The 131998-nt window shown below is 56.0% G+C and overlaps 8 protein-coding genes across 26 annotated transcripts in view; 6 read left to right on the top strand and 2 right to left on the bottom strand.

The window, feature by feature from the left end:
* Positions 1 to 3682: 3682 nt before the first annotated feature.
* On the top strand, positions 3683 to 19680 carry Drc11l (dynein regulatory complex subunit 11 like). Its single transcript, XM_087207733.1, is given in 21 exon segments — positions 3683 to 3691; positions 3838 to 4067; positions 6446 to 6773; positions 7862 to 7987; positions 8118 to 8303; positions 10853 to 10924; positions 12173 to 12399; positions 13041 to 13113; positions 13535 to 13657; positions 13909 to 13984; positions 14311 to 14381; positions 14383 to 14418; positions 14758 to 14841; positions 14931 to 14986; positions 16360 to 16442; positions 16568 to 16675; positions 16982 to 17181; positions 17742 to 17826; positions 17958 to 18136; positions 18316 to 18552; positions 18919 to 19680. Coding segments are annotated over 21 exon segments (2694 nt in total). The 3' UTR covers positions 19024 to 19680.
* A 340-nt stretch (positions 19681 to 20020) lies between these two features.
* Positions 20021 to 28593, top strand: Asb10 (ankyrin repeat and SOCS box containing 10). Of its 9 annotated transcripts, none has more exons than XM_087207817.1 (7): positions 20023 to 20331; positions 20810 to 20941; positions 21065 to 21332; positions 24205 to 24724; positions 27737 to 27850; positions 28053 to 28238; positions 28357 to 28593. In XM_087207817.1, the coding sequence occupies exons 1-6, from the start codon at positions 20082 to 20084 to the stop codon at positions 28236 to 28238; spliced, it is 1470 nt and encodes a 489-aa protein (XP_087063943.1). In that variant the 5' UTR covers positions 20023 to 20081; the 3' UTR covers positions 28357 to 28593. The 9 variants fall into 9 exon arrangements, with proteins under 9 accessions (XP_087063947.1, XP_087063946.1, XP_087063943.1 ...); XM_087207818.1 differs by having other exon boundaries at positions 28319 to 28593; XM_087207816.1 differs by having other exon boundaries at positions 28310 to 28593.
* A 6343-nt stretch (positions 28594 to 34936) lies between these two features.
* Gbx1 (gastrulation brain homeobox 1) lies at positions 34937 to 55157 on the top strand. The gene is made up of 2 exons (XM_004860526.3): positions 34937 to 35677; positions 52734 to 55157. The coding sequence occupies exons 1-2, from the start codon at positions 34999 to 35001 to the stop codon at positions 53285 to 53287; spliced, it is 1233 nt and encodes a 410-aa protein (XP_004860583.2). The 5' UTR covers positions 34937 to 34998; the 3' UTR covers positions 53288 to 55157.
* A 903-nt stretch (positions 55158 to 56060) lies between these two features.
* Positions 56061 to 105016, bottom strand: Agap3 (ArfGAP with GTPase domain, ankyrin repeat and PH domain 3). Of its 9 annotated transcripts, none has more exons than XM_004860379.3 (18): positions 104403 to 105016; positions 81636 to 81694; positions 81167 to 81254; positions 80922 to 81007; positions 80598 to 80739; positions 79841 to 79975; positions 79581 to 79708; positions 77711 to 77869; positions 74281 to 74373; positions 69822 to 69926; positions 64993 to 65161; positions 61477 to 61620; positions 60010 to 60147; positions 58262 to 58416; positions 58075 to 58165; positions 57717 to 57939; positions 56845 to 57100; positions 56061 to 56737 (listed from the first exon to the last, which is right to left on the bottom strand). In XM_004860379.3, exons 1-18 carry the CDS (start codon positions 104728 to 104730, stop codon positions 56531 to 56533), a joined length of 2706 nt encoding a protein of 901 aa, XP_004860436.1. In that variant the 5' UTR covers positions 104731 to 105016; the 3' UTR covers positions 56061 to 56530. The 9 variants fall into 9 exon arrangements, with proteins under 9 accessions (XP_004860436.1, XP_012933484.1, XP_012933485.2 ...); XM_013078030.3 differs by lacking the exon at positions 104403 to 105016 and adding an exon at positions 98662 to 98908; XM_013078031.3 differs by lacking the exon at positions 104403 to 105016 and adding an exon at positions 82778 to 88021.
* Positions 105017 to 107484: 2468 nt separating this feature from the next.
* On the top strand, positions 107485 to 110330 carry Tmub1 (transmembrane and ubiquitin like domain containing 1). 2 transcript variants are annotated; one of them, XM_004860382.4, is made up of 3 exons: positions 107485 to 107821; positions 108849 to 109270; positions 109536 to 110330. In XM_004860382.4, exons 2-3 carry the CDS (start codon positions 108879 to 108881, stop codon positions 109885 to 109887), a joined length of 744 nt encoding a protein of 247 aa, XP_004860439.1. In that variant the 5' UTR covers positions 107485 to 107821; positions 108849 to 108878; the 3' UTR covers positions 109888 to 110330. The 2 variants fall into 2 exon arrangements, with proteins under 2 accessions (XP_004860439.1, XP_021096633.1); XM_021240974.2 differs by lacking the exon at positions 107485 to 107821 and adding an exon at positions 108054 to 108289.
* A 142-nt stretch (positions 110331 to 110472) lies between these two features.
* Fastk (Fas activated serine/threonine kinase) lies at positions 110473 to 114597 on the top strand. The gene is given in 13 exon segments (XM_087207815.1): positions 110473 to 110731; positions 111447 to 111458; positions 111461 to 111856; positions 112310 to 112408; positions 112604 to 112740; positions 113193 to 113406; positions 113505 to 113631; positions 113633 to 113662; positions 113827 to 113918; positions 113988 to 114024; positions 114026 to 114114; positions 114185 to 114306; positions 114390 to 114597. Coding segments are annotated over 13 exon segments (1722 nt in total). The 3' UTR covers positions 114498 to 114597.
* A 94-nt stretch (positions 114598 to 114691) lies between these two features.
* Positions 114692 to 130105, bottom strand: Slc4a2 (solute carrier family 4 member 2). 2 transcript variants are annotated; one of them, XM_004860385.4, is made up of 23 exons: positions 129948 to 130105; positions 127699 to 127812; positions 125719 to 125884; positions 125324 to 125565; positions 125134 to 125252; positions 123743 to 123975; positions 123513 to 123655; positions 122065 to 122245; positions 120394 to 120529; positions 120127 to 120292; positions 119911 to 120025; positions 119608 to 119792; positions 119197 to 119422; positions 118882 to 119097; positions 118663 to 118811; positions 118256 to 118450; positions 116766 to 117020; positions 116567 to 116656; positions 116231 to 116397; positions 115658 to 115911; positions 115401 to 115570; positions 115015 to 115188; positions 114692 to 114920 (listed from the first exon to the last, which is right to left on the bottom strand). In XM_004860385.4, exons 2-23 carry the CDS (start codon positions 127747 to 127749, stop codon positions 114840 to 114842), a joined length of 3714 nt encoding a protein of 1237 aa, XP_004860442.2. In that variant the 5' UTR covers positions 127750 to 127812; positions 129948 to 130105; the 3' UTR covers positions 114692 to 114839. The 2 variants fall into 2 exon arrangements, with proteins under 2 accessions (XP_004860442.2, XP_004860443.2); XM_004860386.4 differs by lacking the exons at positions 127699 to 127812; positions 129948 to 130105 and adding an exon at positions 127118 to 127215.
* A 1671-nt stretch (positions 130106 to 131776) lies between these two features.
* The window catches only part of Cdk5 (cyclin dependent kinase 5), a 3994-nt gene continuing 3772 nt past the window's right edge, over positions 131777 to 131998 (top strand). Inside the window, exon 1 of the mRNA XM_004860387.4 lies at positions 131777 to 131937. Within this exon, the coding sequence (XP_004860444.1) occupies positions 131901 to 131937 (37 nt within the window). The 5' untranslated portion in view covers positions 131777 to 131900. The remainder of the gene's footprint in view (positions 131938 to 131998) is intronic.

The raw sequence follows: 131998 nt of genomic DNA, 5'->3' as shown, positions 1-131998 counted from the left end.
CAGTGGAGCACTTGTGAACTTTGAGCCTGTGTGCCATCAGTCACACCTGCAGCCAGCCACACCCATGTGCACTTGTGACACACCCTGGAAACCTCAGTAGTCGTCTGTGAAAAGCATATAGAGCCAGGATTTTTCAGGACTCATCACAGCACATCTGAGATAGGGGAGAGGGTCCCAGATGGCGTTTAAATCCCTAAGGAGCGCACAGCTGAGTGGGAAAGCTAGCAAAGACGCAGAGAGGACATAAGTCAGATGCTGAATTGTGATGAAGATAGGAAGAGACTCAAGTATTCACATCTTCTGAGCAGCTACCAGAAAAGCAGGCTTGGTGCTCTGACTTGAAAGCTAAGTACCAGGGTGTTTTCTCATGACTGTGCAGACCCAGAGCTGCCCTGGGCGGAAGTAAGAGCAGCCAGGAAGGACTGGGACTTGGTGCCTGGGGCCCGAGAGGACAGCATCTCTGCCAAGGAGCAGGAGGACCTGAGAACTCAGAGCCGCAGAAGTATAGTAATAGTAGCTTGAGTCAGCTCATTGGGTCAAAAGAAATCCAATCCTGATCATTTTAAGGATGCTTGGCCCATAAATTATACATTTTGTTTTTTGGCACTGGGGATCAAACTTGGGACCTTGCACTTGCAGGGCAGGTGCCGAAACCATTGAGCTAAATCCCTGGCCCCTAAATTATACATTCTAAAATGAGTAGTGCTTTATTTTGGATTCAGAACTGCCCCCACCCTTTGAAGCAAACAGTAGTAGTGATGTCACCTCAGGATGCAGGGAACTGGGTGAGGAACTGCAGCTTCCACACTCTGGCAGGTGGTGCTTGTCTTTGGTTCACTTCTCCACCTCTTTGTAATTTGGAATATCTTCTTTCCCCCAAAGGTACTTTTCATGCTGCTCCAGGTTTCTTTCTTTTTTTTTTCTGGTACCAGGGATCGAACTTGGGTCTTTGTGCTTACTTAGCAGGCGGTGAAACCACTGAGCTAAATCAATCCCCGGCCCTGCTCCAAGTTTCTTTAATCACAGCACTGGAGAACCTGAAATATTTGTTCACACATAGGTGCTGAGTGAGAGATGATTCACTTCTCCATTGCACAGCGGTCTTTCTCTGCAGCTGAGCTCTACACCTGGGACAGCTGCTGCTGCTGCCTCTCTGACCCTGGCCCTCCAGTCCTGTGCACTCCCCTTGTGTACTCCCTAACCCCAAGTGCTCTCCTGCTATGTCTGGTCCAGGCCTCACCTGCAGGCCAACCCGTCCTCTCCCTTAGCCCTAAGCCTCATTAAACTCGGCTGTCAGCTATACTTGGCTTTTCACTCCTTCCTCTGTTCTTCCCAGCTAGATCATAACTCATCCTGCAAGACCACCTTTAAATCCCTCCTAAGGCCTCCTGCTACCCGCACTCTTCCCTGACTGGTGAATTCCAGTGGGCCTTGTCTCTCCAACCTTGTGGGGCTGTGTGGAGAGGGAGCCCACAGTCCTTCCTCAAAGCCTTGCTGAGCAGTGTGTGCTCCGAGATTGAGTCAGTGGGCTGGAGTCGGGTTAATGTCAGCAAGTGCCTGGATCCCCTGGAAGATAGCTGGGGGAGGCATCCAAGACAGGAAAATTCTTGGAGAGGAGTGAGGCTGGCCCTGCAGTCAGCCCACAGCATGTTCTGGGTGGGGCGGAGCCAGGCCCTGCCCCCACCCTTCAGCCCTAGCCACACGGCTTCATCAAAGTGGCTCCAAGGCTCAGGAGGGCCTGCCAAGGAGCAGGAGGATGAGTGCAAGGCGTGGGCAGGAGGCAGTAGCAGTCTGGGGCGGCAGGAGCTGGAGCTCTGCAGACAAAAAGGCCAGGAGGCGGAGTCAGCACCAGGAAACCTACTGGATGCATGTCTGCAAGGTGCTGAAGCAGGTGAGGGCAGGCAGCCGCTGATGCAAGTGCCCCAGAGGGCACTGGCCTGGGCTCAGAGACTAGGATGATCACTTCTCATTTACAGCATGCTCCCACCCCTCTCAGAGCATCGCAGGCACTGGGCACACAAGGTCCGATGTTGAGTCTGGGGTGAGACAGAGGCCGAGTGTGACTTGCTGCTGAACACGTCATGGCCCTGATGTGGATGGTTGCCCTGAGTCTTGGGAAGGCCTGGACAGGTGGCGCTGGCTCTGAAGGCTTAGGGTTTGCCTACTTTCTTTCTTTTTGAGATAGGGTCTCTCCATGTAGTTCAGGCTGGCCTTGAACTTACGATGTAGTCCAGGCTGGCCTCCAACTCATGGTGATCCTCCTGCCTCAGCTTCTCAAGTGCTGGGATTTCAGGTGTGCACCACCACACCTGCCAGGATTTGCCTACTTTATAAATGACGCTTCATGCACAGAGATTCCATGCGACAGCTGTCACGTGGCCTGATAGTGGCAATGCCCACCTGGGCAGCTCTGGCTTTGGGCAAGCCCCTGGGATCCTTCCTGCATGGCCCTCGCCCTGATACTAGGTTCAGGTGCCTGTCGTTCATGCATGAGAAGCAGGGGTCCCAGGATTTGGCACCTTGGAAAACACACTGGGGTGCCAAGGAGGCAAGTCACTGGCCTGTTCAGCAGAGTGGGAAGAGACACAGGTGGCTGTGGTGGGGTGCTAGAGCTCCCCAGCCTGCCTAAAATTCCTGCCTCTGCAGTAGGTTAGGTTCCAGAATGGGAACTGTCTGGGGCTTAGCCAAATTTCAGGGCTCCAACTGTAGAAAAGGTTAAACCAGGCCTGGACTGGGAGCAGCAGATGCCTGAGAGTTGGTCCCACTGTGAATGCTCACCCCAGTATCCCTAAGGACTAGATGTGAAGATGACAGGGGATTTGGGCTCACTCAGCCTTGAACAGCTATAGACTTCTACTGGCAGTGGCCACCAGAGGCAGTAGGTCGCTAAGCATCAGGAGCCCGGGCTAGTTCTAGTTTTGCCTCCCCCTCTGGCTTGGCATGGGCCGTGGGCAGTTGCTTCACCCCTACTGTCCAGCTGCCTGCAGCTTAGGTTCTCACCAGGTTCCTACCATTTGTGTTACTAGAGATCACCCAGTTCAAGGCTTGTGTGACAGAAAAGGAAACTGAGGCCCAGAAGAATGTGTCTTTCTCAAGGTCATAATGATGGATGGTTGGTCCAGATTACGTCACCTGACTTTGGTGATATCCAGTTCTCGATAACTGTCTCCCCAGTTAAATGCACAAACCCTTTGACCAGTCGTCCCACCCATAGGAATTACCTGTTATGCTCATGCAGGGTTGTAAGACACAGACTTCCTATAGCACAGTCAAACAGCAGACAGCAAGCCCAAAAATGTCCACTAAGGAGGAAGTGGTGATAAGAACCCAGATTCAGCCACACTGTGATCGCCATCCCAATGCACTCGGTGCAAAAGCTGGAGGCATGTGTAACTGGCCCCATTTGTTAAACACGGATGCTTATGAGTGTTTATACAAGGAACTTAATAGTGTTACTCTGCAGGTGGAGAATCTGCTTCTTTTTTTCTTTTTAACCTTGCTATACACCCACGTGTCCTGTAACGATGGGGACATGTTCTGAGAAATGCATCATTAGCCAATTTCATCCCTGTGGGGACGTCATAGTCTCCATGCACAAGCTGAGATGGCTGTGACCATCACTAGGCAATTTAATCTTATGGGACCACTGTCATATATGCGGTCTGTTGCCCGAAACGTCATTATGCGGCGAGTGAGTGTGGCAGCGAAAAGAAAACACAAATCCCCACTTCGTTGTCTGATGGCCCTGTCTCTGATCTCCTGGAGCACCCAGCTCGGGCAGGGTGGAGGCTGTGGTTCAGGCTGAGCCCTGTTAACACCCTGGTCCTGCTTCTCCAGGTGAACCCCAACACGGATCTCTGCCAAGGCCATGGGCATCATGGACTCCTTCCTGAACGATGTCTTCAAGTGGCTGGCAGGGGAAGCTGCCCAGCTGGCCCAGTACTCTGCCAAACCACACTGACTTCCCGGGAAGTCCAGAGAGCCGTGTGCCTGTTGCTGCCCGGGGAGCAGCCGGAGCGCTCTGTGTCCGAGGGCACCAAGGCCATCACTGAGTATCTCAATTCCAAGTGAGCCCCAGCCTGCCAGAAATAAAGGGCAACCTTTTCCCGAGCACTGTGGTGATTTGAGATGTGTGGAGCTGCAGTGTTGCTCAGGGTAGATTTGCCTGCCTGGCACACGTGAGCCCCTGGGTTCAGTCCAAAGTACCACAACAATGAATGAATAAATGAAGGGCTGGGATGTAACTCAGTGGCACCACACCTGCCTGGCAAGCACAAGGTCCTGAGTTCCATCCATGGTTCCACAAAAAAAAAAAAAAAAAGAATGAATGAATGGGAAGAACAGGGTGAAGCCAGGATATGGGCCAGGCAAGGGTAACTTTTTGAAGTACTGGGAATCAAACTCAGGACTTTGCACATGCGAGGCAGGCACGGTGCCACTGAGCTGCACCCCTGGCCCTCCATAACACATATTTTAAAAATCCTGTTTCTTGGATGTGTTCTGTGAGCGACAGGTAATAATGCTTTGTATGGATTTGACTGTTCTCCTTGGTAAGGAGTTGCAGCAGGGCTGGGGATTTTCCCCTTTCTGGGCCTGACAGCCCTTGGGGTGGTACTTGCAGGCTGTAGGTCTGTGACTGCTTCTCACAGGCTGGCATGGTGTCCTGTATGGTAAGCACTGCTGGGGGAAGGAGCTGTGCAGGGTTTTTTTTTCCTTTTTCAGTACTAGAGATTGAAGCTAGGGCCTTTGCACTGAGCTACATCCCAGCCCTTTTTCATATATAAATATATATTTTTAAAATTTTGAGATGAGGTCTTTCTAAGTTGCTAAATTGTCCAGACTGGGTTTGAGCTTATGATCCTCCTGCCTCAGCCTCTCAGAATTCTGGTATGACAGGCATGTGCCTCCATGCCTAGCTTCTAATCTTCAAGACATAAAACCAGAATGGGGCCAAGGATTTAGCTCAGTGGTTTCGCCGCCTGCTGCGCAAGCGCAAGGGTCCGAGTTTGATCGCCAGTACCAAAAAGAAAACCTGAAAGTCTGACCAGTTTATAAGAAACTGCTGAACTGGACATGGTGGCACACCTGTAATCCCAGCACTTGGGAGGGTGAGGCAGAAGGATCACCATGAGTTCAGGGCTGGCCTGGGCTATATAGTAAGTTCAAGGCCAATGTGAACTACATCCATGAGCTGAGAACCTCGCTCTTCCTCTTTGTTCCTCACTTATTTACTTATTCATAAGCCTCTACTTCACACTGAGCCAAAAGTCACCCCTGGCTGACTGGAATCCGCTGCTGCTGGTAAAATGTTCTTGTTTTCTGAAGCCTGGCCCCCTGGGCATTCTACTGCCACAATAGGGATCCCATGGAGGCCTGCAGAGGAGCCCCAGGTACAGAGGGGACAGCGGGGACTTCAGGACCTTCTGACCTCAGACCCAGTGGCCTTTTCCCTCCCATCAGCAGGCCTCCCATAATGGTACCATACAATAGAATGGCAGAGCAGGGGAGAGTGGCGTATGCCTGTAACCCCAGCCCTCAGGAGGCAGAGACAGGAGGATCACCATGAGTTTAAGACCAGCCTGGGGAGCACAGCAAAACTCACCTCAAAAAGAAAAAAAAGCCTGGGGATTAAGGAAAGGAAGTTTCCTTTGGAGGAGAAGTCAAAGTTAGAGTAATGCTTTTAGGACAAGTTTATCCAGAGCTTCACAGTTTACAAGTGACTTCAAATACTGATGGCTATTTGTTTCATTCTCTCAAGGAAAGTCACCCCGGGGTCCCATGGGCTGTCCATCTTCACCCATGACGCTTTCCATGTGCTGCTTGCAGGAAGCCCTCCTAGACTGGTGTCCCCAGGCTGCATCCCAGATTCTGCAGCCTTAGAACACTGTGTTAGAACCCTCAACCCAGGCTGTTCTGCCCGGCTTAGGAGAACCAGCGAGGTTCTTTGGGTTACACAGTCAGGTCACAAAGGGTAGCGTGAGGGGTGGGCGCCATGTCTGAGGGGTGAGTGAGGGCTGGGGGTTCCTGAGGGCCCCCAAACAGGGTTTGCTATATAGTTCATGCTGGCCTCCAACTCCTGGCAATCCTCCTGTCTCAGCCTCCCGAGTGCTGGGATTACAGGTGTGGGCGACCACACCTGCTCTGGGCCTCCCAAGCCTCCACCCTGGGCCACTTCAGCGCTTGTCTCAGACTCCCCCACTCGCAGGAGCCCCAGCCACAGGAATGCTGGTCACCATTCTCTCTGCTCACCAGCCAGGTTGCCAGCACCCCAATCCCACCCTTCTCTGAGCCAGGCTGGTCCCCCACAGTCCCTTGCCCAACCCACTCACAGAGTCCACTTGGCACCAGGGGGATGGCGCTCCTGCTAGGACCCCAAGCTCAGTCCTTCCTGGTGGGCACACCTACCCCTCCCCGAGGCTCAGAGCCTCTGTGCTGTCCTCTCCAGCGCTTACCAGCACCTCTGGGTGGCCTCCCACGTGACGCTGCAAGAGCTGCTGGGCCGAGAGCAGGTCCTGCTGGATTCAGTGCCAGGCTGGGAGTGCCAGGCCTTCCAGTACCAGCTCTCAGTGCTCTACCTGCGCTACCTGGGGCTGCTGCGCCAGTTCGATGCCATCTACGAACAGATGGTACAGCTGCAGAAGCGCCTGCTGCTGTGGCGCCTGCTGGATGGAGTGGCAGGCCGGGTGCTGGAGCTCAAGGATGAGCTGGTGCGCATAGACCTGTGCGAGACCCACTGCCTGGACCGCGTGTTGCAGGACCTCGGGCTGACCCCGGTGTGTGAGGCACCCGGGCTGGGAGGGTGCAGCGAGGGCCCTGGCCTCCTGTGGGCATCACCAGTGTGGGGACTGTGTAACAGCGGGAAGGTAGTGGACCCTGGCCTCAGGAAGGGGCTTCAGGGATGGGCAGCACAGTCAGGCTCCACCCACCATGGCCAGAAGACCAGAAAGAGCAGGGCATGGATGAGGGGGGTCTGCCTGTGGCTCCTCCAGATGGGGTCCCTGGGCCAGCAGCTGACCGTCACCCAGCAGCCTGCTGCTCACAGGAATCTCCAGCTGCACCACGAGCCCACTAGCGCTGCTCCTGCCTTGTCGCAAGGCTCCCAGGTGATCTGTGTGTGTGGCCAAATTCTAGACGTACTCTAGAGCATAGAACTACTGTGAGGCCTCCAGTCCTGCCCCAAGGTCAGGGTTTGGTCACCGCTCCCCAGCCAAGTCAGCCTCAATGTTTCCCTGACCTGGCTTGGGAAAAAGAGGCAGATTTCAGGGCCAGGGATTTAGCTCAGTGGTTCCGCCGCCTGCCTTGCAAGCGCCAAGGACCCGAGTTCGATCCCTGGTACCAAAAAAAAAAAAAAAAAAGAGGCAGATTTCTTAGGCAGTGCTGTTCTGCTGTGGACATTTGGGGAGGGCCCAGGAGTCTGCAGAGTAAAAGCTCCCCAGTGAGGCACAGCCAGATTTGGGCCATGAACTTTCCCAGGATCCTCCAGAGTTCAACCGGGGTGGGGGTGGGGGTGGCCCACACCTCTAACCCCAGCACATGGGAGGCTGAGGCAGGAGGATCACTGCAAGTTTGAGGCCAGCCTGGACTACATAGTGAGTTCAAGCCTAGCCTAAAACTACATAGCGAGATTCTTGTCTCAAAAAACAAAAACAAAAAAAAACTCAACTCAGGCTAGACAAGGTTGCAGGGCAAGGAAGGGATTGACCCTTGGGGGACTCCATCTCATACCCCATACCACAGAAATTTCCCACTGCGGGGCTCTGGAGGGGAGGAGACAGGTAGGTGGGTAAAATGGTGATGGATGGCCTGACAGCTGACAGCCAGGATTCTGTACCTGACCCTCCTCCCTTACTATGTCCCAAAGGCAGACCTCGAGGTTCCAATTCCCAAATACTCCCAGCTGGAGCAGTCCAGCACGGTGAAGGAGTGGCAGCAGAAGCTGGCCAAGATCCTATCCAGGACGGTGGTGACCCAGGAAATAAGGAGGGGGGTGCCCTGACTCCTTCCACACCCTCTCCAGGGACAGAGGCTGTGCCCTGCAGGCCCCACTCACCCCCAAACCCCACGCTGCACAAAAGCTGTCCCTCATGTTGCCTGCTCTGTTCCCATTCTCCACCCAGAGCCCTCCAGGAATGCACAGGACAGAGGCCATCATCCTGGTGCAAAGTGCCAAGCACTCAAGGCGAGGGCGGCTCCGAGCTGACTTCACTCGAGAGATCCGGAGAGAGGAGGAACGGGATCGGAAGGTCCAGGAGGACAAGCCGCACAAGTTCCGTCAGGACCAGGCGGCTCTGGGCATGCAGAAGGTAACCTTGGGGGCTGGAAGGAGGCCGAGGGCCTGGCCAAGAAGCCTCCCAGGCTCAGCAGCTATTGGGCTCATGGGAGTGCAGGTTCTGCTGCCCCCTGGCCACAGCCCACGCTGAGGGGTGGGCCTTCACCAGTCAGCATCTATCTTACCGGCTTATTATTCAGTCTATATCTCTATCCTAAACGGATTTGGAGTAGGATACCATCAAAGCCCGAGCCACAGAAGTAGCAATGAAATGAAGATTAGGAGAGCCAGACCTGCTGGTGCATGCATGTAATCCCAGCACTCTGGGAGGCTGGGGCAGGAAGATTGCCAGGAATTCAAGGCCAGCCTGGGCTACACGGTGAGTTCAAAGCCAGCGTGTCCTACATAGTGAGACTCTGTCTCAAAAACCCAAAAAACTACAAGTAAAAAAAAAATCTAAGAAAAACAAATCTAAGAAAGAAAGAATAGCAGAACAGTAAATGATCATTCCAAAAATTATAACTGTAAAAAACAAAACAAAAACACCCACTGAAATATACCCTGTGCCTCGTGGTGAACTGGAGTTTGACAACTGTGACCTGAGTACCCTGAAGCTCTGTCTTCCTAGGGTCCCCTTTACTTCAGCATTGGAAGAGCACCATCACCCCTACCCTGTTCCCTATACCCGCCGGGGTCTGGACAAGTCCTCCACCCCCACAGCTCTGTGGACCTCGCCTCTCCTCCACTCCCAGAAATGCTGCTGCCGTGGGCTGCCAGAGCAGAGAGGCCTGAGGAAGTTTGCGGTGTGGCAGGCAACAACTCCCTGCCCTGGAGGCTGCTGTTGGGCCAGACAGCCCTGATTTGTCACAAAGTCTCTTGCCTCCTTTTCCTTCCAGAAACCCATGCAGACATGAGACTGGGCCTTGCTTCTCTCTCAAATCAACCTCCTCTCCCACTTTCTGTCTCTCAAGTCCCAGTGCCTTAAAGATTTCTTTCTCCAGGGCCGGGGATTTAGCTCAGTGGTTTCTCCACCTGCTGTGCAAGCACAAGGACCCGAGTTGGATCCCCGGTACCCAAAAATAAAAAAGATAAAAGATTTCTTTCTTCAGCCCACTAGAGAAAGAGTACACCCTCTTCCCCCTAAACCGCAAGAGCAAATCATCAAATAAATGACCATTCTGTGAAGGTACAGGGGTGATCACAATATACAGTTACTGTTTAAACTTAAATTTTTATTATAGTAAAAGACACATTGCCATTAATCCTCTCAAAATCCTCCTCCTCCCTTCAAACACACTCTTCCCATCAGTCTTCCACTTTCTGCAGTAGCTCTGGAGTCCTCTTTCATGTCTTTATGATTACAAATATGGTGAATGCTACTGCCAAGTGCCATCCTGTGGAAAGGCAGGCTCATAAAAACATGATGCCATGTCCTCATCCACCTTATTCACTGGATCTAGCACCATGTGACTTCTGGCTCTTCCAAACTCAAAATGATAATGAAAAGTCAACATTTTGAATCCATTCAGGTCATCAAGGCAGCTGTGATGACACAACTAAAGACCCTCATGAAAGAGCACTTCCAGAGCTGATGCAGAAAGTGGCAAGAATAATGGGATCAGTGTAAGCGAAGTGAGGGGGAGGATTTTGAGGGAGATTCATGGCAATGTGTCTGTAATAATCTTTAAGAAGTTCAACATTCACTGTAGTTTGCAATCACACCTTATATATCCTTCCCAAAGGGGATAGAGTTTACTTTATCACTCAGGACACTGAGCATTCTGCCTGCACTTGTGTGTGAATGACACACCAGTGTCCACCCAGGTGGGGAGGAGGACACACCTCTGCCCATCCTACCCAGAGCATGCTGTCCTTGTCATCAGACAGGAAAACTACAGAAATATGCATTCCAATCTTAAGAGTTCTCCATCCAGCACACGAATAAAAGGGAAGGACATAGAAAGCACCCAATTATTGTGGGCCATCCTGTCCTGGCTGCAGGACCAGGAAGCCCGGGCCCAGAAAGTGCCAGAGGCTGATCCTGTTCATGGGGGTGCTAGCATGGGAACAGGAAGCTCAGGTTGGGTGCTGGCCCTGCCCCCTTCTACCACCCCACCTCCCACCCACTGGCACTCAGCTGTCCCAGGGCTGGACATGGTTGGGGAAGGGCTCTGCACTTGGTGTGGGCAAGGCCATGTGCCTTCTCTGGCCCCGTTCCCTGGGCCTGGTATGGAGGCCTGTAATCCCAGCACTGTGGGAGGCTGAGGGAGGAGGATAACAAATTCCAGCCCAGCTTGGGCTATTTATCAGCTTGATAAGAACTTGTCTCAAAATAAAATACCAGAAAAGGGATGGGGATGTAGCTCAGTGCAAAGGCCCTGGGTTCAATTCTCAGTACTACAAAAAAACCAAAACAAAACCAAAAAGCCCTGTAGTATTAACTAGAGGAGCTCTTGCTAAGGAGGTGCTTATCCGGCACACCTTAGATCCCCTCTGCGATGAGCCTGGAGACCCCCAGGCCTGAGGCCCACCCTTCCACATGCTGTGTGGAGAGCACCTGAGTACCATGCATCCCCACCCCAGGTGTGAAAAGGTCACCAGCAGAGGAAGCGCACCCAGCAGGACCGGCTCGAGGAGATGGAGTTCATCGGCATGGTGAGCCAGCCTGGCCACAGCAGGGGCCTCCCGGTCTTGAACCTTTGGGCCTGGTGCCAGCACACAGCCCTCTCCAGCCTCACAATGCCCTCGATCCTCCACTCAGGCTGGGCAGGAGACCCTGGAGGAGAGAGAAGCAGAGGAAAGGGAAGCCACCAAGACAAACCGCTCTTACCCCTTCTTCTTCTAGAGCCCCCAGAGAAATCTCAAATGAGGAGGGCAGTATCACAGAGCATCACAGCCCTGTGTCCCTTCACAGCTGAAGGAGAGGCTGCAGGGTGGTAGAGGAGGGAGGAGGTTGCACAGGCAGCAGAACTACCCTGTGCCCCCAAGGCTGGATGTGTTGGGGTGGCCCACACCCCGAGCTCCCCACTTGCTTCGGGGTCCAGATTTGCCTCTCTTCTGCTGTCCCGGGAATATGGCTAAGTGTGGATTGCGTGGTATGAGTGTATGTGTGTACAGGCAGGTAAGCAGTCCCATCCCTGAATCTGCTCTCTGCTCTCTGACTGTCCCCTGCAGCAGGGAGTTTCCACTAAATGGGATAGGTGAGTACTGGCAGGGATAGGATCGGGGGTCCCTGGGGAGCCAGGCTTTGGCCTGGGAAGCCCCCCAGAGGCCTGGTTGACACAGGAGGAGGTGGGGGCCAGGCTGGGCTCCAAGATGGGAGGGAAGTGCGTTTCCCTGGGGAGGCACCAAGTCTTGGCAAGTTGGGCCACCACGGGCTGTGGGATAGGAGTGGAGGTCAGAGACTTGCTGGCCTGAAGAGCTGGACCCCCAGGAGGGAGAGCAGCCGGAGGGAGGTGGGGCTGGCCTTGGCGGGGAGAGGTTGGGGGGCACAGCAAGGCGGTGGGTGAGGAATGAGCCTGGCCGCCTGGGCCCATCAACAGTGTGAGCTCAGCGTTTTCAGTAATTGTCTCTGCGCAGAGTGATATTTAAAATACATTTGGGAGCCAATGAGGCGGGAAAGTGGCTTCCAGAGCGGCTGCCAACTCGGCCTCGGGTGGGGCGGTGGGGGCTGGGGCCGGAGGCTTCGGGGAGGGGGCGCTGGGCGGGCAGGGGGCCAGCCAGGACGCTTCCAACAAAGTCATTATCAGAGTAATTTACACAGACGTGCTTCGGCATGGAGCACGGTTTCTCCGGATGCAGGCATGCTCGTGGGTCCGGGAGGGTGTACTGGCAGGGAGTTGCGGCAGGTGCCTCCCACCACCTGCGCCCCCAGCCTGATAGCCTCTGTCCCATGTCCTCCAGCTCCCCACACCCAGCCAGGCAGAGCCCTTGGGTAGCCTGTGGAAGGCCACCCTTGGGGAGGAAACCCGCAGGCTCCACCGGAAGGAAATGGAAGAGGGGTTCCACGTGGCTAGGGTGAAGGCCCAAGAAGCTGTCACAGAAACCAAAGGGCCTGACGTGAAGGAGCGTATGAGGGAGCAAATCCGACAGTGGTTTATGGGGTGGCGGTCAGTGTCCAGAGCCTCGGGGTCCCACCCTCATTCCCTCTTCACCCCAGCACCCCGAGTTGTTCCTGCCTCGTTCTCCCACTGGTTCTCTCCTCTAGTCCAGATTGTCCCCCAACGCCCTGCTTGGTGTTAAACTCTTGGTTTAAACCACGAACCTCCAATGTACAGGACCAGCTCTGCACTCGACTTCCCACCTTCCAGAGAGAAGAGGAGACGCCAGGATTCGGTGGGGAAGGCGTCCACAAATGGCCCCAGAGCAGTCTCTCCTCTGTATTCCATTCCATCACTTCCCATTCCTTCCCTCTTTCCTCTGTCTCTCTGTTCCTTTATCTTCTCCATCTCTCTGTCCATCCATTAGCTTCCCATCCGTCCACCCATCTGTCCACCCACCGTTCCTATCATTGATCCACCCATCCACCCATCCGTCCACCCATCCGTCCGTCCATCTGTCCATCCCTCCCTCCATCATCCATCCGTCCTAGCACTTACCCATCTGAGCATCCAGACCTACTACTCTCTTCCCACCCGTCCTTCCATCTGTTGATCCACCTATCCACCCGCCTACCCACGCTCCCACCCATCCACCTGTCTGTCCAAGCACCCACCCACCTCTCCAACTGCCCGTCTCCAACCATCTGGTGTCCACATGGTGCCATTCCCAGCCGGTTCCCTGATTATCCAGACCAGTCATTAGGTGGATCCCGCCTGATCTTTGCTGACAGGACTCTGGAGCAGGTACCCTAGCAGTGAGAACAGGAGGGGTTCTGTGGCAAACACAGCCTGAGGTTACAGAGAATAGTGAGTGGAAACAGAATGGTGGTAGGGTGGGGAGGGTTATCTTCTGTGGAGGCACATGTGACCGTACAGAGGGCACAAGGGTGGCTAGAAAGATGGTGTGGGCCTGGAGAAGACAGCCCTGACCCCAGAGAGGAAATGGTCTGAGGCCATTGTGGCTCCAGGTCCCCAAGGTGCAGGAGTGTGCAGCAGCCTCGGTCAGAACAGCCCTTTCTCGAGGACCCCAGTACGAGCTGCATGCTCAGCCATCTGGACCCTGGCAGTGTCCTCGGCTTTGGGAATCCTGGTCCATACTATTCCAGCCCATGGTTCTCGCCCCTGTAAGATTCCCTGGTCTCCAAACACTTGTCATGGGCTGCAGGTGAAAATGGAACTGCAGATGCAGCCCCAGGAGAACAAAAAGAAGGCGAACAAGACGAGTAAAGAGAGAGACCAGGAGAAAAAAGAGAAAAAGAAAGGGAAGGAAGAAAAGGCCAAGAAGGGGGTAAGACAGTCTCTGGCACAGGTGGGAGGGAAGAACCAGGCTGGCCAGGGTGAGAGTCAAGCAGAGTTGAAAACTGATGGAGGTGAAGAAGTCAAGGCCAAAAGCCTGCTTCTTTTGCTGTTTTTTGAAACAGGGTCTCACTGTGTGATTCAGGCTGGCCTTGAACTCATGGCGATCCTCCTGCCTCAGCCTCCGGAGTGCTGGGATAATAGGTGTGCACCATGCCTGGCAAAAACATGTTTCTGTTCTAGGAAGTGGAAACAATGTTGAAAGTGTTGCCCTCCAAATTTATACCTGGGATCAGCATGGGACGCCAGGAATACACAAGTAAGAAGGAGGACGCTGCTGGAACCTGTTGATCTTGAGGGGACTTGGTCATGGGGAAGTGGCATCTGACGTGTGGACCTGAGGTGGCCACGGGGGGCATGTCTGTGGAAGGCACAGCAGTGATTCCTTGGGTCAGAGTGGTATGCGTTTGGGTCTGAACCCTGTGGTCACAGGGCTTGGGGTGAAGCCCTGGATAAAATCAGTGCCAAAGGGCTGGGTGGGAACAGGATGACTGGCTGGGGTCAGTGTGTGCACGCATGTGTGTGGGTGTGTGCTCGTGCATGTGGGACTCGGGCTTCGTGTACTCCTTTGCTTTCTGCGATCAGATGTGTGGAAGAACCGGAATGAGAACAAACACTCCAGCTGGAGTGTTGACCCTGAGATCCTCCGGGAGGAAAAAGGGGACGGAAGTGGAAGTGGGGATCCGAGCACAGGTGTGAGGCTGTTGGGACCCTTGGGCCGCCCCTCCTGGGCCTCTCCTTGCCTCCTCCTGGCCTTCAGCCTGTACTAAGGTATCCAGCTCATCCTCTGTAGGCCTCGCTGCCCCCAGGCATAGTTCTTGCTCTACCTTCAGCCCTGCCACCCCACCTTCCTGAGGCTCCCCCTTGTCCCCTGTCTGTCCCCTGTCAGGATAGGGGAGGGGAGGAAAGGAGCCAGGCCGAGCCCCTGCTGCCTTCTCCCTCCTTGCCTGGGTCTTCCATGAGGGTGCCCCTCCTCTCTGCCCGCCTCCCCCGCCTCCTGCCCCCCACATGGCATCCCCATCGTGTCCCCAGGTAGATGAGCTCATGCAGCAGGAGCTGAAGAACCTGCGTCTGGCCATGGACAAGGAGGCTGGGAGACCCTTGAAGGCTCCGAAGGTGGATGGGGGCTGCGGCTGGCAGAGGAGGGTACGTGAGGGTGGGGCAGTGGAGATCAAGGACAGTCACCGTGTGCTTCTCCTACCCAGAAAAAGCCTGGCAAGAAAACTGGGAAGAAGAAGGAAAACGATCTGACCCCAAACAGGTAGGCTTGTGGCCGCCATGCTGTGAGGGTGCCTGTGCCCAGTCGAGGGAGGTGACCTGACCTCGGGTCCTGGTCCTGCTGTTGGGTGGCCTTGGGAAAGTCGGGTCACCAATCTGGACCCTTGGCCTTGCTCACCGACTTCCTGCCTTTGAAAATGAGAGTGCAGACTAAGATCTCAACAGGGCTCATGATAACCGTCGCTCCCCTCTTCCAGGCCCCCCAGTCCCCACCCTCACCCGGTCTGTCCCCTCGGAGCCATCTCCCCCATGGTTTCCCCACCCCAGCACCGAGGGACCCGCCCGTGCCCCTTTCCACCCCATTTCTGGTGTCACCAGCTCACTGATTTTAGTGCCAGCCCTCTCTCCAAGAATTCACACCCTAAAGCTGGTTTCAGGAAGAGGGTCAGGGTACCCCGGTGGTGGCGTTTGGGGCATGAGAGGCGGACGGCGAGTGTCACAGGGGCTGCTGGCCCTTCTCACATTCCCATCATTCCATGGGGCACCCACTGTGGGACACCTACCGCAGAGACAGTGGTCAGGGCTGCATCTTCTGCTTTCGCTGTGGGTGTTCCTGACCGCTGGGAGGGTCCCTAGCATCTTCCCAAAAGAGTTAAAGACCTCATAGCACAGTGATGCCTGCGTTTGATACCCATGTTTCTAACAGCACGACTCATCAGAGCTAAATCTGGGAGTGGAGAGAGAAAACATGATATTTATGCACAGAGCAGCACTACTTTGCCATAAAGAAGGATAAACTTGAGTCATTTGTAGGAAAATGGAAGCACCTTGAGACCACGTTAAGTGAAATAAATCAGACACGTACAAGCTTAAATATCACATGGTTTCTCTCAAATGAGAAATCCAAATTATAAATAAAGAGCAAATTAGATCTTTTGCAGATAGGGAGGGGACCAAGAGGTGGAGGGAGGCGGGAGGGGTGTGTAAAGAGTTCAGATGTAGGGCCGGGGATTTAGCTCAGTGGTTCTGCCACCTGCCTCGCAAGCGCAAGGACCCGAGTTCGATCCCCGGTACCAAAAAAAAAGAGTTCAGATGTGCGACACCCATGCACCACCTCCCTGCAAGGAATAATGATATATACAGATGTGTACCAAGACATTTTTTAAAACTCAACGAGAGAAGCCAGGGATGTAGCTCAGTGGCAACATGCCTGCCTGGTAAGTGCAAGGTCCTGAATTTGATCCCCAGTACCGGAAAAACAAACAAACAAACAAACAAACAAAAACCCTTGAGATTATCCTTTAAAAAAAAAAGTTAGGCAGGAGACACTGTCCCCTCTCCTCTGCTGACACAGATCTGACTCTCTGTCCCTCACTTGCTGAGGTCCCTGGGGTGTCCTGTGTCATCCCCTGCCAGGTCCCTGGACTGGCTGTATGAAGAGCTTGTCGTTTCTGGGCTTCTAAAGAAGAGTGACAGGGTGGCGTTGAAAGACTACATCGGTGAGTCCCTCCCCGTGCCTGCTCCAAGAGAGGTCCCCCATCCCCAGTCAGGCCTCTTGGGTCCCCCTCTAGAGTCCCCCCACAGCCAAGCGACACTCACCAGGCTGCCTGCCCTCTCCCCCCAGGAGACTGCCTCTACCTGGGGTCTGCACTGATGCTGGCTAACAAGCTGTCCATGCCCTCCCTGTCTGATGTGCAACAGAACATGGCCTTGTATGGAGTCCTTCAGCTGGGTGAGGCCTAGGGAAGAAGGGCCCACGCTGGGTGGGGGCTGGGGTTCAGGCAAGGTGGGCACAGCCAGGTAGGCACAGCCAGGCCAGGCTTCCCCTCCCCAGGAGCCATAAGTCCCTGTTGGACTCCTGCCTTCCTTGGGCCCTGCTGGACATCACCCTAGAAATTGAATGAGCCAGGCCTAGTGGCACATACCTGTAATCCCAGCACTTGAGAGGCTGAGGCAGAAGGATTCCCTCAAGTTTGAGACCAGCCTGGGCTCCATAGTGAGATTCTCATCTTCTCCTTGGGCTGCCTCCTTCCTCCAGGCTCCTCAGACATTCACTCCCTGGCTCCCCTCATCCGATCCATCCTCCTGGTGGACCCCTCCGGCACAGGGAAGAAGATGCTGGTCCACGCCGTGTGCACAGAAACAGGGGCCAACCCATTCGACTTGTCACCTGGAAACCTGCAGGGCAAATACCCTGGCAAGACCGGGGCATAGATGATTGTCCACATGGTCTTCAAGGTCTAGAGCCCCTGGGCTTCACGTTTCTGGGTCTAGGCTGTGACATCAGAGTTAGGTGGGCTTTATGCTCCAGGGTCACCTTTCTGCCTGTGGCTGGGGTTTCATGTCTCCCCACCAAGCCCTGCTAGGAGCTTGGCTTCTCCATGCTGGGAAAGGTGAGGAGGCAGAGCAGTTTCTTTTCACGGTAAGATGGGGTATTGCCAGGCTTGGTGGTGCACGCGTGTGATCCCAGCACTTGGAAGGCTGAGGCAGAAGGATTACTACAAGTTCAAGGCCAGTTCTGGCTATATAGGGAGTTCAAGGCCAGCCTGCACTACAAAGTGAGACCCTGTCTCAAAAAAAAAAAAAAAAAAGATGAAGTGTAATGTGGTCCCCTTACCCGCCATGGAGGACAATGACTCTACTTCAAACTGAGTGACGTGAAGGTGCAAAGGGCTGGGAGGATGTGGGAAGTGCAGCTGGGACCTCAAGGTGAACCTAAATCCTGGGGACCTACCAGATGCGGACAAGGCCCTTGCCCAGGGGCATCTTCTGTCTCATTGCTGCCCTGGTCTGTCCAGGTGGCCCGGCTGCTCCAGCCCTCTGTGATCTAGATCGGAGATGCCGAGAAAAATTTCTCTAAGAAGATCCCAAAAGAAGAGAGGCAGGTGAGGAGCAGGGGCAGCAGGCAACAGGGCTGCTACCTCAGACCAGCCCCCTCCTTCTGGAAGCCCGGCCCGCTCAGGTTGCCCTGGGGCTGGGCGTGGGCCGTGTCCCAACCCTGGACCTTCCTGGCTGGATGGACCCAAAAGGCATCAAGAAAGACCTGGGCAAGGCCATGCAGGTGCTGAGTCCAGGAGACCTCGTGATACTCATAGGAACCACGGAGCAGCCGCAGCTGGTGGAGATGAAGGGGCTCTGCCAGCTGTACGAGTGCATCCTCTTTGTGCCCTGGCCCGACTATGCTGCCCGCTATGGTGAGGCCAGGTACATGGGGCTGGGGCTGAGAAGGCGTCCTGCACCTCTCTTTCCCTGCCGCTGTTGCCTGGGGACAGGCCAGGGCTCTTGGCCCCAGGGAGAGGAGCTGCTCTGCAGAGACACCAAGCTCCATCCCGCTGACCCTCCCCTCAGGCCCGTGCTCTCCTGCTGCCCACGGTGCTCTGGAAGCATATGATAGAGGCCCGGGCACAGGTGACCCTGAGCTTGGACCTCAGTGCCCTGGCCAGGGTGTCCAATGGCTACACATCGGGTCACATCGTCCAAGCCACCGAGATGGTGCTGAATGAGCGGCAGATTCTGCAGCTGTCCAGGCGGCCCCTGGGGGCCTCTGAATTCCTGGTGCAGCTGGCGAAGCTGAACCCAGTGTACTTCGAGGAGGAGGAGTCCCTGAAGGTAAGGCTACTGGGCTTGGGGGCACAGGAAAGAGCCTTAGGGGTGGGGAAAGGGGTATGCCCCCCTACGATGGCTGACACTGTTTCCTGGAGTTGTTTTTTGTTTTTTGAGAGAGTCTTGTTATGTAGTTCAGACTGGCCTTAAACTCACTATGTAGCCCAGGCTGGTCTTGAACTCACAGTGATCTTCCTGCCTCAGCCTCCTGAATGCTAGTGTTTGGTGGGGAACAAGGTGAGCCCCCGCTGGGACAGGACCCCTAAACTCTGAGGACAGGAGGACATAGGACCCATAGAGAGAGGGAAGTGAGGGCAGCCAGCGACCTGAGGGTTGGCCTGGTGGACTCACCCCCTGCCCCTGCCAACCCAGGACTGGTACTTCAAGACCCCACTGGGCAAGAAGAGAATGAAACTTAGCAAGGGCCAGTTGGAGGCTGAGGAGACCAAGGTGGCCAAGGAGAAGAAAAGGAAGTGAAGACTGAGACCTGATGGTGTCCATGACGGGCAGCAATGATGGACAGGGCCCAGGGCCCAGGGACAGGGCAAAGCATAAACACCAGGGTGGCAGGGACTCTGTCTCATCCATCCATCTCCATGCCCTCTCTCTGCCCTGCCCTGCCCAGTCTCCTCCCGCTCCCTCTGCATCCAGAGCCTGCCCTTGGCCTTCGGGCCACCATCCTACATCCTCCTGTCCTTGTCATCTTCCTGTGCTGACCCCCAGCTGTCTTGCACCTTGAGGTACTTAAGGGAGAAAAAATAGGAAAGGAAGGAGAGAGGGAAAGAGGAGAGGAGCAGAAGGAAGGGATGCAGTGAGAAAAGAGAGAAGCTCATCTGGAGCCAACTCTCCTTGCTCCTAACCCTGCTGGCGAGGGCTCCTTGGGTGACCTGGGCCTCGGTTTCTTCGCTTGGCAAGTTTGGGAGTGTTTGGTCCAACTAATCTCTAATTCCCCTCCTGCCCCATGGTTCCATTGTTCTGGCAGATGTGTTTGTGGAGTCAGGAAGGTGCTTGGGTGGCCCTGGAGACAGGCGCCTCGGGACAGGCCGGATTTGGGTGGAACCTATGCCCCCTTGCAGCCATCTTTATTTTCACCTCCCCAGAAAGACCCTCCTGCCACCCCATCTGCTGTGTACCCCGACCCACCGCCAGTGGGACACAGATCCTGCCTAGGGTGCGGGTCCGCCTGTGAGTTCCCCTTGCTGGGGACAGAATGGCTCAGGGGTGGGTGGTCAGGGAACTCTAGAGAGTCCTAGTGCTCTCTTGCAAGAGGCAGATAGGAATGGGGTGGGCACCTGGTGGGGAGAGGAGGAAATGACTTCCTTCCCTAGGCCGTCCTCCCCTACTCTGCTCCTCCCAGCCCGGTACTGGGGCAGGGCCGGCCAGGGCTATTTATGGGGCTATTTATGGCTGGCTGCATGTGCTGCCCTGTTCCTTTCATGCCAGCCCTGCCTGGCCAGGGCCCAGCACCCCGCCCAGTCCACTCCCAGCATTGCCCCGAGTTCTGCTGCTCTAGCTTCCTTGCCCAGGAGGCAGCCATGCCCAGGGAAAGGGACTCTTCACCCTTCAGGGGACACCGTCTGGAGCACCTCCCCTTCGCCCCTTCCCAGCCAGCCTGGGGGACCCCTCCTTGGCCTTCACCACTGCCCTGCCAGGACATGGCCCTGCAGAATGCTCTCTACACTGGGGACCTGGCGAGGCTGCAGGAGCTCTTCCCCCCGCACAGCACGGCCGACCTGCTGCTAGAGAGCCGGGCCTCAGAGCCTCGCTGGAGCAGCCACCAGAGGGGTGAGGGGCCGTCCGCCAGTGGGGACATGCAACTGGGACTGGGCTGACCACCGTGGCACCGAAGCCTGAGGCTCAGGGAAGAGGAGAAGCCCCTGGCTGCTGCTCCCCACCCCAAAACCTTGGCCCAGAAGGGAAGTCATGTGGAGCCCAGAATAGCTCCTGCAGACCTCGTGGCCAGGCCAGGCTCCAGCTGGGGACGCAGTGGCCTGGCCTCTGTCTCTCTGAGTTTCCCTCCTCTCTTCCCCTCAGCCTGTGGCCTGAGCCTCTCCTCTTCCCACTGCCTGCCCTTCCTGCATGCTCATGAGCTGGTCCCCGGATCAGTGCCAGGGCCAGGGGCAGCCCCTGGGTGACAGACACACCCTCTGCGCCAGGCTGGTGGAAAGGCCCCATGGAGGTTCTGAGGAGCTCCCAGAGTCCGGCCCGGGACCCATTGCCACCCGCACGGCCTCAGGACCTGCCCTTGCCTTCTGGCAGGCAGTGCTGGCAGGGGATGTGGGCTCTGTCTCCCGAATCCTCTCAGACTCCCATACCAGCCTGGCTCCTGACTCGGTCTTTGATACCAGCGACCCAGAGGGATGGAGGGATTTCCGCTACAACATCCGCGCTCTGAGTATGGGCTGGGGTCCCAGGGTCTTGGGGTCCGAGCGGGGGAGGGGTGGATGCATGCCGAGCACTGGGCTCCCTCTACCCGCTCCTCCCTCGGGATCTGAGGACTGTGTGGCCCTCTCCCTAGGACTCTGGTCCCTGACGTACCAGGAGGAGCTGACCACCCCACTGCACGTGGCCGCCAGCCGCGGCCACACGGAGGTTCTGCAGCTGCTGCTGCGGCGCCGGGCACAGCCAGACAGCGCCCCGGGGGGCCGCACGGCCCTGCATGAGGCCTGTGCCGCGGGTCACACTGCCTGTGTCCACGTGCTGCTGGTGGCAGGTGCTGACCCCAACCTCCCTGACCAGGACGGGAAACGTCCCCTGCATCTTTGCCGGGGACCTGGCACCCTCCAGTGAGTGACCCCTCCCCCCCCCAGGCCCCTCTTGGGGGAGGCGAGGAGACTGCTCAGTGAGGGCGGGGGCAGTGAGGTTGGGGAGCACCAGGCTTGAGGGGCTGGGGTAGAGGAGCTGGGTAGCAATTACTCCCCATCCGTCAGCACCCCACACTTGGTGCCTGGACTTGGGACAGTTTTCTAGTTGCCCGGGGTGGGGGGGGTCAGAGGGCTGTGGCAGGGTCCAGCTTCGTGGCCTGCCCTAGGGAGATCATCATGCCTGGTGGTAATGCTGTGAGACCTTCATCCTTTCTGAGCTTCCCCAATGTCCCAGAGGCCGTACTAAGCGCAGTAGCAGCTAAGTCACAGTATTGCCCTCAGGGAGCTTGCTGTCCAGTGACCCAGACCCTGGAAAAGGCAGAGGTGCCACCGAGGCCCTGTTGTTGTCCCCTGTGGGCAGGCAGGTGTGCACTCCCACAAGAAACTGATGGCTCTACCCACAGGTGACCAGGTGTTATTTACTGTGAGGCATAGTCCTCTGCAGTGACCTAAACAATTCCGATGTATGTTTAAGGAACTGGGAGGATGAGTCCCCTCTTCACATACTTTAGTGAACACAGAATCTAGACAAAGGCAGCCCTGGCAAATCTATGAACAAACTACGCACCAAAGTCCCTGTCTTCCCTGATGCCACATCTGCCCAGTTCCACATGTTACCCTTGAAAAGCACCACGTTGTCCATCCTTGGGGCTCCCCCATGGACCTTGTCCCTCATGTTAACCTGAGCCACCTCCAGAGGACACCAAGGGCTTAATGAGGTTACAGCTGAAGGTGTGCTCCATACCAACCCCAGGCCAATAGAAATCTAACGTGAACCATGGACACAGTTGAAAACTTTCCAGTAGCCCAATCAAAACATGAAAGAGAGCCGGCCACCTGTGTAATCCCAGCTACTTAGGAAGCTGAGGCAGGAGGATTGCAAGTTTGAGCCCAACCTGGGCAATTTATCGAGACCCTGTCTCAAAATTTAAAACAATCATAATAGGTATAACTCATAATACGTTGGGTTCTGTCCCAAGTACTGGAAAAAAGAAAAGGAATAAATAGGTAAAGTTGATTTTTAAAATTATAAAATATGCATAACAAAATTGATCATTTAAACCATTTTAAATTGTACAATTGAGCTCTGTACCCATTAAATAGTAACTTCCCTTCCCCCTGGCAACCACTATCCTACTTTTTTTTTGGTACTGGGGATCGAACTCAGGACCTTGCGCTTGCAAGGCAGGCACCAGAACCACTGAGCTAAATCCCCAGCCCTCTACTTTCTGTCTCTATAAATTTGACCACTCTAGGGACCTCATCTAAGTGGAAATGTGCAGTATTTGTCTTTTCATGCCTGGTTTCTTCTACTTAGTATAATGTCCTCGGGGTTCATCCACACAATGGCAGGTGTTGGAATTCCTTTCCTTTTCGGGGCTGCATGCTATTCTATTGTCTGTAGATACCACACTTTGTTTATCCATTCATCCATTGATAGGCACTTGGGTTGCTTCCACATTTTGGCTGTTGTAGATAATGCTTCTATGACATTAGGTGTACAAATATCTAAGAAACAGGTGATATTCATTTTAATATATTTTATGTAACATGATATTTTCAAAATGTTGATCATTTCAACATGTAATTAATATAAAAATTAATGAGCTTTTTGCCTTCTTTTTGTATATTGAGTCTCCCACACTGGTGTGTTTAACACTGAGGGCACATTTCCACTTGCACTGGCCACACTGCCAGAGGTTAGCACCCACTTGCACCATGCCTATCAGACAACACTGGCCCATAGAACCCCATCTTCTTAGTTCTGGCCACATTTCAGCCCAGTAGTAATCATTCCTTCCTTTATTAATATACAAATGTATTTTTAAAATTATTATGAGCTGGGTGCAGTGGCACACACCTATAATCTCAGCACTCTGGGAGGCTGAAGCAGGAGGATCACAAGTTCAAGCTTAGCCTGGGCAACTTAGCAAGACCCTGTCTCAAGTTAATTAAAAAAAAAAAAAAGGCTGAGCCCGTAGCTCAGTGCAAATGTCCTGGGTTCCATCCCCCCAAACCCCTCATGTGGTCCTGTTACTATTCACTCTCCCCATTTTATACACATGGGGACCAGAGCCAGAAGAGGCCACTGGTGCCTTGGTGCGCACACACCGTGAGCCCAGGTGCTTGTCACCAGCCTGCACACCTTCCCTCACTGCCACCTTGGAGCAAGCCTGCTGCTTTGGGTCTTGGTTTGGGGCGTCCCCGGCCCCATCTCCTTTGTCCACTTCCAGCCCCAAGCCGAGCTCCCTCCTCATATCCCAGCATGCAGATGCCCTGTGGCCCCGGCCCCGAAAGCCAGCTGTACCTGTCATTAGCTGTGTGAACCTGCTAATGACCTAACAGCCCTACCAGCCTCAGTGTCCTCTGTGGCGTGAGTCATGAGTCTCCCGTGGGACCGTGGCAAGGCCTGGAGAAGGACGCAGCGCTGACCATGTGACAACTCCTCATGACCTTGGTTCCCATAGAAGAGGCAGTGGATGATTCCTGCAGAAAGTATTTGGGCTTTAAAAAGGCCATTAAACCAGGTGTGGTGGCACTTGTCTATAATCCCAGTACTTGGGAGGCTGAGGCAGGAGGATTACTATGAGTTTAGGGCCAAACGGGGCTACATACTGAGGCCCTGTCTCAAAAAACCAAAAAACAAACACAATAAATAGACAAATAAAAAGGCCACTGTTCATCCTGCAAAATGAACAGTGCTGGGATGGCCAGGGATGGTTTGCTGTGCTCAGAGCAGCAGCCAAGTGGGACCCGGGCCCAAGTTCCTCCACTGCCACCTTGCCCTTCCTAGGTGTGCGGACCTGCTGCTGAGGTTCGGAGCGCAAGTGGATGGGCGGTCTGAGGAGGAAGAGGAGACCCCCTTGCACACGGCTGCCCGGCTTGGCCACGTGGAGCTGGCAGACCTGCTGTTAAGACGGGGTGCGTGTCCAGATGCCCGCAATGCCGAAGGCTGGACGCCGCTGCTGGCTGCCTGTGACACTCGCTGCCAATCCTCTGCTGATGCTGAGGCCACCTCAGCCCGCTGTTTCCAGCTGTGCCACTTGCTGCTCTCCGCTGGAGCCGACGCCGATGCCGCCGACCAGGACAGGCAGCGACCCCTGCACCTTGCCTGTCGCCGAGGCCATGTGGCCGTGGTGGAGCTGTTGCTGTCCTGTGGCGTCAGTGCCAATGCCATGGACTATGGGGGACACACGGCCCTGCACTGCGCTCTGCAGGGCCCGGCTGCAGCCCTGGCCCAGACCCCAGAGCATGTGGTGCGGGCTTTGCTCAACCACGGTGCTGTCCGAGTGTGGCCGGGGGCCCTGCCCAAGGTACAGGGGTGTGGGCAGGGAGGGGCCACAGTGGGGAGGGCGCGGGGACACCAAGGCCTGTGCTACAGCTGGCTTTGCTGTGCAGTGTGGACCACGTGGGGACACAGGTTAGTTCCTCCCATCTTTTCTTCAACAGGTAAGCAAAACCCAGGAGTGGTAAAGACCAGGACTCAGAATAACAAAGTGTGTGTGTGCATGTGTGTACACGTGTGTGCATGAATGTGCATGCATACACACGTGTTCACATGAGTGGACTGCGTGGGTGTCACATGCATGTGACGACAGTGGATTATAAAGGATCCAAATGACAGAACAGGCAGGACGAATACGGGCGGCAGTGAGGGCTGCAGGTTTCCACAGGGGCAGGCACTGAAGGACATGGCACCTGAGGTGCTCCAAGTGGCAGCAGGACCGAGTACATGAGGGGTATGCTGGACATGGGCAAGACCCCCCAGGGTGGAGTGTGAGCCCCTTTCCCAGGGCTCCTGAGCATCTGCGAAGGGATGGATCCCGCTTTCTCAATGCATAGCAAGACACGTCCCTGGACCAGCTGCCGCCATCCTGGTGGCTGTGAAAAACGCCTTTCACTGTCAGTTTTCAATTTATATCTTACTTTAAGTTCATTTCCCCAAAGTGAGTTCAACAGAAGCCCGGTGCAGCAGAGTCCCTGGTGGGGGGCCTGGACCCCTGCAGTGTTGGGCCTGGAGGCTGGGGTGGGGACACTCATTCTGATTCTCCAAGAGACCAAAGAGACAGAACCGACCTTCTGGAGCGTGGCAGACTGTGGGAGGTCCCCTCTGGCCCTGCTGGGGTCTCGCCCCACCCCCCCTCCCTGCTCTGGGCCACCCCTGCTGTCCCTGCCTCTCCCCTTTGCCCACAGACCTAGAAGCATCTGTCTGGATTCCTAAGCAAGACCAAATAATTAAACAGCCCGAGAGTTCGGCAGATTGGTCTCCCCTTTGGGAAAATACAAGAAAATCAACAATTAACACTAATTAATCTCCTATTAACACCAGATAATTAGGAGACGAGCAATTCCCTGTAATCTGACGGTGGCTCTGACAGCTAATGATTTCCCTGCCAGGCGGGGCAGGAGGAGGACTTGGCACTGCGAGCGGATTTCCCAGACCCCACTCCTGTCTCCTCAGCCTGTCTTCAGGGACAGAGAGACCAGCAGAGCAAAGTGCCCACTATCTTTTCCCTAGTGGGAAAGCAACCAGGCACGATACCTGTGTGACCCAGCGAGTTGCTCACTCTCTCTGGTCCCATGTCCTCATCTGCACACAGAGATAGGACAGTTTGCCAGCTTCACAGGGCTGGCGTGAGCAGTGGGGTTAAGCATGAAGCCTTTGGACACAGCCCTGCCTACAGCTAGTGCTCAGTCCATGTTGGCCCAGGTTACTCCAAAGGAACGTGGTGGGCGTGGTGATCAGCCAGGCATCTCCATTAAAAGGAACATCAGACATGGCTAGAAGACCAGGCTTGGCCCACTCTGATGAGCACCGTGTAGGGGCAGATGAAGAAGCAGGGGCCTGGGTGTGTGGAGCGCTTGCTCCAGGGCCCCCTGTGCCCTAGACAAGGCCTGGTCTCTCACCTGCTCCCAGTGCCCCCAGCATGCCCTGTGGAGGCAGGGGTCCAAGCCAGTGACGTTGTAGGCAGGGATGTTTGGGGTGTGTAATACCTCTTGGCTGATTCAGATCCACACAGGGCCCAAGGCCACTGCCTCTTGAATGAGGTCCAACAAGAGGAGGCATGGGTGGGCATCACATGGACACTACGGCACCCACAAGGGACACGGCTGCCTTTCTGACCACCCTCCCTGGGCTGCCCTCGCTACAGGCCTTGCCGCCTCAGAGACCACCCCATCTAGGAAGTGCCCTCAACCCCACACTGGGCACACAGGAGGCCTGCAGGAGATGGCTTCAATGAGAATGAGTCTGGCTCCAATTCCATCCCTGTCCTTGAGAACCCCGCACTGCTTCCATGGGCATCCGGCCTCTGCTTGTCCTCCCTCCTCCCTCAGTGCCCTCAGAGCCCAAGCCCCTCTGTGCTCCTTCCTTGCCACCCTGCCCCTCCTGCAGCTGTCTCTAGCCCTCACTCTGAACTGGGTAGATTCTGCTTTATACATTGATTGGTTATCTGCTCAGGAGCTCAGCTGCAGGTCCAGGAGCCCTTTCCAGCCAGCAGAAAAGCTAACTCACAGCCCTGTGGAGGTAGATGGGGGAGCAGAATGGTGTAGTAGTTAAGGGCAAGAAGCCCTGTGACGGCTTAGACTGCTGGAAAGACAACCTGAGCAAGTTACCTTTCTGTGCTTCAGTTTCTCTTGTCTATAAAATTTAGACAATAACAGTCTATACCTTGTAGGGATGAGAACCAAGAGTTCATCTGTGCAGAGTCCTAAGAGAAGCATCTGGCATATGCTGTGCATATCAGATGTGGTAGCTATGGGGTTGGGGGTATAGCTCATCCCTGGCACCTCCCACCAAAGAAGAAAAAGAAGTGTTAGTGTTGTATCAGTTTCCTGGAGCCACCACCACTAAGCACCACTAAGTCACCCGGTGACTCAGAGTAACAGAAGGGAGGTGTCAATAGGGTGGGTCCCTGATGTGCTATACCATCTCTTCCTAGCTCCTCATGGTTGCCACAGTCCGTGGTGTCACTCTACTGCCTGCCTTTGTGGTCATATGGCCTTCTCTGTGTGTGTGTGTCTGTGCCTCCATTTTATAAGGATGAGATTAGGCCCTAAAGATCTCACTCTGACTCCATTACATCTGCAAAGACCCTGTTTCCAATTGAGGTCACATTCCTAGGTACCAGGGTTAGGACTTCCGTTTATCTTTTTTGTTGTTGTTACGGGGGATAGAACTCAGGGCCTTGCACTTATGAGGCAGACAGCAGCACCACTGAGTTTCTGTTTACCCTTTTTGAGGAACAAAATCCACCCCCCAGCAGCTGTCTGGTAGCCCTGCATGCGCCTACAAAGCAGGGCTGACACATCTCTGCCTCCTCCAGGTGCTGGAGCGCTGGTGCTCGTCCCCAAGGACCATCGAGGTCCTGATGAACACCTACAGTGTCGTGAGGCTTCCCGAGGAGGCAGTGGGCCTGATACCTCCTGAAATGCTGCAGGTCAGACTTCAGCCTGGCCCTGAGAGATTCCTGTCCCTTAAAGGGCAGCCCTATTGGTCCCCCAGAGAAACAACCCAGGGACCCGCTCCCTCCCCAGAGGAAATGGCACAGAATTCACTCTAAGAGGCTCTGGGAGATGCCCTGCTAGCCACCCTACCACCTCCCATGGATGAGCCTTGCTGAGCCCTCCTTCTGCCCCCAGAAGCACCAGCGCTTCTACTCCTCGCTCTTTGCCCTGGTGAGACAGCCGCGATCCCTGCAGCACCTGAGCCGCTGTACGCTGCGTGCGCACCTAGCAGGCTGCCTGCCTCTCACCCTGCCCCGCCTGCCCCTGCCGCCCTGCCTACTCCGCTACCTGCAGCTCGAGTTCGAGGATGTGCTGTACTAGGTGAGAGCGCTGGGCTCTGGGGATGGGCAGGAGGCAGCAGAGGGGTTGGGGCGGGCCCTGACCTGAAGCAGGTCCCCCAGGGCCAGTGGACACTCGGAAGCCACACATCTTGTTCCAGACGTGCACCGCCTGTGGGGGCCTGAAGCATATGCCCCAGCCTGCAGCAGGTGGCCCAGGTGGCAGCAGATCCATCTCCACGGAGGTGCTCCGATCCCCACCTGAGAGAGGTAGACACTTCACAGCGGCCAGGTGACCTCTGATGACCAAGAGCAAGTGACATCATCCTCTTGGGGCTCGCCGGGGGGGCCCCTCTAGTCTGTGCAAACTCTGTGTGCACATTAAAATCTCCAGGCTCTTTGGTGCCTCCTCCAACAAGACTTGCTTAGGCCGACGCCCTGGCAGGGCCGTCAGGATGGACATTCCCGGGTTGCCAGATCCACCCCATGTGCCAGGTCCCCTTTCTCCCTTTCTCACCCACCAGCTACGGAAGAAGGCCCAGGCCGACCTGTCCCACTTCTCGTCCCATGAGATAACGAATTGTCACCAAGAATGTATTGGCAAATGCCTGCCGGGTAGGTGGTGCAGAGGGGACAGGGTAGTAAAAGAGGGAGGAGGGCCTGTCCGGGAGCCACAGAGCAGCCAATCAAGTGTACTGTGATCCGTGATGTCAAGGGTCCTCGGACAGTTCCGGGCTCCGAAATGCGCATGCCCTGAAGCGCGCAACTTTTCCCTCCAACTGCTGTGGGGGCGGGATGGGGGCGTGGCCTGACGGAAGGGCAAAGCCTGGTCGGAGCAGGGTCCAATGGAAGGGCTTGGCCTGCTCGGAGGGGCGTGGCCTGGGTGAGAGAACAGTTTGCAGAGATAATCTGAGTTTGAAGCCCGGGACTTTGAGGACAAGCGGAAGTGAGCTGCCCAGGAAGTGAGCCAGCCCTCACGTATCCTGGATCGACCAGCCCTCCTGGGCTTCAGGTTCGGGTTCTGGACCGCCCCAAGGTGGAGACACAGGGCCAGTTTGCTCCTTGCACGCCTAAGTTCCAGGCCCCACAGGCGTGGGGTTGGGGGGACCCAGCCTTGCCCTCCGCCGAGCAGACAGGAGCAGGTATCACACCGGAGAAGCCTAGGGGGACATAGAGGGTGACGGGAGAGTAGCCTAGGAACTATTTTAGTAGGTGACAGGGAAACGCACTCATTAAGGAGGTGACATTTAACCTCAGGTCTGATGACAAGGAACCAGACCTGTGGGTAGAGTGAGGAAGAGCAGGAGAGCTCCCTGAGCGGACAGAGGTCTTAGAAGATCACTTTGAGTTGGCATTGTGGCACCTGCCTGTGATCCCAGCATTCTCAGAGGCTGAGGCAGGAGGATCGCCATTTTGAGTCCACCTGAGCAATTTATTGAGGCCCTGTCTCCAAAAAAAGTGCAGGACCCCCAGTAATCCCTGGTACCACCAAAAAGAAAAAAAGTCACTTTGGCTGGCTGCTGAGTGGCTTGGAGTAGAGGAGGCCACAGAGAATCAGGGAAAATAGTTGGGAGGTGACTGTACCATTTCAAGCAAGGAATGAGGTTCTAAGTAGTAAGCGAGATTTGGGGTTTTTTATGGGAACTGATGGAACTTGACCGGGGCCAGAAGAGGGCCTTAGGGTCACTTAGGATGGACTGGGAGTAGGGAAGGTGTGTGAGGGAAGCTGGGGAGTGGGGAGGACAGGGGACAGGGAGGACCTGCCCTTCCTGCCAAGCAGGGGTGCATGTCCAGGGGGTCTGAGCTCAGACAGAGGGGAGAGTCAACCCCTCCCCATCCAGGTGGGGGGAGGCATGAAGCCGGGGGACTTGCATCCCTGCTACCCTGGGACTGTAAAGGACCACTGAGGGGCAGGGGGTGCTTGTGCCTTATGACCCCCTGCCAGCTGGGCAAGGGACACCCCATATCTTTTGGGGGGATGGCTGGGACTCACTAATGGAGCAGACATGGGGCTGGAGGCCTCCCTGTCTTTTGGGCTTAAACAGCTGGTAGATGATGGTGCTAATTCCTGAGGTGGGGACAGCAGCACCAGGAATCAAAAGGGCTCTGCTGGCTCTGCTAAGCCGGAGCTGCCTGACAGACATCACAGAGGGCTCGCAGTGCAGAGGGGTGAATAAATGGGGTTCACTGGCTGTAAAAGATGTTCAAGAGGTCCTGTTCTAAGAGGTCCGACCTGACTCTCAGGAAACAACTTTCCTGAGGGTTCTGCTTATGACTTTTGATGGAAATTCTATTTTAGTCCATCCACTGTTTTCCTGTTTTGTTTTTTTGTGACAGGGCCGCGACACGTAGTCCAGGCTGGACTTCAACTCACTATGTACCCTACACAGGCCTCAAACTTGCGATTCTCCTGTCTCAAGCCTACTGAGTGCTGGGTTTACAGGGGTTCACCACCACACCCGGCTCAGTCCATCCACTTTTTTTTTTTTTTTTTTTTTTGGTACCAGGGATCAAACTCGGGACCTTGCACTTGTGAGACAGATGGCGGAACCACTGAGCTAAATCCCCGGCACCTACAAGTCCATCCACTCTTGCTCATTCTCTGCTTCCTGAGCCCCAGGTGTTAGGTACTAGACATAGGGCTGTGCATGAGACATGTTCTTGCCCTCAGTGAATTCTCCATCGATCCCAGGAACAGTGTGGGAATTAATCACAACATAAGGAGCAATGAACAGAAGGCAAAACAACTGTGGGCACAGGGACTGAGGGCAAAGAGGAAGGCAAGGAGTGGGGTAGGGGGGCATGGTGCCTGCTCTCCAGTGATGAGAGGGGAGGGGGTTGGGTGTGGGAGGGCTTGGCTGAGTGGGGAGGGAAAGAAAGGCGGTGGAGCAGTGGTCACTATGTGGAGGCCGTGCCTAGCACTGTCCCTTGCCAAGGGGATGCCAGGAAGGTCCCCTCTGGGGTCAGACAGGAGACACTGGCAAGCCAGGGAGCTTCCTCCCCAGCCTCCTGGCTGTCGGTCCCGCAGGCCCAGAACCTCTCCCCGGTAATTGCTTTCCATAATGTGTTTGCTCCAAACCAATTTCACGCCTCCGTGAGGACTCCGCCCTGCACTGGAGGCGCGGACCTCTCTACCAACAGCCTACTCGCGTGTGCAAACGTGGGCTCACACAGCACGCATGCAGGGCGACAGATCCACGGGGTCCGAGGACCTGGGCACAGCAAAAATGCAGGAGCCTACCCACACACACACTTTAAGACACTCGTGTCCAATCCCCACCCCGCTCTGCCCAACTGGTGCATTCACAGAGAAGCACCCAGAGCTTGGCTCGCTCGCTTGGTCGCGTTCCTTTGCCCTGCGCGCGACTCTTGCCTAACACCAGGGGGCGCTGTAGCACCCCACGCTTCCCTCGCGGTGACTGCAGTCTCACGCTGCTGCCACCAGAGGGGACCCGCGCACAGAGCCCAGTGCTGCCCACTGGTCGGGGACTCTCTCCAGCCAATGAGTGAGGCCGAGATGTAGACCTGTTGGCTTTGACTTCAGAACATTTTGCTCCTTCTTAGCGTCCTAGCGGGGACCCCAGTGCCTGGAGAGGGCAGATGATGAGGTTCTACAAGGACATGAGTACTGCTCAGGATCCAGTAGGAAAACCGGAGTTTCCTGCGGGTAAGGAATGTGCGAGCCACAGCATCTGTCCTTGGTACTGATGGTCGTGCTGGGGGAGCTGCTGATTTGTAAGATGAGTCCTTCCATTCCGGACCACTCTACCCTTGCCTTTTCACGGCAGTAAGAGCTCATTTTGAACGGCGTTTCCTCATGTTCACGTGATCCTTGTCTTGTGGCTGGCTGCACAGAGAAGAAAACAGTCACTGTCTCGCACACATGGAGAAGCTGAAGAGGGGCCAAGGCCCCTCTGCACTGAGAGGGGCAGGCTCTTTACTTCCAGTAGTGGCTTTTACATTTGCTATGTAGCCTCCGTTCCACACTAGATGAAAGGGCAGCGAAAAGAAGTGGCCGCAGAAGTTGCCCCTAAGCAGGTGATGCTAGCTACTGAGTGAGTGTCCAGAACTGCGAAGAAGTCACACTTCATGGCCCCAGCACGGCGAGGGAACAGATTGAAAATACAAATAGGTTAGAACACACAGTATAGAAGACAGGGTCTCACAAGTATGAGCCACACCAGATCAATACCAAATCCTCATGGTCTCACAGCTCAGCTCAGAGCTGGTGGCCCACTGGGTTGTGTTGGCACCAGGCTATAAACCTGTACTCTCTTTGCCTGCCTGAGCAAAGAGTCTATTTCCTCATATAGTTGTGAACAATAGCTCTTGCCATGAGCTAAGTGACATCTTTAAGATCAGAGGCTCTTTACCCTTGACAACGAAGTGTCCCTTCTGTACCACCAGAGTGACAGGCTTAAGTGGCCTTTTACTGGTGAGACTGGCAGGAGGGCAATTTCAATATATATATCCTTTTGAGCTTTTGGAATTTTCTATGATCTGATTTTATTACCTATGCAAAAAAATGAATGCAATTACTTTTAAAAATGGCTCTTCTTTATGAGTTATTTGATTGGTTTGGAAACTGCACATACAGCTTTAATTGCAGTAATTGTAGCCTGAAGTTCCCTCCATAATTTCTCAAGTCAATAAGCCTCTATTATGTAGCCAACCCTGTAAAACCATCACACCAAGTACTTGACCCCTCACTTTCTTAGTACAACACGCATCTTTTTTTTTTTTTTTTTTTTTTTTGGTACCGGAGATCGAACTTGGGTCCTTGTGCTTGCAAGGCAGGTGGCAGAACCACTGAGCTAAATCCCCAGCCCAGTACAACACACTTCTGAAGTCTGGTCTTCCGAACTGATGTTCGGGGAAATACACGGTTGATTTCACAGAGTTGTTCTGAAGACTGTATTTAGACAGAATTTATCCTCCCACTTTAGTCGTGAAATAGGGGTTCCCAGAACTAAACAGAAGGACCTCTTCTTTCTCCACGGTGACTTATTTCTCCAGACCCATCCCTTAGAAGTTTCTCTGAGTTTAACATAGAGCTCAAGGTAGCTCAGGACTGCACAGAAATGACACTTTTCCATTCACTTCTCAGTCGAGGAAAAACGCAAGAAAGGGCCCTTCTTGAGCCCTGTCCTCTCCCTCGGTGCCATCCTGTTGACTGTGTCTTCCAGGGCACTGATTTTAAGTCCATCAGCCAGATGACTGTGTTCACAAGACCAACGCTCCTGATTGGAACCAATGTCAGAGACTCTGGGCCCTTCCTGCTCTGCTCTGTCCCAGTGGGCAGCTCTGGGCTCTTTGGTACAAGCTTTCCTCCTTACCTGGACCAAATCGCTTGTCCTACCTAATGTGTCTCTTCCTAAACTCGCCTGGTTTTGCTATTCTTCATTTTACCAGCGCTGCTCCCCCTGGCCCCACCTGAATGACAGTTTGCAAGTGACCCAGTGATGCTGGCTTTGGCCAGGCTGGCTCTATGTGCTAATGCTGGGGTCTCTCTCTGCTGTCAACTTCCCCGACTGAAGCCTCTTTTACCCACTGACCTGAGCTGCCTATGGAGCCAAAGTCCCTGTGACTTTTGCCTCTAGATTGACAACTCCACTGCTGGGAATCAGGAGAGGGACCATAAAAGGAGCCACCATTTCTGTATCTGAGAATGGGGGAGGTGAGCAGAGTCATCCGCAATTAGCGGATAATTAGCGTTGCTGACCCTCGCGGCTCATCAGCACTCCTGGGGCCAGCCCCCAGCAATCAGCCAGGGCAGGTCGAGAGTGTCAGGCCCGGGAATGAATAGGGCTCATCAGCGGCGCCGGAGCCGGAGCCAATCAGGGAAATTAATAGCAGGAGAGAGGGAGAGAGGGAGGGAGGGAGATGAGACAGACAGACAGACAGGAGATAAAGACAAGGAATGAGAAAACAACAACAACAATAAAACAGTAAGACGGACTGAGATAGGGATGAGAGATGGGGAAAAGCTACTCAAGTAAGAGGAATCGGAATGAAAACGAAGGCTGGAAGGGGGAGAAGCGGGAGAGGAAGGAAACGGTGGTAAAGGATGGGAGAGAGGAGAAGGGGGCGAGGTGGAGGAATGGTAAGTGCGTGGTAGGGCGCTACTCGAGGAAATAACCCCGCAGGGCTCAGAGGAAGAGGTTGAGTGAAGTTGGCCCCTGAGGAGGGGACGGGCGGATGCCAAGAGAATAGAGGCCAAGGAAGAGCACAATCGGTGGAAGACTCCTCCACAGGGGAGGAAGAGGCCCGGACCCTGGCCTAGGCTGCCTCCCGGCCCGAGCGCGCCCCCTGCCGCCGCGCCCGGGCTCCCGGGGTCCGCGCCGTGTGTTCGCTCCGGCCGGGGATGCACGCGGGGGGCGGCGCGGTCCCACGGAGAGCGGGGCGGGGCGGGGACGGGGCCGGGCTCCGGGCTGAGCCGTCCGGTCCTCGTCCGGCGAGCCGGGCCGTTGGGTCGAGCTGGGGGCGGGCTGGGTGCGGGTGCGGGGAGGGGACCGGCCCAGCAGCTGCCGCCGCCTCCTCGCCGGCCGGCCGCAAACTTTCACAAAGCGGCGAGTCCGGCCTCATCAATCTCCATTAATAATAGTTGGTTGGGCCGCGGGGGGCGGGCGGGGTCCCGGGCCGCGGCCAGGCGCTGGGAACCGCTGCGTGCAGGGAGCGCGAGCCGGGCGCGGCGGCGGCGGCGACGGCGGCGGCAGCGGCGGGCGGAGGGAGGAAGTGAAGCGTAATTTGAGGAAGATGGATGAGTCCGGAGGGCGACACCCCCGGCCCGCCCCTCCCTCCTTATGAGCGCGGCGGCGCGGCGCCGGAGCCACACTGCGCCGAGCCCGCGCCCCGCCGCCACCTGCCCGCCCGCCGCCTTCGAGTGCGCGCGGGGCGCCCGAGCCGCGGGGCGCACGGCGGCGCCCGGAGGGCAGCGCCCCGGGGCGGCCGCGATGCAGAGGGCGGGCGGCGGTGGCGCGGGCCCCGGGGGCGCGGGCGCAGGGGGCGCGGGCGCCGGCGGCCCGGGCGCCGCCTTCTCCATCGACGCGCTGATCGGGCCGCCGCCGCCGCGCGCCGGCCACCTGCTCTACACCGGGTACCCCATGTTCGTGCCCTACCGGCCGCTCGTGCTGCCGCAGGCGCTCGCCCCCACGCCGCTGCCCGCCGGCCTCCCGCCGCTCACGCCGCTCGCCTCCTTTGCCGGCCGCCTCTCCAACTCCTTCTGCGCGGGGCTGGGCCAGGCCGTGCCCTCCATGGTGGCGCTGACCACCGCGCTGCCCAGCTTCGCCGAGCCGCCCGACGCCGCCTTCTACGGGCCCCCCGAGCTCGCCAACGCCGCCGCGCGCAACCTCCCCGAGCCGGGCGCCCGCCGCACCGAGGGCGCCCTGGACGCCGAGGAGCTGCTGCCGGCGCGGGACAAAGTGGCCGAGCCGCCGCCGCCCCCGCCCGCGCACTTCGCAGAGACTTTCCCGAGTCTGCCGGGTAAGTGGCGGGCGCGGGGCGCGCTCGACGGAGTCACCCGCAGCGGGTCCGGGATCCGCGGAGCTTGCGGGCACCGACTCCAACCCAGTTCCCAACGCGGCGTTGCCGAGCCCACAGCCCACACTCCTCCGTCCCCAGAGCGCCGAAACCTCGCCAGAGACTTCCCAGCCTCTTCCAAGCCCGAGCCTCCCCAGAGCCGTCGCCCTCCAGCCTCGCCCAACGCCTCAGAATCCCTGCGGTTTTCTGTGTGCCAGGGTGGGTTGGCGGGGGCACCGAGGGCCCCAGGGAGAGGCACGTGGGGACAGCTGTCAGTCCGGCAAGGAGGGCCCGTCTGGCCCTGAGAAGATTGCATTGACCTGCTGAGCTCAGGTAGCCGCGCACAGGCAAAGGAAGGCTCTAAAGGTGCCTGTAGCTTCACCTTGGCAGCAGAGGTTACTTCTGAATGGGCAGCTTCGGAGCTAAGCCTTGAAGACCGGGTAGTGGCGCTCACCGCGGGGAACCAGGGCTGCAGGGAGGCCCAGAGGCCTTAGGCCGGGCTGAGTTGGGTGTGGCCCTAAAAACCCCAGTTGAGAATCTGGTGTCGATTCAGCTAGGAGATCACTCTGGGGCCCTGGGAAGGACGTCCTTTCCACAGAGGCCGGGTGAGCTGAAGGAAGCCTGTTTGGAATCAGTGCACTTAGAGCCCCCCTGCCCTCCCTATTGCTACTTAGCCCTTAGAAGCCAGAAAAGCTTTCTCCTGTCCAGGCAGATGCAGGTTTCTGAAATCCATAATTCAGACAATTTAAGAAAAATAAGCCCACATGCAAGTGTGGGGCTATGAAGCATCAACTTTCCTAGCATCAGGATGAATGTCCCCTGCTCGGCCATTCACCTCGTCCAGCTTAGCAGTGGAAATGACCCCAGAAGGCTTGGGCTGACTCCAGCGGAGGTGAGAAGGGGATCCCAGGGTCCTTGGCTGAAGAGGTCGTTCCCATTGACAGGTTCCTGGCCCTCCTCAAAATTGTGCCAGACCCCCAGGACTGCCACAGAGCAGGTCTCCCTCTTATCCCCCTTGGTTGTGGGCATTTGGGCTCTGGGGATTCAGCTGTTGTTTTCTTTTTGATTTGTACCTGAGTGCGCTGGGAGGCTCCCATGGCTGAAGTCAGAGCAGCTTGCCTAAGGAGGATCCTAGGGAAAACAGGAGCACCCAGAGATGGGAGGAAAAATGTCCACATGGGAGGGGATTGGGGTGGGGCAGAGAAGCCAGCAGGGTGGTCTTGAGGAGGATTTGTGGGGTTTTCTGAATAGGATAGGACAAAGGAAGGCAGAGGACTCCATCAAAGAGACAGTGAGGACGCTGTAGGGTCTGTGAGCAGAGTGGACACACCTAGAGAGGGAGAGCTGGGGAGAGGCAGAGAGGTCCCTAGGCAGAGAATGGGTGGGGGATGCTCAGACCACAGGAGAACAGCAGCTGTCTACACCTTGCGGTCTCCCCAGTTCTCATTTGGACCCATATGTATAATGGGGTTCTTTCCTGAGGCAGATGGAATATTGGCTATGAAATCAGATATTGATGGGGAGGAGTAAGCAGGGGAAAAGAACAGAAGAGAAGTATGGCGACTAGAAGAATAGAGGCAAGGAACAAGGAATGAACTTAGCACCTGTGTCAGGAGCAGGACTCTAGACTGGGTGAAAGGAAAAGGGAGCAATTTCACTGGACCAGAAGTTCTGTCCGGGGAGGCCTGGGAGAGGGCTAAACAAGAACACCAGGGCGTGGGAGAAAGTTTCACACTCGGAATGGTTTTCTTTAAAGGGTTTTCAGAATTGGGAGTGACGGGGAACTGGGATGTACATGGATGATGGAGGAAAGTCTTCATTAGCCGAGGAGACTGTTGGGAGCCAAAGCAGAGAATTGAGTTGTTCTTGAAAGTAGGCAAGAGCTTCGTCGCTGAGCATGCTGGGAGGGAGACCTTGCAGGGGAAGGCTTTGAGAGTGACATGGTGAAGGTCATCCCTTAACCCTGGGGAGACACAGAACAGGTCCCGGTGGGCAGAGCAGTCTGGAAAGCAGGCTCCAGAAGGGACATCCAGAGGGTGCAGGGCTGGGGTTGCCTGAGCCTGGTGACTGGACTGTCTACCCCTCCCGAAGCAATCCTAGCCCTCTCTCCACGGCCACTCTCACCCACCTTTCCAATTGTGGGTGTTCCCTGAGATGGCTGCAAAAAGAAAATATGGTTCCAAAATGTTAGGCATCTGATCCATTTGGGGAGTGAGAGTGCACTGCCTGTGTAGGAATGGTGGGAAATTAAACGCACCACTTTGGGATCATCTGGGAGTATTTGGGATGAAGTAGGGGAGTTCTCTGTGGGGAATAATAGGATTAGGCCCTTCACATCAGAAGGGTCTGGGGAAGAATGCAGGATTTAAGGTGACAAAGGAAGAATTGCTCTCCTATTGGGGTTGGACACACAGAACTGAAGTTATTAATTTACAATTGTTTAATGGCTTACAATTACCAGCCCATTTAAGTGAACTTACAGTGAAAATAGACCCATTTTTTTTTTTTTGGTACCAGAGGTCGAACTCGGGACCTTGCACTTGCAAGGCAGGCGGCAGAACCACTGAGCTAAATCCCTGGCCCAAGATAGACCCATTTGAGGGGTGAATAATGAAGTTCTTTTTTGGGGGGGATACTGGGGATCAAACTCACGACCTTGTGCTTATAAAGCAGGTGCAGTGCCACAGAGCTAAATCCCTGGCCCCATGCTGTTCTTTCTCTTTCTTTCTTTTTATTTTTTGGTACTGGGGATCGAACTCGGGACCTTCCATTTGTGTGGCAGAACTACTGAGCTAAATCCCCAGCCCTCTTTTTTTTTTTTTTTTTTTTAAATTACAGGGACTTTTTCTTTCAATTGACCGAGAGTTGAGACAGATACCACTTTCTTACTCCAATTGATGAAGAATAAACAGAACTTCATTATGATCTGATTATAGGAGTAGAAGCTGTGTCAACAGATGATTAGAATTACTGTGCATAGAAAGAATGGGGTAGAGAGCTGTTGAGTATGGGAAATTGAAAAGAACCCTAGGTTTGGAGCATAGTGAGCTATGGTGTTAACTGGGGCAGGTCTTTTAGTAGAAGTGATAAGGAAGAGAGAATTCTGAACTGGTTGGGAAGATTAAAGTATGAATCAAGAAGGCTGGGGTGTAGTGCAGTGGTATAATGCTTGCCTCGAATGTGTGAGGCCCTGGATTCCATCCCCAGACCTGCAAAAAAAAAAAAAAAAACCAGTATGAATTAATGGCAGAGCCTAGAAGAGTGCAGGCTAGTAGAAGTATAATACAAGCCATACACGTAATTTTAAAAGTTTTTACTAGCCACATTTAAAAGGGAAAAGAAACAGGTCAAATTGATTTTAAGAGTACATTTTATTTTAATCCAATATGTTCAAAATATTTTCATTTTACCACTAATTTATATAAATATTGTACTTTTTTGGTACCGGGGATCAAACTTGGGACCTTGCACTTGCAAGATAGGCGGTGGAACCACTGAGCTAAATCCCCGGCCCTTATATAAATATTTTAATGAGATATTTGTTTGTTTCTTTGGGATGTTGGTGTTTTTTTCCTTTGGTCCTGGGGATCGAACTCGGGACCTTGCGCTCTTTGGGTTTTTTTGAGACAGGATCTCACTATGTAGTTTAGGCTGCTTTTGAACTCACAATGACCCTCCTGAGTGCTGGGATTACAGGCATGTGCCACCACGCCCGGCTTGTTATGTATTTTTCCTGTCCTCTTTTTGTACTAAGTCTTCCAAATGCAGTGTGTACTTTTGCACTCCCAACCCATCTCAGTTTAGTGTGGCCATGTTTCAGGAGGCTGGGAGCCTCCTGTGACTAGTGGTGACTGAATTCAACACAACACGTCCAGAGAGCTGTAAGGACAGAATCAGGTGAAAATAACAGGGGTAGGAGCTTCAGATTGGGATGCAGAGTGAGCCCTCGAATAATCATCGGGAATAATGGAGAGAAGAGAGTAGTAAGCTCCCCACAATAGGAAAGCACAGAATTTCCCCCCAGTAGGGCAGGTAGAGATGATCAGGGCATCTGCAGGTGCATGCAAGCCCTGGCTGAGTGGTATTGAAGCTGAATTGTGGTGAGCAAAATGCTGTGCAGATCTGCGTCACGGAGACACAGCACGAAGAGGATGCTGACTGCCGTGGGGAAATGCAGAAGGAAACTTGAGATCAGGAGTGTACAAGCAGTGTTCATCCGTGGAGGAAAAGGTTGGGCTGCTGAGCGCCAAAGGGGAAGGACGGAGGGTCGGAGGTTAGAGGGAGGCTAAAAAGAGGGAGGGATTGATGTAAGAGACAACGGCAACATTATTCAGGGGGAAGAGATAAATATATTTGTAGTCAGGGTGTTGTAGGAGGTAAGAGAATGTGATGGGACAAACAGAGGCGACAGTGCAGTGAACATTATTTTTTCAACCTGAACAGATAAAGATCCCAACTTTCTGAATCAGAGAGCAATAATAATGGTAATCACACAGGAGCCCAGGGAAACTGATATTAAGGGCTGATTGCTGCCAGCTAAGCCTCTGATTGTAGCTAGGGAACATTTTGGGTGACCACTAATTAATTTCTGAATAGGTAGCCACTGTGACTGAAGATACAGTGCTTCCTAAAGAGGCAAAACCAGGAAATGATCGAGCATTGTGGAACCAGAGACATCAGTTGTTAGAAACAAGAGGGAGGGTTTTCAGGGGTGGTGGAGACCCAGAGTATGTTTTCCTAGAACTTTGGGGGCAGAGCTGGCCCCAAAGTGAGTGTGTGGCACATGGACATTTAGAAAGAGGCAAACACTGCATTAACTTAGTGTGTTTCAGGGAGCATTTATTTAGGGCTTGGGATGCACAGGTTCGAGTCTCAGGTTTGTACCCAACGGCTTCGCAACTCTGGCAAGTCACCTATTTCCAGCAGGGGACATGTTATTGTGTGTCTATTATGGGCTGAGTGTGTTTGGGACACTTAGGGAGAGTTGATCATGTAACTTCTCTAGGTTTTGGTGTTGTCTTTTTGACCAAACTGTATTTGTTTGTTATTGGTTTTTTTGAGATAGGATCTCACTATGTAGTTCAGGCTGGCCTGAAACTCCCGGGGAACCTCTTCCCTCAGCCTCGCAAGTGCTGGGAGGACAGGCGTGTGCCACCACACCCAGCTTGGACCAACCATTTTTAATTTAGGTGATTTTTGATGTCCCTCTCAATACTTAGACCTCCATGTTGAAAGTTAACTCTAGAGACCCGATCTGTCAGGAAAATTACATCTTTATTCTTACTAACTTCTAACTCAAGTTCAGTACTTCCTTTAATTATGAATGAAGGCCCCAATCAGCAACAACTTGTGAAGTTTTTGTCACTGATAAAAATCACAGATATTTTTATTTTATAGTCTTGGGCAGGGCGTGGTGACACACACCTGTAATCCCAGCACTTGGGAGGCTGAGGCAGGAGGATCACTGTGAGTTCAGGCCTGAACTGTCAAAAAAAATAAATAAAATAGGGCCAGGGATTTAGCTCAGTGGCACCTGGCCTGCCTGGCAAGCACAAGATCCTAAGTTCGATCCCGGTACCGAAATAAATAAATAAAAAAAATAAAGTTTATAGTCTTTGGAGAGATCTTGCTTAATGAATTAAATGTGATTATATCACAAAACAGTTTTAAATATTTGATAACTTGTATTTTAATATAATTGGTTTTTCAGTCAGATGTGATAACACACACCTGTAATCCCAGCTATCTAGGGGGCTGAGGTAAGAGGATCACAGGTTTGGACCCTGCCTGGGCAACTTAGTAATTTAGGGAGACCCTGCCTCAAAATAAAAAAATAAAGGGTTGGGGATATAGCTCAGTGCAAAGGCCCTGAGTTCAATCCCCAGTACTGCAAAACAAAACAAAATAAACAAAAAAACACTTTCCATGTAATCTCATGTGTTTATGTTACATATCTAAGAGCATCATTCTGGGAAGCGACTGGCAGGCTTATCCAAGCACCAAAGAAGTCACAACACAAAAAGAGCAAAGAGGCCAGCATGATGGCACCTGCCTGTAATCCCAGTACTCAGGAGGCTGAGGTAGGAGAATTGCCATGAATTCAAGCCCAGCCTGAGCAACATAGTGAGTTCAAGGCCAGGCTGAACTGCATAGTCAGAGTCTTTCTCAACATACTGCCTCCTCTCAAAAAGAGTAAAGAGCCCCTGGTGATAGGAGGACAGTTTTTTGAGGGGGTGCAGCATTCTGGGTGCCTTTGGCACAGTGAAGGTAACCCGGAGGGTGGGAGGAGGGCGGCAGCGGCTGTGGAAAGCAGGATAGACGAGTGTTGGAGATGAGGAGCAGAGTTAGGAGGAGTGAGGCGAGCGTGAAGTGTGTACTGGGAAGAATGGGAGAGGCAATTATTGGCATAATGAGGGGGAAATATTTTAATTGGAGAGAAGGAGGAGCATCATATTGCAAGCCAAGTGCCTTTGCATTGAGATAAATGCTCTAGCCAGAAGCTAGGCGAGAATTCTCCCTCAGCAGCAGTGGGGGAAGGAAAAGAAGGATCTTTTTTTGTGAAAGTCATTTCAAATTTGAAATAGAAAAGAAAAGGTAGGGTTGATGTGCAAAGGAGAAGGACTTAGGGATGATGAGAAAGGAATGATGGGGAATTCCAGGTAGAGCACAAGAGGCAAACTGTGTGGGGACAGCGGAGGACCCAGGTCTCTGCAGGCAGCCAGCAAGGCCACCAAAGCCACAGGAGGCAGGAGGAGGCTGCAGGTCTTCCCTGGAAATGCGACGGTCCCACCTGGAGGGATGTGGAGGGAATAGTCATGTGCAGACTGATGGGGAGGGTGGGCATGGACGAGGGTGCCTGTGGCCTGCACAGGTCGGAGACGGGTGTCTGGGAAGGGACAGTGTGTATGGCCACTGAGGAGGGTCCCGGTGCTAGGAGCAGGGCCTGTGGGAACCTGTGGGGATGAGGGCACTGAACAAAAAGCACTGGCAGGAAACGGGTCCGGGAGAAACAGGAGCCGCCTGGGGCCTGGGGATACCAGGACCGGTCACTCCCCCTCCTCCTGCTGATCCTCCTCCTCCTCTTCCGCTTCCTTCTCCTCCTAGCATGGAATCCAGGGTCTTCGCTCTGAGCCACATGCCCAGCCCTTTCTTTTATTCTTTATTTTAAAACAGGATCTCACAAAGTCACTAAATTGCCCAGACTGGGCTCAAACCCTCCTGCCTCAGCTTCCCAGAGTGCTGGGATTACAGAAGTGTTTGTCACCATGCCCAGCTCAGGTTACTTGATCGTGACCTGCAGAGAACATGAAGTTATAATCAGAGCCTTGGAGAAGTTGGCCCCTGTGAGCTGTGGGAAGAGTTCTGCTTCCAAGGGCTGGGGTGGAAGGAGGTGTGGGAGCCGGGGGAGGGTGGCAGGTGGAGGAAGGGGCACTCCTGGGGGGAGAACCACACACCTCACTCCAAGTGCGCAAGGCGAGGTCTTGGCCAAATCATAGTCTCTGTGTCTGAGCTGTGTCATTAGCAAAATGAGGGGTTTCAATGAGTTAATCGCCAAGGTCACTTCAGCTCTACAATGCTGCTTTCATCTCTAAGGATACTTTTATTAATGATCATTTCTTTATTGAAGAAAAAAAAAGAGGTGGCCTGACCCAAGGCCGAGGGAGGGGGGTGGCTGGGCTTCCTGGGGCTGCAGTAGAGGAAAAGGCCGCTGGCTGGTGCGTCTTGGGGTGAAATCAGGCCAGGGCCTTAGTGTGGCAGAGGCTTTGCCATTGGGAATTGGGGAGGAGGCGCCAGAGCCATGGCTGTCATAGCCACCGTGTGAAAGGAGAGAGGGAAGCTGGGCGTGGTGGTCCACACCTTTGATGCCAGCCCTCAGGAAGCTGAGGCAGGAGGATCCCTGAGTTCAAGGCCAGCCTGGACTACATAGTGAGACCCTGTCACTTTTCATATGGAATCTTAGTAATGTGTGTGGTGGAGCACAGGGCAGGACAGGCTTTGGCCAAGACAGCTGGGCACAGATCAGGGTGCCCCTCTTCCTTTGTGATGCACAAGGAAGTCCTAACCTTCAGGGTCTCAGTGTCCCTGCCACTGAAATGAGGGCAATAGTGCCCTGAGTTGTGGGGCCACCATGGGGATCTTCGTGCAGCTTCCTGAAAATAACAGGTGTCGGCCGAGTACAATCACTGTCCTTGCAGTTGAAGAGGGGTGAGGCCTTTCAGGGGATTCAGTCAGAGAGCGTGCTGTCCTGGGGGCCATGTAGGAGGGATGACAGTGTCCTGCTGAGGATAAATGGCAGGTTTCCTCAAAATGCACAATGAATGTTTAAATAAGAAAATGTGTCAGGCGTGGTGGTGCATCCCTGTAACCCCAGCTCTCAGGAGACGAGGCAGGAGGATCTTCTTTAGGTCCAGGCCAGCTTAGGCCACATAGTGAGTTCAAGGCCAGCCTGGACTACATAGCAAGACCCTGTCTCAAAAACAATTTTTTAAAAAATATTTATTGCAGTAAAAAACATTGGCATTAATTCCCCTCAGAATCCTCACTTCAAGCATACTTAGCCCATGGTTCTTCCCACTTTCTGAAGCAGTTCTGGAAGTCTTCTTTCATGAGTGTCTTTATGAGGAGTGATCAAAAATATTGTGAAAGCTGGGGATTTAGCTCAGTGGTTCTGCCGATGCCTCGCAAGCGCAAGGACCCGAGTTCTATCCCTGGTACCAAAAATATATGGTGAATGCTGCTACCTAGTGCCATCAACAAAAAGGCAGGCTCATGAAAGCACAACAGCGTCCTCGTCCACTGTATTCACCAGATCTGGCACGGCGCAACTTCTGGCTCTTCCCCAAATTCAAAATGAAAGGTGAACGATTTGAATCCATTCAGGACATTGAAGCACCCAGGGCAACACAACTAAAGACACTCCTATCTCTTTTTTTGGTTTTTGCTACTGGAGATTGAACTAAGGACCTCGCACTTGCCAGGCAGGCACTGTGCCGCTGAGCTAAATCTCCAGCCCACCACTAAAGACACTCCTGAAAGAGGACTCCAGGGCGGCTGCAGAAAGCAACAAGAACCATGGGATAAGTGTGTTCAAAGTGAGGAGAGGAATTTGAGGGGGAATAAATACCAATGTGTCCTTTACTGTAATACATTTTTAAAAAATAAGCGTTCACTGTATTTTTTAATCGTACCGAGTGTTTCTAGAGAGGATGGCATAGCACTCTGATCTGAGAACTGTTCTTGCAGGGACAGCAGGAGAGGGTGCAGTGCTGAGCCTGACAGGGCTGGGTTTCTGGCTCATTCTTGGCTCCTTCTCCTTGTTGGGGCTTCCCTGTCACACCAGAGTCCTCTGTGGCTCCTGAGGCTGCCTGGACCCCCTCTGCTGTGCCCTCAGGGTCTGTCCACCCTTCCTCTCCATTAAGAATAGCCTCTCCTGCCAGGTTCTTAGCTCAGTGGCACCATGCCTGCCTCGAAAGCACAAGGTCCTGAGTTTGATCCCCAGTACAAAAAAAAGCCTCTCCTTTTTCTCCCCTCAAAATCCCTGCTCCTTTTTATGTCTGGTCTCTGATATGAGGAGCAAAGCTGTAGGATTAAGCTAATTCACACTCAGGTGGATTCAGATTTTTAAAATTTATTTATTTTTTAGAGACAGGGTCTCACCGTGTAGTCTTGAACTCACTGTGTAGCCCTGGTTGGTCTCAAGCTTGCAGAAATCCTCCTGCCTCAGCCCCCTGAGTGCTGGGATCATAGGCATGCGCCACCACACCTGGCTTGATTTAGGAGATTTTTAAGAGTCCAAATGAATTTCAAACTGATGGGATTTTTGGTGTTGTTATTCTGAATAATTTCAATTAAGAGAATAGATTTGGATGGAGGATGTGTAGATGTGAAGTTGGAGACTTCTGGCCCTGGAGTTGGGCAGCCATTGCCACTAATTTAGGCGAAAAGGGAAATTTATTGATTCCTGTGACTGTGAAGTACCCTCATGGATCCAGAAATGCAAACAGTTGGGAGGCTGAGGCAGGAGGATCTTGAGTTCCAGGCCAGCCTGGGCTATGTAGTACATTCAGGATGACTGATGTCCCCAGGAGATAGCATGCTGAGATTGGTCAGCACCAGTTCATGTGGTCAGGCAGGTAGCAAGGTGTGATTCACAGGCCTGCCAAGCCTGGGGCAGAGCCAGCCACTGAACAAAAGTGGAATGGGCCTGGGCTGGGACTACAGCCCAGAGCAGATTCTGCATCAGCCACCAGGAAGGACCAGGAGGGGCCCCCTCTCCCTTGCAGGATTAGGGAGCAGCACTGAAATGCACAGCGTTCCCCTGGCATGCCGAGGAGTCCAGGGACAGGTGGACGGGCCCAGATGTGGGTCTGAAGCCAGGCTTCAGGGGGGAAGCCGAGGGAGATGAAGAGCATCAGAATTCCTACCCCTCCATAAGCTGGCTCTTTGCTCTATGCTGCATAGAAAGAGCTCTGCTAGCCTGAAATCCTAGCTACTCAGGAGGCTGAGGTAAGTGGATGACAAGTTTGAGCCCAGCCTGGGCAATTTAGTAACTTAGCAAGACCTTATCTCAAGAATAAAATAAAATAAAAGGCTGGAGATGCAGCTCAGTGAGGAGGCTCTGGGTTTAGTCCTCAGTACTGAAAGGCAACAACAACAAAGTCACACTCTTCAGCTATTTCTAAAGTTTAGCAATTTTAAAATTTATTTATTATTTTTATAGTACTGGAGATTGAACTCAGTAGTATTCTGCCACTGAACTTCATCCCTAGTCCTTTTTATTTTTTATTTTGAGACAAGGTCTTACTGTCACCCAGGCCAGACTAGAACTTGAGTCCTCCTGATTCTGCCTCCCAAGTAGCTGGGATTATAGGCATGTGCTTAGCTGGCAATGTCATTTTTTTTTTTGTACCGGGGATCAAACTTGGGACCTTGCGCTTGCAAGGCAGGCCGAAGCACCACTGAGCTAAATCCCCAGCCCAGACAATGTCATTTTTAAAGTTAGAAAATATATTTTCCAAATAGAACATTGACTGACGAGATTATTACAGCATACAGACTAGTAAGTACAGGGAGGGAAAATGGGAGAAAGTAGCTTGTTACAGGCCAGACAAAGTTGGTGAGGGAGGCCTCTCTTATGGCAAATTTATTTATTTTGGATTTTTTGAGACAGGGTCTTGCTATATAGTCCGGGCTGGCTTAGAACTCACTGTGTAGCCCACACTGGCCTTGAACTTGCTGCAATTCTCCTGCCTCAGCCTCCTGAGCACTGGGATCACAGGCATGCTCCACCATGCTGAGCTTTCCTATGATAATGTTAGGAATGTTGTTGAGCATTTAAGGGCAGATTTTAGTGACTGGCCTAGTCTGTATTGATAGGGGAAAGGGATGAAGTCTACACTTGAGTTTGATAAGGGTATTTATCTAGTGAGGCACACAGGAAGAGCTGTTACTCCAAGTCAGAGGGGAGGGGAGGGTATTTATTAGAAGGGATGGAAGGAGCGTTAGCTGGAGATTTAGAAGACCAAGATTCCAGACATGGACAAAGCTCCTAGCTGCGTGGTTTAGGAAAATCATTTAATCTTCCTTAAACTCTGGTGTTTCTTCACCTGAAAATAAGATTACCAACTCTCCTGTTACTCACAATAGGAGCAGGAGATCTGCTGTGCTTCAGTGAGTTGCCTGAAGGTAAAATAAAATAGTAAGTGTGAAAAATATTTTGAAAAGTTCATGAAAGCTGGGAGTGGTGGTGCACCCCTGTAATCCCAGTGCTTGGGAGGCTGAGGCAGGAGGATCCCATGAATTCAAAGCCTGTCTGGAACATATAATGAGACCCCGTCTCCAAAAAAGAGAAGCCAGAGGTCACGCAAAGGTGCCGTTGGCAGTGGCCACGTTGATGACGTCATGAAAGGAGCTGCAATGGTGGCCTGAAGGAGTCACACTGCTCTTGTCACACCAAGGCTGAGAGGTCTCTAGGTAGTGGTGGAGAGGAAGCGTTACCTTGATTTAGAGAGCAGGATGCTGCAGGGTCAGGGAAAAGCAGTGAGAGGACGGGAAAGCAAATCCTCCTGGTCGCACCTGAAGTTGCGCAGGGAATGTGGCACTGGGACAGCGTGAAGCTGGGGGGTGGAGTCAAGTGTGGCACCACCTGTAAGCAAGCTGGTGTCTCGGTGATGGCACAGAGGCTGCTGCAGAGAAGAGCAGGAAAATAGCTCTGCTGACCATGATGATGAACGAGGAATGGGAGCCATGGCAACTATAATCTTTTTGGAGGATGAATTGGGGGCCCCCCTGTTTTGGGGGGGTTTGAGACAAAGTCTCACTATGTAGCCCAGGCTGGCCTCAAACTCGCAGCGATCCTCCTGCCTCAGCCTCCCAAGGGCTGGGATTACAGGTGACCATCACCAGGCCCAGGTAGCACATTCTTCTCGATACCAGTAACACCATTCCCACACACAAAGGGCGGGCCCTTTCTGGCCGTCTGCCACAACCAAATTGTTTTCAACTTAAACATTTCATTTTGCCAAAGGCGTTCTCATTAGAATCAGTATTTCTCATGTAAAATTTTCAGTGAAGTCTTTTGTCCATCAGTATTTTGTTCTTATCCACCAACAACGGCCTCTGCTGCAGAAATTTGCTGTTGCAGGTATTCTCGCTACCGAGTCCAATTACTCTAAATCAGATTTTGCAAATAGAAATTTTATCCAAAAAGATTGCTCCTGCTATCAGTGTCTAGTCAGTAACACAATTTTAAGGACAATTTTCGTTTCATTATTTGTGTCATTGATACTGTAAATCAGCTCAGAGAAAATAGTTTGCATTTTGCTCTTCTCGAATTCAGGGGAAACAGTAGGCCACTTGGGCTTGTGAGGGTGCCTCTCCCTTAGCTTATTATCCCTTCCTGGGCGGGTGGGTGTCCTCTGTCCCTTGTCCCCCTCCCTGCTGCACCTTTGGGTCCTTGGTGTGGCCCCTGCTGGAGCAAAGAGCCATGGACTTGCAGGAAATGCTGGCTGGGCTCCGGCTGCATCAATATGGGGCTAAAAGGTCGAGACGGGCTCCCTATGTAGCCCAGGCTGGCCTCATACTCGTGGCAACCCTCCTGCCTCAGCCTCCCAAGTGCTGGCTTTACAGGAATGTACCGCCAAGCCTGATCATGGGGATATTTTTTAAAAGTCTTTTGATAGTTCCCCATTTCCTCTAGTTTCTTTTTTTGGCACGGGGAATGAACTCAGGGCCTTGCGCTCGTCAGGCAGGTGTGGTGCCACTGAGCTAAATCCCCAGCCCCTCCTTTACCTATTTTCTATCTCCCTTCTTGAATATTTTCAGCCCCTTCACTTCGTCTGGCTCATCTTTTCCTCGTTCTGCCCCTTCTCCACCCCTCAAGGCCCAGCTTCAGGCCTGTCTCTGCCGGCTCCAGCCTGTCCTCTTCCCACCCCGTCCTCATTGTGGGTCTCACTCATGGCCCCACACGCTGTCCTCCAAGGCCTGGATGCCTGTGCTTTCACTCGCTGTCCATCCTGATTGCTGTCAGAGTCCTCTGTGTTGCGATCATAGAGGTGTGGAAGCCATCGACTGCCACTCCTGAGTCCCACCCGCATAAGGAGCCCGGAGTGGTGGGGCCCTGGCCGTGCTGCTACGAGGCTCCAGGTGGCTCAGAGGGTGGCCTCTCTGATCTGTCGAAGACAGCAATGAATGGGGGTCTCAGTGGCGCTGCTCGATCTGGGAGTGGGGAGCCCATCTCAGTCACTGTCAGCTTAGATTTATTGGCCACCCCCTGAGGGCCTGGCGCTGGAGTAAGAGGTTTTATCTTCCAAGCCCTGAAATCCAGTTTCTGTCTTTTTAGCACTGTTTAAAATATTGTACTATTGGGATGAGCTTCAGAAGCTTTTGTGGTTTGTTCTACAAAATGTGTTTTAAAAATTAAAGCCAGAGGGGCTGGGGATGTAGCTCGGTGGTTCTGCCACCTGCCTCAAAGTCCCAAGGTCCCGAGTTCAATCCCCAGCACCAAAAAAAAAAAAAAAAAAAAAAAAAAAAATTGACGCCAGAGGGTTTAGAAAGGGTGGTGGGACTGTCCTTCACTTCTTTCAGCACCCATGCTTTCCTCTGTGTGTGCAGCGTCCCAGACCTCCGAGACAGCGGGGCAGCTGTGTTCATGGGGTGTCCTACGGGCACTGGCTGGCTGGGTCTGGGGGAACCTCAAGATGGGCTCAGCAAGGGCAGGGACCGAGATGGAAAGGGAAAGAGAGAGGAAGACTGCTGGGCATGGTGGTCCAGGCCTATAATCCCAGCACTCTGGGAGGCTGAGGCAGGAAGATCCCAAGTTTGGGCCCAGTCTGGGCAACTTAGTGACTTAGCAAGAACTTATCTCAAATCGAAAAATAAAGGGCTTGGGGTGTAGCTCAGTGCAAATGCCCGGGGTTCAACCCCCAATATAGAAATAAACAAAGAAATAAACAAATGAGAGGGAGACAGGAGGTACACAGGAGTTGTCAGGGTCTCGACAGGTAGGACTTGAACTCACTGTGATCCTCCTGCCCTGGCCTCTCAAGTGCTGGGATGACAGAAGTGCACCACCATTCCTGGTTGTGCGGGTCATTTAAGAGACACAGAGTGACTAAAATAGATCTAAAACCCTGTCTTCACGGAGCTTGAGTTCCGGGAAAGGTTTGCCCGTAAAACAAATGCCTAAAGAGGGTGAACTGTTTATAGAAGCAGATGAACCAGAGAAGGGAGGAAAGGACTGTCAGAGGGGATCAGGGACAGCCATGCCATACAGGAAAAACCTGAGGGAGGCCAGGAATGAGCTGGGCAGGGACCCAGGGAAGACCCTGGACTCTGGGACGGGGGACGGGGAGGGGTGGTGAGGGCAAGCCGGAATGGGAGAAAAGAAGGCCAGCAAGAGACCTGCAGGTGACCTGGGTGTGGTCACGACAGAGCGGAAGTGAAGGGTGACATCAAGACTTGGTTTGGGGGGGCTGGGGATTAAGCTCAGTGGTTCCGGCGCCTGCCTTTGCAAGCACAAGGTCCCAAGTTCGATCCCCAGTACCAAAAATAAAACCCCAAAAGATTTGGTTTGGGCCTGGCGTGGTGGCACACAACTGTGATCCCCACTACTCTGGAGGCTGAGGCGGATCACAAGTTTGAGGCCACACTGGGCAGCATAATGAGACCTTGTCACAATTTTTTTCCCCTTCTTTTTGCAATTTTTTAAAAAAAGATTTGAAGACAGGGTGGTCAGAGTTCCCAGTAACTGAGACAGGGAAGTGGTGGGCACCTCGGCATCTTTAGGGAAAGGCTGTGGCCGGGGATGGAGGAGGGAGATGGCTAGGCTGACAGCTGGGGCCTGGAAGCTCTTTCTGCTGATGGTGCAGGCACCGGGCACACGGAGAAGGGGGCCAGCAGAGGAAGTGACTGTGGGAACAGCATGGGGACCCGAGAGGGAGGCCCTTGGGAGGGAAAGGACAGGGAGGAGGTGGGTTGGAGGGAGAGCAGACAGGGCTGAGACTCCTGCCTCTAAAGACATTTTGTGACCTGGTGTAAAAGTGGGCATGGATACAGCAACGAGGAGCCCGTGACCATACATTACACACAGCGTCACTTTGCCCTCTGTTGGTATTTTGAGACAAGGTCTTGCTCTTTAATCCAGGCTGATCAAGGTGATCCTCCTGCCTCAGCCTCCCAAGTGCTGGGACGACAGGCGTGTGCTACCACGCCTGGCTTGTCCTCTTGTTCCTTCCTATCTTTTGACTTTCTGTTGTTTCCTTTGGGCAGAAAACAAGGGAGTTTGTGCAACTCCAACATTGCAAGCCTTTGTAATGCATTTTTTGCAGTCCTGACAAGTGCATCTGTGCATAAGATGGAAACTAGTGGTCGAATTAAGATTTAGAATTATGTATGGATTAAAATGTTTAGATGCCTGGGATTATAAATCATCAGTAATCTACTAAATGAGCCCGAATTTCTTTTTCACCATTTTGTTTCCCTGTTACTCTTGTGCTTCTTCCTCCTCCTGGCCCCATGGTCCCACCAGTCCTTCCAGCCAACCTTGAGCCTCAAAGCCTGAGCAGAAGCCACTGACTACACTGCTAGGGTTGGCAGCCAGGGCAGGGGAAGGTGGGGAAGAGATGGTGTCATTTTAGAATTGAGGATCGGGACTGGGAATGGATCCCAGGCTGAGTAACTGGGAGGAAAGTCCAACCACAGACAAGGGGGTTGCATGTGGCTGGAAACCCCTTGTTCTGGCTAAGTGGTCTGGTTAAGAATTGGGAAGGGGAGCTGGGCACGGTGGTGCATGCCTGTAACCCCAGCCCTCAGCAGGCTGAGATGGGAGGATCGCCATGTGTTTGAGGCCAGCCTGGACTACATAGCGAGAGCCTGTCTCAAAACAAGAAACAAAGGCTGGTGGTATAGCTCAGTGGTAGAGCACTTACCTAGCATGCATGAGGCCTTGGGTTCAGCCCCCAGCACCAGGGGTGGAGGGTGGGATTTCAAAGGAGATTGGTGAGGAAACATCTGACTCCTGGGTCCTATGAACTTCCTGGATTCAGACTTGGGTGAGATAGGACCAGAGGACCCTGAAGGTCCCACCTGGAAATAAGATTACGGGCCCCGATCAAGTGGCAGGGGAAAGGCAGGGATCCAGCGCTGAAGTCAGGAGACAGCTCCTAGCAGCTGGGACAGATGCAGGTTCCTGGAGAACGACCACTTCCTCCTGGGACAGCAGGCCTGGGTTTGGAGTTGGCGCACAATCGGGGGACCCCAGCCCTTGGCCCTGGACTTACAGGAAGCTGGGGAGGTGGTGGGTGGGGAGGAGAATGAAGCGGGGTAGGAGGAAAGCTGGGGGTGGTCTATGGCCGCAGCTTCCCCACTCTGCCACCGGGAATCTGTGCTCATTAAAGCCTTTCTTCTCATTCTTTGTCTTCCCTAACCCTCTTCCTGTCCCCACCTGGCTCTGCCACCTCCGACCCCTCCTGCTTCCTGCCCCCCCACGCCCACCCTGTGCCTTGGCTTTTCATCCTTGCAGCGGAGGGGAAGGTGTACAGCTCTGACGAGGAGAAGCTGGAGACCCCCGCTGCTGACGCAGCCGGCAGTGAGCAGGAGGAAGAGGGCTCAGGCGGTGACAGTGAGGATGACGGTTTCCTGGACAGTTCTACAGGGGTGCCCGGGGCTCTTCTGGGACCTAAACGCAAGCTCAAGGGAAGCCTGGGGACTGGAGCCGAGGAGGGGGCTCCCGTAGCCACAGGGGTGGCGGCGCCTGGGGGGAAGAGCCGGAGGCGTCGCACGGCCTTCACCAGTGAGCAGCTCCTGGAGTTGGAGAAGGAATTTCACTGCAAGAAGTACCTGAGCCTGACCGAGCGCTCCCAGATCGCCCACGCCCTCAAGCTCAGTGAGGTGCAGGTCAAGATCTGGTTCCAGAACCGCCGGGCCAAGTGGAAGCGCATCAAGGCCGGCAATGTGAGCAGCCGCTCCGGGGAGCCTGTGAGGAACCCCAAGATAGTTGTGCCCATACCTGTGCACGTCAACCGCTTTGCTGTGCGCAGCCAGCACCAACAGATGGAGCAGGGGGCCCGGCCCTGATGCCCGGGGAATGCAGCGTGGAGGACCAGTTCCCGACTCGCTGGGTTCGGGGACCAAGGGGCCAAGGCGGACTCTGAGCCCAGAGAGGCCAGCTGTGCCCCTACCACTGCCAGGCTGAAGATGTGGGTGGTTGGCCCCAGACTGTTCCAGAGATCCCCAGGACTGGGGCTTCCGGTACAGGGGCTTGGGTTCTGGTGGCCAGAGCCCTGGGAACCATGGTGGACTCCTGGGGTGGGCGAGGGTGGGGTCACAGAGCCTCTGGGGCCTGAAGGTCTCTGACTGATGCCCCGAAAAGCTTCTGGCAAGTAGGAGTTCAGGGTAATTCCAGCCAGGCGGAGCACAGCTCCTTATTTATTTTGTGTAAAGTTTGTATATATGGAGCCATCGGTCTCTGTTCATCTGTCTGTCTGCACCTCTCAGAGGGACCAGGAAAAATCTGTTTCCTCCATCCTCCGCCAGAGCTCTTTCCATCCTCTTGCTCTGGGGTGGGCACTGACTGGCCTCTCTGGTACAAAAATGTGCAGTCTGTGGAAGTCATTCAGCTTCCATGTTTCCACTCACACCTCTTCCCTGAGCTCCGACCCAGCGACTCTGTCCTGTCCCCGGTAAACAGGCTCGCTTATTCTACCGGTTCTGCCTTCCCTTGGGAGTGGCAGCCGGCTCTAGGGTGAGACTCACTCCCACTGGTATTAAATTAAAGGGAAATTAAATCTGTGACCCTCATTTAGTTGTGGTTATGTTACCTGTCCTCTCAGTGGTGGGACAGGGTCATGGCTCCCTGGGCCCACTGTGAGCTCCTTAAAAAAGAGCTTTCATCCCCTCAGTGTTAATTGGCTCTCTCCTCCCCACTACACTGCTTCAGAAGCTCAGCTTCCACAGTGTCTTCTGTTATAGAACAAGTGTATTCAGAGGGCCACAGCTTATGGTTGTGAAAAGGTGTGCACGGCAGGGAAGACCACAGAGATAGGAGCCAGATAGGAGGTTTGGGATCAGAACTGTTGGCAAATTAAGCAACTGTGTTAGTGGACAAAGTCGACCCCTGGAGCAGGGCTCTGAGGATACAGCTGCAGACAGCAGGTGGTGGGGACTGTCACAGAAACCCACTGCGGCTGCTATCATGGTGGCAGGGCCTCTCGGGAGGGAACAGGACCTGTACTCATTAGAGAGGGAAGCTGGAGTGGGGAACAGGGCCACTGAGAAAACAGGCAGGCTATGGAGGTGGCAGGGAATCCCAGGAAGGCACTAAGGTCAGGGTCCAAGGGTCAAGTAACTGGCCAGCCTCCTCACCACAGGCCAACTTCTGGCTACTCCCAGTCCCCAGGGCGAAACTAGCCAGTGTCTCATCCACTCAAGCAGGTGGTGACACTGCGATCACCTCTCCCTGGCCTTCACTCCTCCCAGCTGGTAATGGGCACCCCACCACAGCAGCCCATAGTGGTGACTGGCCAGCAACAGGGATGTCACAGCCTTCCAGCGAAGGTCACAGGTCCAGGGGAGGCTGCTTCTGGTCCTCGGCTACATTTCAGCAGGGCTTGGGAGTTCAGCTGTCCTGACCCCAGCCTGGTCCTGCACACAACACCTACAGGGTCAGGCGCTTTTTGGATGAGCCAGGCAGAGGCTGATGATGACAGACGGTCCTCCCTTCAGCAAGGCTGGACCAGAGGCTCTGTGGCTGTGTGTGTCCCATGCAGCTGCCTAACCTGGGCCCGAAGGACTCAGCAGCCCAGGCAGCTGGCCTTTAGGAGACTTGAGGCGATCATTGCTGGTGTTCCCAAGTCCAGGAGCCGAGTCCTGCACACCTGTGGCCCATCTTTGCTCTTCATAGCCTTGCAAGAGGACGTGGACAAATAAAATCCGTTTCCTCTCTGAACAGTGTTCCTTGGTTATTTACCTACATGTAAGCAGGTCCCACCCAGAGCACCACCTACCACACCCACCATGTAGCCCAGGGGTTGCAGAACTTGGCCACCAGCAAAGTGGCCCCAAGGGTGGGGTTGACAGAGCAGCCAGGACCCAATCTTGGCAAGGTCTCGTCCTTCAGGAGCCAGGACAGAGGGGTCCCCAGGTCTTCCATGAATAACCAAGGGGCATGGAAAGGAAGGAAAGTGGGGCTCTGGGTCCTGCCCAGAGATGCTGTAGGAGTCAGGTGGCTCTTCCACCACCAGTGCCCTCTCTGCACAAGCACAGCCTAGGTCTGCGTCCAAGTTGTTCTGCTGTGTGCTGAGCGCCTCTCCCCACATGTCCAGCCATGTGGGCTCCTCCCAGACCTGGGAGGGTGACACTTGTCCCCTCTCTTGAGTGCACTTTGCCCACCACACAGTGTGGCCAGAGGCTCCCAGGGATGACACTGCTGACAACCAGGAAGCTTTCTGGCGGTGAGGGAACAAGCCAGGGAGACAGGACCCAGTAAGGCGCAGGGAGCTCCATCCCCACCATCAGGTTCACAGTGCTGCGGTGCAGAGAACCTGAACACCACCCTGCCACGGACTGCAAAGCTGGGCATGGTGATGCACACCTGTAATCCCAGCACCTGGGAGGCTGAGGCAGGAGGCTCACCACAAGTTTGAGGCCAGCTTGGGCTACATGGTAAGTTTGAAGTCAGCCTGGACTACATGGAGAGACCTTTTCTCAAAAAACCAGTAAGAAAAAAAAAAAAAAAAAAGGTCAGAATGAAGGGGAGGGAAGACACCCAGGACCCAGGCTCATGGAGAGATGGGAGGGTCTGAGGAGACAGGAAGAGGCAGGGGTACAGAGGACGGAGGGGACACAAGGCCACACGCAGTCTGCTTTATTGGCTCATCACACACACACCAAGTCTGTACACAAACATAAATATTCCAATATACAGATTTTACACGGGACCCCGACCCCTGCTGGGCCCTGGTCTCTTTCATCCAGCACCCCCATCCTGTGCCCAGCCCTTCCCCACCTCAGGGTGAAGGCTGGCAGGGCTGGCCCGAGGAGGCGGGGGTCTGGAGGAGGGAGAGGTCCTGCCCCCCTCTCCTCCCGGGCGCCTCCAAAATGTCCTGTCCCTTCTCAATGGCACCGAAGTGCTGAGGGCTGAATGCCACCCTCCCTGTCTGCAGTGGCGTGAACTCAGACCTCTGCTTGGCTCCCTCTGACTCTCTCCCTTCTGTGCATGTCCTTGCTTCTCGTCTCTGTGCCTCTGCCTCCCCCAGCACCTGCAGGGAGGTGGGTCCTAGGCCACGGAGTCCTTCGGGCCCTTTGCTCGCTTCCTGGACCTCATAGGAGGCTGGGGCTGCGGTGCAGCTCGGCAGAGGTACTGGGGCCGTTGGCGGGCTCTCTGCTGGGTGTGGGTGCCAGGCCGCAGCCCTCCCCAGGGCAGCCGTGCTGGATCAAGATGTCCGCGCACTCCTGGCTGCCAGCGCGGCGGGCGTAGGCCAGCGGAGTCAGGCCCCGCGCATCCCGGCTCCTCACATCCACGCCGTACTGTGGGAGAGAGCACGTGGGCACGGTTGGCAGGGTGTGGACACAGAGGTGCCAGTCCTGGGAGAGGAGGGAGGAGGCTGGGCGGGGCAGAGGCACCCTCGACTCACCCAGATGAGCAGCTGTGTGAAGACCACATTGGCCATGGCGCTGGACAGGTGCAGGGCCGTCCGCCCATCGCCGTCGCCGTAGGTCTCGTTCACCTCCTCCTTGGACCCGTGGGCCAGCAGCATCACCAGCAGCCGCAGGTCGTCCTCCACCACGGCCCGGAGCAGCTGCTGCCCCAGCGGCACATCCGAGCTGGGCAGTGGGGCCAGGAAGAGCTTCTGCTCGTACTTGGCCCGGATCCAGCGCTCCTTCTCCTCTCTGCAAGCACAGGTGGGTTGAGGTGTGAGCCCAGGAAGCCACGAGGGCCACAACAGGCCAGGGAGGTGCTTGGGAGCAGGAGAACCAGCAGGAGGATGCATGAGAAGGGAGAAGCCCAAGAGACAGCGGGGCATTCAGAGGGGTCTCGGGTAGGATAAAGAGGACGGTGGAAGAGAAAAGCGGGGGCATGGAAAAGGAGAACCCTGGGGACCGTCAGGACGTGGGGGCCACCAGGGCAGGAAGACTCCAGGCAGCCCGAGTGGCGGGTTATCTGGCCGTCTGAACTCCCTCCGATTGGCAGCACCGGGACAAAGCAGGTGGGGGCCTGGGCGGGGGCCACGGCGACCCTATCTTCCACCCATTCTCCCCATCTCACAGTGCAGGCTGGGGCCTCACACGGACCAGTGATAGGGCCCTGCGCATGCGCCTGGCAGTGGCCCCCTGACCTGCTGATAACGGCTCAGAAAAGGCCTGTTGTTGCAAGGCGCCTGAGTGACAGGCACCGGAGGGGGAGGGACACCCTAGAGGCCAACCGCCAAGCAGAGCAACGGACACTTTAACCCTTCTGACACCGTCCCGGCTGTCCCCTCCCTCCTCCCTGGCCCCAGTGGCTCACCTGCAGGCTTCAGGCCCCGGCTTTGCATAGCCATCCACAGCCCCTTCCCAGACACTGTTGGCCAGGGCATTGCCCATGGCTGTCATCACGCCCAGCAGCTCGGGTGGCCAGTCGTCCAGGTCCAGGGAGCGGACCCGGGACAGGTGAGCCCCCAGGTGGCGGTGGATCCCCGAGCACTCGATACACATTAGGGCACCCAGGTTCAGGCTGGCCCAATCGGGATCTAGGTGGAGAGAGGGCGGAGAAGGGGACGAGCAGGCAGCTGGGAGGGGGACAGCCAGGAAGGCCTCCTCCCTGCCCTGCAAGCATGCAAAGCCCTCTCAGGGCCCAGGGCCCAGTGCACCGGCCTGGTACTCACTGGGGGCATCACAGTCGATACAGAAGCTGTTGCCGCGCACGGTTCGGACAGCCTGCACGGCCAGAGCTGCATTCTGATTCCCCAAGCGGGCCTGCCATACAGCAGGGACAAAGGCTGTGGTCAGTCACAGGCCCCTCTGGCTGCCCCCAGTTAGTGCCTCAGGCAGGCCTGGCCACCCTGTGCCAACCTTGTCTTTGGCGCTACGGCAGCCCTGCAGGCTGGCGAGGATCTGGGCCTGCACGCTCTGCACCCACAGTTCCCGCTCCTCCGCCGTCGAGGCCTCGAAGTGCCACGTCTGCCCGGTGAGGGACACCACCACGAACTCGAAGGACTCCTCTGCCTCTGGGGGGGGAATGACGCCATCAGGGCTGGGGGTGGGCACGCTCATCTGGGAGCACACAGCTCCCTCCCAAGTGTGCCCACCTGGGCCCCAGGGCCATGCTGTCCCGGACAACTGGGCAGCGGGGAGGCAGTGACTAGCATAAGCCCTTGAGCCTCCATTCCTAACCACCTGTGGAGCCTGGGCCAAGTGGGGAGTATGAGGTCTTGGCGTCCCTGGCACTGTCAGGCAGGGTCCGGACCCCAGCGAGGGGGTTTCCAGGAGAAGGAAGAGCAGTGGGTCTGGCAAAGGATGCGTCAGGGCGCTGGAAGGGGGCTGGGAGGGGAGGCGGGTGTGGGCACCATCCGAACATGTCAGCTGCAGCCGCCTCATTTTGCAGCTCATTAAACCCAATATTCCTGACGGCGTCAGCGTGGGGCTCCTGGGAGCCGGGCCCCTCCTCCACTGCCCTGGCATAGCAGGCAGGAAGGGCAAGTGGGTGGGGGTGAGAAGGAGACGTTTGCTTCAGGAACCGGGGCCTGCAAGCCAATAGGGACCTGCAGACATCTGTAGTGACAAAGCTGTTCCAAGCTCTGCTCCCTCAGGCCCCAAAGACAGTGACACAAATCGTAGCCCCAGTGACCCTGTCCCAGGGGTGGACCACCTCTAAAAGGCAACTAGAAAGGTACCCAGGCACCTTCGTGGGAGCCTGGGTGTGCATCGTATTCTACCGGGCCACCTCTGCTTGTAAATCCTCACTGTGCCTCTGCCTGCAGCTTCTCACCTCTGCAACAGTAACAGCCCTGGAAGTCCTCCTGTGCTGGGCTCCTGCCCTCAGGATCCTTAACAGAACTTGCATGCACAAAGCTGGCACCACTGCCCTCCCCAGGTGCCAGGCTCACACTCACCCTGCTTCACCCCAGCCTCCGAACCACACATGCCCCTCCATCATTCGTGGGCCCTGGCTCCCTGGACCACAGTGATGCCTATGCCAGGATGCCTAGGCATCAGTGTGTCACAGGTTGGCCAGAAAAGCTGTTCTCCACCCGTCTGAGCCACATCGCTGCCCCTACTGTCACAGCAGAAAGGAGAAATGATGAATCTACCACGTTAACCTTATTTGGGAGCCAAGAGACTCCCATCACTAAGAAGAGGGAGGCTCTGGGTAGCACAGGGTCAGGCTATAATTGTTGAGGCTCTGAGGCAGGTCTAAGGGGAACAGTGAAGGGCCTGGAGCGCTTCCGCTCACCAGAGATGGAGTGACTCAGCTGGCCCACGCACGTGTAAAGCACCTATGATGTCCCCAGCACTCACAAACTCCTGGGGTGACACAAGAGACACAGAACACAGGTCCTGCTGGCCAGTCTTGGAGGAGCTATGGCAGCAACCCACCGTGCCCGACTAAGAAGGACAGACGCAAGCTCACAGCTGAACAGAAAGGAAGCAGAACTTTTCTGAGATACTGGGTCTGAATTACAGAAGGAGGTTTGTGTCATGGAGTTCGTTTTATGAAATGATTCCTAGAAGTGTTTCATCCACCTATCAGAAACAAGGGTGCTGTGCCCAGGTCCCGCTGCCCACCTCCTGTGCCCGCTTGCCCTCTGGGTCCCCCTAACCTTCGGCAGCACTGCTGGGGCCGTCTGGTCGGGGGTTCCCGGCGCTCTTTTTCCAACGGTGCTTCTTCCGGTTGGAGTGGGGAGATGGGGGAGGTTCCAGCTTGGGGCTGGAACTGAGCACGTCAGCCGTGCCACCCGCTGGGGAGGGGAGAGGCGGAGAGGTGTGGGAAGAGGGGAGGCGAGGCGGGCGCAGGGCACGGAGAGGGCCAGGCCTGCTCACTGTGGCTGGGCTGCCCTGGAGGGGCCGGCGTCCTGGCCTCCCAGTCCCAAGCTCCCTGTGTCTTGGAGGAGGAAAGAGCGGAGGGAGAGGAGGGAGAGGGAGTGGGGAACGGGTCCCTCGCAGCTTGGAGGGGTGGAAGGAGGCCCAGGCAGCTCACGGGGAGCCGAAGCCCCAGCAGCTCCGCACCAAATTTATCCTCAATCACACTCCCCGCTCCTCACAATTAATAGCAGAATTAGAAACAATCAGGGAGCTGCCTAATTACTGTCAATTAGAGCACGCTAATCAAGCTCCGGCTCCCACACCCCGCCCTGTGCTCACCACTAAATGTCAAACTTCATTAGAGGCAGACACGCTCCCTCCCTCCCTGCCTTCCTCCTTCCAGACTCAACAGAGGGGCTCAAGGAGGCCAGGGCAGGCTGGGCACCCCACAGAAGGACTCCTGGCTCTGTGCTTTGTGCCCCCAGGGTGGGACTGGACTTGGACTGGGTGGGACAGATATACTGGCAGTGCTGTGAGGGGCTCCTGGGCTTGGCCTGGACCTCCATGCACCCCTGGGAGGGAGCTGGGGCCACGGTAGGGGGCAGGTCTGTCTGTACCACTGCCCATTTCCTGTTTACCAGGGTCAGGGGACACCAAGGGTCACCTCCCAGTCTCTGCACCTTCGCTTGCCACTAGGGGATGAGACAGGAGAGGGGAGCTGGCCCCAGTTCCTTTTCAGCCTTCAGAACTGCCGCAGGATCAGTGGCCAAAGGTCAGGACGGGGGGTGAGGGAGGTTGAGTGGAAGAGAGAAATGCCAGGGAGGAGATGGGGGGAAGACGAAGAGCCCAGAAAAGCAAGCAGAGGGATGGACGGAAGGGAGGAAGGGAGGCGGCCTCTGACCGTCCTCCTTGGCAGGGCAGGCTTCTCTGCAGAAGCAGCGCACGGGAAAGGGCCTTTCCGGGACCCCTCTCCAAGGCAGGCTACGGCTAGGGCTGCTTTGCAGCATCGCCCCCAGCCTCCGACCTCCCCGCTCAGCCGCATCCCCGTTCCCTGCCGAGAGGCTGATGAGCTGACGGCGCAGGGGGCTGATGGGGATGCAGAGCGCCACCGCCACCGGTGCTGCCTGGGGACCAGGGAGGAGGAACCGCAGAAGGCGGGCCTCCAGCAAAGGCCTGCGAGAAGGGGGACGAGAAGGGAAATGGCCAGAAGCCGGCTTGGTGGCCGAGGGCAGGACAGAGGCAGTGGTGGGAGAGCGCCCACTCACCGGGGTGCTGCATGCTCCACTGGTCGGCGCTGGAGACGGAGCAAGAGCGCTGGTGCAGCCCCTCAGGGCGTGGGCCTGCCCAGGCCGAGCTGCTGAGGGTGCGCTCGGAGTGCAGGGAAGCGCTGCTGGCCGAGTGGGGGGCACCTGGCGGGGTGGTGGGGGGAGGGTCAGACCCAGGAGGAGAGTCCACTGGGGGGCTGTCCAGAAATATGGCCTGTGTGGGCGTGGGGAGGCTGAGGCAGAAGGACCCCCCTCAACACTGTCCTGAGATCAGGGCTGCTCCAGAAGGGTCATGTCTGGACATAAGCAGAACGTGGGGTTCACCCAGTGGGGACCAGGTTTCCTGGGGAGCCAGAGGCCTTGCACCCTTCCAGGCCTCCAGAAGCAGCCCTGCCTAGACCTTCCTACCCTCCTCTCCCTCCCTACACAGAGGGCCATAGGCCTGTCCCTGCCCTGATATCAGGAGCTGGCTGGGGTGTGGGCCACTGCAAGATTTCCCGGGTGCTCCTGGCATGGCCAAGTGCTAGGACCTAGGGCCTGAACGCCTCTGTTCCTGGCTGAGGCCAGGCAGCCTACATTCCGGTCCACATGTGTCATTCGGTCTGCCTCAGCTTTGCTGCCATTCTGACGAGAAATAAGTGTATCAAATTCAAGTAATTATGTCTAATTAGTATTAGTAATTATCCTGTTGGGCTGGAGAAAATTAATCTTTCGTTTCCCATCAGGGAAGGATGGCGGAGGCAAGGGGAACCAAAGGCTGCTCTAGGAGTGCCAGGGCTGGGCAGGACTGGCCAGCACCAGAGCAGGCAGGACAGGACGTCCCCCAGCCTCAGTCCCTGTCCCGTGCTGACCGTCCCCACTGCAGCAATCCTGTCACAGCATGAGCCTCACAGGCCTGTGACAATTAAAGGGCTGAGTGGTACACTGTGAGCCCAGGCTTCCCTTTCTTCCTCGGTACCCCCAAGATCAAGGGTGGCAACGGAAGCCAGGAGGAAGTGGCCACAAGGGTCTAGGAACAGGTGGTCCAAGCCCAAGTTCAAGCTGTCTAAAAGACGCCAAGGCGCTGGCCAGGTACAGTCTTAGCAGGAAGGCAGCGAAGGCCTGGCCAAGCCTGGGAAAGGTACAAGGTGAGGCCCCAGCACCCACCAGCCCAGAGCGAGTCCTGGAAGCCTGTGGACAGGCTGCTGAGCCAAAGCAGCTGGATGGGGACAGCAGGACAGATGCCCCAATGATCCAGGGAAAACACCATGCTTAAGAGCAGAGGCAAGTTTTACAGTTCTCCCGCATTTTTCCAAACAGGACTAGACACACTGCAGGTGCGTGGGAATCCAAGTGTGGTGCCAAGACGATGGACTGTCTCCAGACTCCAGCGCCACAGAGCCCTGCCCGGCCCTTCCTCGGGGCTGCAGGGTCCCCCAGGCCGAGCCCCTCTCTCCTCCTCTTGACACCTTCCAGGGCCCCTACTTCTCTCCATGCTCTTTTGCTTGCATCCCCTCCCAGTTCCCATTGGTACCCCCGGCCCCACCCTGGGCCCCAACCAAAAACATCACAGGCACAACTTCCTTCCCAAGCCCCCCATCCCAGAACCCTGAGGGAGGGAAAGTGCTTTCCCTTTTCTTTGTTAATTCTCCCCTCATTACGCCTGCAATCCCACAATCAGTGTGCACTGTAATTGTCGAATTTGATGCTAATGATTAATGAATTAAACATGGAGCCATCAATTAGTCCTCCGAGGATAATTCTGCATAAAGCAGCGGATAATGTAATTACAGTAACAAAGATAATGAGATGTTAACATCGCCCGGTGAGCGAGAGACATGTGTGAGTGTGCATGAGGGTCGGTGTCAGTGCGTAGCAGCGGGAGCCAGGCTTGGGAAGCACTGGCCGTGGGCTCCTGTGTGGGTGCCAGGCTTGAGGCAGCCAGCGTGCCCACCACCACCCCAGGTTGGCTGCCCGGGTGAAGGACATCGGGGTCCAGGGATGGGACGGAACAGAGCCATCTTGCTTCCCACCCTCTTTGGGGAAACAGCCCAAGTCTTCTCTTGCTACCAGCAATCAAGGAAAGGAGGCCCCCTTCCAGAGTCCACTCCTCGCTCCCCCTCTCTGCTATCGGTATGAAACTCCGTGCCCACCAGCCGGGCTCTGGAGACTCCCTGTGGCTCAGCACCAGGACTGCAGCCCCCAGGCTCCGGGTGCAATACCCTGGTGGCTGCACCATCTTCTCCCAGCTTCCTTCCTCCCACTTCCTTCCCACCAGGCTCTCCCTCTGCAAGGGCCAAGGCTTCCTTGTCTCAAGCGCAGTGTGCTTAGAGGAAGGACCAGAGCTTCTCACATCTGAAATGCCTGGGTTCCAACCCCAGCTCCCCCACGTCTTGTGGGGTTTTACAGACAGGTTACTGAGCCTCTGGGAGCCTTTGTTTTTCACGAAAACAGGCACAAGAACCTTGACTTCACAGTGCTGACGTGGTCCTGGGGCCTCATGTGGAGATGAGTACTACCCTGGCACAGCTTGGGTCCTGCCTGGCCTCTGCACATGGCCACCTAAGAGTGGGCCGATCACACCAAGGAGCCGCCCCTCAATCAAGAGCTATACTTGGGGGCTGGCACCTCCCCTGCCTCCTCGCTGGGCTTTCGCAGTGCCAGACCCACCAGCGCTTCCTGTGGGCATACCACTGTTGGGGGTCCATCCTGCCCACTTCAGGAGGCTTAATATTCCCAGCCTCTGTTCACTCTGTCCCCCCGCCCTAGTACCCTCCTGTCACTGTAACAAGCAGAACACCCCAGCGTCTCCACATGCCCCTAAGGAAGGTGGCACGTTCAAGCTGAGAACCTCTACTGCTAGAAGCTGACCTCTCGGGGAGGGCGTGGGGCAGCACCAGCAGGGCAGGCAGTGTCCCGAGGAGCAGTTTCTGGGCCCAAGGAAAATGAGATTCCATGGTCAAGGACAATATGGGGGACACTGAGGTCTGGGGAAGAAGGGGCCATGGGACAGGCTGTGGGAAGGACGGAGCCAGAAGGGCAGGGGCCTAGGAGCAGAAGCCTGGGGAGGAAGAGGGAGCCCAGGGCTGGGACCTTTCACTGAGCCCACATGGTCACACCAACAGCAAGGACACAGCAGGCATGGGGGTACCTGCCACAACCACAGTCCCCCAGCCCCTGACAACCACTCCGGCAGCTGGACACTCAGCAGCACCTCCTGCCCTCTCTAACTTGGTCTCTGTGAGGGGACTGCGGCTCTCACTGTACACCTACGGATGTTGCCCGGGTAGCCCCCAAAGCTCTGTCCCTTCCCTGCCCTACACAGCAAGCTGAGACAATGGCCTTCCTCAGCTCTGATGCAGAAGTGGCCCTCAGACTGCTGGCCCCACTCCCCAGACCTGCGCTCCCTGCCCCACCCAACAGCCAAGGTGACCTCACGCAGCTGCACTTGGCCCCTGCCTGAGGCTGAAGTTACCCTGGAGCAGCGCTGGCTGTTGGCAGCCCGGATGCCCCCACCACCATCATTCCCCACCTCACCTGGGCCCCCACCCAGTTGCGTGTTGCTCCGCTCCAAGGGCAGCCCGTTGGCTCTTGGGCTGGTGCCTGGGGCTGTGGCCGGTGTGGCTCGGGGTAGACGCTTCCCTGGTACCTTCACTGTCGTCCGCAGCAGATCGATCTCCTTGCCATGGATGTTCTGCATGTAATCCTGAAGGCCATATGGATAAGACAGACACAGACGCGTTAGGACAGGCAACCCCGGCTCCTCCGTGCCTCCCTGTGGTGCTACCTGGGGTGTGTGTGGGTGAGTGGGGCAGAGCTTCAAGCTCCGCAGCCCCCAGAAGTCACTAGGTCTGGACCACACCCAGATCTCCATGTTGCCCAAGGGAGCTCCAGGGGACGTGGCAGGAATCCAGGAGATGGAAGGACCTGAGGCTTGGGATCCACAGGAGGCCAGGCACTGGATGGAGATGGGGTTTAGGGAGAGAGCCCCCATGTGGCTGAGGAGGAAACTGCCAAACTCAGACACCCATGTTGCCTCATCAGCTCCCACCCCAACCTGGACACCGGGAGCATTTAACGCCAGCTAGTCTCCAGCCTTTACATGGGACCTGGTCACACGTATCTGCTGAACAGTTTAAAAGGTAGCCTTTAATTCTTTTGGCTGGACTTAGGAGTACAGTGACAGGTCCATGCTTCACATACACCCAGCTTCTCTATCTGGGGATCGGGGTGTCAGCTCACCACCAGCCCATCGTATCCTGGGTTTACTGCACCACAGCGGTGTATTTTATACGTGTTAGTCTCTTATACCACCCTACAGGATCTTCCCAACAACCTCAGGGAGATTTTTTTTTTTCCCGGTACCAGGGATCAAACTAAGGACCTTGCTCTTGCCAGGCAGGCACGGTGCCACTGAGCTACTTCTCCAGTCTGTTTTATTTTTGTTTTTTAACAGTACTGGGAATTGATCCCATCGAGCATGGAGCTACATCCTCAGCACTTTCAGTTATTTTTTTATTTTGAGACAGAGTCATGCTAAGTTGCCCAGACTGGCCACAAACTTTCAAATCCTCCTGCCTCTGCCTCCTAAAGTACTGGGATTACAGGCATGCACCATGCTCTCACCCTTTGAGCTCCACAGAAATGGGAGCTGCTTCCAGGAGCTGTCCCAGGAGGGGCCCCCACTCCCGGACGCAGCTCTAGGACTGTACCCTCCGGCCGCCAGCCCACCCCTGGGAGGATGGGGGGGGGGGCTTGGGCACACTCGTTCAGACCCACAAACACCACTCTGAGAAACAAGGAGCGGGGTCTCCCACCCAAGGCAGGGCCCTTGGCCAGGGCTTGGCCCACCAGCTGCTGGGCACTGCCAGGGCTCTTGCCCTGACTCTGGACCTCACCAAGGTGGCTGGGCAGCAACACAACCAGAGGTCCCTTGTCACTCTCCAACAGCCCATCTGATCTTTCTCCAGCCAGCTGAGCATCACCCTGCTGGTCCTACTACCCTGTGGTGCAGCTTTCAGCCCAGTGACCACAATGTGGCTTTACAGCCTTACCTCACACCCCCACTCCCCACTTTCACCCCAAAGGCTTGGCTTCTTCACATTCCTGTCCCTCATCCCCATGTACACTGAGCCTCAGTCTCCGTACATACTGATCTCTGATCCCCACTCCTCATCCCATCCCTGCACACAATTACATCTTGGATCAGCTGCTCCCGACAACTGTCAACAGCTGGCAGGGCCAAAGGCCCAGATGCGGTCCCTCTCCTGGAGGAAGAGTCTGGGCCGCTCCAGTTCACAAGGAGGTCACGATGGCGGCAACAGTTTTCAGGCCCCACTCGAGCCCTGGGATGCCCAGGCTAGCCAGTGGCAGAAGCTGACCCTATGCCAAGAACAAGAGCCACACAAAGGGACTCTGTGCTGTAGGCAAAGGCCCACCCAGTTCCAGCACCAGACCGCAGTGCAGGCTGCTGTGCACCACTCAGGCCGAAGTGCAGCTCTCAAAGCTGTGTGCTGGAGCCCAGGCCTGTAGGACAGCTCAGTGACAGAGCCGGAGGAGCAGCAGCAGGGATGGGGACCTCAGGCGAGGAGCAACAGCGTTTCCCTCCGTCAGCAGAATGGGGAGCGCGGCGGCAGTGGCAGCGGCTGCTCAGGAGAGCGGTCACCACGGCTGCCTTTATTACCCACCATCAAACGGCAATTTCTTCCCCAGCCTCCTCGCTAATTACCCAGCCAGCGTTCTCATCTCGTTTTATTACTGGAATTAACAACGAGTTCAGAGCGTGGAAAGCTATTAAGATGTGTGATTAAGCCACATTCAATTAGTTTCTACAAACAATTTAATTGATGTTGCAGATAGAATTAACAGAAGGTGATTGTGTGAATGGCTCCGCGCGGGCTGCAAAATGGGGGAGGCTGTGGCGGGCTCTCTTGGGCCAGGCAAGATCCGGGTGCAAAGCGTGAGGGCTGCCCACTAGCTCAGACTCTGTGGGCTCAGCCCGGCCCACATCATCAGGATCTGGGGGAGACCCGGCCCCCGAGTGCTGGCCAGGTTCCCACCCGAGCCTCCGGCTCACCGGAAGCCCTGAGTATGTGGGGTTGGAAGGCTTTGGGAAGGCTGCTGCTTCTAGGTATGGAGGCTGCCCTGCCACTGCTGCCTATGAAAAGTTGCTGCAGTTGGAAAAGGCAGTTGAGGGGAGATGAAGGAGGAAAAGGCCAGCAGGTGAGGTGCGAAGCCAAAGAGGGAAAGCAGAGGCTGCCCTAAGAAGCAAGCCTAGAACTGAGCAGAGCCCAAGTGTGGCTGCCTGGTGCAGCCCTGGTTCTGCCCTTGCTTGTGCCAATGTCAGCACCTCGGCTTCACACTGGAAGAGAAGGGATGAGGTGGGAACATCTCTGGGGCAGGGGAGGCCTCCAAAGTGCCCGTGCCTCCTCGGGAAGAACTGCTATGGGCAGGTGGGGCACTGCTGCTCAGAGGAGCCAGCCATGCAGCTCTCTTCTTGGAGACCACGGGGGGCCAGCTGGCCAGGACACAGGGCGCTGGGCCATCATCAGGCCTCTGTATCAGAGCTCACTCTGCAGGGAGATGAGGGTGGGCCTGCAAGCCCCCCACCAGGTCCTGTCACAGGCCCCCAAAGCGCCCAGTGCGACAAGTGCCACGGGAGGGATGCCTGTGGACCCACTCGGCCTGGCTCAGCAGCCCCAAACGGAGGAGCTCTTGGCAAGTGCAAGAAGACCCAGGCCATGCTGAGAGTCAGTTTCAGGTCCCAGCATCAGCTTGGCCACTGGCAGGGTCACTGACAAGCCACAAACCTCCCAAACCTCCACTCTCCCACCAGATGGTGTGGCTTCCTGTTCCAAACAGAACCCGTGCAAACACCATGACTTGTGCACCTCACAGATGCCCCTAGAGCCAGGCCCGACACTCCCGCTGGATAGAAGCTAGGACAGCACTGTGGGCAAGGCAAGGGCTCTGGGCCTCAGCATGACCTGGGACCTCCTGCCTGTGACAGCACGACCCTCTCTCTGAGAACACTGGGGACCTACAGTCTCCAGGGCCAGCCCCCCAGGCCTCCCCTAGGTGTGTGGCTGCCACAAGGCAGGCGGTGAATCCCGGTGCCTGCGGAGGGCCTTCTGACTGCCTCAGACACTCTTGGCTCTGTTGTCAGCACTATCCTTGCCACCGCGTGGTCTTCCTTTTCTTTCTTTTCGTTTTTCTTTTTCGGAGGCAGGGTTTCTCTATGTAGAACAAGCTGGGCTCAAGCTCATAGTAATCCTCCTGCCTCAGCCTCCCAAGTGCTGAGATTACAGGTATGTGCTACCATGCCTGGCTCTCTTGGTGTCTCTCAGGGACTTGGGAGAAGGACCAGGACTGTGTGAGGAAGAATAGATGTGGTCCCCTCTCACCTCCCCAGGTACAACTGCCTCCTGTCATCCTGGTCCAGGTCCTACTCTGGAGAGTGAAGCTATTAGGAGGAATGACCTCGTCCCCTAGGCTAAGCAGAAAGGTCAGTGCCCCAAGGAATTGGATGAGGAGACTGGCAGGGGGTGGCAGGCTGGGCTTGGGTGGATAAGGCCACCCCAAGGCCAGCTCTCCCCACACAGGTCACCTCTGTGTGCTCAGGGCCACCTGGATGGTGCTCTCCAGACCCAGTCATAGCGGGGACATGTGGCCCCAGCTCCGGCTGGGCCCCCTGACACCCCGTGGGGATTCTTGGGTGGCCAGGGTCCCTCGGAGGGTCTGCCTCTGGGCGGGGCTGGGCTGGCTCACGTGCTGTGCTTGAGGGCCTTCACGGGAGAACTCATTAGCCCCGCAGTGGGGTGGTGACAGAGATGGATTCTGGTGACAGCTGTGTGCTGGAGCCACGCAGTGCAGGGAAGGGAGGAGGGAAGGGTAGGGGAGCTGCCACAGGGGCTACATAACGGTCCCTGCCACAGCCACACCCCCGAAGAGGGGCACAGGCCGAGTGCACCGCAGACCCCTCTGCCCACCGACAATGCCCCCGCTCTCCTCCTCCCTCAAGAACCTGCCCAAAGCCCTGGGCCATGGTCAACAGCCTGGCTCCTGTGGCCACCTTGTTTGCCACTGGCATGGCTCAGCCCTGGGACATGGGCACCCAGGCTGCAGGGTGAGTCTTGCCTTTCAAACCACTGCCATGGCTGCCCAAGGAGGGCAGGGGCTGGCTGAGGGGCAGCCGTGGTGGGCATCGTCTTCTGGAGGCCCTGCAAGACCTGTGTCTTTGGCCCTTCCTGAGCCACCATAGTATAGTGCTTGCTCCAGGGAAAACCCATCTGAGACCACCCCAGGGTGCTCACTGTGACCCCCACCCAGCCCCAGCCCCTGCCCCCGGCTTAGTTCCCTGGACTCACATGCAGGCTGGGGTGGTAGGTGAGCAGCCCGTTGTCACACAGCGTCACGTACTTCTTTTTCCACTCCTTGTTCAGAGACTTGCCGCTCCGCTTCAGCAAGATCCCCTGGGAACAGAGATTCCATCAGAGACCAGGAACAGCCCGCAGTGTCACTGGGGAAACCTGCCATCCCTGACCACCCACCATGGAGCAGCCACTGTCCTGGGCGAGGGCATCTCTTCTACCTTGCAGGCAAAGCCACATGAACAACAGGTGCAAGGACTGAATGTCCCCAGCCTGCTGCTCCCACCTGGGCTCCAGGAGGGGCAGGATGGGGCAGCAGAGGTTTCTGCAGGGCCTGGCATTCCACTCCTGTGGCATTGTCCCTGAACTGTCTCAAGAATGCCTTAGATCCTCAGGCTAGGGACAGGAAGCCCCAGTCTGTCATCCTGGCCACCAAACTTCCTGTGGAAGCCAGGAAGTCACTCTTTAAACATAGAGGTTCGCCAATAAGAGGACAAGCACAAGCCAGCTGGTGGCTGGGCCAATGGCCCTCAAGACTGTGTGGCTGTCAGATGGTAAAGGCAGGTGAACTCCAGGGAGATCCAACCACCCTGGCTCCATGACACCTGGAAGAAACCTGCTCCTCCAGGAGCCAAAAGATGCCCTCATATCTCTGTGAGACCACAGAGAGCACAGGAAAATGGCTGGGGACAGGAGCACGTTGGAGGCACACCAGGTGGCCCCAACTCAGGAAGGGTGGGAAGAGGCAGCATTTCTGGGAGATTTGGAAGTGGAAACTCCACAGGGAAGAAGGACACAGTTAGGTCCACAGACCAGGGACAAGGGGGACAGGTCAGGAAGAACATCGCTGGGACAGCTGAGAAGGGTGACACTGTCCACACATAGAAGCGTAGAAGCGGAGCCTGGGAGCCCCGAACGGTTCTCCTTTAGGAACGGGGTAGAGTGGAGAGGTGGAGAAGTGAAGGAGAAAGCACCCGTGATAAACAGACACAGGTAATACACACCCGTGAACTGGCCTGCACCTTCCCTCTAAATTCTTCAGAATAAGGCTCAGCCCTTGATGTATGAAATTAGTAAAAGGCCAATTAAAGATTTCTGACTGGCTTGGTGGGCGTGGTGGCGCATGCCTGTAATCGTAGCACTCCAGAGGTTGAAGCAGGCGGGTGGCCTGGGGTTTGAGGCCAGCCTGAATTATACAGGGAGACCCTGTCTCAAAAAAGAAAAACAAAAGATTTCCGACTGATTTCTCCTTCCTGGCTAGGGGTCGTGCCAGGGGGAAGGAAGCGCCCTCAACCCCAGTGGCTTGAGCAGCTTTACTTCCTGGCTCCTGCTTTTCTACAGATGCTTCCTGTCCATCCTTGCTAGCCATCTCCTTCCTTCACCTCTTCTCCTGCCACCCAAGAAGACAAAGCCAATGTAGGAGACACAGCCATGTGCTTGGCCTGTGAAGACCCATCCTGCTCTTGTCCCCCATCAGCATGGACACCCTATCTTCCAAAGGGCTCCTGAACACCAGAGGGGTTGCTGGGACGGTCACCAGACCACCTGGTGGGTGGGACACAACCAGGCCTTGTCTCGTGGTCTGTGCCGGAGCCACAATCATCTGGGGCCTCTGGGTATGGTGTCCCCATCAGAGGGTGCAGCTGAGAGCCACGAAAACAGGAGAGCTGCTCCCTCTCCCAGGGACAAGGACCCTGGGGATAAGCAGCTGTCAGGCTCTGGAGACCCTTGGAGTTATCCCACTCCTTCAGGACACAGGCTCAAAAGCCTGGGTAGAGCTTTCCGGACGCCCGTTCTGAGTGGTACCCTCACTTCCTCCACGGTTCACACAGCCCTGCCCTGGCCTTCACGGGTGGAGACCCAGCTTCCACTCTGGGGAAGGATGCCAGCATTTGATCCCTACTCTCTCTCTATTTTTTTTTTTTTTGAGACAGAGTCTTGCTATGCAGTTCGGGCTGGCCTTGAACTCACTAGTAACTCAGGCTGGCCTCAAACTTGCAGAGATTCCCCCTGCCTCAGCCTCTGAGTGCTGGGATTACAGGCACGTGCGACCATGCCTTGCTCTGCTTCCCTCTCTGCCACCAGCTGGTCCAGAACATACAACAAACCAGTCTGGCTCTGTGCCTGTTTCCTCCAACCAACAGGGGGCATGGACTCGGGGTCTCCAGGACTTTGCCAGCACAGACCTACCCAGGCCCTCCTCCTCCTCCTCCTCCTCCCCGTCCTCCTCCTCCTCCTCTCCCAGAGAAGGGGTCAGGGATGCTGGGGAGAAGGGAAGCCCTTTCCACCCGGAACTCTCCCCTTTCTTCACTTGGGGGCCCCTGGGCAGAAGAAGGTGAGTAGAGGACAGACAGCGCTAATGACACTCGTTAGCCCAGGGTGTGGGTAAGAGAGAAAGCGGCTGGCTGTGCTGCACCAGCGCCCACGCCCCTTGGCCACCTCTCACCTGCCCAGCCGCCCAGCCGCCCCCACCCCTCCAGCCTCGCCTTCCAGGGGTGGAGGAACCACAGGGTTCTGCTCCCTCCCTGGCTGGACGGCTGTGCACGGCAGAGCAGGAAGCAATCTGGGGCGGAATGGGAGCAGTGTGGAGGCGACAGCCCCCAGAGGACCCGTTCCCGCCGCTGCCTCCCTCCCAGCTCCGCCAGCCGACTTAATTGCGGAGTCCGGATTGATTGGGAATGCAAATGGCAACTGAAATGCAATCTCCACTCCCAGCAGGAGCTGGGGGGAGGGGAAAGAACAGAAATGGGGAGACCAGGACAGGGTGGGGGGGCCGGGAAAGGGGATGGCCAGGCGGGGTGGGACCAGCCATCCGGGCAGAGGTGGGGAGACACCCCAGAATTGGTGGTTTCGGGGCTGGGAGGGAGGAGGGCAGCCTGGCTCCTAAACACAGGGCATCAGTCCGGAGGAGACCAGAGCAGCACATCCCGAAGGGAACAGCAGCAATATGTAGGGCATCTGGGGCACGAAACTGCACAGGGCTCGTGGTGGCAGGACTTCCTGGGGTGTTCCGAGACTCACCCAAAGGACCCAGCTGACCCCAGGCTGCACAGAACCTGGGATGCAAGTTCACAGGGCTCCTCCTTCCCCCTCCTCATGTGGGAACAAACCAGCCATCCCCGGCCTGCTCCCCAAGATCCCCAGACAGTGAGGCACAGGAAGATGAGTAGCTCTCTTATTAAGTGTTTAGGTGCGTGTAAAAACTCCTGGGGGGCATACACTGTCCCTCACCTGTCCCCCACCTCCCCACTCCCTGCAGAGCTCACCAGCCTGCACCTAGGATGCACTCATCACCTGGCAAGAGGGCCCCGTCCCACAGTTCATGCGCAGGGCCAGGATCGGGGGCTCCACCCGTGTGGCCCTGCCAGACACTTCAAGGGAGGATGAGACAGAAAAGGGAGGGCCTGGGTCAAGGCCTGGTTCCCTGCTCTGCCCTCCGGGGCCCTGACTGGCTCCTGGACACCGCTCTGAAGAGACCTTCACAGAGCATCAGAAGGCCCCATGACACATGAGTCCTCATCACACTGGCTGGCCCCGTTCCTAAAAGCTCACATGGCCCACAGGCCCACAAGGACAGCCAAGGACCCCAGGATCCCCTGTGGTCAGGACAGCGCAGTGTGGCCCCCCTGGATGCAACCTCTCCAATTGCCAGGCCAGCTCCAGGAGACAGGCTGAGTCCAAGACTGACTACTGCCCCCGCCTGGTCCTCCAGGTCCCCTTGCCTCCTGTCCAGGCTAGCAGCCCAGGGCTCCTGCTTCCCAACCCTGCCTCCCTGCCCACCACAGGAACACCCAACATGAGCTCTGGGAGAAAAAGAATATCAGGGAGTCATGGGGGCACAGCATCTCAACTAAATATTTCCTTTAAAACACTAACAGAGAGCTGGGCGTGGTAGTGCACACCTGCAATCCCAGCACTCAGGAGGCTGAGGCAGGAGGATCACCAAAAGTTGGAGGCCAGCCTGGGCTACATAGTGAGTTCAAGGCCAAACCTGACCATAAAAAGCCTCTCTCAAAACGGACAAAAAACAGATGCACCTACTGATAAAACTGCACCAATAACCTCAGATGAGACCAGACCTCAGTATTCCTAAGCAGGCTCCTCAGGTACTCTGGCCACAGCTTTTCCCTAGGCCTGAGTCCAGGCTGAACTCCAGAGCCAGCAGGTCTGGGAGCCACCGACTGAGGGCAGCAGGTGGTTCTCTGCTGCCCTCCAGTGGTAATGAGGAGGGACAGGCAGTGCTGCCGCAGCAACCAGCACTGGGTTCCTAACCAGGAACACCTGTCCCTTGGAAAGGATTCAGGCAGGGGAGGGAGGTGCTCTCTGAGCTGCACAGCACGTTCAAGGCTGGCTTCAACTATACAGTGAGCCCTGTCTCAAAAACACAAGCCCCCTACCCTAGCACTGCCTGGGCCTCACTCTCAGCTGCCATGGGCCCTCAGGGAGCGGTGCTGACCTGCTTAATGGGGATGGCCCGGCCGCTCCCGATGCTGTCCACCTTGCACTCGGCAGCCTTCTTGTCCCGGTCCAGGTCAGCCCCCTTTCGAGACTGGAAGAGAACAGAAGCAGCACGTTAGAGGTGCAGGGCCACCACAGAGGCTGCCCGCCTACAGGTCCCAGCCCTCCCGCCTTCCTCCCTTCCTGGGCAGCCCTAGCAGCAGGTCAGGTTGGGCCAGGGCGGCGGGATGGGAAGGAACGGAGACCACGAGTATTCCAACGGGTTTATTCTTACACACGGTACCATACAGAGCAGCACAGGTCACTGAGCCGGCCCGCCCCTCACAAGAGAGCAAGGACACGAAATTACCGAGGAGGAAGAGGAGGAGGAGGAGGAAGGGGGTGCGTGAGTGAGGACCACGCAGCCCAGGGGGCTGGGGCACAAGAGACGGGAGGGGCCAGGAGAGGTGGCCATGGGGTTGAGGGCTGGCCGGGAGCACTGGGCGGCAACCGGGAGAGCAAAGTCCGGAAGTGAGCAGGCAGGTGGCCCCTGCAGCACAGACACCACACGGCAAGTGGCGGCGGGCGGCGGGCGGCGGGCGCCGAGCGCGGTGGCCTGGCCCCCTGGAGGGCACAGTGGATGGAGAGAGAGAAGAGGGCGGAAGAGGCCCTGTGCCCCACCAAGCTCCTGGGGCAGAGTCCACGGAAATGCGGATCCTAGGAAACAGGGAAGGCCAAAAAAAAGGGGCAAGGCAAGCGTGGTGGCGGTGGCGACGGCTTCCGGAGCAGGAGCAGGAACGGCAGAAGTCCATGCAGGAAGGAGCAGAGGAGGGGAGGGGCAGGAAAGCGCCCCCCAGAGCAGCTGGGCCCGCAGTGGGCGGCGGGCCGGGTGGGGTGGGGGCGGCCACCCCTCTGGGCCTTGTTGCGCTGGCCGGCCGAGCCGGCGTGGGGCCGAGCTCCCTTCTTCTCCATGCAGCGAGCCTGGAGCCTGGCGCAGCATCCGGCCGGGCCTGGTCCCCGGTCCCCGGTCCCCGGCAGCCCCCAGTGTGGGCAGGCGGGTGGGCGGGCGGGCTCTGCGTTCCTAGCCTTCCCTGGGGGTGGGGTTAGTTACAAAGGTTCCTGTGGGTCTCTGGAGCGGGGAGCTCGGCGGCCGCTTCTCATCTGAGAGCAGTCCCAGGGCCCGGCCCGCCTTGGCCCCACACAGGGGGAATGTCCAGAGGTGCTGTGTATCACCACCTGGTCTTCTAATTTGGAAGGAGTTGGAAAGGCCTTTTTGTTGATGAAAAGTTGGAAACAGTGGCACATATCTGCAAATATCGAAAGAATAAAGATTTTGGCAAGTTATACTCAAGCCCCGCACGAGTTGGTCAGCATGGTGAGGGCGGAGACCCAGGCACCTGGGGAGAGGCAGCAGTGGGATGAAGAGGAGCAGGAGGAACAGCAGGAGGAGGACGAGGAGGAGGCAGGAGGCGGCAGCGGCTGCACCCACTGGGCACATGGGGTCTGCAGCTCATCTCAGTGGCCCAGGCCCTCCTGTTCTCCCAGGCTGCCAGGAGCCAAGGCCACAGGCAGGGGACAGAGGACTGCAACTGCAGTGTGAGAAGGCCCAACCAGAGGGGGAACCTGGCGAAGAGCCGCCAGAGAGGAACTGGCCACCCAGCAGCTCTAGGTCAGCACGTGTCCCAGCCCTCTGCCCCTTCAGCCCGGGTAGGAGGAAGGTGGGTGAGACCACTGCCAGCAGATCCCCAGGCAGAACTGCTGCTGGGTGAGGCCGCCAACCACCAGAGGAACCCTGGGAGCCCAGAGGGCACCTCCCCCAGGGGGGATGGGAATGGGGCAAGAGTGGCAGCAAATGAGTGCATGGGATCATGAGGGGTCACCAGCCACAGACAGGCAGGACACCAGGGGCCTCCCCTCGAGCAGGTGTGACTCCACTGGGAAGGACAACGAGGGAGAAGAGAGGTGGGTGGCTCTGACAGCGATGGAGGAGGCCCCAAACTACACCCTCAGAGACGGACGCGCCTCCGCCTTGGGGAGGACAGCGCAAGTGAAGTCACCATGGAGATGATGGAAAGAAAAAACAAGGTCGCCACTGTGAAGATGGAGAGGATGGAAGGGCCCGCAGGGAAGGCCGTGCTGTGAGCTTGCAGCAGCAAGGCATGGGGGCAGCACAGTCGAGCCAGGCAAGCAGCAGAGACGGGGAGGGAGGGTGGAGGTGCCGTGGGGAGCACAGGCCATGGAGCCAGCAGGGCATGGCAGGTGGAGGGGGAGGTGGCAGGTGCCCTGCGTGGGGTTGAGCCAGCTAGCAGGGAGGAGAATGGGAAGTTAAGAATGGAACCAAAGCAGCAGATGACTGAGGCACAATGTTGGGGAGCAGAGTGCCTGGGCCACTGGCAGCAGCCGCTGTGACACAGGCAGGTATGGGCACCAGCAGGTGGCCACCACCTCTGTGGACAGAACAGAACAGAAACGAGAAGCTGCAGGGCCAGGTAAGCGCAGCGGTAGGAGTCAGCTCAGCAAGTACAGACGGCGATGGGTGTGTGGTGGTGGGTGGGCACGGTGGACGGAGGCAGGGAGAGGTGTTCAGGGCAGGGCAGAGGCAAAGATGGAGGAGTGAGGCCGGGCACTGGCTCTGTGGGGGCCCAGGCCAGAGCCCAGCCCCAGCTCTCACTGAGGCGCATGGGAGGGCTGGGCAGCTCCCCACCTGTCTGGCCAAGGCTCCGGGAAGGGGCCGGCCAGGACCCAGCAGGAGGGACAGAGCGTGGCAGACACTGCAAGAACTGGGGGGTAGAGAGATGGCAGGCGCAGGGGCCTAAGAGCAGAGGGGCAAGAGCTCACAAGGAGACAGGACAAACCTGAGCGGGAGGTACGAGGCAGCGTGGTGAAGCCCAGGAAAAGATGGCTAAGCCTTTGTTAAACCAATCACAGCGGTGGGTGGGAAGCATGAGAGTTCCCCTCGGCAGTGGGGTAATGGAAAAAGAGCCGGAAGGTGGATTGGGAGGCCTGGCTCTGACTCTAGCTCGGCCAGCTAACCCTCTGTGTCGCCTTGGGCAAACAGCCTTCCGGCCTCCGGTTCATTAGCTGTTGAATCAAAGGGGTCAGGGCAGTTAGGCCAAGAGTCCCAAGATCCGTGCAAGCTGACACAGAGACCTGGGGCTGGGTGGGGGGAGGCTGCAGGGGCAAGCCTGTGCACACGGGGTGGAGGGCTGGGGGTGTGGTTTGGGAAGCCAAGGGAAGCAGCCCCTTGTGGGCCCACAGGACGGGTCTGCAAGACTCTGGGGGCCCGGCCGGGAGCCTCCAGAAGCCATGTGTGTCTACGTGCGAGAGCGGAAGGCTGCAGTGGCATCATCCTGACCTAGGGCCTCCCGTGTCCTCCTGGCTGGGTGCTCGGCGCTCGGCCCTGCCCGCGCTGCAAGGCGGCTGGGCAGGGAGGAGGGCAGGGCACGTACCGTGAAGATGTTGGAGCGCCGCTTGGACTGCTTGCGGATGGGCGTGGGGGTGGAGGAGGCAGCGATGGTCTCGATGCGCAGTTCCCGCTGGCTGATGCTGGGGGTAGAGGGGACTGAGGACGAGTAGTCGCTGAAGGCGCTGCTGCCGCCATTTGTGGCCTATGGACAGAGAGGGGTGCTGAGGGAGGCTCTGGGGCAGGTGCCGGGGAACTGGCCTGGGTGCACGGGGGAGTTGCCCTGGCCTAGAGGCTGGAAGGAACCTGTCATGACTGCTCTCCAGGGCTGCCCTTGAAGCCAGAGCATCTCTGTCCTGAGGCTTGGGCTCCTTCAGCCCCAAACAGGAAGCTAAACCAGAGGTGAGGGTCACCAGGCCAAAATCAGGACGAAGCCTGAAAATGAGCCAACTGTGGACCCTGGCTAGCAGATTGGCCTGGAAGGAGGAGGCAGGTCACCTGGATGTGCCTCCTCCAAAGCAAGTAATGCGTGCCAGGGACAGGACACTGACAGGTGTGAGCTGGGGTCTAGGCTGGGCACAAGGTGTGGGGAAGCCTGAGGTCCACAAGTGTGTGGGAGGGAAAAGGGTTCCGAAGGCCAAGGCAGAGGGCAGGACTGAGCTAAGGCTGCCGAGCGAGCTGCAGGTAAAGCACAGAAGAGGGAAAGGAAGAGGAAGACAGCAGAGCTCACAGAAATGGAGACAAGAATGCAGGAGACAGACTCCAGGACTCGGGAGACAGCACAGGGAAACCAGGTGCCTGCACCCCATCTGTCTGATGGCTCACTTCCCTTGAAACCAAAGGAGCACAGGGTGTGGCCTCACCAACCCCACAGCCTCCCTGGGGGGAGGGGTCCCCCAAACAGCTGCCCTGCAAGAACCCTGGCCTGGTTTGCAGACGGAGAGAGCAGCTGCTCAGCCAGCCAAGAAAGCCCTAGTCATCGTTGTCCTCCTCCTCCTCCTCCTCCTCCTCCTCTTTCCCCATGGAAACCTTTGCACTTTCTCACAAGCCCTAAAGGGAAGGGCATCTGAACCACACCCAGGCTGTCACTGGGTAGCACGGCGGCTGTTGGCCTGACCACTCCACGGAGCCCATCCATAGGTGGCCCAGGGTCTGCAGCACAGCATGGCAAAGTGGTACACGCAGATAGAGAACCAAGGGCTGGCCCAGGTGCCAAGGGCCAAAAGCTGACCCAGCAACAGGATACCTGTCTACAGGTACCTACAGGTCTCTGGACACGTATCTACCGGTTGACAGGTATCCATGTAGCGCTGAGATGGGCAGTGGCAGGACCTGGCTCTGAAGCCCCCCCCAACCACCCATGACACCTTCAGCCATTCACCTCTCGGGACAAGTGCTGCCCTCCTAAAATGCCAACACTTTTCAAGGGCTAAACCACTGCTTAGTGGGCACAAGGCTGTTGGCTGTTTCCTCCTCTTGGGGGAGGATGGCACTGAGGCGGCTGGTGAGTGAAAGAGGGGCTCACCAGGAGAGGAAAGGAGAGGGGTTGGGCCAGGCTGCCAAGGGCCAGTGTTGAGCAGGCCTAAAAGAACCCTCTCCCTGCCCTGTGCCCACAGCGAGCTGCCACAAGCAGCAGCTCTCGAGACGACTGTCACAGTGCTCACAAGAGCACCGGTTTGTACTTTCTAAGCAGAAGTGGCTGGGAGGGATGGCAGGGATGAAAGCTGGGAGCGGGGAGGGACAGTCACCATGGGGCAGAGCCGAGGCCAGGTCCGATGGTGCAGGCTAAATGGAAGTCGCGCCGGTGCTGCATGCGAGGCCAGAGGCAGAGGGAGGTGGGCAGGGTGAAGATGAGGTGGACGCTCGAGACAGACAGGCTGGGGCCAGGACCAGGGAGTATGGGGTGGCAACCACACCTGGTTGATGTGCACGGCCGGGATGGAGGCGGCGGACACAGCCGAGTGGCTGGGCGAGTTGGGCAGAGATTTGCAGGGCCCGATAGCAAGCTGCTGCTTCTTCCGCAAGGCCACCACTTTCTGGGCCACTACAGGGGACAGAAGAGTCATTATATCCCCTGGGGAGAAAGCCCATGCAGCACCACTCCCCAAAACGTGCAGCTGCCAGCCGGGGAGCCGTCCTCCACCCTGTGCCGAGCCCGAGCCCGAGCCCGAGTTACCGTCCTGGAAGACGCGCTCCACGTTGAGCCCGTAGGTTGCACACGTCTCATAATAGGTGCAGCGTTTCAGGTCCGTGGAGAGTTTGCGGGCCCGGCCATCGTCAATGACCCGGGGGTTGGCAGCACTTATGGCGTCTGTTGGAGAGGTGAGGGTCACTCAGCTGGCTGGGAGGGGCCAGGGGACAGATGTGCGTGGCAAGGGTCGGTGGGCAGAGGGCCTGGCCAGGAGGGTGCACAGAGCACCAATAACCAAGGTGTCTGAGCCTTGGAGCCGACGACTTAATTTCTGAGCTGTTTATTCCTCTCAAAAACTTGGGACGTGGGCCAGGGATTTAGCTCAGTGGTGCCCCTGCCTGCCTTGCAAGTGCAAAGTCCTGAGTTCAATCCCTGAAACCAAAAAAACCCAAAACTTGGAACATGAAGCTGGGTGTGGTGGTGCACACATGTAATCCAGCGCCCTGGAAGCTGAGGCAGGAGGATCCCTGTGAGTTCCAGGCCAGCCTGGGCTATATAGTAAGTTTTAGCCCAGCCTGAACTACACAGCGAGACCCTATCTCAAAAAACAAAAAACAAACAACAAAAATACTGTGGATAAGAATCTGTGGCACACGGTTTGCCAGACTTAGCCAGAGAAAAGTAACTGAGGGAAGCCCTGGGTTACAATCCACAGAGAAGGGGCCGAGAGACCACCATTGCTGGGATGGAAGTGGGGATGGAGGCACTCTCCTCGTCTGCCTCCACTGTCCTGCCAGCTCACCCTGTGTGCCCACCAGCACCATGGGCACCTCGCTGGCATTTCGGAAGCTGCAGAGCCGCAGGAAGTAGTTGTACACTGTCTGGAAGCTGATCTCATCCTCCAGGCTGAACACAAATACCACGGCGTCTACCCAGGCTGCAAACTAGAAGAGAGCAAGCAGAGTTAGAACCCTTACCTGGGCCCTGCCACCCCAGCAAGAGGTGGGCAGGTGGCAGATCCTGGCAGGCCTTGCTCCCCAGACAGGCAACCCGGACCAGGGAGCCAGGGAGGCCCAGGGAGGGGTGCTGTGCACAGGGGCAGCCGCAGCCGGGGCAGAGGCATCACCTGGAGCTCCGGAGGGCCACCTTCATCTCGGATCAGCAGCAGGTAACTCTGACCATCCACCACGATCTCCTTCTTAAACCGACCGCCTAGGACAGAGCACAAGGTCAGGACCAAATTCAGACAGGGTACCCGGGGCCAGGTAGGGCAGGCTCCACATGGAAGAGATAAGAGGACTGGGGAGGAAAAGGAGCTCGAGGCACCCACTTAAGACACTGCAGCAGCGAAAGGGCTCAAGTGGCACTCACCTTCTGGGGATTCCTCTTGGACATAGGTTCCTGTGAGATAGCGGTGCACCAGAGCCGACTTTCCACTGGACAAGTTTCCCACTATGCCCTGCAGGACAGGAAAGGGCACAGCAAAGGTCAAAGGCATACAGGAGAAGAAAGACCAGGCTGCAGGGTGAATAAAGAGCATTTAGGAGACTGACGTGGTGGCGCATGCCTGTAATCCCAGCACTTGGGAGGGTGAAGCAGGAGGACGGCCACAAGTTCAAGGCCAGCCCGGAATATATAGTGAGACCCTGTCTCAAAACACAAAGAAAGGATGCAGCAGGCAGGAGGGGAAAGGGGCTCAGAAGAACCATGAGGCTGTGGAGGAAGCCAAGGCCACAGGGGAAGGGGAGGGACACCAAGAGAAGCAATCCATGCCCAGGCCCATGCTCTGAGCCTGGCTCACCCAGCCATGGAGTCCCCAGGTCTCCCCCAGCTCACTCACCACTTTAAGCTCTGGCACTGAGCGGCTTAGCGTCCACTCCTGGCTGTTCACAAATGAGTCTGTGAAGACAGAGCCACCCTGTCAGGGCCACACTGGCACACATACTAGTTCCCTAGGGAGCAGTGGAGGGGTTTTCCCAAGCGAGCAGGACAGTGAGGACAGTCTACAGAACAGAAGTGAGGGCCGAGGCTCAGTCCTTCCTGGACTTTCTTGTGTCCTTCCAGTCCATCTTTATGCTGCAGCAAGCAGGTAAACAGTGCCCACCTGGCCCGGTGCCCAGGTGCCTCTCACTCCAGGTAGAGGCCACTCTGGTAGGTCTCAGGCTGACCCACAATGGACAGGCCCCTGGCAGGGGGGTGGGCCAGCCTTCTGCAAGTAGGAACAGCTCACCTGGCAGGGTGGGGCCACCCACCACATTCCCGAGCCAGGGTGAAAAAGGCGGGGCCTCACCTGGCCCTGTTCTATAGGGGCGGGTCCAGCCAGGCCTATCTAGCCAGCTCCGCCTTATCAGGCCTCCTCCCTAGCTTCTCAGCTGTGAGCCCATCCCCAGCCTCCCTCCCTTCCTTGCCCTCCACTCCCAGTACCAAAGGGCCCCTGACTCTCAGGAAGCCTCCAGCCCCCAGATGCCCAGTGACAGCCAGACCTGTCCCCTTTTCCTTCTAGTGTGCACCTCCAACCTCCAACTAGCATGAGGTGGCCAGGCCTGAGCTGGCCTTTGTCTTGCCCTTGCACTGTTACACTGTAATCATTACTACCCGACAACAGTCCCTGACCCCACCTACAGAGGTCCACCCTAAGAAACTGCCTGGCCTAGAGCCATCCGACTGGGGCGGGGCCGGGGGGTTCCTTCCTTCGCATACTGCAACTGTGCATCCCAAAAATGGGAGGACTGCATTCGAACTCTGGTCTACTCCAGGGTGCCTGGCTGGTACCATAGCCTACTGGGGCCTAGAGTCCTTCTCTGTCACTGCCACCTCCTCTGAACACTGGAGGACACCCCCCCCCCAGGGGAGGGCTGGGTGCTGATGGCATCTAGGCCATTCCCAGCTACTTGGGCACATGGCGCCTCTACCAGGTAATGTCCTGCAGTTTCCTGACAGCTTTCACCCCAGAAGCCACTCTGGGGGGCCGACACCCCTTACCGCTCCGCGCGCCCCGAAGCCCTGGGTCGCGGCGGCCCCACAGTGAAACGGGCTCCCTCCGGCGGAAGCGGCTGGTGAGCAGCTTCCAGAGGCTGGCAGCGGCGCGGGGGCGGCCAGGCTCGGGCGTGGCGCGCTGGGTCTCGGCGCCCAGCAGGTCGCGGCGGCTGGGGAAGGCGCCCAGGGAGCTGGCGTCGCCGTCGCTGCGGGTGCGCGCACGGGGCGGCCGGGCCAACAGCCCGGACTCGGAGCGCCGTATCTCTTGGCCACGGCGCAGGCGGAAGCTGAAGCTCTTTCTGAGCGCTGAGAGGCCACGCCGGGAGGTCTCCGCACTGCGCGTCCCACGGAACACCTGCCACCTCTGGCTGCTCCAGAGGGAGGCACCGCGCAGGAAGCCCGCGCTACCTGCGCGCCCCAGCCCCGTGCCCGCCCCCGCGCCAGGCGACGTCTCGGCGGCAGCCAGCTCCAGGCGGTTCAGCTCCAGGAACGTCATGCTGGTGGGCCGGGGGCGCGGCGCCGGCTCCCCCGGGGCGCGGCTGCGCCGGGCGGGTGAGGGGCTGGGCGCGGGACTGGCCACCGAGGAACCGGGCCGCCCCGAGGGCTCGGGGCCCCGGCGGCCCAGGCGTGGCCGCAGGAGGCCAAGCAGCAGGCTGCGGGCGCCCGGGGGCGCGGGCCCTGGGTCAGCCGAGCAGACACTCCGAGGCCGTGCTGGCTGCTCGCGCGCTGCGCACAGGGCGGCCTGCAGGGTGGCGGCGGGGCAGCCGGCCAGGGCGCAGTGCAGGTCCAGCGAGTCGCTGACGCTCCGGGCGCGGCGGCAGGCGGCAGGCCGCTCCCCGCTGCAGCTGTCCCCCCGCGACGGCCAGCCCCGCTCCATGCTCAGGGCCCGCGGACGAGGAAGGCCAGGCCCATGGCGAGGGGCGCGGGGCTGGGCCCGGGCCGGGGCCGTGGCCGAGGGCGCACGGACCTCCGGCCTCTGGGCGCCTGGTGTGGGCCCAACCAAGTCCCTCGACTCCTCCACCCCGCAGCAGCCGGCAAGCCCAGACCTGGAGGGGCTGGGAGCCAGCCCAGCCGGGAGAGGCAGGTGGCAAGTCTGGCCTGGAACACCGAGGAACGGCGGCGGAGCAGGGGGCCGGCCTGCTGGGGCAGCCCCGGGAGCCCTCAAAAAACAGGAAATTCCAGCCCAGGGCTCCTCCTAGGACTGGGCAGGTAGGTGAGGAGCTGTCATTAAGAGCAGGCCAAATAAGTAACAGTCCTGGAGGCCATCACACAGTGGGCACCATTTTGGAAAAAAGTGTACCATTTTCGCTCTCTGAAGGAAGAGCAATCAGATGGACTGAGGACACCAAGGCTGGATTTATTAGGACTCAGGAGGTGAGTCTTAGGCCATCGCTGGGCATCTGTAAAGTGGGGAGTTTGATCGAGGAGATCCTATCTCAGGGTTTGGCCCACTCTGAGGCTGAGAGGTGGTGGAATCGACAGCGGCTGCTAATGACCAAGGGTGTCTCGTTCTTTGGAGATTAGAAGATCCAGAAGATACTCATCTGCCCAATTTGGGTTAAGTATCATCCTGCCCAAGAGCAGCAGAAAAATCCACAGATAACCTCCAGGCCTGGATCACAGCTCTAGGCAGGTGACACTGCTGAGATCTCTGGTGGCTGCCCCATTGCTTGCTGGGCCTCCCTTCCTGTCCAGCTGATGTAGGGCCTGACTCTGTTGAGGGAAACACCACACACTCCGATGCCTTCTTGGTTCATGGGTGCAGCCTACACCAGACACCAGAAAATCCAGGTTCTCCCAGAACAGAGCAGGAGCTGTTTGCTGTGCTGAACCCAGCACTGTCCACATCCCTCCTCTCCCAGGCCTCAAGAGAGCTGGCTTCTGAGATCCACAGAGGTGCAGGGTTGCATGCAGTTTTCCACAGGAATGGATCAGGAGAAACCAGTTTAGGCAGTGGCAAGGGATGAGGGGGGGCTTGGGGCCTGGAAAGAGATCTTGCTCCCAGGGTTTCCTCCACCCCAGTCCAAACCAACTCCCAGAGTCCTTTGAAGCTTTAGCATTCCAGGTCCCCTCAGAGGCAGGAGGAGATAAACGTACATTCCTGAGGGGGCTGGGGCTGGGGATGCCTGGGAAGACAGGGACCGCCCCAGCCTAGGTGCCTGCAGACTTCTGAGGGCTGGAAACTCCCAAGTCCCGGGCTGGATCTCCAGGGCATTTTGCATTTTGTAGGACTAGTTATTACTAGCATTGAGGTCAGGCTGCTTCCTCCTACCCAGGATGTACATTCCCCAGTAAAAGACTGGCTCCAGAGGAGTCTTTCCCAGGGTTCTTGGGCAGGAACAGCGACAAGAACCCAACTCTGAACTCAACTCACATTTCCAAGTATAATCCAGCCAACCTTCCTGAGTTACAGAAGAAAAACTGCTTTGACTTTGCTATCTGCATCTGTCTGTTGGTCCCCTCATTATTCCTCAAAAAACTAAAGCTGTCCAACTGGGCGTGGTGGAGCACGCCTGCAATCCCAGCACTCTGGGAGGCTGAGGCAAGAGACTCACAACCTTAAACCCAGTCTAGGTAACTTAGCAACTTAGTGAGACCCTGTCTCAAAATTTAAAAAGGATCAGGAGGCATAGCTCAGTGCAAAGGCCCTGGGTTCAATCCTTAGTATTGAAAAAAAGAGTGCCCCAGCTTCACAATGCTAGTCACAAAAACCTGCACACGCACATGCATGTGTGTACACACAGGCACAACCAGAGAGGGCAGGCACCTGTGCCCAGTCCCCAAGACAGTGTTGTTCAATCTCAGAGGACGCGGAGCTTCCAGGTCCCCCTGGGCCTACAGAATCTGTCTGGGCCGAAAGCTTGGGTCAGTTCCCAAGCTGCACGGCTTCTGTTCCTCACTTATCCACCTCCTCCAGCCCTTTTCCCCAGAAAATTTTCCTGATCCAGAGAAATTAGAGACAAGGGCACCTCCTGGCTAAACATTGGGTCAATCAAGGACCCCAAAAGGCAGAGCAGGGGCAAGCATACACCTCTGTTCCTCAAGGGGTGAGCCCCAGGCCAGAGACATGGTTTCTCTCCTGCATCTGATGGGATCCTGCTGCAAAATTCCACATAGTCATAACCCCCTGGGCCTGAGGCACAGAAGGCAGCCCTAAAAAGCTCCAGGCTAGGAATTCCTAGACCAGATCGACTGAAATCCCAAAGAACTAGTCTAATTCAGGCTTTCAGAAGCACCAAGTGTATACTTCCTTCTAAGGCCTGGAAAGCTCTGTGGATGTTTCGGTTTCCAGGAAATTCAATATGAACCCTCTCACAGGTACCTGTGGTGTGGATTCTGGGTCAGGATGGATGACCACCACTTCTGCCAGGCAGAAAGTGCAGAAGCCGAACACCAGGCCCCCCTCCTTCCCTGAGCACCTGGAGTCTGACTCCAGATGTGCCCAACAGCTGGCTGAGCCATGCACTGGCACATCCAGTGTCCTATGCAGAAGGAGAAGGCTCCCTGGGTTGGGCTGGGGGAAAAGGGACATGAGACACAGCCCTATCGTGACAAAGAGGGAAGGCAGCTCTACCCCAGGAAGCCCATGAAGGCTGGCACTTGGTCCCCACCCAGTGTTTGCTGGCCAAGGCACTAATAAGTCCTGGGCTGTGCCTGGTGAGGTCACACAGCACATAGGAAGCTGGCAGGTGGATGAGGAAGGAGCAACTATCTTTGGAGGTGGAAGCTGGAGGCTGGCTCTGCAGGGAAAGGCCGCAGGCTTTTTCAATGTTCTGTGGTCCCAGAGCCACGCTGGCCTCCAAGATGCATCTGGCTTTTCTTGCCCACAAGGTGGCAGCAAAACATCTTCCCACAGTCCCAAGCACTAGCTGCAAGGGAAAAGCTGGCAGGGACTCAGGGATGGGGGACTCCTACAGCTACATGGCATGGTCACCCAGGCCAGGAAGTAGTGAGAAGCATCCCAAGCTCTTGAGGCTGAAGTGCTGGCAGGCTCTGTCCCAGGGCACAGGTCTCCAAGTGAGGGATCATGAAGAGGGGCTGAGTCCTGGGGCAGCCCCAGGCAGCCCCTTCATGCTGGCAGCCTGAGGACACAGCCTGAGGACACAATCCTCCTTACAGGCACCCGGAACAATTCACCTCTACATTCTCACCCTATTTCCACCCAGTAAGCTTCTCTGCCCTACATGCAGCCAGCAGCTGCTACCGAGTTGTATAAGCCCAGTCCTTGCAGGGTCACCCTCATCTCCCTGTCCAAGGTGAGCCACCAACGACCTCTCTACCCTGCCTGAGCCAGACTCCTTCTGGTCTCCTGGCACCAATCCCGACAATGTGCTGTCCACTGTGACCCCAGGAGGCAGATGTGCCTTTTAAAACCATGACCCCAGCTAGGTGTGGTGATACACATCTATAATTCCAGCACTTATGGGGCCAAGGCAGGAAAACGGTTGTGAGCTCAAGACCAGCTTGGGCTACACAGTGAGTTCAAGACCAGACTGGAATACATGGGACATCCAGTCTCAAAAAAAACCTAAATTTTTTTAAAAATGAAGGGGACTGCATGTGCCACCCCATGCCTGCCATGGGGCCAAGTATTGTTCACTATTCCTCTCCAACCTGGCAAAAAGGAGGTGGAGACCAGCAGCAGCCCTCACAGCCCACGCTGGGCCCTAATTCTCTATCCTCCCGAGTGCCGGGATTCCAGGTGTGTGCCATTACACCTTGTTCACTTCATGGTTTTTTGTTTTGTTTTGTTTTGTTTTGTTTTTGAGACAGGTTCTCATTATGGAATTCAGGCTGGCCTTGAACTCACTATGTAGCTCCGCTGGCCTCAAACTCTTGGTGATCCTCCTACCTCAGCCTCCTGAGTGCTGAGATTATAGGCATGTGCCACTACGCCTGGCTTTTCACATGTTTTTTAATGTCATTCTCTCCCTTCAAAACTTGGGCTGGGGATTTAGCTCAGTGGTTCCGCCACCTGCCTCGCAAGTGCAAAGTCCCAAGTTCAATCCCGGTACCAAAAAAACCCCCAAAAAACTTAACACATAGGCTGGACATGGTGGCACACACCTGTCATGCTAGTACTTGGAAGGCTGAGGCAGGAGGATGGCAGGTTCTGTGTCAGCCTGGGCTCCATAGCAAATTTAAGGCCAGCCTAAACTATAGTGATACCCTCCCTCAAAAAACAAAAAAAAATGAGCTCATAGTCCAGCAGAAGTTCTATGAGCTAGAAATGTGTTTTTTTCCAGCACAATGGATTTTTTTTTTTTTTGGTACCGGGGATTGAACTTGGGACCTTGCGCTTGCAAGGCAGGCAGCGGAACCACTGAGCTAAATCCCCGGCCCTATTTTTTTTTTTTTTCCGAGACAGTGTCTCATACTATGTAGCCCAGGCTGGCCTTGAATTTGCGGTGATCCTCCTGCCTCAGCCTCCCAAAATTACAGGTGTGTCAGCTGAACAGGCTTTTTTTTTTTTTTTTTTGAGACAGAATCTTGCTGTGTAGTACAAGCTGGCCTCAAACTCGAAGCAATCTTCCTGCCTCAGCCTCCCAAGTGCTGGGATTACAGGCATGAGCTACCATGCCCAGCCTAAATGGGTTTTTAAAATGCATTCCTTAGCAGTAATTCTAGCACTTTTATTCACTTTCATTTTTTTAATAGGGTGTTTTTTATAAAAATAAAATGCAGGGCTGGGGATTTAGCTCAGTGGTTTCGCCGCCTGCTGCTCAAGCACAAGGACCCAAGTTCGATCCCCAGTACCAAAAAAAATAAAAAAATAAAATGCAATAAAGTACACAGAAAAATATACTAATTTTGCAGGAGCAGCAAGGAGGAGTTCCCAGTCCTGAGCTGCTGAGTACACTCAGGGTCTCAGTGTGACCCGAGAGGTGACAGTATGTGCTATCTTAACAACAACAAAGGTCCAAGAACTCCAAGTCCATTCAACAAAGTTTGAAGGCGCCTCAGCTCCCATGCCTGGGATCTCAACAGCAGAGCTGGGGGCACCTTGTCTCCCTGGTCACCCAGGTCAGTGGCCCTGGGCTGTCTGCCACCGCCTTTCCACAGCGTAGCCATCTCATCTCCGCTATTTGAAGTGCTCACCTCATCCTGAGGCCTGGGCTGTAGGGTCCTCCACGGATACACAGCCTCCAGCCGGAGGCCCCTAACAAAAGCCGAGTCACTGTGGGTGCCCCAGAGCCCCAACCCACCTGACCACAACAACTGCTCACTGAACACGACAGCCCCTGGCCCTCTCACCCTGCACAGTAACCCTGAGAAAGTGCCTGCAACCTCCTGTGTCACAGACACAGAATCAGAGGCTCGGAAGCCAAGGACTGGCCTGTGGTACCAGTCAGTGGGTGACTTGAACCCCAGTCGTGTGGCGGCTGGCCAGAGCCCTCCCCAGTCCCACTGTATGCTTTCCTGGCTGAACCTCTAGGTCAGCTCCTTTCTTGCTCCTCATCTGGGGACCTACATGGGATGGCCTCACCTTGGCCTTCAGGAAAGACCTCACTCCAAGGCTCCTCCACCTTGAGCTCCCCAACCCCAGCCAAGGGTCCCTGCAAGGCCCATCCAGGTTCAGGGGCGCCCCTCCCAAGGACACGTGGAATTGTCAAAAAGAGAAAGCAGTGGGCACAGCGGCCTGGATACTGACCTGGAATGCAGATGCTCATGCTGTGTGGACAGAGTCACAGGGGCCAGACGGCCAGGTGAACCAAAGGATGGCATGAGTGCAACACTTAAATTTTTCAAGAAAAGCAAGATACTGCCAGGTGTGGTGACACATGCCTAGAATCCCAGCACTCTGGGCTAAGGCTGGAGGATTGCAAATTCAGGGCAATTTAGCAAGACTATGTCTCAAAATAAAAAATAAAAAAGGTAGCAAAAAAGCGCTAGGACACACCTGTAATCCCAGTACTTAATAGACTGAGGGAAGAGTATTGTTTTGAGTTCAAGGCCAGCCTGAGCAACATAACCAGACCCTGTCACTAAACAAAACAGGTAGTAAAGGCAATTCTGGGCAACAAGAGCAAAGCAGGAAGCATCATAATCCTGGATTTCAAGTTATACTACAAAACTACAGTGATTAAAAAAAAAAAAAAGCACGGTATAGGCACTAAACAGACACATAGAACAACAGAACAGGACTGAAAATGAAGAAACCACCCAGGCACATTCAGGCACCCAATCTTTGACAAAGGGGCCAAACACACACTGGAGGAAAGATAACCCTTTAGCAAGTGGCACTGGGAAAACTGGCTCTCCACATGCAGAACATTAACTCTAGGTCCATACATCTCACCATGTGCTACATAAAATCAAAATGGATCAAAGTGGGCCAGGCATCATGGCACACATCTGTAATGCCAGCACTTACAAGGCTGAGGCAGGAAGATCGCTATGAGTTCAAAGCCAGCCTGATCTGGAGGTGGTGGCTCACACCTGTAATCCCAACACTTGGGAGTCTGAGGCAAGAGGATCGCTGCGAGTTCCAGGCCATGCTGACCATGAAAAAATGTTCAATATCATTGGCCATTAGAAAAATGCAAATTAAAACAACACAGATTCCATCTTACTCCAGAAAGAATAGCCATCATCAAGAAATGAAACAACAATGCTGGCAAGGCTATGGAAAAAAAGGAACCCTTTTCTTCATTGTTGGTGGGAATGTAAACTACTACAACTGCTACAGAAATCAGTATGGAGATTCCTCAAAACCGTTTAAAGTTAAGCCAGGCATAGTGGCCCATGCCTATAATCCCAGCACTCAGGAGGCTGAAGCAGGAGGATCACTGGGAGTTCAGGGCTGGCCTGGACTACACAGTGAGTTCAAGGTCAGCCTGAACTATACATAGCAAGACCCTGTCTCCAAAAAAAAAAAAAAAAAATCTCATTTGACCCAGTTACTTCCCTTCTAGTATCTTCCTGAAAGACATCATTACAGTAATTCATGCATACCCATGTTTACAGCAGCACAACTCATCACAGCTCAATCCTGGAGGCAGCCTATATCCATCAACAGATGAACAGATAAAAAACGTGGTATTTATACACAGTGGCATACTACTCTGCCATAAAGAAGAATAAACTTGAGTCATCTGTAGGAAAATGGAAGCACCTTGAGACCATGTTAAATGAAACAAATCAGACACACAAGCTTCAGTATCACATGGAAAAAACTTTTTATGGAAAAAAGTTTTAAAAGATAAAAAGATCAAGAAAATATGAGAAACCCAAAATATAAACAATATAAAGAGCAAAATAACAGATAGCTAAGAAGAAACATCTTTTGCAAATGGGAAGGGGACCAAGAGGTGGGGGAAGGGGACATAAAAAGAATGACAATGAGTTATGCACATGTACCAACTCCCCAAGATGAATGTGGTCATTATGTGCTGTGAATATGTACTCATAAAAAAAGAATTAAGAAAATAAAAAAAGGGCTGGGGAGGGCCGGCGATGTAGCTCAGTGGTTCCACCGCCTGCCTTGCAAGCACAAGGGCCCAAGTTCCATCCCTGGTACCAAAAAAAGGGGTGGAGGGCTGGGGGTGCAGTTCAGTGCAAAGGCCCTGGGGGCAATCCCTAGTACTGAAATAAGTGATAAGCAAGTTAGAAAATTGTGGGCTGGGGTGTGGCTCAGCGGTAGAGCACTTGAGTTCCTCTCCTAGCACTGCAGAAAGAAAAAACGTGTGTCACAAGGGCCCGTGGGCAGGGGGGCAGGCCAATGCAAAACTACAACACATCACTCACAGCAACAATGACAAAACACTGCAGTGGCTGCCCACCTCTGGTTAGGGTTATAAATTCTTCCTGCTTTTTATGTACTTCTCTGCAATATGATTATTTCACTGTTTTCTAAAATGTTTCTAGAGGACTCATTACCTCTGTAAAAAGAAACAAAAGAAATGAAAGCAGGTTCCATTTCAGAACAAAAGGAGGAGGGTTCGGGGGTAGGCAATCTCTACACTTAACCAGTCTTCTTAAAATTTCATGGTAGGGTTTATTTGTTTGTATGTTTTAGACAGGTTGTTGCTGGCCACATAGTTCAAGCTGGCCTTCAACTCACTATGTAGCCTAGGCTGGCCTCAAACTCTTGATGCTTCTCCTGCCTCGGCCTCCCAAGGGACTAACTACAGGTTATGCACCACTGCACCTTGCTTATTGCAGGACTTAACACATCACACCACACCCAGAAAGCCACTCTTGGGGCACATGCCCTTCTCTACCCCTAGTGGAGCTGCTTCCTGGAGAAGTATCATCCCACACACGCACAACAGGACCCGGCCTCCAGTGTGCCACCAAGCTGCCCCAGCCCAGGCATCTGGATGCACAGCTGTGAGAGGCTTCATAATACTTCATAGTATGATGTCCCACCAATTAGTCAATCGGCTCCCCTGCTGGTGCAGGCGAGGCTGTAATCAATATCTATGTTCTGTGTTTCCTTTTCCATCAGGGAGGGCCCCAAAGGCAGGAGGACAGCTGGGTTCAAAGGCACATGACCTGTTCCTGTTACTAGGTGACCTGATTTATTCATTCCCGTTCACCCACAGCAGCACAGAGAAGGCCCGTTTGCCCCCATCCCAGGCACCAGAAGTGACTTGCCCGCTGCTATTCAGACATGCCCACAGCATCTGCCTCTGGATTCCCTGATCCTCTTCAACTTTTTTTCTCTTCGGTTTTTAACATCTGCTAAACAACTTGCCAGAACACAGCACTCTGCCTAATAGGCGTGTCAACCATTTATCTGGCACATGTACACTGTAAGACACAGGAATGTAATTAAACCTGCTAATTTTGTAATGGTTCTAACACTTGAACAACAGCAACAACACAATTCCATGTGACGAGAGTGATACAGAAAGAGGGGGGTAGAAGGGGCAGTCTCGACAGAACAGCAGCTACACAGCATCCGGATCATGATGCTACCTTTTGATAATGGCAACGTCACCACTGACAAGCAAGGACCATGGAAGCCTGAGAAAGCCATGGGGGAGAGAGGGGGTACCTCATTTCCACATATGGAGGTGTCACCTCCATGGCCACTCAACAACAGAGGGGAGGAAGTGAGCACTCTGGGGGACCCGGTCTGTCCCTGTGACTGTCCTGACTCAGTCTCTGACCCCATGGGGGGGGTTCTCCTGCCGAGCCCCTAGGGCACATGGCAATTCACAGGCAGCATGGGGATGGGACAGGACAGCAAGCTAACCATGCCAGATGGCCAAATTCATAGGCCACCCGAATGCAGGCCTTGCACAGGAAAACTGGCCTGGACCTTGAGAAAATTTGTGTGATATGAAAAACAGCATCACGAGGGCTCCTAACACATCCTGTGTCCAGCCTTATTTGGAAAAACAAGGCTCTACAAGAGAGTTCTGGGCATCGCTGGGAAAATCTGACTATGGATCAGCTATGAGACAATATCAGAGAAGTCTGGCTGGCACTACAGTGACAGAGGAACTGCCTGTTTGAAGGAGATCCTGCTAGAGAGTTGGGGAAAGGATCCTCATGCCCCCAACTTCCGGGACAAATAGAAGAAGACGGAAGGCCAGGTGTGGTGATACACGCCTGTAATCCCAGCACTTTGGGAGGCTGAGGCAGGAGGATTGCAAGTTGAAGCAACTTAGCAGCTCAGCATGATGGTCCTGGGATCAATCCTCAGTACTGAAAAAAAAAGTCACTCTTTTTTTCCTGCTCCTTCCAAGACAGCACAGCAGGTCCTGCCACCCCAGCTCACAGCCCTGAGACTCTGTCACCGCAGCAAGAGCTGTCAATCTTGTGACATCCGCAGCATAAACAAAGTGCTAGAGTGTGGGGTGGCAACTCTGCATAGTTTAAAAACACACGATGCCAGCAATTTTCATAATAAGATCACTAGTCTTGAAAGAAAGTGTCTGGCAGTGCCTGTAAAGGCAACAGGCCGTTGTCCCTGCACCCCAGGCCGTCCCTGTGCCCTGGTCACTTCAAAGCACCCGCTTCCAACCCTGGGATCCCCCAGGGCAAGACTGCGTGCCTCTGCAGGCGTGACTGCTCCTGGGTGCCAGTTCATCACGCCATCCCCTCCACTGCCAGCCTCCTGCTCAGAGCAAGGGGTCTTCTCGCTCAAGACACCCACATGGCCCATGGCTGCCAGGCACACTTGTTGAAAAAACAAATTATACTGCCTATCTGTTTGAGGGTGCTTGGAAGAAAAGGCTGTGGCGCTGCTGTCCCCAGGTTCTGATCCCTCCGCCCTGCAACCCCAGCCTGCCAGGAGCAGAGACACAGGACACACCAGGGAGATGATTCTTCCCAGGTTCCCTACCTGCCCACCCCGCCCTTGAACACAGCCTGCCCTGGTTCTCTGGGGTCCAAGCCGTGCTCTCTGGCTTTTGTTTGTTTGTTTGTTTGTTCTTTGAGACAGGGTCTCACTATGTAGTTAGGGCTGGCCTCCAACTCTTGGTGATCCTCCTGCCTCAGCTCTTCAGTGCTGAGATTACAGGCATGTGCAACCACACCTGGCTATAAATTTCCAATTCAAGCCTTTGAAAGGATAATTCAAAAAGCATATACTAGCCAGGCATGTTGGCACATGCCCCTAATCCCACCTACTCAGGCAAAGGCAGGAGGACCAAAAGTTCAAGGCCAGGGCCAGGGATCTAACTCAGTGGCACCGCACTTGCCTGGCAAGCACAAGGTCCTGAGTACAAAAAAAAAAGAAGTTCAAGTCCAGCCTAGGCAGCTTAGCAAGACCATCTCAAAAGAAAGGAAGGAAGAAAGAAAAATGTTGGAGATGTAGCTCGATGCTAGAGTGCCTGCCTAGCTTGCATGAGGAGGCTCTGGGTTCCATCCCCAGTACCACAGAAGGGGGCAAGTATACTTACATAATTGTTTTAAAACCACCAAGAATTCTTTTGTTGCCAATCTAAGAAAGAGTCCTAGGGCCAGGGATTTAGCTCAGTGGTTCTGCCATCTGCCTCGAAAGTACAAGTTCCCAAGTTCAATCCCTGGTACCCGCCACCCCCCCAAAAAGAGTCCTCGAGGTAAACACAGTGGAGTTTGAAGATTCAGTATGAAAAAAACTACATAAAACCTGTCTTACTAAACTTTTTAAAAATAAAAGTACATGTCAAAATGAGAACATTTGGGATATATTGGTTTAAATGCAGTATTAAAATAAATTATACTTTTATTTTTGAGACAGGGTCTTGCTAAGTAGTTCAGGCTGCCTTGAACACACTATGCAGCCCTTGAACCTGTGGGAATCTTTCTGCCACACCTGGCTCAATTTTTTTGGTAACACTTTTCAACGTGGCTATTTGAAAATTTAAATTTTTTTTTTTTTTTTGGTACTGGGGATCGAACTTGGGTCCTTGCACTTGCACAGCAGGCGGCGAAACCACTGAGCTAAATCCCTGGCCCCTGAAAATTTAAATTTGTACAGGTGATTCAACCAAGACTACCAGACAGTGCTGAATTAGAGAATACAGATGACGTCAGGTGCCCTCAAGACTACAAGGTCCCCAGGATCTGTACCCATCAGTACCAACTCCCCAACCCTGCTGGGTCTGGCTGGGCAGCCCCAGTGTACCCCACAGGCTACCCTTACACTGAGGCTCAGGATATAGCCAGGAGCAGGGACACTCGTGGGATCTCAGTGAGTCCCCCACTCACCATAGCCCTGTGCTTAGCGATGACACCCAGCTAGTGAGGACTGGCTGAGGGCTTCCACTAGGAGCTTCCCTAAGTCTGATGTCGCCCTCTAAACCCCGAGTTCCTTCACTTACCTGATTCTCAGGCCTGCACTGTGCACCAGGTACCAATTACTCTCATTTCACCAAGAACAAAGCCAAGAGACAAAGATGTAAAGGACCCACCCAGTTCATCCAAGGTCACTGGGTAGCTTGCATCCAGAGCAGCAGTTTTTTGTTACTGCTATTGTTTTGGGGTTTGTTTGTTTTTTTTGTGGTACCAGCTGAGCTACCTGAAGCCCCTGCTTTTATTTTTTATTTTGAGACGAGGTCTTTCTAAATTGGTATGTTGCCCAGCCTGGGCTCAAACTTGCATTCCTCCTGCCTCAGCCTCCTGAGTACTAGGATCACAGGCGGGCACCACCAAGCCTAACTCAGAGCAAGATTCTTTTTTTTTTTTTTTTTGGTACCAGGGATGGAACTCAGGACCTTGCGCTTTTGTGGCAGGCTGCGGTACCACTGAGCTAAATCCCCAGCCCCAGAGCAAGATTCTTAATTCTACCCTGTACTGACTCCAGTGACCACTTCACCTAATGTTAAAACATTCTACCAAGCAAGGTGGCTCTGGCAAAATGGGATGCCACATAATCTTCACAACTCTTAACAAATAAAGGCAGTAGGGCTTCCCTTTAGGATCTGTTTAACCAAAACCCTGTCTGGCGTGGTGGATAAGCCTGTCATCCCAGCACTTGGGAAGCTGAGGCTACACAGTGAGTTCAAGGCCAGCCTGAAGTACATGGGGAGATGCTGTCTGACAAACAGCAAAACCCTCCAAGGAGAGAGGCAAGGTTCATGTCCCTGAACGGGCCCGGGCAGAGAGGACACAGGGGCCTCCCATAGCTCTGAGCAGGGTCAAGGTCTCCCCAGCTCCCTGTCCCCTGTGCTAGGCTCTCACTCTACCTCGAAAGCTTGGGTTTAGAAGCTACCAAAACATCAAATGAAGAGGTAAAATACAAAGTCCTCTAGGCGGGCACCATCGGGGCAGCTAGGAGGGAGCTGGTAGGAAGAGAGAGAACACAGCACCAATAGGCACAGAGGCGCCAAAGGACCACCGGCTGGGACCCTGGCACCTGGTGGCCCAGCCCAGGACAGCTCTGTTGGCTCGGCAGGGCCAGAGTGCTGACAGAGACCAAGACAGGACCTGTCACCCAGCAAGCCGAGAAACATACGATTTAAAAAAAACCTACTCTAAGAAACTAAAGTTGTTTTAAACCCAATCAATCAGAAAAAGAGTAGCACTGCCAAGAAGTGTATCTGCATGTGGTGGTGACACCTATAATCCCAGCGCTCGGGAGGCTGAGCCAGCAGGATCACTGTGAGTTCAAGGCCAGCTTAGGCTACACAGTGAATTCAAGGGCAGACTGAACTACATAGCAAGACCCTGTCTCCGGAAAAAAAAAAGAAAAAGAAAAAAAAGCAACAAACCAAAAGGAAAAGGAGCAGAGTTAAATTAAATTTAAATGACCAAAATGACCAACTTTTTTTCCCCAGTGCTGGGCTTTCCAGGGCCCTGCATAACCTAGGCAAGTGCTCTACCCCAAGCTACACCCCAAGCCCCCCCCCCCCAATTTTTTTTTTTGGTACTGGGGATCAAACTCATGTCCTTGAGCTTGCACAGCAGTCTGCGAAACCACTAAGCTAAATCCCTGGCCCTAAAAAAAGAATATTTTTAATAATGATTTTCACTAGTAATGTAAATCAAACAGCTGAATAATTAAACAAATAGTAATCAACATAGCACAAGGTAAAACAAATACCACTTAATCCTTTTTTTCTTTTTCTTTTGGTTGAGACAAGTTCTCACTATGTAGTTCAGGCTGGCCTTGACTCAGTAGGTAGCCCAGGCTGGCCTTGAACTTGGAGATCCTCCTCTATCAGCCTTCTTGAGTGGTGGGATGACAGGTATGGGCCTCCAGGCCCACCTGCTTTCTTTCTTCTTCCCTACCAGGAAAACAGGACAGGGAACAGGCTATCTCTACCCCTGGGAATCAGAATGGCAGCAAAAGTCCTAAAAATGTGCAAAGTCCATAGTCTTACCATTTTCTTCTGGGAATGTGTCCAAAGGAAATGATCAGACAAATGCACGAGGAGGTAGGCAATAAACAGTGTGCACCACCTGTAAACAGACTGTGCGGCCTCTGGAAACAGTGAGTGGCAGTCCACATGCAGTGCCCGGGTGCCAGGCACTGTTCTTGGTGATCCCAGGCACAACCAAGTAAGGAGACTAAGGCACACACCATCTTCCCTCTATTCACAAGCTCTCTTGCGACAATGAGGTCCCCAAGGGCTCCAAGAGAAGGCAGGCTCAGGACCCTGGCCAGAGAGCCAAGCCTGAATTACTTCCAAATAGTCCAACCAAGCCTAGCCTGGTGGCACATGCTTGTAATTCCAGTACTTAGGAGGCTAAGGCAGGAGGAGTAGACAAGTTTGAGGCCAGCCTGGGCTACACTGAGAGTTCAAGGCCAGCCTGAACTACATAGTGAGACTGTCTCAAAAAAAAAAAAATCGGGTGTGGTGGCACACACCTGTAATCCTAGCATTTGGGAGGCTGAGACAGGAAGACTGCTAGGCCCGCCTGGGCTGCATAGTGAGTTCAAGGCCAGGATGAACTACGTAGTGAGACTCTGTCTGGCAAAACTAAAAAAAAAAAAAAAAAAGAAAGAAAAATAAATCACCTCTGCTGTGAAACAGCAGGACTATGAAATTGACCAGAGGCTGGTGAGAAAACCCTTAGAAGGAAGCATAGCAGACACCTCCAGGCAGGAAGGACATGTTTCTTCCACTTCCTTATCCCACCTGGTTATAACAAGTGTCCGCTTATTTTCAGCATTTGAATATAGATTTAAATTAAACGCTTTAAAAATATATTTTACAGGGCTGGGGATTTAGCTCAGTGGTGCTGCCGCCTGCCTTCAAGCACAAGGTCCTGAGTTCCTCCCCCATACCAAAAAGTGGTTTTTATAGTGTTCCTGGGGCAAGTGTCTCCACCGGGGGACACTATATCCTTGCATGCATGGTCAGGAGTGACAGCCCCAAGTGCCACCATTTAGGGGGTTTCAAGACACAGGAAAAAATCATAGCAAGGAAGAGGAGTCCTGACTCACCCTAGGTTACATCCTAAGTTCCTGTGAGTTACACTGGAGGGTGGCTTGACCCTGTACCCACCTGGCCAAACCATCGGTTCCGGGGAGCACACCTGACCTGGCATCAGAACACCAGGCAAAACCCCTGGCTCTGTGGCTCTCTGGGTGGCCTCAGGAAGGTCTCTCCAAGGCCTAGATCATGTCAGGTGCAAGATGAACAGGATACTTGCAAACCTAAACCAGAACCTCTGCGGAGAAGCCAGGTAGAGAGTGGTGGCACTGTGGATGGAGGGCTCCTTCCGACAGGCAGACGGAAGTGCTAATGAACCTTGCCCCGGCCGCTGGTCCCTTCCCCTCCCTCTCTACCTCCACCCCAGGCTGAGTGAGCTGGCCTTTGGCCTATGCCTGGCGGTGGAAGGCAATTGGCAGCAGGAGGAAAACAACATGGACTAAGCTAACTTTGAGCCACCTGCGCAGAACCGGAGCAAAGTGGGTCAGCATCCAAGTAGTGCTGGGGATGGGGGTTAGGGGTTGTCTCCCCAAAGCAATGCCTGCTTTCCAAGAAGGGCAGAGCTCCCTCCACACCTGCTCAAGACGTGTGCTGATGGCTGGCGGGAGCTCACTGATAGGGGGCTTCCAGGTGCAAATGCATGGCATACACACTGAACTGTCAGGACAAAGCCTCACATACAGCCTGCCCCCCATCCTGTCCAAATCCTCCGAGGGCCCCCATGTCCTGATGGAGGAAGCAGCAGGTCCTGCGGTTTCTTGGAACCTTGGCAGGTGAAAAATGAATATAGGAGAGAGCATTAAAAACTCCTTCTTCAGGGTCCTGCCCACTGTACCTGCCTGTCCCCTCCAGACACACACAGGCCAGCTGCGTTGACCAACGCCCTGCACCTTGAGCACCACTCATCGTTTCCATGCCCTCCCCTCCTGCCTGGTAGTCTTGGTACCTAGGGACAAGGACTGTTTCACTCTGGGCCTCATCGCCCAATGATGAATGGAATGAGGGAGATTTTCCATCTCACTGACCCCCAGGACATGCGACTTGAGATAAGCTGGGGCCACCAGACCATCTCCACTTCTGAGCTCAAGGGCAGGGAACTTGCTAAGTTTTTCCAGGCCTCTGAGCTTTGCCCTGAAAATCAAGCGTTACTGCCACCACTCCCAGTGCCCCTGGCACCTCCTGCTGGCTGAGCCCAACCTAGCCCTTCCTCTGTCTCCATCCCCCTCCTGGCCCTCTGCTCTCCAACTCTCTGTGGTACCAGATGCAACTGGGCCACACAGTAGGAGCTAAATAAATGGATCTGGAACGAAGGCGGCTTCCCCTGCCTACCAGCACCCACACGGCTCTCCTCTTTCAGAATTCCTAGAACCCTTGTGTGCTAAGTCCTACACAAGCAGCTACACCCCCACCAGGCATTGGCCCTAAATAGCTAACTGCAGGAGGGTCCTGGGAGTGACAGGTGCAGGGGCTGGCCCACCCCAGACCTCCCCAGTAGGAGACCTTGGGGCAGTCAGGCCTGGGCAGAGTACAGGGCAGCAGGTCCCACAGGGGAAGATCATGGTAAACTAGACAAGTTGGCTCAGGAGACTTTTTCTGTCTCTAAATAGAACCATCAATCCGGGTGTGGTGGTGCATGCACACACCTGTGCTCCCAGCACTCAGGAGGCTGAGGCAAGAGGACTGCTGGGAGGGAGTTCCAGGCCCGCCTGAACAACATAGTGTGACCCTGTCTCAAAAAAACAAAATAATAATTTAAAAAATAGACCCACCATCCTTATCCCTTCCATATCACAGGGATGTTGTGAGACCAGTCATCAGATAAATAAGAAATGTAGGGGGCTGGGGATTTAGCTCAGTGGTTTCTGCCACCTGCTGTGCAAGCGCAAGGACCCGAGTTCAATCCCCGGTACCAAAAAAAAAAAGAGAGAGAAGAAGTGTAAGGCAGAGTGCAACACCCAAGGTGGGCTCGGGGCTGGTCAGGATGGGTGTGAGCACTGAGTTTGGGACCTCTTACTGCTGCCCCCTGCCTCCCCCAACACACCTGCCCCCAGCTCATCCCCCTTTCCTGCCTAGGCTAAAAAGAAGCCTTGGTCCCTTTAGGCCCAAATGAGTAAGGCAGTGGAAAATCCAGTGGGGCTGTCTGGAATGCGCAAAGGAACTTCACTCTCTTAAAACACACACACACACACACACACACACACACACACACACACACACAAACTCTAGGAGGAAACAAAGGGGGAACTGAACAAGTCATTGCTGACACAGCCCGGTTCCCAAAACACAATGGTGGCCATATGGCATCCACACGTAGTCACGGTCCACTTCCAGGCCTAGAGCCCAGGCCAGAAATGCAAAGCTGAGCTGCAGGGCCTTCCTGCCTGTGATGCCCTGGGCTGGACACCCCCAGGCCAATACCTGCAGGGACCTTGGGGTCCTCTTTCCAACAGCATCTTTGGGGTCCTAGCTGGCTTAGCCCAGTGTCCCCAATCTGGACTGTAGCCCCAGTACCCCTATGCCTCTTTTTCTAGGACACAGCCAGGAGACCCCCACAAGGTAGGGGAGTTCCTTCCTCTTCCTGGGGGTGAGATAGTACAGAGGAGAACTAAGGCACTGGGGTCTCCCCAGCTGTGTCTGCTTGGATCCCTCCTTTCTCTGAGCCTGTGTCACTATCGGCCTCCACCGTGGCACAGGATGACTCTAAGGTCCAGCCCCCTGCATTGGCTCCTGAGCCCAAGTTTTCTCTTGGAATGGAGCAAAATGTTCTGTCCATTCTCAAATCCTATGCTGAAACACAGGAAAGCCACTCGGTCTCCTGCTTCCTCCTGCCTTGGCTGGGGACTGGGGGACTGAGAGTAGCAGAGAGAGGACAGGACAGGAGGTAAGGTGCCCACAGAGCTTCTTCAGTGTCAGTCATCCTGACTGTCACCTGAAGCTAGGACAAACCCTTCACCAAAGCATTAATGGGATCAAGGCAAGACCTCTGGTACACTCTGAAACGTCGCTGCTTTCTGAGAAGAGCCTCACCCCCCGAAAAAAAACAGGCTCCCTGGCTGACTTTATATAAAGGCTCAAGTCTGCTGGCGGCAGTGCCAGGAAGCTCAATCCAGGAGAGGAACCACAGCCACGCCCTGAGGAGCTGCTGTCTCCCTCCTCTAAGAAAGGTAGGGATGCTGCCTTGCAGGACAGAGGCAATATGGTTCAGCAGATGGAGAGAGTTCTATGGCAGGAAGCATACAGGACTGAAATTAGAGGAGTCTGGGGGATTTTTTTTTTTAAACCTGCTTACAGCCGAAAAGCTGGGGTGACAGAAATGCGAAAGCCAGTGGGGTTGGGGTAACAAAGATGGGTTCCTGGAGAGCCCAAGAAGAAGAAAGAAGGTAAGAAGGAGCCGGGTCTCCCCAGAGAGCAGGGCAGCAGAGATGGGGAGGGGATTGAAGGGTGAGCAGCAGCTGGGTTGGTCTGGTGACAATGAGACATCGGGTCCCAGGATTTGGAGATGGCAATAGCAAGCTTCCAGCCTAAGCAGATGGAATGGAGGGTTATTTCCAAACCACAATGGGGAAGCTGGTCACAGGGGAGGGCCCTATGGAGGGAAATTCTGACTGTCATGTTGAATTTAAGACTGAGGTTTAGGTTGGGGATTTAGCTCAGTGGTTTCGCCGCCTGCTGCGCAAACTCAAGGACCTGAGTTCAATCCCTGGTCCAAAAAACCAAAAAAACAGCCGGCCGGGGCTGGGGATTTAGCTCAGTGGTTACACCACCTGTCTTGAAAGCACAAGGACCTGACCGAGTTGGATCCCTGGTACTAAAAAAAAAGACTGAGGTTTAAAAAAAAGTGCATCCTAGGATCATGGCCTTGTCAATACAGAAGATGTCCAACTGGAAATCTCTGACCCCAGCTAGGCCTACCACTCAGGAAGGCGGAGCTGGATGTACGGCCACTGAACCTGGCCTCCCTGCTGTGGGCAGAGGACCCTCCCCACATGCCCTGCCTGTCCATCAAGTCTCTCTACCTCCCAAAGGGCTAGGGATGGGCTGGGGATTTAGCTTAGTGGTTCTGCTGCCTGCCTCACAAGCGCCAAGGTCCTGAGTTCAATCCCCGGCACCAAAAAACAAAACACAAAACAAAAAACCAAAGGGCTAGGGGAGTCATTTTGGAGTCCAAGTTCCATCCTGCAGGCAGGCGTGGTGGTCCACCCCTGAAATCCCAGTTCTCAAGAGGATCATAGGAGGATTGCTGAGAGTCTGTAGCCTGGGCCAGCCTAAGCTACATAGTGAGACCCTGTCTCATAACAAAAACAAAAACAAAAACAAAAAAAGAAGAAATTCCATCCTTCAGTTGATCAAGAACTTTGTACTTCCTCCAGGGGACACCTAAGCTGGGGAAGGTGTTTCTCCCCTCCTACCCGCTTCAGATCCAGGATGAAAAATTGGTCATCTCCTTTCTTTGGGGCCCTGGGCTTGCAAAAATGCCATCTTCCAGTCTCTAGCCACAGCACGTTTCAGGCCATTTACTCAGATCCATGTTAATGAGTTTTTTCTATCACCTAATTAGTTCACAGTGAACTCAGCCTAGAGAGGAAAGGTATAGGAGCAGGCTGGGAAAAAGAAAGAAGCAGACTAAGAGAATATTACAACAAAGGACAGGGCTTAGCTCTAAATGGAGCTCTTGAATCCACCTCTAAAAGACCCAATACACCTTCTCCAGCTATGGGAACCTCTAAAAGCAGAATTAGGGAGCTCAGGTGCAGGAACCCCCAGAGCCTCATTCAAGAAGATGCAGATGGGAATTCAGCCCTAACTATAAGACCAAATAGTGGACAGACCCCAGCCCACAAGCCCATGTCATCAGCAACCAGCCTTGGCTCTCTGGCATGATTTCAAAGGCCAATGCCACCACCTGCGGGTGGGCATTCACTTCAAACCGGGTCAGAGGCAGGAGCAGCAGATGGCCCAGGGTGAGGCCCATCTGCCCCAGCTCGATGGAAGGTCACCATGCCACCCGGGTGCCTGTAGGACAGCAAGGCCCCACCACCACCACACCTGAGGTCCTGGGGCATCTGCCAGCAGCCACTAGTCCAAGACCCAAAAGACCACAGAATGGAGCCCTGTGCACAGCAGTGGCCTGGGGTTTCCGGTTGGGATGCCAAGCACAGAGTCCCTGGAGGTCAGTCGGCAGCAGCCCTGCGCATGCCCCAGGAGTGAGCAGGCGCGGATGCCCCAAGCTTGGGGACCCGGCCCAGGGCCCTAGGGACCAGCTGACGCCTCCCACCGGGTCGCAGTGCCCAGGCCCGCCCCCCCCCCCGCGGCGTGGGGGTGTGTGTGTCGAGAGAGGGCGCCGGCCCAGGAAGGCTGCCATCCATTAACGGAGGCTCCAATCACCCGCCTCACCATGGGGCAACAGATAGGAAGCCTCCGAAGCCTGGGCCCCACCTCCTGGCCCGCTGAGGCCCTCTATACCCAGCTTCCCCACCTTCCCCACCTTCCCCAGCCATGCCTCACCAGACTTGGCCCCGGACCTCGGAACCTCTGCGACTCCCAGACCAGCGGTCCCAGGAGCGACACTACCCTCGCACCCTGGAGCACGACCCGCAGAAAAGGTGTCCCCTGGCTCTGGACCAACACCCCAGCCCCAAAGTGTCCCTGGACCAGAAATGGCGAGGCCTGGATGCGGGCTCTGCAGCGCACACCCGCAAACCGCGTGGCCGGGACCTCGGGCACGCGAGGAATCCCCGCCGCGGGGAACGAGGTCCGGCCGGCGCTGGAGAGTCCACTGCGCCCCAGAACCCGCGGTCCCCTGCTCCGCTCACCCTCGATGGAGATGACGTGCTCCCGGATCTGGTTCTGCAGCGCCAAATCCTCGATGCGCTCGATCAAATCGTAGATGGCGTAGATGTTGGGATGCACCGACTCAAAACGCTGGATCTCCGCGCGGATGGCCGCCGAGTTGGAGAGCGCGAACTGCTGGGGCGGCCCGCCGGCCAGCTGCTGCGAAGGGCCGCCGCCCCCCGCCCCCGGCCCCGAGCCCCCGAACTGCCCGCTGCCACCGGCACCCCCGCCGCCGCCGCCGCCGCCCCCCGGAGCCGCCAGGCTCTGCTGCTGCTGCGGGCTCTGTCCCCCGCCAGCCTGGAAGTTCATGGCTCCGGAGCCGCGGGGCCCGAGGCGGGCCTGAGCCGGGCCCGGGACGGCGCAGGGGCGGCGGCGAGCAGGCGTGCAGGGCTGGCGGGGCCGGGACTACAGAGCGGGCGGCGCGGGGCTAGTGCATGGGGCCGGAGGCCGAGGGCAGAAGGCGCCGCCGCACACGCTGTGGCCGCCGCCGGGCCCTTCCCGGCACCGCGATCCCACTGCCTCAGCGCAGCCTCCAGCGGCAACAACAACGGGACCGGGAGCGCGCGGCCCGGGCCCTCCCCCCGCGTCATGCGCACGCACCGCCGCCCCCGCCGGCTCCAGCACACGCAGCCTAGCCCCCCTCCCCGCCGCCCTCGCCCCCGCCCCGCCTGAGCCCGGCCCCGCTCCCCCGCCCCTCGCTCGCTCCGGGGCGCTGCAGCCTCCGCCCCCGGGCGACGCGCTGCCCGGACGCCCGGCCCCTCCCACCCGGCTTCGGCCCTTCCGCCGGATCGTCGCCCCCCCCCCCTCCAGGGCCACCCGCCTGGGACCACTGCCCTGGCTCCCTCCGGGGTCGGCTGTCGCCTTCCCCTCCCTGCGCTGGCCTGGGTGGGTATCGGGTCTCTGCGCACCGTCCGAAAGGTGCACCGCGCCTGGGTTGCTGATTTACGCGGCTGTTTGGCCCAGGAACCCGGCCCAACTAAGCCTCGCTTACAGTGTCCTGCCTTAAGGGCGGCCCTGGCTTCCCTGTCCCCAGGCCCGGAGGTCAGCCCTAAAGACCACCCCGCCCCCGGGTTCTCTCCCTGGCTCTCAGCCCGGGTCTCCACTGCTGGCCACAGTACTGAGGCGGAGATGGGTCCCAGCCTGCTATTTCCTTTTCATCCTGAGAGCGTCATTAGAGAGCTTCTGGAAATGACACTTTTAACCAACAATGACCCCACACTTGTCTTCTTGTGACCAGCCCCTCCGGAAAGACCCTGTTTGGCAGACAGGGGTGCGAGGGGGTCACTGAATCCTGCCTGACACCACTGGTACATAGAGGAAGATCAGGGAGAAATCAAGTATGCCTTCTCCCATGCCCTTCTCCTTCAAAAGACTTACCAGTCACATGGCTCCCATAATTTTCCTCTATCTCACCCCTTTGTCCATCCTGCCCTTCCACTCCTATGGCCAGGGAGCTCCCTTCAATGTCCCAAGTCTTCTGCATTCCCATTGCTGAAGCTGTCTGCTAACCATCCCAGCACATTTCCTAAAACCCAAAAGATGTGGCCTGTGCAGAGCAGTGGCCCCCTGCCAATAAATCCACCAGGCCTATGCCCAGCTATCTTCTGAGTACCATTTTACGTCATCATTTTACATACATTTCCACTTCCCAAGCCAAGCAGAAAGTTGCCTACTATTCCACTACCTAACTACTTCACCCCAGTACCAACCTGGTCACCATACCTGTTTCTCTTACCTTCCAAAGGACCAGATGCAAACTAATCAACGTTTGGGTTTCTACCTGGATGACCCAAAGAAGGATGACTTGTACTGATTCTGGGCTCTATCTTCAAAATTTAGTAGGTGAACAGAAAACCTAACTCCACTGCTTTGTAATTGGAAAAGCAACACTTAACATCTCTTTTAGAAACTTCATTAGAATTGTCAGCAAGAAGCTGTACTAGGTACCAGCATGTACCAGTCAGCACTGAAAGGCTGTCTACGTATCTCCTTCCTCTGTTAGTATACGAGCCAGGAGAGGCAAGGAGAGGGCCTGACAAACTATGGTGTTCCCAGCATCTTGCACGGTTCGGAGCATATAGTACATGTAAAGTGCCAGCCATATAATATGTGTATATTTAATAAATGTTTGTAGCATAAATGAAGGAACAGGAGGGAAAGGGCTAGAGATACCTTAATTCTGTACTTTATAAATTTAAACTGACATTCCCAAGGCAACACTTGGGCCACTTGCTCCCACAGACATGAGCTATGAGAATACTAGAGCCTTTTCAATAAAGACTGGCCTGTAAAATCTAGGGTTTGAAATTTCTGTGGCTACAGGAGTTCAAAGGAAGGAAGATCCACAGAGATTAGTGGTCACAGGCCTTGCTAGGATTCACCATTGTTTACAGAGCAAATACTCTTAACTCCATTTCCCAGCCTAGGTTTGGGTGGAGGGAGCGCTTGAATACTAGCTACTGAGTGGCACATACTTTATATAGTGTTCACACTTATTTAATAAAATGTCGGCTTTGTCAGGCGTGGTAGCACATGCCTTGTAATCCCAGCACTTTGGACACTCAGGCCGGAGAATGGGATCTCAAGTTCGAGGCCAGCATGGTCTACATAGGGAGTTTGAGGCCAGCTTTCACTAGTTAGACCTTGTATCCAAAAAAAAAAAAGTCATCTAATGTTGAATGTCGAATGACTTCCTTACAATTGGCTTACGAACTACTTTTGGGAATGAAGAAATTTATGTTCAGAGAGAGATTTAGTGCCCACCGGAGGTCATGTACCTATAGGCACAGCATAAGGGGTTCATAATATGTGCTCTGTTCCCTTGTCCACGAGTCTTTCAAAGTCCTGCGGAGGCTACATGAAGGAGGGGGTCGGAGAGAGGGGACAGCTTTGGGGATGGGTGTCCTCAGCTAACTGGTGATGCAGCCTACACCTCCTGAGCTCTGGGGGCCAAGGTTGCCTTCTGTCTTCCCCCTCGACATCGGCGGAGGCCGGGATAGGGCCACACGGGATTGAGCCTCCCTCCCTGCATCACGAACATAAATGCTGTGACGTGCTCCCGCTGACGTTGGTGTCTGGAGTGACTGATGCTCCGGCTGCCAGCGGCGGAGGGGGCGGATCCTCTGCGGCCCGGCCCTCCTCGGGACAACACCGCCCCCAGAGCCGCCTGCGCAGTCTACTCCGTGGTCCGCAGGCACCGGGAACTCCTGGCAGACTCCGCACGTGCGTGCGTAGGGAGCAAGGCGGGTCTGCGCGGTGCAGGCTGCGCGGCGGACTACAAGTCCCACAATGCCTCGGGCCACGGCGACCGGGAAGAAGCGGAGCCCCAGGTGTCTGCGACCTCGGCGTCTCCCGCCCGGAAGTGCCCGAGGGGCCGCGATGGAGCTGGCCAGGCCGGGAGGTGAGTGCCTGCGTTCGCCCCGCCCCGGGATCGCCCATACCCTTCCGCGGCCCGGGTGGGGGGGGGAGGTGGGAGGCGTGATGATGGGGCGGCGGGGTGGGGTGGGGAGAACGCAGGTCGGGTCCTCGAGGGATCGAGAGTCTGTCGGCAGCTGGCTTTGGAGAGGCTCTCCGAGGAGGAGGCGCGGAATCAGGGGGCCGCGGGAGTGATGGGTGGCCGTTTGGAGGGGATCGGGAAGGGGTGGGTGACATCGCACAGAGGTTCCGGATGACCAAGGGCGGAGTTTGCCGACTTGTTTCTGGGGAGAAGCCCCATGTCGCTCGTGGGGTTTGAGTACACGGTATAGGGGTGGGGCAGGAGACCGAGAGACCTCTTCTCTGCCCCTTGGAGAAACTTCAGTGACCGAGCCTTAGAGAAGCTTGGAGGGGAAGCTTCAAGCTTCAAGTGATGAAGTGGATGAAAGTGTAGGTAAGCTTGGGAAGAAGTTTGGTGAGGATTAAATGTAGGGGAGAGGTTGCTTAGAATGTCGAGGGCCTCACATAGAGATAGGGTTTGGGTGAATTAGGGAGATGATTACAGACCTAGAACTTAGCCAGGGTTGAGTAATCTCAGCACTCGAGAGGCTGAGGCAGGAGGATCTCTCCGAGTCCAAGACCACCCTGAACTACATATCAAGATCTTGTCGGGGATTTAGCTCAGTGGTTCAGTCACCTGACTTGAAAGCCCAAGGTCCCGAGTACCAAAAAAAAAAAGTATCCCCAGTACCAAAAAAAAAAACTTGTCTCAACAGTAACAACAAAGGAACCCGGAACTCAGGCTTACAAAGTTAGGACTTGAGATTTGGTGATGGAAAGGAGCACTAAAAGGCAAATTTGGGAGTCAGAACTGTCTGTATCCAGGGGTGGGAAAGGTGACAGAAGAATTAACATGGTGGAAGAACTGAGGTGGAGTGGGGTTGGGGCCCTGCCAGGGTTCGAGGGCTCCTAGCTTGTGAGCCAGCCTCTCACTGTCCTTTGTGCCTCCCTAGCTCGGTAGCACAACAGGCAAGGCAGGTGCCATGGCCTTGATTGAAGGGGTAGGTGATGAGGTGACTGTGCTTTTTGCGGTGCTCGCCTGTCTTCTGGTGCTGGCCCTCGCCTGGGTCTCAACACACACCTCGGAGGGCACGGACACCTTGCCCCAGCCAGCAGGGACCCCAACGCCAGCCCAGCCAAGTGAAGCTATGGCAGCCACTGACAGCATCAGAGGGGAGGCACCTGGGGTGGAGACCTCCGGCCTGAGACACAGAGGTCAAGCCGCACAACCAGAACCTGGCACAGGAGTCACAGCAACATCACCACCAGGCCCGGACTCTCCCCAGGAACCCCTAGTGCTCAGGCTGAAATTCCTCAATGACTCAGAGCAAGTGGCCAGGGCCTGGCCCCACGACACCATCGGCTCCTTGAAAAGGTAAGCAGGCATGAGGGCGGGAAGGAAATGCTAAGGGATGGGATGGGAGTGACTGCAGAAGGGCCACCCGACATACCTGGGACACCCCCCTTGTTTTTCTGTTCCCCACATCACAGGCTGTCCTTATTCCCCTGTGGCAGACTGCCCCTCAGAGGCCACAGCCAGGGTGGTATGTGGAGGCAGGGCCAGGGCTGGGAGCATAGTTCGGGGTAAGGACTAGGATTGCCTGAGGCCTGCTCTCTTACCCAGGGCCCTCTCTCCTCAGGACCCAGTTTCCCGGCCGGGAGCAGCAGGTGCGACTCATCTACCAAGGCCAACTGCTAGGAGACGACACCCAGACGCTGGGCAGCCTTCACCTTCCTCCCAACTGTGTTCTCCACTGCCACGTGTCCACGAGGGTCGGTTCCCAACATCCCCCCTGCCCACCAGGGTCAGAGCCAGGCCCCTCCGGGCTGGAAATCGGCAGCCTGATGCTACCCCTGCTGCTGCTTCTGCTGCTCTTGCTCTGGTACTGCCAGATCCAGTACCGGCCCTTCTTTCCCCTGACCGCCACCCTGGGCCTGGCCGGCTTCACCCTGCTCCTCAGCCTCCTGGCCTTTGCCATGTACCGGCCGTAGTGCCTCCGCGGGCCCTGGGCAGTGTGGCCTGCCCCTCTGGACTTCGCTCCCCACAGCACGGTGGGCGCTGCTGCCTGCGCAGGCCGGCCTCACCCGCCTGTCTCTTCCCACTGCCCTGGAGCCCAGCCTTGCGCCGAAGGGGACTCCAGGGGCTGGCGGAGGCCCGGCACCGTGACCTTCACGGCCATAGCTCTGGTCCGACTTCCGGGTCTGCTGCCCCCCAGCCCATGCTGATAGTCAGTTCCTCGGGATCAGGCACCTGCTGTCGCTGCCTTGGTCCTGGGCAGAGCGGGGCCACCACCCTGGGCCCTTCTTAGTGTCCTTCCTGAGCAGCCACCCCTAGTCCCTAAGAAGCTGATTTGGGGACCCACAGTCAGTGGGAGGCTGGAGAAGGGACCTGGGATCTGAAACACGTGCAGATTAAAGTAACTGTGAAGTTTTCACTGGCGGTGTGTGTCTGTAGGGCTAGAGGTGGGCAGAAAGGGGGTGAAGAGCAGGATCCAGCTCCTCAGCCTCCCTGTGCAACCTTTCAGAGTTCTGGTCCAAATCCTGAAACCTTGGGTTCTACGGCCCCGCCCCTCACCCATGGTTTCGCCCCCGCGGTTTGCGCGCACTTCCCGGAAGCGAGGGGCGGGGCCAAGGTGCCCGGATTCGCGACGTCTGCCGGGAGCCACGTCTGCCCTGGCCCAGCGCTGCGCCGGGGTTGGTGTGCGCCGGCCAGTCGGGGGCTTCTGGGAAGATGGCGGACCCTGGGGCCCGCCGATGAAGAGACCGCAGGGGGAGCTTGTCTCCTAGGCCCAGAGACCAGTTGAGGGAGCGACCTGCGCGGGGCGTGGGGAATCATGTAGGGTGGCGCCTGCGGGGCGGGCTGCGGGAGGGCGGCGGGACCTGGTGTTGGCAGTGGCCAAGGGTTCCTGGCGTCCCCGGGGGTGGGGGCCCAGGCCCACTCGTGCTCGGTACCCGCGTGCGTCCCACAGGGTGGGCGCTGAGTTCTCATTTCATTGGGGAGGATACTTAGGCAGAGGGGCGAAGCCACTTGTCCCAAGGTCACAGAGCTGTTAAGTGGGAGCGCCCAGTATGGGACCCAGGACTCGCCCGTCTGGGGAGCCCGCGTGCCGCCCTCCGTGCCACCGCCGCCGCCTCCTGCGGGAGAAGAGGTGGTCTGGACGGCGCATCCTCGGGCCAGTCGGCCCCTGTCTGGGCGCAACCACTAACCCAGTGAGGGACTTCAGGCTTCTCTTAATCTCTTCGCCGCTCTGGGCCTCGGTTTCTCCACCTGTGAAATGAGGTAACACCACCCCTGGGACTCCTCGACGTGGACGAAGCATCACAGGAGCTCACGCATGTGGATTGCTTTGCTGAGCAGCCTCCAGGAGTAGGATTGCTGTTTCCAGGAGTGGAAGGGGGAAAGAGGGGCAGGATGGGGAGTAGGACCAGTGCAGTCACAGAGGTTGCTCTGATCCCAAGCCCTGCCTCCTAGGGAGTGAGGTAAGGAGAAGATAGCAAGCGTTGCTCCCCTTTGGAGGAAATTTCACTCTCTTTTCTGGGCTGCCCCTCAGGGTCTCCATCACCCAAGTCCTGCTCTCTGCCCAGGCCTCCCCTGCTGGATTGTCTGGCCTGCTGCTGATCCTGCCGGTACAGCCCTGCTATTTGGGGCCCAGCAAGTGGGGAGAGAGGCCTCTTGGAGGAGGGCCCCATGCAGGCTCTGTTAGAAGACTGCAGTGGCTTCTGGAAGAGGCAAAGAGTCCTGGGGAGCTGCTGCACTGGCTGGGTCAGAACCCCACCAAGGTGTGCGCCCACCACTACTTGGTGGCACTTCATCGGCTGGGCCAGCTCTTGGGATCTCAGCCTCAGCCCCCTCTTGTGGATCAGGCCACACTGCAGGACTTGAGTCAGCTCATCATCCAAAACTGCCACTCCTTTGATGTTCACACCATCCAAGTGTGTCTGCACCTTGCAGTTCTACTTGGTGAGGAAAACGGCTTGGGGTGTGGGTGTCTAGGGAAGAGTAGAGGAATAGAGAACAGTAGAGGACCCCAGGCCACCGACAGACTCGGTCTTTCAGACTTTTGCCCAGGAATGGCACATGTACCCACAGCAGAATCATGAGTCAAACAGCATTTGTTCCAGCTTCCTAGGATGCCACCTCAAGTTCCTTCTAACACACTGTTCTAGAAAGCCACTGCACTTTCTCACAAGTGGCATAAGATGACAGCCTTCTTGCCATCTTTGTATTAGGCTTCCCCCCATCAACAGCTCTGACATGTCATGTTCACATGTTTTACATTTCTCCAGTGTTTCCACTTGGACGCTAGTACACTTCCCCATTCAGGAAATAGGAGCAAGGTGGAGTCTCACCTTATGATTAGAAAGGCATGGCACAGCTCTCACCAGCACCACCTTTGGCCCTCTCTCTCCCCAGGCTTTCCACCAGATGGGCCCCTGGTCTGTGTCCTGGAGCAGGAGCGAAGGTTCCGCCTCCTTCCAAAGCCACCTCCACCTCTACACCCTGCCCTCCGAGGTGGGCAACAACTAGAAGCTACCTTGAGCAGCCCTCGGTTCCTGCGGTACCCATGGCAGCATCTGATAGTAGCCTTGCAGGTGCTGGAGGGTTAAAAGCGAGTGGGGGCAGGGACTAAGTCTCCTGGGCTCAGGTGCAGTCTGGCGCACTGAAGGTCTGGCCCGTGGGTCCTGTGTGATAGACCGTTCTCCACAGAGGCAAGGCCTGAGGAACTCACACCACGTGTGATGGTGCTCCTGGCGCAGCACTGGGCCTGGCACTGGTTGCAGGAGCCCCAGCTTCTGGAAGCCATTGCCCGCTTCCTGGTGGTCCAGGAAAGCCAGCTAAACAAGGTGGGCACCTCCCACCCTCCTGTGTTCCTCAGAGTCATGCTCAGTGACCTGGCCATGCCCAGCCTTGTCCAGCCAACTCTCCAGTTGGGCTGCGCCGCGTCATGCCCTGGGGTGCCTTCTGTTCACACCCTCTGTGGCTTGTCCCACTCAAAACCAGTATCAATGCCTAGAGCTCTGCAGTTTGCCAAAGCACTCAGCACTGTCCTAGTTGCTTCACATTCCGTTGCTCCCAGCCTTCAGGCCACCCCACCCACACACACACAGCAGTGTCCCTCTGCCTGCTCTGGTAAAGAGTCACACGTGGCTCAGGACACTGTTTATACTGTTGACCTTGGGGTGTGTGGGCCAGGATAGAGCATTGTTCTTCCTTGGCCAAAGTGCTCCCAGCCTGGGTCACAGCAGCTTGTGGGAGACCCATGAGCTGCTCCCCAGTCGTAAGCTGCTCTTCACAGGTGGTGCAGAAGCTGGTCTTGCCCTTTGGGCAGCTGAACTACCTGCCCCTGGAGCAGCAGTTTATGCCTTGCCTTGAGCGGATCCTGGCACAGGAAGCTGGGGTGGCACCGCTGGCCACAGTCAACATCTTGATGTCACTGTGCCAACTTCAGAGCCTGCCCTTCAGAGCCCTGCACTTTTTCTTCTCCCCTGGTTTCGTTAATCACATCAGTGGTAGGCAGAGTCTGGCTGGCTGGAGGGGCCCCAGGAGCCAAGGATGGGGTGCCTGGAGTTGGTGGCCCATTGTGTCTCCAGCCCCTGCCTCCCCACAGGAACCCCTCATGCTCTAATTGTCCAACGCTACCTCTCCCTCCTCCACACAGCTGTGGAGTTGGAGCTCCCAGGATGTCAGGGCCCCTGCCTTCCCCGGAGACAACAGGTGCCCATCTTCCCACAGCCTCATCACTGACCGTGCCTGCTGCAAGTACAGGTGGGTGGGCGGCCTGGGCTGAAGGGGCACAGCTGGAGCTGATGATGTGCTTGGCAGCCATTAAGGAAAATAAGCCCTGAGGCAGCAGAGTGTTGCCCAGGGTGGGTGCTCAGTGGGGGACCAATGAGACCCTCGGGCCTTCTACTGGTGTCCTTTCCCCTCAGTCACAAGGACATAGTAGCTGAGGGGCTTCGGCAGCTGCTGGGGGAGGAGAAATACCACCAGAACCTGACCGTGCCTCCAGGCTACTGCACAGGTGAGCTCTGGGTGGGTGGCAGCTCTGGAGAGGGAGCTGAGCTAAGGCCCGGGTCTCTGTCGCCTGCAGACTTCCTACTCTGTGTGAGCAGCTCCGGTGCTGTGCTCCGTGAGGAACCAGGACCCCTTTCTACCTTACCCACCAAAGTCCTGCCTGCAGGGCCAGGCTACCTCTAACCCCACAACCCAAAACCCCAAAGGTAAAGAAACAGGCTGGGCATGCCTAGGCATCATGGTGTCACAACAGCACCCAGACCATGTCTGTCCCCTGCAGGGTTCTGCTGATGCTTCGTGAACGCTGGCATTTCTGCCGAGATGGCAGGGTGCTACTTGGCTCCTGGGCCCTAAGAGAGCAGCACCTGGGCCTCACGGGTTATCAGCTTCTGCCAGTGAGCGGCCCTGTGTGCCCCACGTGCATGTATGTGTGTTCTTGTGTCTGGCCTGCAGGTGACCCACTGTTCTCTCCTTGCAGCTACCCTTCGAGGAACTGGAGTCACAGAGAGGTCTGCTCCAGCTCGAGAGCTACCTGAGGCAGAAGCTGCAGGCCTTGGGCCTCTGCTGGGGGCCCAAAGGGGGGTGAAGGGTGCATTCGGGGCTCAAGACAGTCCCCCTATGCGAGGTGACAGTTTGCACTTTGACTCCTTATGTTTTGGTTTTTCATTAAAGTCCTTTTTCTTGCCCATGGCAACTCTCATTTCTGGGGACGGGGAGCAGGGCTGGGTCCCCCCACTTCCTTCCATTCATTGCCCTCACAGAAACAAAGCCAGAGCTAGGTGAGGGCCATAGTACTTTACTGCAGAGGTGGGGAGAAGGGGACTTTAAATTATTCACTTAAATAAAAACAAGGAAGGGGAGGGGAGGCCCATCCCACCAGCCCCCGTTCTCTCTGCCCATCGGCCTGGGATGTCCCTGCAGGTGGCAGCTATACGGGCATGGGCATCTCGTTGTACTCATCCACACCCTCGCGCTCATCGAAAACAGGTTCTGCCTCATTAGCATCCAGCTGTGGGAGGAAGGGCAGGCTGGGCCTTTCCAGAGCCATAGGAGAGAAGGGTGATGTTTGGGGGGATGGCAGGGGATGGGGTGGGGGTCCTTACGCATTTCATCTCTCGCTCTGTGAAGATGCGGCTGAGCACCACCATGCGCAGCGGCACTGTGAGGATGAGGATGAAGGGGAAGGCCAAGGAGGCCGCCGTGGACATGACAGCCCAGAGCAGGGCCAGGCAGAGCAGCTGTAGGGCTGTGAACAGGTGCATGCGCATCGTGCGGACCTGGGGGGCAGAGACGAGGTGGGCCTGGGTTCCTCCCCAGCCAGCCACATCCAGAGGACTGGGACCAGAGGGCCCCTCTTCCTCTTCAGAAAAGGGGACAGAAGTGCCTGAGGGGCTTCCAGAGTCCACTCTGTGCTGAGAGATAGGAAGTGGAGGCAGGGTAGGAGGGGCATTTGATCGAAGGTGTGCAGGATGGAGCAGAGGAGACTCACCTTCTTGACATAGGTGACGTCTGGGTGGTGTTTGGGTGGCATGAGCAGCAGGTGCAGCCGCTCATAGAATTGGATCCCGTTCAGAGAGGTCACCCCCATGTACAGGAAAATCCCAAAGAGCACGGCCAGGGGGATCTGCCGGAGTAGATCCCCGATAACCAAGGAGAGGCCTGGGAGGGGAGAGAAGAAACAGCCTGGGATTCAATCCCCAGTGGCCTTGGGGACCCCTGGGATGGGTGCAGCAAGGGGCAGCATACCCACGAGCAGGGCTACCAGCAGCCCGGTCACCCGCTGCTCCTTGACCTCCTGAATCTTGGGCTTATCCCCGGGCGCCACGGCCTTGCTCATGACAGTGAGCGCATTGGCATGAGTAACGGAGCGGACGGTAGCAGCAGCCAACCAGGGGAGGCCAAAGAGGGCACAGATGCCACCCATGGCCACGATGAGCAGCAGGTCCAGGTGGAAGCCAGAGCCTTTCTGTAGCATACGCTCCTTTTTGGAGATGATCAGCCTGAAGGGGAGAGGGGACAGTCCCTCCATCTGCTTATGAAATCTGGTGGCCCCCAACCACACTACCAGGACTAAGTTCTATCATGGTGCTGAGCCATGCCCACAGCCCTTAGCCTGCAGGTTGCCAGACCACCCAGCCTGTGCTCTGTCCCTGCTTCTGGCCTGGCCAATGTCACTGACAGTTTCTGCAACCTCCAAAATAAGCTTCAGCTAGCCTGGCATTCAAGGTCCCCGAGGTACTTGTCTAGCAGTGGCAGTGATTCCCATTCTTGTTCCAGAGCCTGCCTGGGACTCAAGCCCCTCAGCCTAGAGCTACTCACGTGGTGATCTGTGTCTCCATGAAGATGAGAATAAAGACCAGGATGGCGGGCAGCAAGCTGGCGACCATCATCCACACTGGGAAGGGGCTCTTCTCCCCCAAGGGGTTGATGATCCAGCCCCGCTTGTCGGGGGCTGTCACTGAGAATCCACTGGGCACGCTCAGCTTCTGCAGGCCAGAGACAGCAAAGGGTCACAGGACATGGAAAAGGCTTGGTGTCTGCCTGGCTTAGGGACACCTCTGGCTGGGGCTGGAGTGGAACCCCCAGACCCAGGTGGTGGGATCACCCCAGCACTGGACATCACTGCCTTCCCCTCCTACCCCCTGCAGTGCCCACCTGTGTGTAGGTGTCCTCAATACTGTAATCCACAAGCACCATGATGAGGATGGCGATGGGCACCCCAAAGTCCCCGATCACCCGCCGGATCTGAGGAGGCAAGGATGGTGCTCAGAGGCCTCCTGCCGCACATAGCCTCTCATGTCCCAGCCACCCCACTTCTTGTTCCCAGCTCCCTCTCGCCTGCAAACCCACGCACTCGGCCAGGGAAGAACCGGCTGTTCTTGAATTTTCGAAGGAAGAAGGCAATGAAGAAGGTGCCGGCCATGAGCACCAGTGACAGCAGGGCCGTGTTGGGCTGGCCCCGGAGTCTCCCCGCTGCTGCCTGCCCGGCTGAGCTCATGTTGCTAGGCCCCAGTGTGGGTGCTGCCTCAGTCCCTGTTGTGTTCCTGCCATCCTGTGCCTCAGAGCTGTTGGAGACCAAGCAGCCATGGAGGGGGTGCTCCTGGAAGATCTGAGAGAAGGCCACAAAGGATTTCATGAGCTGGACTGCAGGGAAAACTGCTGGGCCCAGCTGGATGCTGGGAGACTGGGCAGGCAGGGAGAGGCCAGCCTGCCTTTGAACAGCTCTGTCTCCTTGCTTTAAGAAAATGACTCTGGGGCCGGGGATTTAGCTCAGTGGTTCCAGTGCTTACCTTGCAAGCGCGAGGTCCCGAGTTTGATCCCCGGTACCCTGCCCCCCCCCAAAAAAAGAAAGAAAATGACTGATAGCCAAGTGTGATGGTGCACGCCTGTAATCCCAGCACTTGGGAGGCTGAGGCAGAAGGATCACTGTGAGTTTGAAGCCAGTTTGGGCTACATAGTGAGTTCAAGGCCAGCCTGAACTAGAGTGAGACCTTGTCTCAAAAAAAAAAAGACCCTGAGCCAGGGATATAGGGATAGAACAAGCCATTGCTTAGCTTACCCCGAAGTTCCATGCCCAATATTGCAAAAGAAAAGAAAAGAAGGAGGGGAGGAGAGAGGGGAGGAGGGAGAGAGGACAGGAAGGAAGGAAGGAAAACCCAGAGGGCCAGTTGTGAGCACAGGGCTACACGAGATTAAGAGGGCCCAAGGATGTAAGTCCAGTACTGTACTCTGGGAGGCAGGAAGATCACTCAGTAACTTAGTGACTTAGCAAGACTCTGTCTCAAAATACAAATTTTAAAAAGGGCTAGAGATATAGCTGGTATATTAGTCCTTGGTACCCCAAGTACCATATACGAGAGAGTGAGAGAGGATCCAAGGGATGGCGAAGACAAGGAAGGCCACTGGGGACGGTGGTGTGAGCAGAGGACTGTGGTCAGCACCTCGAAAGCCTGTCACATGTCTGATCCCAGACCATGACTGCATTTGTCATCTCTAGGGCCTTCCCGTTCCATACTCCTCAATTGTCTGACATTTGCACAGGTTCCTTTTGTTATAAAATCTATGAGGTTTTTTTTTTGGTACCAGGGATTGAACTCAGGTCCTTGCGCTTGCGCAGCAGGCAGCGAAATCACTGCGCTAAATCCCCGGGCCTAAATCTATGAGTTTTTGAAAGATTGATCTAAAAAGCTGGAGGCATGTTGACACCAGAGAGGCCAAGGAGGGCTGGGGAAACACAAGTCCCACCCCTGTGGGCCACAGACTGCAAGCCCAGAAAACAAGACACCAGACAGACAGGAGACCCCCTCCCTGCCCTGCACCCCATTCCTATCAGGGCCGCCACACCTTGACCAGTTTGTAGAAGGTCTCGTAGATGAAGATAAGGGAGATGAGGAAGGCGAAGATCTCCTGGGTGAAGCGGGACACAAAACGCACCAGGAAACTCCCCTCCAGGGCCACCATGAGCAGGGCCAGCAGCACCAGCCAGAAGCCAATCCACACCCGGCCCACCAGGTACTCCAGCTCGTTGCTTCTGCAGAACTACACAGGGGAGTCAGGGAGCCGTCAGGGCTCTGGGGACAAGAGGAGAAGGCTATGGGGAGACCACACAGGGAGAGGACGGGCAGCCCACGCAGGGTAAGAAGAGCTCTACCTATGGCCGGGGATTTAGCTCAGTGGTTCCACCACCTGCCTTGAAAGCACAAGGTCCCAAGTTCGATCCCCAGTACCAAAAATAAAAAGAAGAGCCCTACCGAGTAGAAGGCCTCCTCAAAGACCAGCAGCGGCCCAGAGAAGCCGATTACCAGCAGCGGCTGAGCCCCTAGCAGGCAGAAGATCACACCCTGGAGCGCCGTGGACATGATGAGCTCTGACACCCCTATCAGGTCATGTGTCTTCTCTCCTGAGGGTGCAGGGACAGGCTCAGCAGCTGGCCCCTGTGCACTCTGGCCCTCCCCAGAGCCTTCCCTTACCCAGCAGCCCCCCAAAGGTGATGGCTGGAGACAGGGCTGCAAAGTAGATGAAGATGACAGCGGCCAGGCACTGAGGGTCAAGTGCATCTCGGAAGTCACTCAGGTAGTGGGGGTAGCGGCGCTTTACATCACGGATCAGCCCTCCAAAGGGCCGGCCTGTCCGCCGCAGGGGATCGTCTTCGGCTGCACCCGCCACCTCTACCATCTGCAGGAGTGCTGCAAACCAGGCCTCCATCAGGGTGGCTGTGGGTCCTGCGCCTGCCCACCCACCCCTGCCCTGGGCAGCCCCATCTGGCCCAAGTCACCACAGCATACCCTTTTCCTGGGCAGACTTGGGCTCCAGCCCAGCCCCTGGGGGCAGCAGCCGGCCCTGCTCCTCCCGCTTCTTCAGCATCTGGCGTTGGAAGTGAGCAACAGAACGCAGCAGCTCCTCGCCCTGCACTTCCGAGGGTGGCAGCACCACGCTGCAGTCCAGGAAGGCGTTGATGGCAGTCAGCAAGTCCTCTCGCTCGTCCGCCAGGTAGGCCGCCTCGTGGAATTGCTGCCAAACCAGGATAGGGGTCAGGGAGGACACCAGGATGGGGGATGGGGCCCGGAGCCCAGGGCCCAGGGCCCAGAGAAGGGCTGGGCAAGGTGGGCATGGGGGTGGGAGGTACTGCCAGGGGCCCAGGTTGGATGGGGCTAGGGTGGGTCCAGGGATGGGGGCACAGGTGGTGTGCGGCTGACCTTGTCAGACATGAGGGTGGAGATGGAGCGGCCAATCTCATGGTAGTCCATGTTAGCGCTGCTGGGGCCCAGTAACAGGAAGAGAAATCGCACGGGCACTGGCACCTCCAGCACTGCGTCCAGCTCCACGGCCTCCCGCAGACGCACGAAGGCCATTGTGGGGCGGGAGAGGAACTCCACGCAGCCTAGGGGTGTGGGGCCATGGTGGGCACAAGCACGCAGCAGGACTCTTTCCAGCCCCAGCCCAGGGCAGCCCCGAGGCCAGTCTACCAAGTCCCCATGCCCTGACCCCAGCACACATACCCACAAGGACCACCGTGGCCTCAGCGTTCTCAGGGATCTTCTCCAACAGCTTCAGCTCGTGCTTGGACTTGGAGCGGGTGATGCCAGCTGGGGGGGCCGGAGGTGGCAGCTCATGCTAGGGGCACAAGAACAGGGCTCAGCCCAGCCAGCCTGCACCCACTGCCTTATGACCCCCATGTTCACACCTGGGCTTGCTCAAGGCCCGTCCTCCCTCACCTCTCTCTCTACTTCCAGCCGGGTCTCGGGAACTCCTCCGATGAGTGGTTCGGTGACATGGGGGTCGCTCTCAGCACCCTGGGGGTGATGATGTCCCAGCAGGGAGCCCAAGGAGCCCGCTGAGATGTTTCGGGGGAAGGAGAAGTCCTTCTCGTCACTCGGGTGGCTGAAGGACAGAGGGCAGGGAGGGTGAAGAGGGGCAATGCCAGGGCTGGGCATGGGGTGGGGGGGGAGCTGCAGTGGGGTCCCCTACCCCTTGAGCCACACCTGTGTTTCAGCAGCAGGGCCCGAAGCACATTGGCTCTATCCTCAGCCTTGATCTGGTCGGAGATGACCATCTGCTCCACCACTTGGTGGGCCACCCCAGGCAGGGTCTGCTGGTCCAGATCCAGCAGCACAGCCCCTGTGACAGAGGGAGGGCACCTCACTCCTGGGCAGAAAGCTGCCATGGGGGACAGAAGGTGAGAGAGAGCCAGGGCAAGAAGGGGCAGCCAGGTGGGTACAGGAGTCAGGGCCTATAGACAGAGGCCTGGGCTTGAGTCCAGCTCTGCCCCCGAAACCCCTATCACTTTGCCTCTCTGGCCCCCTCTTTTTCTTTCTTTCTTTTTTTTCTTTTCCAAGAGGGTCTGGCTATGTAGTTCAGGCTGACCTTGACCTGGAGGTGATCCTTCTGCCTCAGCCTCCTGACACCATATCTAGCTCTCTGACTTATTTCTCCTCAGCCCAGAAATGCAGTGAGGCCAGTAAAGATCTCCAAAATTCAACTATAAGATCCCACTTCTGGGAGCAGTCAGGCTCCCGGGGATGCCCAGGCTGCTCTCTGGCTAAAGGAACGTCTTCCTCTTACTGAGCAAGAGCTCCTCTTCAGTCCCAGTTCCGCCCTCCAGAACATGATAGCTGCTCTGTGGCCCTGTCCATGCAGCAGTCCTCGAGCTACCTGAGACCCCTTCCATCATCACAGGCTTCTTGACTTCCTGTTGCTTCTCCAAGCCCAAGGGGAGCTCCCTGGGCAGCTTCCAGACTCACACCACTACTTCATTTAGAAAGTCCTTCCAAGCCAGGCATGGTGGCTTACTCCTAGAATCCCAGCATTGTGGGAGGCTAAAGCAGGAAGACCAGTCTGGGAAACTTCAAAATTTAATGAGATCCTGTCTCATAATACTTTTTTTTTTTGGTACGGGAATCGAACTCAGGACCTTGTGCTTGGGAGGCAGGCATGGTACCAGTGAGCCAAATCCCGGCTCTACTTTTTTTTTCTTTTTCAATCCCTTTCATAATACTTTTTTTTTGTTACTGGGGATTGAACTTGGGACCTTGCGCTTTCAAGGCAGGCACCGGAACCACTGAGCTAAATCCCCGGCCCTCATAATACTTTTTTAAAGGGTCGGGAATGTGGCTGAATATGAAGACCCTGGTTTCAATCCCTAGCACTGCAAAAAATTTTAAAAATAAAAAAGTCCTCTCAAATCTATCAGGGTGTTTATCTGGCAAGGTCAACTTTAAGAAATAAAGAACTAAAGAATAAACAGAATCCAAGACTTCTGAGTAGCCAAAGCAGAACACCAAGCCTAATGACAAAAGTGCGAACACTTTACCCAAAGCAAAGTCTCTTAACTCTTAGTTTAGAAACAATTCTAACAGGTTTTTTCAGTCCTTAGCTACTTAGAAACCAGACATCCTGGACAACTAGGAGTGATTTCCTCTTTGACAACAGCAAGGCAGAAATAAGCAGCCAGGGCCTCTGAGCCCTGCAGGGTTGGTGGTTTTAGGCCCTTTGTGCAGATGTACAGGTTAATTCTTATTCCCGGAATTCTCTAAAGTGCTACTTGGAAGCACAAGAGGAATTCCAGGAAGCTTTCCATGAAGATGGTCTGACCCCACCTTTAGTGATCAGGCCTGGGAGCAAGGAGTTTCTTGGGGATTTAGAGGACAGGGTACCATGAGCTAGGGTCCGCCGGAGCTCCAGGAGGCTTCGGAAGGACAGTGATGCCACATGGGGCTTCCCCCAGCGCTCTGTCTCCTCCTCCACATCCTCCTCAAATTTGATCCAGCGTGCCGTCTCCCGCCACTGTGGCTCTTGGTTTTTGTCCAGCAGCAATTCGTTCAGCTCCACAAACACCTTGGGGCAAGATGATAAGACGCTGCAGGGTATGAGCCAAAGGTGAACTAGGATCGGGCCAGGGACAAGTGTCATGGGGAGGGCAAAGTGACCATAGGGCACAGTGGCTGATGGACCCCTGGGCAAGGCAAGGTTTGGGGGCCCAGGGACCTGGGACAAGTGACTGACCGATCTGAGACTAGGACTGCAACAATGATACCTACCTCCAGGGGCTGATATGAGGGCTAAAGAGGCTGTAAAGTCAAGGGTGGTGGTGCATGCCTGTAATCCCTGCACTCTAGCAGGCTGAGGCAGGAGAATCACAAGCTCAAGCTCAGCCTAGGCAACTTAATGATTTAGTAAGACCCTGTCTCAAAGTAAAATATCAGCCAGGCGTGCTTGTGCACGCCTATAATCCCAGCACTTGGGAGGCTGAAGCAGGAGGACAGCTGGGTTACAGTCTGAGGCCAGCCTGGGCTACATAATGAGTTCAAGACCAGCCTGAATTACATGGCATGACCCTGTCTTAGAAAACAAACAAACAGGGCCAGGGATTTAGCTCAGTGGTGCCACGCCGGCCTTGTGCCAGACATGACACAGGAGGTTTACTGGAGGGGTGTTAGACCTCAATAAAATGCTTAAAAATATACTTGGAGTCCACAACAAGGGCCCTGGAGCCTAAGACAGGCAGTGTCATGAAGAAACTATATGACCTTGGCCAAGTCACACTTTCTCATTTATGGCTGTCACCTTCACAGGTTGTTGGAGGATCAAGTGATACAGAGGTAACTGGGTTTTGAAAACAAAGTACACAGCCAGATACAGTGGTGCACACCTGTGATCCCAGTACTAGGAAGGCTGAGGAGGGAGGATCACTGCAAGTTTGAGGCCAGTCTGGGCTACACAGTGAGCTCAAGGCCAGCCTGAACCACACAGTGAAACCTTGTCTCAAAAAAACCCAAAAACAAACCCAGAAAAGAAAAGAAAACAATGTACAGTGCTATTCAGAGGCCCCTCCAGCCCAAAGGGGTCTTTGTTCAAAGCAGAATAAAGCATCTCCTCCTAGGCTCCGGTCACCTCCCAGCAAATGTCCTTAACGCACATATCAGCCAGGTGTCAGGTGAGAATTATAATCATAATAAACAAACCCACAACGCCCACATCAGTCTCTACTGGTCTTGTGTAGCACACAACTTTTATCACCACTGGGGGCCACCTCCTGCTGGAAATCACTGCTGATCTATGAAGGAGAGGAGGGGACAGAAGAGCAGGAAGCAGAGAACAGTACCTCATGGGGCTTATGGGGGGCTCGGGGTCGGGTCCGAGGCGTGGGGCCAGGCTCTCGACCCTCCCTGGCGCTCTGTGAGGACCCTTTGGCATTCTTCCTCACCAAGTGTCGCCGCACCCCAGGAACATCCTCAAACCGGTGACCTGGGGCGAGGACAGGGCCGAGGTCAGGCTCTCTTTCTCTGGCTCCTTTCCCCCACAGCAGTGGGCATGGCCCAGGCCGCTACTCACTCTTCATGAGATCAAGGTCAGCTGTAGCCAGTGTCTGTGCCTCACTCTCATCGGTGGGGACCCGGGGCAGCAGCGCCTGTTCCACCCCAGTCATGCTCCCGATTCGCCTTCTCTCCTGAAGATTGTAGCTGCGATGCCCAGGTTGGGCTTTGGACAGGGGGCGCCCTGAGGCACCGCTGTCGTCACCCCCGGCTGTGCCACTGGCCAGCAGGACTGCTTCCTCCACCAGGGCTCTGCAGAGCAGTCATGAGACAGAGAGAGGTGGTCTCCTCTGCCACTCAGGGGAGCCCAGGAAAGGGACCATGTGAACACCACTGCCTTCCTAGCTGCACATAAACACCCCAGCAGAACATGTTCTGGGAAAAGTGACATTTTGGGAAAGTGCTAGCCCAGGGCGTGGGTTATAACAGGCATTGGTGACTGTTCTTCAAATCAGTTGCTATACCTTCCCTTGCCCCTCTGGCCTCCCATCTACCCTCCAGACCTCAGGATGCAAGATGTTTACAGGGGTCTCCTTTCTCACCAGACATTAAACTATGTGCAAATGGGCTTTGAACTGCAGCCAGCTCCCCATTATCCCCTCAACATCAGAGCCCCTGCCAAATCCTCCTCCTCTCTCCCCACATGGACATCTCCACAGTCCAAGCCCATGTCTCCTCCAGGATCAAGAGCTGTCCACTGCCAGACCTTCCAGGCCCACCCCGTCTTACTGCCTCGGCTCTAACACAGCCCTGCCTGCTCCTCTCTTCCTGTCCCCCATGCCTGGCTTTCCCTGAAGTTCCATGGCACCGATGCTGCCTCCCACTGAGCCTGGATACTGCCCCGAGGGGTCACTGTGCCCTTCACTTCCTGCAGCCTTCACACTGCCTGGCACCCAGAAAACAACAGGTCCGTGATAGTTGTGACCTTGAGGCCCTTACCAAAGCCATTTCCTCTAAGAACCCTTCCCATCCCCAAACTCCTATCACCCACTGGCACTGATGCTGTGTCCAAGCCAGGCCATTGGGTGCAAGTGACAACATTCTGGCACCATTTCTGGTCGCTTGGTTTCCAACTGGAGACACCTAGTCTCCCCGGGAATGAGAGTGGTCTCCTATTCCTCTCAAACCCTGGGGACCTCAGTAGGTGCCACAAGGTCACTAGTCCAGCCTCCAAGCCAGTGCCTGGATGAGGGGACAGCAGGATGGGAGACAGCAAGGTAGAGGACAGCATCAATCACAGGTGACCAGCACTCAGGAACCTTGTCACCTGCCCAAGCAGCTGGTGGGAGTCAGACCTGGCACTGGAACCCCAACCTGGTGACTCTGAGGCTCCTGCTTTCTTCCCTGGACCCTCCCCACCCCAACACAGGAGTAACTGCTTGGGGACCTCTGTGAGGCGGATGTACTCACCCAGTCTGGGCCCTTTTGGTGGCCCGGGGTGCTGCCTCCTGCTGGGGTAGCTGTTCAGGGGGAGATGGACTGGTCTTCTCTGCCTTCCGGTCTGCGCCTTCATCCTCCTGGAGAAAGAACTGCAACAGGGACCCGTGTGGGCAGGTGAGGGCAGGCAGGGACCCTGGGGACATCTCCTGCCACCACTCACCTGCACTGAAGACGGTGTGGAGGTAGGGGATGGCTGTGTGAGCACCCGGGCCCCCTCAGCCTCACTGGTCTCATCCTCATCTTCTTCCCCCTCTTCAATGGTGGGGGTTTCCCCGGTGGGTGTGCCTCCAGGGCGCCTTCGAGGCTTCCGTCCTGGGCCCTGGGGGGTCTTTCGGCGGCGGGCATCAGGGGGCAGGTGAGTGGACAGTGGGTGGTGGATGTGGTGGGAGGACTGGCGGTGGTCTGTGGGAAGGAGGGGCTTGGCTGCAGGCAGGCACCTCACCCTTCCCCTGCCATCCTAGCCCAGCCCCACCCCCTCCCACTGGGCCCCTGCCCCTTGGGTGCTGGACAGTCAGGCCTGAGCCCTCAGTCCCCCTTCCCCTTCCGGCCCCTCACACTCAAAGTCTTCCTCCCCATAGCTGCGGCCTGGCTCCTCCCCTCCTCGGGACCCGGCCTCCTGGAGGATCTCCTCGAACCGCTCCACACCCAAGGTGCGGTGAAGGTCGTCTTCCTCCTGCTCAAGAAAGCCAGGCGTCCCAGGGCCCACGCCCTCTGGCTCTGGCTGTGGGGAACAGGGGTGGAAAACACACAGGGCTCACTGGGGGCTACACCACAATGCTCTGCCTACCCAGTGCCAGAGATCCAGTACGCCCAGTAGCTATGTCCTCCTATCCCAGGAAGTCAGTCCTCTCCTAGCAACCTGTCCCCTCAAATGCAGGAATCCAGTCCCCCCAGTAATCTGTCCCCTCAAACCCAGGGACCCAGTCAGTCCTCCCACAGTCACCTGTCCCCTTAAATGCAAGGACCCAGGCCCTCCAACAACCTGTCCCCTCAAATGCAGGAATCCAGTCCCCTCCCAGTAGTTGTGACCAGGTGCCTTGCAGCAACAGCTTGTGCCTTGGGATCCCAGGTGTGGACCCCGTCAAAACAGTCCCCCCATCAGTTCTAGGGCAGGTGGTAGAGCCCACCCTGACATCTCAGCACAAATCCTACATCCAGGAATCCTGCAGCTGGAGAGAGGGTGTGTGAACCAGGCAGTTCTCCAAGCAGACAGTCAAGAACTCTTTTGGCCGGAGGATAACTGCTGAGCCCCAAAAGTAACTCTTGGAGGAACCCAAGCTAACTGACCTGGAGTAGGTCAGAGTCAAACCCACCCGGCACTGCCTAGACAGGAATGTATGCACTTCCTGGGGCCAGGATTTCCCCCACTCGCAGCAAGCACCCCCACCCAGCCCCTTGGCCGCTAGCTCCGCCCCTCACCCCACCTCCACGCCCCCCACCTGAGTCATCCTGCGGGAGCAAGCACAGTGGCTGCAGCGGGCAGCAGCAGCGGGTAGTGATGGGCAAGGACTGCAGCGGCTGCCCCGGCTCGGCTTTGGGCTCGGCTCAGCTAAGCGGCCGCGCCTGGCGGGGCAGCCTTGGTCCAGCCCCCCTCCCACCACCCGCTACTGGTCTCAGCTCCAGGCACCGCCAAATATTTGCTCAAGAGCTCCTGGACCTGAAGGGCATCTGGACCTCCAAGGGCGGGGGTATGAAGCCCCCCATGGCAGTGCCAGCCGCGAGAGCGAGGAAGAGCAGGGACGGAGGGCGGGTCTTGGGGCGCGGAGGGGGGGGGAGTCCGCGGACAGGATCAGTGAGGGCTGGCAGGGACGCCAGATGGAAGATGCAAAGTGGAAGGGTTAGAGGGCCCAGCCCATCGCCAGCTGGAGCTCAGGCCTCCCCACCAGAAGGGCCCAAGAAAGGAGTAGGAGGAGGGGGCGCCCAGGGCTGAGGGCTGGCCGCATGCCCCTCGCACCTGAGGCTGCAGGAGGAACTCCATGGCCGGCGGAGTAACCCTGGGAAGGAAGGAGGAGGACACCTGTCCGCTCCCTTCCCAGTCACGTGTCCCACCGGGCCACAGGGACCAATGCGGAGCAGACTGTGGCCCTGGGGTTAATCATTACACTCCTTAGGAAAATCAGGAGGGGGCCATGTGGGGCGGTAGCCACGTGGGGGACGGAGAGGGAGGGACACGTGGGGCCAGGGGCGGGGTCTAGGGCGGGGTCAGCCACAGCCAGGGTGCTCTGCCCCAACAGTTGTGTGTGCAGCCCTATCTAAGGCCAGGTCACAGGGGGTCACCAGGTTTGTGACCCAAGGTCCTCCAAGTTCTCCAGCTGTGGCTCAGCTACCACCTGAGTCTTCAGGAAACAGCCAGCTGCCCCCATTCTAGAAGCCCCCAACACACATACTGGTGCAAGGTCAGGGTACAGGCAAGCACCTCTCTGGAACCCACCCCAGGCTCCTTTTCCAACTTTTTGCGGCGCTCCCATTCCCCAACTCCTGCCTGGCAGGACCCAAGCCTGAGCACCTGTGTGGCCTGTGGCTGCTGGTACTCACCGCGTGGAAAGAGTCTGCGCCCGACGCGGGGCGCCGGGGAGCGCTGCTCATGGCCAAATCCTAGCCCTTTTCGCTGTCGCTGCGACTTTCAGAACAACAAGGTGGAGGCATAACCTGGGCAGGGGACAGGACCAGTCACCATCTGAAAGCAGAGTAGGCCAGAGAGGAGAGGAGCCCACTTCTGCCTGCCACACAGATTCTCCTAGACTAGGAAGAGCCTCGGAGTGGCCCTCCGAGGCAGCAAGAGCAAAGAACAGTTATTTATAGGAGGAAAAGAGGAGAACAAAGGCACACACGGAGGAGAGGACTGAGGCTCATGGGGCACAAAGGGCCCAGAGACTGAGCTGGGAAAGACTGGAATGGAGAGAGGCTGCAGATACCGGGGGAGGAAGGAGTCAAGGCCCAGCCTGGAGAGAGAGCAACCCAGCAGGGAGGGAGTGATAAAGAATCAGGCAATAAGGGGAGTGAGGGGCCAGACAGAAACAGGAACCCAGCCCGTGGTGACTGGGAGGTAGGCCTGAGATCAGAGAGGGCTGTGGTGTGGCGTGAGACACCTCATGAGGCAGAGAGGTGTGGAGGAGGGGGCAAAGAAAGAATCTGGACAGAGCCCAAGACAGGCAGCGAGCAGGGGGCCTTAGTGGGGGCGGGCACCCCCTCCCCTGTCTGTGCCTGCAGGCTGAGAGAAGTAGGCTCCCAGGGTGAAGGGCAGGGGCTCAGCTCTGCTCAGCAGCAGGAGGAAGGGGCAGGCAGTGGGCACGGGCTGGGCAGAGCTTTATAATGGGGGAGGGGCACGTGATGGCTGGGAGGGGTGGACACAGAAACCCTGAGGTTCTGCTCCAGGAGGGGCAGTCCCCATTCCTCCAGTCCCTTGTCTGGGGCCAGGAAAATCTGAGTGGCAGGGCTGTGGCCCTCCTGACTGTGAGTGTAGGGGAGCTAAGGGAGGGGATGGGGACATTGTGTGTTGGGGGTAAGGGGCTGAAGCAGGAGGGGAGCTGTAGGAAAGGATCTCAAGCAGTGCAAATGTGGATATCCATTCCCAGTGGGGCAGCACCCTAGCCTCTAGCAAAGTAATAACAGGAAGCTCCCTCAATATGTTGGGGAGTCAGGGTTGCCCAACTGAGAGCTACCTGGGGGAAAGACAGGTCAGTGTAGGATCACAGAAGAAAGGTCTGGGGAGGTCTGCCTAGGGTGGGGAGCCTGGCGACACATTCCTGGCAACCATTACAACTCAGCTGACTCTTCTCTCCAACTCCCCCTCAGCAGACCAGCAGCCAGGGCCAGCCAGTGTGGGGGAGAGGTGCCCAGGGAGGGGACAGGGTCTGGGACGACTGCTGGGCATCTGTCAGCGGCACCAGCAGGTACTCACTCCCACCTCCGGGTCCTGGCCTCTGTGCCCCTCCACAGCCCCTCCTCCATCAACCCATGCCCCCATCCTCCCCCTCCCCCGCTGTCCCAGAACACAAAGCAGCTTCTGTCCAGAGCATCGGTGCCCATAATCCGGATGGGGGCACATTCCGGGACCAGTCCCGACCAGCCCGGAGGATTAGCATCTCTCCCTTTGCCCAAGGGATTAGCGCCTCGGACCCCCACTTGGGCATTAACCACTCCTCAAGTGAATTTGTACATTCCACAGCTCTTCGCTGAAGGGCTGTCGGGGAGCAAGGGACCCTGGACTTCAGGCAGCGCTGCCCCCACACTCAGCACGAAGCTGCCCATCCAGGCGGCGCGAGCCCTCGGGAGTCAGGTCTAACTTCCCAGGCGCGGCTTTCTCATCCCCACCCAGCTGCTCCCTCTTCTGCCAGACCCCTCGTCCCGACCTGACTCGCCACCCCCCGTTCCTGGCTCCACCTCCTTATCCGGAGACCAGGGGCGGAGACCCCGGGCAACCCCTCTGAAGGGTTCCGGGACAGGACTGGGAGACACTGCCGGAGAGCGGGGTCGCCTAGAGCCTGCCCGGGAGTAGTGGGAGAGCCGGCGGCGACGCCTCCCGCACACTACTCCCTCCTGGTGGCCGGGGGCGCGGCACCCCGGCTTTAGGCAACGGTGAGCATTGGACCCAGGAATCCCTGAGCCAAGCACTCGGAGCGCCTCCCCATCTTTCTCCCCAAGACCTCTTTCCCTTGCGCCCCAGTCTCCGCCCTTTCCTCCGCTTCCACTCCCTCCCCGCTCGAGTCCCGAGTTCCCCCTCTCTCCCCTCCCTTCCTCCCTCCGCGGCCCTGGCCCTCCCCCGCCACCACCTCTCCGCTCACCCGCTTGCTCTGGATTTCAGGCCCCGGGGGTCTTGGGGGCTCCCCCAGTCCTCCGGTGCCCTCGAGCGCTCCCGACAACTTCCCCGTGCCCACCCCGGGGAGCGCCCCCGCCACTCCCAACTTCTCGCAACTCAACTTTCCCCCGCGCCGCGGGCAGGCCAGCCCCCAGCGTGCGCGCCCTCCTAGCACGCCGTGCGCGGCCCCGGCGCGCCGAGAAAAGAGGAGGAGAGCAGGGGACTGGACCCTGGGCGGGGTGCGCTTCCAGGCCGCACTGCTGGGCATCCAGGGACGGCTAGGGAGCCACCTCCGTGGTCCCTCAGTCAGGCCCTGCGAAGCTGCCATCCCGGGCTTCCCCGGTCGGAAGTCTGGCGCCCCGGGGACGCCGTCTCTTGGCGCTATTATGGGACCTCTGGGCGTAAAGGAGCTAGCTTCCCGCTGGGGACCTGGAGTGCACATGGATGCCCGGGTAATGAAGGGCAGAAGAAGTTGAACTATAAACGCATCAGGGATCTGAATCTCTTGCAGCTGTCCCTACCTAATAACCCGCGGCGACCCCAAGAAAGCCTTGAGTTTGCCTGAGGGGCGGGGTGGCAGCCTGGCAGGGGGTGGTAGCGCTGGAGACTGGTTGTCCATTATCCTGAGCTACCCCAGACAGGCCAACTTGTAGAGGAATCCCCGCCCTCGTCTATATAACTCCACCCTGTTTATAGCCGCCACTTATCTTTTAAAGACCTTTGTGTATAATCTTGTTTTCCCAAACAGGTTATAAATTCTTTCAGATAAGGAATTCACTTTTTGCCTTTTTAGTCTGCTACATGGATGAATGCCAATAATTGTTTATGCAAAAGCACTCCGATAGAAATGAGTTAATTAACACCTGGTTAGTACCAACTCTGGTTCCTGCACTGAGCGGTGCTCTTTGGGGCTGTTTTTGCCCAGTTCACAGCCCTGAAGAATGCAATCATGAGACAATTAGAGAGCAGGGCAAAGAAATCTATAATCAACTCCGTGGAGGGGTGAGGTAAAGGCTGCTGCAAGTATAGCATCTGTCTGTGGTCTTGTCTGTTGATGGGGGTAACCAAGCTGCCAGCCTCGTGGGCCACACCCTGGCTGACTCCAGTGGGCCTTACTCTGGAAACGGGATCTGGGGGACTCGAAGGTCCAGCCACCTTGCCTCGTCATGTCACAAGGGAGTGGCTGGAGTTCGGTGGGCTCCGAGATGGGCCCAGCAGAAAGAAGTACCTGGTACGTGTGTCCTTCCACTCAAATCCAGCAGCAAATCGGGCAAACCCTGCCTCTATACCCAGACCTGTGATCAGATGTTTCCTGTAAAGTCATCCTTAGCAAGACATGAAGACAAGGGCCATTCCCCAGTCAATCTTGGGGTCGCTATGTGGCCTGAGGAGAGGTGGAAACCCGGGCTGAGATTTTCAGAAGGTCTTTGGAAACTCAGTATCACCAACCAGGTAAGAGCCAGGCCACTTGGGCCCGGGATTTAGGCCGCCAAACCCCAAGCTCCAAACAGAGCGCCCCCCCCCCATCCCCACTGCATTCTGGAACATGTAGTCCCCTTTGCAATACCCCTGTGGGTACAGAAAAAGAATAACAAAAGCGGGGCATACTGGGAGCTTCAGCACCAAGGCGGGACGCCCGGAAAGCGGATATACGATGCTTCCTGGGATTTGAAGTCCATGGTTGGCCTCCGCTATGGAGCCCGGCCCCGGGAGTCGAGCGGGGCAGAGAGTCATCGCGCGGCCTGCTGGGCGTTGGAGTTCTCTCGCCTGCTGCCCAGGGCGTTCCTGGAAAACCTGGTCGGCTCAGGACTACAACACCCAGAATCCCGTGCGCGGGCAGCAAGGTGGGCGGGCCGGGAGGCTAGGGTGCCGCCTCCTCTGCAAAGCCGGGGCCAAGTCTTAGAACCGAGGGCCCGCAGGGGTCCCCGCGACCGCCGCGATGCAGAAATATGAGAAACTGGAGAAGATTGGGGAAGGTAATGGAACCACGACATGTTCCTGCAAGGTCTTCCGCAGATCCTGTATTCCTTGCTGCTC

This window comes from Heterocephalus glaber, unplaced genomic scaffold (genome assembly GCF_053883595.1).
Source record: "Heterocephalus glaber isolate CG9 unplaced genomic scaffold, H.glaber_assembly_v1.0 deba00000818, whole genome shotgun sequence".
Taxonomy (NCBI): Eukaryota; Metazoa; Chordata; class Mammalia; order Rodentia; family Bathyergidae; genus Heterocephalus; species Heterocephalus glaber.
This window is presented reverse-complemented; position numbering and strand designations above follow the sequence as displayed.

Bases quoted from the DNA above. Each gene is read 5' to 3' on its own strand.
- Slc4a2 (XM_004860385.4), bottom strand. From the start codon at position 127,749: ATGAGCAGCGCTCCCCGGCGCCCCGCGTCGGGCGCAGACTCTTTCCAC. The intron at 118,812-118,881 runs GTAAGGGAAGGC...CTGCACCCTCAG, and splicing joins CACCTTTGGGGGGCTGCTGG to GAGAGAAGACACATGACCTG. The intron at 114,921-115,014 runs GTAAGGACCCCC...TTCCTCCCACAG, and splicing joins CAGAGCGAGAGATGAAATGC to CTGGATGCTAATGAGGCAGA.
- Agap3 (XM_013078031.3), bottom strand. From the start codon at position 83,648: ATGGAGCGGGGCTGGCCGTCGCGGGGGGACAGCTGCAGCGGGGAGCGG. The intron at 77,870-79,580 runs GTGTGGTTGCCA...CTCTGTCCATAG, and splicing joins CGGCCGTGCACATCAACCAG to GCCACAAATGGCGGCAGCAG. The intron at 58,417-60,009 runs GTTAGGGGGACC...TTCCCCCCCCAG, and splicing joins CCCCAGCAGTGCTGCCGAAG to AGGCAGAGGAGTCCTTCGAG.
- Gbx1 (XM_004860526.3), top strand. From the start codon at position 34,999: ATGAGCGCGGCGGCGCGGCGCCGGAGCCACACTGCGCCGAGCCCGCGC. The intron at 35,678-52,733 runs GTAAGTGGCGGG...TCATCCTTGCAG, and splicing joins GACTTTCCCGAGTCTGCCGG to CGGAGGGGAAGGTGTACAGC.
- Asb10 (XM_087207817.1), top strand. From the start codon at position 20,082: ATGCCCAGGGAAAGGGACTCTTCACCCTTCAGGGGACACCGTCTGGAG. The intron at 24,725-27,736 runs GTACAGGGGTGT...TGCCTCCTCCAG, and splicing joins GGCCGGGGGCCCTGCCCAAG to GTGCTGGAGCGCTGGTGCTC. The intron at 27,851-28,052 runs GTCAGACTTCAG...TTCTGCCCCCAG, and splicing joins TACCTCCTGAAATGCTGCAG to AAGCACCAGCGCTTCTACTC.
- Tmub1 (XM_004860382.4), top strand. From the start codon at position 108,879: ATGGCCTTGATTGAAGGGGTAGGTGATGAGGTGACTGTGCTTTTTGCG. The intron at 109,271-109,535 runs GTAAGCAGGCAT...CTCTCTCCTCAG, and splicing joins ACCATCGGCTCCTTGAAAAG to GACCCAGTTTCCCGGCCGGG.